The sequence below is a fragment of the Saccostrea echinata genome, unplaced genomic scaffold (genome assembly GCF_033153115.1).
Source record: "Saccostrea echinata isolate AGI-Se365-2 ecotype Australia unplaced genomic scaffold, CSIRO_AGI_Sech_v1 ptg000009l, whole genome shotgun sequence".
Taxonomy (NCBI): Eukaryota; Metazoa; Mollusca; class Bivalvia; order Ostreida; family Ostreidae; genus Saccostrea; species Saccostrea echinata.
The window spans coordinates 26,306,063-26,450,241 of NW_026889758.1; the positions used below are offsets into that span (position 1 = coordinate 26,306,063).

Genomic DNA, 144,179 nt, shown 5'->3' on the forward strand with positions numbered 1-144,179 from the left:
TTTCCTTGGCCAGCTAAAAGATATCTTCAGCCTCTCCTTGAGTGATTCCAGTGAAAGGGAGCTCTTCTTTTCAAGAATTCATGAATTGAGACTGTCTTCCTGTGTGCAAAGTGATTGTGTTAAACTATTCATGGAAAAGGGATGTGACGAAAAGAGAGAAGACATTATAAACTTCCTCCAGGACTATATTCTCGAGATACCGAGTGAAATTCTTGGAAATCTGCTGAAAGAAAACAAGAAATTATCAGATGAACTATCGTATCAGATATCCACCAATGACCAGACAATTCTGTTCTATATATCGGGAGAGACTGGACCTACTTAACAAGCTGACCAGCAAGACCAGCAGTACAAACTTTGTTTCCAAGTACGATCAGTGGCTTACAAAGAACAGTCGTGGAGGCCTAGTGAGACCAGCAGATAACTTCTTTCTTCTGGTACGTGAACTTGAAATCTCCATCAGAAAGATTGTCGATTTCAATGACATTCAGTCCGAGACGTTAAACAGCTGCAAGATGAAGGAGCACATGATGGATTCATTCATGGTGAATCATTATCTTAAGGAACTTTTCCAAGATTGTGTAAACAATGACCTCTCAGCACTTTTGGAGGATATTGTGAGTGTATTTTTGACTGTTCGGGGGTTTGCAGTGGCACGTGTGCTCCGAAACAAACTAAGTGTTAAACAAGCCAAACAGCCAGCCAAACAGAGTGACAGTCTGCGTCAGGTGCTGAAGCAGAGCAGTACAAACTTTTCGTAAAAACTGATTACCTGTGTTAAGACATTATTTCTGATGGAATTATTTTCTAGTGCTTGAGTAATTAGCTATATTTCAGATGCATTATGTTTTAGTGCCAAAGACTGTGTCTGTGAATTTTTTTTAAAATATACAGTATGTTGTGCTGTTAATCTTAATAAGTAATTAATATATGTTTTACTCTTTCATCTTTACTCTTTCATCTTCTGGATATATTGATCAATGCCAAAGAGTTGTGTATGTGAATATTTATTATGCTGTATTGTTTAACTTATGCTTCACCTGTTCACTTTTAGTTATGCTGATTATTGCCAAAGACTTTATTTGTTGTTTTGTTCAACTATGACATCTTCCTTAATTCTAAAATGCATTAAGTGCACTTGCACTGAAGGAGGCTCTAAGCAATGTAACATTTTTTACCTCTGTAAGAAAACCATGTCAAAACTCTTTAGTTTGCATTTTTGTCAATGACTCATGTTTGTGAATATTTATTTTGTTGTGTTGTTCATCTTATGAAATTGACCAAGTCTGCATCTGTTCACTTTCTTGATATGTTGATTAATAAAAAGAATAAACTATTATAGAATATTCAGTCTTATAGTAATGGAGTATTACCAACTCAGCTAGGAGAAAATGAAGGCTGCTGTGTTGACTTCCCCACAGAAAAAAATTATTTTAAACATGACAAATAAATTGACTTTGTCAATATTATACAACATAGAGGACTTGAAATAAATATACGGTAACACAGCAATGCTTTCATTGTTACAAGAATAGTAGCCCTTTCCTGTTTTTGATTATGTCAGTGGAATGTACAACCATTTCTCAAATCGCACATTGCACTTAAAGATGCTCTTAATTTTTTAGACCTTGAGAAAACCATCACTAATGACCAAAAACTGAGAACAGACTTAAGTCAACATTTCAAGCCATTGTAACTTTTGAAATAGTTTTTAAAATAAAACTTAATTTTCATCATATGTCTGATTTTAAGTGATAATGAAAATACACACATTTTTAATTGATTAAAACTCAAGATATTAAAAATTCAATTTTTAACCAAAGTCTGTTCTCAGTTTATGGTCTTGGGGCCACGTCAAAACTCTTTAGTTTGCAATTTATAGAGCTCCCTAGAAGTAGCAGTCTCAACACTGAAAGTGAACATCAACCTGTACAATGTCTTGTATTCAGTACCTAAATTTCCATCCTTGCAGTTCATTTCTTCAAGTAAAAAGACCATTGTTCATGTCATACATTTATTGTCATATTTTCAAGAAACAAGTTAACTGGTACAAACAAGTAATTATTTAAAGGTATAAATTTAAATTATCCAAAAAAAAAAAAAAACAGTTTCATAAAAAAGAATGACCCTCACACTTTCAATACATGTTGAATCATAAAGTCCATATTGTCATGTTTTACATCTATAGTATAAACTGCTTATCCAATATTATTCTTACTGTTCATGTTGATTCAAATAACAATATTGGTCACTGACAGTTAATTTTTGCACATCTAAAATGCTCAACGTCTCTTTGGTTTTCGCCTAGGAATGTCGGAATTGTCTATTACTTGTGGGGGCCTGTTTTCATCTCTGCCACAGTTTCCTCGTGTTGATGGAAGGGCTTGTGCCCCCACAGTACGAATCTGAGTCAATATATTTCTTACTTCGTACACTGTCGGATTGTTGTTGTTGCCCACTTTGTGCCTATAATGGCCGAAATGTTGTTCCAAGGGATCCTGGTTGAAAAAACTGGTCAAAATATACTCTGATCCTTTCTCTAGCATGTATTTGACACAGGCAGTGATAGAGTGTGCCGAAATTCTCAGACCAAGGAGAGTCTGGTGACTTAGCTGCATGCTGGCTTTTTGAGCATCAGTAAATTCTCCCCTTTCCTCAATAGCCTGTTTCCAATCCTCAAAGTACTGTAGGAAATCAATGGTCAACCAGTGCAGTCTGTTGTCATCAGACCTTGTGTAAGCCTCCAGGTTTGGATTTCGTTTGTTTCTTCCTTCATAGGGACTGCGTACATTCAGGCAATCGAAAAATTTATTCATTGTACGAATAAAGGTGACTGTCTCGCTTACAGAGTCATCAAAAAACATCTCTAGAGAATTGGCCACCGTTTCGCTTAAAACTTGAGCAGCCAGTCTGACCTTCATTCTGCTAAAAGCATTCAAGTCAATGTGTCCACGGGTTAGCTTTGGACAGGGTGTGTACAGTTTTTGGTCACAATGTTCTTCGTAAAGTCTCACAATGTGCATCAAAGATATATCTTTTCCACCATTCCAAAGGGTCCTAGACTTGGTGTGTGAGTAGGAATTGCAGAAGCAGTTCCGAACAGTTTTGATTAGATGCGGAACATCAGAAATAAAGAATATCTCTCTTGTAGTGTCATGTGGATTGACTGTTTTGTGGGTGAAGTTTTCTCCATCTCTGGCATGCAGTTTAAAAAAACGTCTGTTTGCTGAAGCACCATCACATGTACAAAAGAGTACCTTTAATTTCACGATGACTTCCAGAATGGAAATAGCCTTCCAAATGATAGGATACAAAAAGTCTGCTGTTATTCCCATTGTTGAAAAGGCAGCTAATGGGAATTTCAAATCACTTGTAACCCCTCTGACCATGAGGACAAGGACAAATTTTGCTACACCATCCGAGCTGCATCTGGTTTTCTTCTTCAGGGCTCGTTCTAATTCACACAGTTGGTTTCCAACATTTCCCAAATCTACGTAGCCAACCAGTTCCCCGGAATGTTTGTCGTACACAAGGTCTTCTTTTATTTTCACTTCATCAAACAACAAGCCCACAAAACTTCTATGCTCAGCAGCAAACATGTCTTTTTTGCTACACTCTTCTTTTAACATCCGAACCACATCTGGCTGGAATCCTAAGTGGCTTTCAATGTAGTGGGAATAATCGTATAATGTGCGCATACTTGGCAGCTGCACAAATCCAGTCTCGAAGTGCCTCATATGCTTTGGAGGATTTGTGCCTAAGGTATAGGCATAACTTTATAATCATCGGATGCCATCGCATACCATGTTTCCCATGTGTCTCGTATTTCTTCTGCTGTTCCCAGAAGAGTCTTTGGTAGCACCCTTGATCCGGAAATTCTTCTTCCAGTTCATTCTGGCAGCTTCCCATCAAATCTTTCATTTCCCGATTTTGAATGTCGTTCAGTTTCACACCTTTCTCAATGGAAGAGTTCATTTCCCTCTTAAGGCGATCAACTTCTGTTTGTAATGATTTCATGTGGGATTTCTGGAGCGATAGTTTCTTGTAGAGCATATCACGTGTCATGTCAGAATGTTTGTATGTGCTTCCAATGGAGACATCTCTCTTCTTTTGTTCTTCTTTCCGATACTTTCTTTCTCTGAGAAGCCGCCTGTACCCAGAACAATTCACACACCTTGCTCCTTCAACAAGAAAATCACATTTGGACGATCGTATCGTTGAACTGTAGGTCAGATTTCCCTGGATGGCACCAAAATCCCCTTCTCTGAATGCCGAAATCTCTTCAGTTGTTGCATGTGATAATCCGCATCCTGTTGGTGTCAGATCCTGGAACTCAACATCAGGATTTCCCACACATATGCCATAACTTTTAAGTTTTTCCAGTACTCTGCAAACATCCGCTGCTGTGGAGGTTTGTCTTGGAAGTCCAATCCAGAATTCATGAGAATATGGAATTAAAGTTCTGTGCACATAAATGTTCACTTGAAAGTCTCTCCCAATCATAACACTCAGCTTTACCGAGGAGCTTTGTTCTTGATGTTTGTTGAATTCAATAATTTCTATGGCATGCTGATGAAGATGGTACGTCACGGTATATGGTGAACAAACCAGGGGAATTAGTTCATCCTTATGTAGTACCAGTGGGTCTTCATTTTCTTTACTTTCGTCAGGAGATTCTGGCAAGTTCTGTGAAACAGGGAAAGCAACTGGCATGTTCTCACCAACCAATGTTTCTTGTTCTTGATCATTAATACCAGAGGTGACCTGACCGGACCAATAGATGTGATCTGAAGGTATTTGAACTTGTTGATCATTGGCCTCAGAGATGACTGGACTGGAGCAATAGCTGAGATCTGGAGAATGCTGACTTGGAGGTGAAGAACTGTCAACAATATTGTAGTTTTGATCACTGCGTTCAACCGATACATCTGACACACTGTGACTCCGTTGTCTTTTTGAATGGTATTTCTTTCTTTGGCCGATGGATCCACTTCTCCTTTTCAAGACAGGCATTGCTCTGAAATATATATATATATATATATATATATATATATATATATATATATATATATATATATATATATATATATATATATATATATATATATATATATGTAGAAATATTTATAAGGGTTTTTACAAATGTACACAAGGAGAGGGTGTGCTTAGGCTTTGCTTGCTGCCCAATCCTTATTAAATTACTCAATAAAATATGTTTAAAATACAAATGTATACATATAGAGCATCTTATTAAGAATGACAAGGTTTTTTATGTCCTCTGCATATGGCTTTAATTTCTTCATCAATGTCGCCTCTCTCTCTCCTTCCTTGTTCAGTTTACTAATGTCAAGTTCAAGCTCTTTATTTATTTGTTTCATATATAACACATCAGAGTACATAGTAATAACTAAATTTTAAGATATTAACAAACCATGAGTAAGCAAAAAATTAATAATAAATAGCAAATATATAGGAATGCCTAACCATGTTAACAGGTAATTGTAACTATGAAACACTTCACAATTTCAAATGATTCATTCTTCTAATGGGAGCTTGATATAAATATTTCCAAGATTACAAGGTTCCTTTATATTTTGTACACTATCTCCATTTGCAAAGTTACATTTTAATTGTCCATACCATCAGAAGGTCCCAGCAATTAGTGCTGTACAGTGTCTTTTTATCATACCCCATTAATGAGAAACTTGAGAGACTGGAAATGAGCAGTAAGGAGATATATGACTGATCATGTGCCTGATATGGTATCTATATTTAAATGCTATATTAAAAACTTGAGAAAAGTGTTACAATAATGGTAGGTATATAGTCAATTTGCCATAATCTAGTGAATCTGTAGGTGTGTTTATCTAATCAAAAGATCAAGTATAGCAACCATCAACATCAGACTTTTTACATTTTTGTTAGTAATATAGCTTCTTGTTTCTGAAAAGGTCACAGAAAAATATAAGAAATGTCTTTCAAAACTAAGGCATGTAACACAGCATGATGAAAATATTAGTGTGTCCAGCGGTTGACCTTCATGACCTACCTAATCACAAGTTGTTATGATAATTTCTGACATGAATTTTAACAAACATGATCAATGGAAGAAAATACATGATCCATATTCAGATCTACAATTCTACACAAACGGACCTGGGGATCTGATTTTAATCAGAATGTACACCCTTTGTCAATTTGCTGATGTAAAAGGTGGTTTGAAATACTTCAAGGGGTCCTATGTCTTTCATATTTCTGTTTAACTTCATGTAATAATACATAATAATAACAGAGAATAGATCAATTATTAAAACAAGCTGTAAGAATTTGTATACATCCATGTATTATGCTATTTTCAGGCTTTCTTATATAGCATAGGCTTCTCTTGGCCAGTAGTACACACATTTGAGGTGAACTTCTGTAACAAAACAATGAATTATCTTTGTTAAATTTCTTTAATTTCCATTTTTTATATATCTTTAGAGGTTTCTTATCCCCTCTTTCCTTTATTTTTTCATATGACCATGCTTTTTTTAAACCTTCTTGAATGAATATTTAACTTAGGTCACGTATCGTCAAGTTAGCTATCAAAAACTACATTTTTTAATAAATTTTCCAAAAATGAACTATTCTTCCCATTTTTAAGACTTTTATTGTTAACATTTCGAAAGTATTACCTCCTTTTCCCCTCATGTTACGATTAATTTGAAAAACAAAATGGGCTAGGTCTCCTACTTTGTGTAAAAATGCTTCGTAAATACAACACACAAATAATAAAAGATTCTTCATTTTTCGATATCAAAAAATTGAATAGTTCTGATTCTTATAAGTTAGAAGTGCTTTCCGCTTGATAATATGGAGAAATAAAACCCGCAAGGCACCTCAATCACCAGCTGTGCTGTGTAATCATACCCACGCGATCCCACGCTTGGGTAGTCATTCGTATCTGATCTTTAATTACTATGAAAACACCACCTGATTGGCTAAAACAGAGATCGTAATCACAAAGATAACACTACTTACCATGTCGTAAATATCTTTTCGATCGCAGATAAGACCAATTAAGGCAGTTAAAACAGTTAAAGTTATCAATCTGGGAGTCTTCTCGCTTTGAATTCAAAATGGCGCCACTGAAAATAAGCCGATCTCGCAAGATCTCGTGACGTTCGAGAGTTCAGCAGTTTTTCACAGTTTAGTGAAAGAGTTGCCAATCCCGTTAGTATATAGGTCCCTGGTAAGGTCGAGCACTGACAAATTCCACTATCTGGAGATTAAATGACTTTTTTTTTAATTTTTGGCTTGTCAGATAATTTTGGGAAGTGCCCCCCCCCCAACTTTTCATCAGTTTAGATTTTTTTTTTGGCTTGTCAGATTTTTCTGGGAAGCTGCCCGCCCCACTTCTGAACCCGTTGCTACGCTACGGGTCTGAAAACTAATTATTTTGAGCCCGATAGACAACTGACATGAATCCCTAAATTATTGATAACCATTTTTAGGTCACCTGAGTCACTCAGGTGACCTTTTGCCATCCGTTTTCGTCCGTCGTCGTGCGTTGTGCGTCGTCCGTTAACATTTGAACATTTTCAGCTACATGTACTTCTTTGGAACCGCTGAACCAATTCCAACCCATTTTGGCATACAGCATATATGAATGAAGGGGAACAAAATTGTCAATTTCATCGTCCCTTCCCCCTGGGCCTGTGGCATGGGGCTACAACCTTTAAAATTAGTGCTATCTTTAAAATTCTTCTTTACTCCAGGACATCAAGCAGTTGAACTATTGTCATGATTGTAATAAGCATTGAGTCCTCTACCAAAATTGCGAGATTCATGGCCTCAGGGTCAGGGGTTCTACAGCAGGCCTCTGATGAATATAATATTATCATGAAAATGCATTATTTCTTTAAAATCTTCTCTGCTCCTGAGTATTAAGCAAACAAATTAAATGCATAGTTATGATGAGGAAGGGTGCCTCTTTCAAAATTGTGAATTTCATGGCCCCTGGGTCAGGGATACTTATGTCTGGTCGGGGCTCTAATGATTATATAGTGAAATGCCTAAATACTTTGAAATTAGTACACTGTATATGGTTATATGAAGAAGGTTGCCTCTTGCAAAATTGTGAATTTTCATGGCCCCTTGGTGAGGGGTTCTAGTGTTAGGGTAGAGCTGAGATATGTATGTAGTAAAATGCATCAATTCTTTGATAATCTTCTTCTACAGTCAGGGATCTTTATCGAGCAAATACAACGGTATTCAAGGTCTCATTCGAAAGACCCACAACTTTCACTTCAAAGGGCCGAGTGCTTGGTAAAGGAACAGTTGCTACCTATTTTTTATCGACTTAGGTCAGTCGCGGCGGGGGTTCAAACCCACGACCTTCCGATCACGAAGCGAGAGCTCTACAGAGTTACCGTGACCATAGTTCATGAAGAATCTATGAGCATTCAGAATATCTAGAAATTGATCAAGTTCATTATTTTCTCTGATTATTTTGCATGTGCTGTTGCATAGCAGTGTTTTGATTGTTAATACACGTCTATCACGGGTAAAGAAGCAGCTATAACCTGCCTTGTTTCCCGGAAAAGGTTGTTCTAGTTTACAGGTATGCTGTAAGATATACTGAAATAACCTGCACATATACATTCATCATTGAAAATTTCTCTACAGTAGGCGCTTAGTAACGCGTGACGGAGAGAGGTCTGCCTCCCAACTAAAAATGTTTTAGAATTAATTTAGAAAGAAATGTTTACTGAAAGGTCGGTTGGTCCCCTACTTTTTCTTGCAGTATGGTCAAATCCGCCAATGTAAATTTCTTGTTTAAAATTTTGAAGTAAACAATAATATTACTTCCCCCTATTTGAAAAAAAAAGATTTTCGAGGTTTTACAATTTTACTTTACTTTTTTTGGTCAAAGATTTTTAATATAAGTTGTTAATTATTTTTCTGTCTTCCCCCTCCCTTTTTTAAAAAAAAAACATACAAAGTTCCTGTTTTTGACTCTTCGACATTTCATAGAAATAAATCAAAATCGCATTTTCTTACACTATTTGTGGACTTGCTTCCTGTTGTATCTTTCTACAAACACATACACGATAATAATAATCAACGAGATGGAAATAAGGAAGAAAAACAAGGAAGTTTGCATTTGTTCTTACATTTGTAAATACATGTACCGACAAATACATATACGGTATCTCGTTTTGAGAAGAACAAATTTTTTTCTCTCTATTTGTGTACACCAATACAAATATGAATAAAAACCAGAAAGTATTGGAGAAATCATAATCAAAACTTTCCCTATCATCATCAGTCATTGAATATTCTCTTGTACTCATTTTTTCCCTTCAAATATTAATGAATATGAAACGGGGGGGGGGGGGGGGGGCAAGGTTACAATTTCCATTTGCTCACTTTCCACCAACTACAGCTTCTGGACATGATTTTAACTTATTGCTATGGATATTTGACAATATTTGTAAAATTTTGAATTCAAAATAAAGTATGTATGTTCTGATGGGGCCAAGTCCAACAGAGACTTATTTAAGCTTTTTCCGATAGACTTTAGTACAATAAACCCAATAATATGTTTTTATACCCCCGCAAACGAAGTTTAGGGGGGGATATTGGAGTCAGCTTGTCCGTCTGTCTGTCTGTCCGTCTGTCTGTAGACAAGATTTTGTCCGGACCATTTCTTGGAAACTGTTGCAAGGATTCGTCTGAAAATTTGTACACTTATTCTTTGCCATATGAAGGTATGCACCTGGTATTTTCATCATGATTGAATAATTTTTTGTTGTTGCATTTTACAGGTGTTTTTTTCATTTTTATTATGTGGTTTTGCCCGGATCTGTTCCCAGAGACTATTGCATAGATTTGTTTGAGAATTTGTACACTTATTATTTACCATATGAAGATATGCACCTGGTATTTTCAACATTATTTGATAATTTTTCTACAGGTGTTTTTTTTTTCATTTTTATTGACTTAGTCATTTCGGGTTCATGTCTAAAGTTTGAGACATAGAATCTAGAACATCTGTACAAAAATGTGAACTACAGCTTAAAACTACTCATTAGAATTAAAAAAAAAATCACAAAGTATTAAAAACAGTTTTTACATCACACAGCAGATAGTGTAAATCCATTTGTTCCTTGGGAGTAATGAGTGGACATGCATCCAGTTAAAGATTAATTAATGAGTTCAGTTTGGGAAGCTGTTAGGGCATCTCTGATCAAGCAGGTCTTATCTATATCTCCTGGGAATTGGGCAGAAAGAAATAAATATCTCAGTTGTCTAAGTCTCTTGATTGTAATTTATGTCTGTCAAAATACATAGTTACTGGAACCAGCCTTTTATTTTTAAAATGAGTTTGATATAAAGGTATTAAGATCAATTTGATTTTGTATGATTAATTATGATATTTTTTTTTTCAACAATCAATTTGCAGAGTGTCATGTCTCACAAAGATGACATATAGTTGCAACTATTTTTTCAGTGTAATAAAAAACACTGTAATTACTAGCATGTGACTAGTATTGATGTTTTATTAGGCTGCACCTTAGTTTCAATCATTAAAAAAAATATAATGAGTAATTAAATTTTCACTCTAAATGTTTAAGCAAATTGTGAACACCTCTCACATCTAGAAAACATTAGTGATTTGGTACCTTCTCTGAAAAACCCAGCGGGGGTATTTGTCCCTTTTGGACAGTTCTAGTTTTTTTCAAAATTAAATTGTCATGATAGTCCGAATATATATTTTGTTCATTATGGATTTCTTTCATGTGTAACATAATTATTGAAAAACACTGAAACTAAATGATGGAGAAACTTTATTATTAGTGATAATAATTTTGAATGGATATTTGAAGAAGGCTTATTTATGGGACATTCCATCTCGAGCATTTCCTTTAAGCCTGACATAAAAAATCGATATATATTTAGGCAACGAATACATAAAAAAATTCGAGCGATCGCCCCTTCGCTCCATGTAGATATGAAAAAGTATGACATTGAATGTACGAGAAAGATCTATTCTAGGGTTGTAGGCCCGATATTTTTTTCTCTTGTTTGAGACTTTTTTATTCTGAGACATGATTTCCTTTGATCTGAGAATCTAAAAAAATTAAAGAATCTTCAAAATAGCATACAAATACAAATGAGCACGGGCACTCATATGTCGATGATATCGATATTGTAGTGCATAAATGGAAAAGTGCTTATATAGATTTTTCAAAATATAGTGTAGATAAAAATTTTTAATGAAATAAGTTATATCAAGGATTTATTTAGAAGTATTTAGATAAGTACTCGTATAGCATGACTCAAAATCGCAAAGAAAATTGGGGGTCTGTGTGCATTTTACTAAGCAATCATTATGGTACAATTAACTTGGCCTTTTTTGCACTTAAATTGTAACTCTTAGGTTAATCACTTTAATCTTTACCATATTTTATCAGACGTTATCATGGTTATAAATACATGTAATCTGATTTTACGTAAAATAGTTTGAATAATATTTATCATTGAACAAATCATGCTAATTAATGCGCATAAATTATTGTGTGATCATTTTTGCACTTAAAAAAAAATATCATATTTGGGGTATTACAAATCTAAATAGGCAAAGAAATATTTCCTTGTATCAAACTTTTTACGACTTTAGTTCTGATCGGTTGGGCGTATCGTGTGGTTTAAAATAATGAAAGAAAAAGTTGGGTCAGTGATGTACATGTAAAGAGGGTGTTGCAGTTCTTTTGTTATTTTCCCTAAAGTTGTAGCAGTTTAAAAGAAAAATTTAAAGTAACAGAAAACGGTCTTAATTTTTTTCAGAAACAACGATATATACAGCACAATGTAGAAAAATATTTAGAAACTGCATATCGACTTCCAATTTGCTATTAAATGAAATGTAAATTAGTCACATAGCAAAATAAGTCAAGTTTTCTGTTTTTCACATAGGGAATCCCCATTGTTCTGAAAAACTGCCTCCTTGAAACAGAATGAATTTGATATACGCATAAAGAGACAGGATTTTTCTTCAAAACTGCCATTTCCGATTTTTGTTTCAAAGAGGCATATTTTTGAAAATCTCAAAAATCGAATAAAATTTTTATCCATCCGAAATGCAAAATGTGCACATAAAATAGCATATGATACTTCACTGTCGGAGCTGGTCTAGTGGTAAAGCGTGTGGACTCTAAGCAATGTTTCTTTTACCTGAGAATGGGTTCTAAACCTGGAATGGTTGGTATATATATATATACATTTTTTTCCTATAAAATGGAAATGAAATACAATGTAACATCTCTCTTGAGAGAGAAAGAAGGAGGGAGAGAATGTCAGAAAGTTAATGGGTATTATTTCAAATGCATGCAGAATTAAATTGTTTTCCTTGATATTGTGATCTAAAACTAATAAGACATATATTTAATGTTATCATTTAGTGGCGATGTCTTAAAAAATAAAGTACTATTTTAAATAATTTAATTTTTTCATACGCATTTCGTTTCATTATTGTTCTGTTAAGGTCAAGATCTAGTAAATGAAAGGTGCCTACAGATTTCTTAATTTTGAGAAATAAATTCCTTTAATGATGCTTTATAACTTTAGCTTGGTCAAAAAAGATGTTTCGGGGCATAATTTGTAGATGAACAAGACGAAAAATCATATTTTGAACTGTCATTTTCAATGAAAAATTGAGAAAACCAGACATGAATACGGGAGTTCTTTCCATATCAGACAAAGGAAATGTATCCACATTGCTCACAGTCTCTTAGAAAACGATAATTTGTATGTTCTTGGCCTCTTCTTTAAAATAATATTAAATTGAACATAGGTATCAGGGTTTCTTTTCACATGATTTCAAAATGAATTCCATGAAAATACTTTATTTTCTACATAATTCTATTAGAGCTGTAAAGTACGGGAAAAAGAAAGTTAAAATTGATTATGACGTCATAATGGATCTAGCACCAAAAAGTTAGTCTAAAGTCACTTACTAGATCTTGACCTTAATTAGTGGCTCAGATTTGACTTGAAACAACAAAATTGAGATGACTCAACAGCTCAATGGAATTTCTTGGATATTGCATCAACAGCGTGATTATTGGACACATTTTTATATATTGAAAAATATTAACGCACGCTTTCTATAGTACATCTTTCAAAATGATCAGCGAGGTGCACTTGCCATTAAATGGCATTAATTGTGCTATTTATCTTTTTTAACTTTTCTCGTGCAATATGGCGACAGTGACCATGGATGTGAAAAAAGTTTATTTAGAGGTCGCCAGTCTATGCTAGGGAAAAAACTATGCATGTAATAAACGTAAAATGTAAAATTTTTTGTTATAACAAGCTGGACTTACCCGTTGTATAAATAAAGTCATCTACGTAGCATTATCTATATTTAGAGATGATATAATTTAACTCTTCATGCGTCGTGGGTATTTAAATGTCCTTCTCGATTTAGGGAATAACCACGAGTTTCTGCAACACCCTCTTTTGAGCATTTGGTCAAAATATGCGATTTTCAGGAAAAAAACAGTGTAAATCATTTTTTGACAAATTCTGTTGAGTGAATGTGTAAAATTAGTTCTTAAAATATATAATTGAAACCTATTTTAAATATACCTAGCATATAATAAGTGAAAATACTCTCTGAGTAAAAATATGTTGGGTTAAAGTTCTAAGATATTGAATTTAACAAATGTGTAGATTTTATTCTTCTAAATATCCTTCAACCACATGAAATAGTCCTTCATAGATCTTGTTTCTTTATGACTTTGTGAGCAGTATTTAAATTGAATGTTGTATAATTTGCGTTGACTAATAATTCAAATGTGTTTAACTTATAAAAAAATAGTTTTAATAAATAAAGTTGAAGTTAGGGGTTCTGACTGAACTTTTCTTTAAAGCTAACGAGAGACAATTTTACGATTGCGATTATGACGTCATTTATGCATCCTGAAAATGGAGGCGTCATACCAGTCAAATTCAAGAATTGTAAAATACAGATTTCAAATCTGCAGCCCTCAACCGGCGTCTCAACTCTCTGCTCTCGGTTTGTATTGCTTCAATGGACTTTTGAGCTTGATTATTGTTCTTTATCTCTATATTTCATGGTAAATGTGTCTTCTTTGATGGATTCAAATTCTAATGATGTGCAAATTATGGATTCAATTTTGAAGTAGTAATAGTATTGTTATAATATTAATAATAATAATAATCAGAATGGTAATAATATTATTAACCAAACTCCGGCCTGTTGATTGAATGATCTTTTTTCTCGATTTGACTTTTATCGGGGATCTATATAAACAAGAATAGATATGGGTTACCCCATATCCAAGATATTCGACTTTTAATTTATTCGAATTTTCATTGTGTTCAGATGATTTCTAATAAAAAAAAAAACAAGTATTTACTGACAAAACGTCAGAGATACTCGAGCTGTAGAAAGTCAACTATAAAAGTGCCATATACATAAATATCCTAAAATGACATAATATTTAGGCTACTGAGTTTCAACATCTTTTGTTGAATAAAATATGCATATAGTAGGAAACAAACTGCGTGTACATATATAACGTTACATGCATGTAGTGACTTTATCACAAAGTTGCACATGCATAAAAATAGTTTTAATTTCACATAGAACATAAACTAAATATAATTAATCGTATAATTTTAAAAGTGTATTTAACGCCTCACTCATTTTCAGGAATATTTAATCCAAATAGCATGTTACAGGCCTATAGCAACGTTTTCAAAGTGAAGGGGGGGGGGACTCCCAAAAAAATCCCGCGTAGGGGGAGGGGGACTCCCAAAAAATCCCGCGTACTATGGGCCTGTGCTACATGTGTACCATCTAACTTTCCAATGATAGAATCTTCTGTAAAAAAAAATTCAAAACAAGTCCAAGCCGTTATGGATTATCAAAGATAGCCCATTTTTATAAATAGCAAAACTACAGATCTATCAAGGATAGATTTTAATTTATTTTTTGATTTTGTGCTATTAAAAAGTACTATCACTCAAAGTATAGGCAGTTGTTAAAGATGGTCCAACCTGTCACCTTTTAGAGTAATCAATGAACTCTCCAGTGATGCATTGACGGCCGTTGTTAAACGCAAAGGAAAGCGCAAGATCGGTTGCGGCTATGGAGCATCACTGAATATTCCTCCACCATATACTGATTTTGAATATACAGACGTTTGAAGTTAACTTCACTTTTGTTTCTAGAAATGTTTTTATTTACAAAAATAGTTCATTTTCGTGTTAGATCGATGACCATAACTCAGCCCCTCTAGCCCAGTCTAGGGCTTCACCTTGAGTAAAAAACCTGCACTTGTTATGAAACTGGTGTATAGTTCTAAACTTCTTTATGTCCGTAGCAAGTACTGATACCCAGTCTACTGATCTAAGCGTCACTAGGGAACGGTGCACACACCTGTTCTTGCAAGACCAAATAGCCTAGGTCTACACACGTGCGAAGATCTTTCCGAGCTCGGAAAATCACGTTGCTTTGCAGAGAAGTGTTTAACCATAATAACCATTCCGTTATTTAAAAAAAGAGAGAAAAAACACACACGCAGTTAATGATTAACATTCTAACTCAAAAGAAAATATACGGCAATTAACGAACAATAATCATGACAGTAATATAATTGGTGAAAAGATTTATCATTATCAATCGAAGTGTGACCTACATGTATATATTTTCGTGAAAAAGACTGAGGAGGCAGCGAGCGTAGGAATATGAAAACTTTTTATTTGCTTTTCTGGGGAAAAAGTGATTTTCTTGAAATCTTTTAACGTTAATTTTGTTTTCTTTAACGTATTAAATATACATGATTATTCTTAATATTTGTTGTAATGTTTTATCTACTGATCATGAATGGAACTATTTTCTTCGGAGCAATTGTGTGAAGAGTACCTGACTTTAGTAATATAACTTGAATAGATAATATGCACTGATCGAATATATTAAAAAAGCTATTGGTATAGATATTGAAATCGTATTGACGTTACACGCATGATTGACGTACAATTGTTTGGGCGAGCGCAGTTGTGTATTAATTACATGATATCATAAATCTGAAACCTTTACATAACTTGCAGTTTTAACTTAGATTCTCATCTTCAAACCGGCTTGACTGTGATGTCTCTGAGGGGCCTTTTTGGTATTTACTGCCTTTAAGGGAAAGCTATTCCTATTCAAAAAGCTTATATCACATATTCAGTTGGTGAAATCACCTTTTCGTATTGGTGATATCACTAGTTAGCCTATGATTTAGTGATATCGTCTACTCAAACAGGTGATATCACCTACTTGATTTGAATTGGCGATATTACTTTTTGTACAGTTATAAGTGATATAACTTTTTCGAATATGTGATATCACCTAATGAAATGCGTGATATCACCTATTTGAATTGAAATGGTAATATAATCTATTCCAACAAGTGATATCACCTAATCAAATCAAATAGGTGAAGACACATCTTTCTAATAGGTGATATTACCTATTCATTTTGAATAGATAATATTACTCATTCGAATAAGTGACATCACCTATTCAAACTATGTATGAAATAACAACTGCTCCCAAGACCTTACATACTGACAGATACATGTATACATTTACTTTTTACACATGATACATGAAGTAGACAATTTTCAGTCTCTTTGCACCTAAATATGAATAACAAAAAATATCAATGAATATTGCAAAACTGACTTCGAGTAAAACATGTATAACTTTACACGCCAGGGACCGATTGTTCACGGACTATAACACAGGGAAAAGGACAGCCCAAATTTTCTTAGGGTCAATCTAAATCTCTTCTAGATGTAAAACTGGGTTCAATGGATCCTTTTTTGGTACATATAACATACAAACAGTATCCCACCTCTCTTCATGCCAAAAAGGATATCTTAAAGCGAAACTATGGTTTATTTGATCAATCAATGCCTAAACAGTAGAGAACGTGGCTCAAATAAAGTTAAACAAATACGCGAGAATCTTTTTCATTAAGTTTGTTCAAGAGTAACAAAATCAATATCATCATATTTGAATCAATGTTTAGAAAATTCAATTGTTCTTCGAAAGCTTTTAAAATGTCATTCTTTACATTGCTTTGACGCTAGATTGTGTAGAAAAAGGATGGAGATAACGAAAAGTAGTTGGTCTCAAAAGAAAAAAAAATAAAACAGTACAAATCTATAAACAGGGCATAAAATACAGAAATTCTGAAGGTGAGATCTGTTGCCTAGGATTAAGCATCCCCTGTCAACCGGTCACACCTGCAGTGAGCCCTATGCATTTATCATGTGGACAGAATATTCCGTAGTCAAATAAAGTATAAAGACAGGCTACTGACAGATAAGTTGATGCTACTGGAATTTCAACAACCTCGTTTAGAGTCACAATTTTGTATATTTTATGGTCGTTATAAGGACCTTGTTAGCAATTTTTATCTATTATTAGGTCTTAATTTGGCTGACGCATTTGTTTTATATCCACATTCCGAAGTAGAGGGGAATTCGCTGTTTTACCCTTGTGTGTTTGTCTGTCTGTCTGTGTATGTGCCTGTCTGTCCGAAACAAATTTTCGTTGCAGATTTCTCAGCAACTACTCTTCACAGATGCTTGCAATTTTAGCATACTTTGTTTTAGCAAGCCATATGTTGGAATTAATTTTTGTACGAATCCGATATCAACTTCATATTCATCCCTGCGTCTGTTCGTACCGAAGTTCCGTCGCAATTTTCCCAACAAGTACTCAAGGATGATGCTTGAAATTATAGGACACTCATTGTTTTGGCATGCCATATGGTGGGATTCACTTTTGTACGAATCCGATGCCAACTTATGTTTATCCCTGCGTCTGTCCGTACCAAATTTCCATCGCAGTTTTCACAGGAACTACCCAAGGCAGATGCTTGAAATGTTAGCACAGTCTTGGTTTAGCACACTATGGTTGGATTCATTTTTAAGGAATCCGATACCAACTCCCAGTTTATATATTGCGTCTAACCGTACCAAATTTCCGTCGCAACTGAACTTGTGTATATTCAAATGAGAGCGTACAGTGTATATTCACATCAGACTGGGGGTATTACAGTGTACTAGTTAGCATATTCTCACGGATTTATTGTTATACTTAACTATTTGACTATGGGATGTTCCGTCTACCTGACCAATACAGAGGGCTCATGGCGGGTGTTTTCGGTCAACAGGGAATGCTCACTCCTCCTAGAAACCTGATCCCACCTTTGGAATTTCCGGAGATCCCTGTTTTACATGTATGCCCTGTTCACTGATTTGTATTGTTTGTAGATTTTTTTTGAGATCGATAATGATTATCTGCACCTTTTTCATCATAGCATTCTCTCGAGTATCAAAAAATTTGAGAGACATAAACATCATATGCAGGTGTAAGTGGAATATTACTACAACAAACATTCTGAGAGTATTGAATTAGCAATACTAGTCCCCTACCGGCAAGTATAATCTGGTTCCCGTTAAAAATTGAAAATGCCATAATTCCGTCAAAAATTAATGAAGCGGAATATAATGCGAACTTGATCTATAACTCATCAAGGTAAAGTCACATGCCAAAAATCAGCTCAATATCTGCCAGTGTTTAGAAAAAAAATTGCGGAAAACCCTTTAAAATTGAAAAGGTCGTAATTCCGTCAAAAATCATTGAAGTGGAATGAAATGCAAACTTGATCTGTAACTCATCAAGATCCCCTCACAAACCAAAAATCAGCTCAATATAAAAAAAAAAGGCGGAAAACCAAGTGGGACAGACGGATGAACAGACTCAGTGGAAACCTATAGTCCCCTCCGGATTCACGGGTAGGGAACTAAAATTAAGGAAAACTGATGATAGAAAAGCTGAAGTCGTCTGTGGTAACAACATTGAATGAACGCACAGCAGCTCTCGAATGGAACGTACACAACTTTGATTCAATGGCTAACACAGATTTTTAAATGATGAAAGTACATCTTTTATCTTTTATTCATTCTTTATTCAATTATTAATGAATGTATTATTCTAATTTTGGATTTCAACAAATCAACCATTCAGGTTTGAACTCGTTGGCTCCTGACAACGAAGCTTAAGTTTGAATTTCCTCTGACAAGGGTATGTGTGGCAAATAATCAATAATGTAAGTCAAAGCTGGACTATTTCGGAACAAAATTCATTCTGAAAATGCTACCACGTAACTATATACATCGTGCTATTATACCTAGTCTGGTTTCTTTTGTCTTGGAAAAATACCCCTAATTTTGATTTGTCTGATCGACCCTCTTGGTGCTACAAACCGAAAGTAGATTTGGAAAGGGAAGCACGCGCCACATAAAAAAGAAATAAGACGGGATTCGGAAATTATACACTACAAGTAATCTAATGCAGCTTGAAGAAGATTTAAACGCAGATCTTTTAGCGATAATTTTCAGAATTTTAGCGGTAACTTTAAATTATTTTAAATCTAAAAACACACCGTCGATTAAATATAATTGTTCACAAGGCCTACAAAATTTGCCACTAGTAGGGGGTGAGAAATCGCCGGCTGCCGGCTCTTATGTAGAACCCTGAATTATAAGAGTTTAATTTATCATGAGGAATGGTTGGATAAAGTATAGAAAGGCATGCGCATAACGCTTAAATGCTTACTGACTTTTGGAAAAATTTTGAGATTATAATCTCTAAATGTTCTATGAAGTTTTTGAGAATCCACATTTTGATTTACACCACTTCTAGTCTAGAATAATTATTGTGCAGAACAGTACGTCTGGAGTTTCTCTTTAACAGCAGTTAATATTTTTTTGAGGAGTGAATTAAAGATAGGGGTTTGACTGAGCATTTGCTGGATCCGACAAAGTATCTTTGTGAGGGTTTTTTTTTAAGTTTATAGGAATCCAGTACAGGAAGATTAGATCGAAGTCACCTCTGTTAACTGGAATGCTAAAAGTATTAAAGACACTGAAATGTGATTTTGATGAATTTTATCCGTATAAAGTGAACTGTAAGTACACTGTATTAGTTGGATATCCAGATGTAGAATTAAAACCAAATTCTAAAATACAGTTATAATAATTAGCCTTACAAACAAAGACGATATTGTTACAAGCTTTGTCTGTTGGAAGCATACTATACATGTACAGTATATACCATAAGTAATGACTAGCCAGATAGCTTGTTCAACTACTCAAACCTGATATTTTTGAATTGAGTCTCTCTCTCTCTCTCTCTCTTTCCTTGTAAAAATTTACAAGGGCATCAAATTTATTTTAAAGGTGGTTTTGTAGAAAAATTTAACTTTACAATGGTTGATTAAAGGATAAATTTTGTGAGGATTTGATTTCTTTTCTTATCTTACATTAATTCTAAAATTATTGTACGGTATAATTAAGACGCCTCCTTTGATACAGTGCAATAACTTGCAGTTTCTAAAGTTATTGTATGATGCTAGGCCACGCTTACCTGAGGATTGAACAAGTATTGGAAATTACAGTACACTAATAATCAAAGAAAATACGCCGCAGAATTGCCACAATTTGTATATTCTGCAGCTGAAGATTCCAAGTATATGGGCTTGCTTTATGTAAACTTCTCAAATAGTCTATTCAAAAAATTCAACGGAACTGAGTAAAGTAAGTGTGAATCTGATGAAGATCTAATTGCTTATTAACGTAATAAAGGTGAAAGTGATTCGGTTTTCTTCTCGCTACCTACGGAATGTAGCACTTAATGTGGGGCTGTTAGTTGGATGATATATATATATATCTATATATATATATATATATATATATATATATATATATATATATATATTTCAAAATTCTTAACTTCATTTGAATGGATTGAGTGGTCTGGCGAATTGAAATTTATATAAAGATGGCCCCATTTTTATTTCAAAGCTATGTAGCGGTCACGTTAGCCTAGTGTTAGGGCGTTATGTTTTTTAGACGGTGGCTATTTATAGCCAAAGGCTATTGCTGCTGCTTTTGGGCTATAAATAACAAGTGTAAAATCACGGGGAACCTAGCGGCAATTTTTGCAGAGTCAAAATAATGAAAATAGGGTTGATTCAATGAAATGCACATAGTTAACAAATACTCTCAAGTTATTTCAAAGACATTTTGTTGATGGGCACAAAGCTTAATTCCTGATATTACACAATTATGGACTCTTTAGGTGGTGAATATGGTTTGTTATTCACCAGAAAAAATATCAATATTGACCGAGGCGAAGCCTTCCATAATTGTTTTATTATATAGTCCGGATATTAAGAAATAAGACATAAGGCTGCATAACGATACCTTTTTTCATTAACGAACCTCTGTCGTAGAAAAATTTAAAGAAAAAAACGTACAGATTACAACTTATAACTTCCGTGATTTCATTTCGCTGTGTGTAAGACATCGAAATGTTTGGAAAATAATCCTGCGATACACTTGCCTAACATTTTTTCCTGCTCAGATACACAACTTGCTCCGGCCGTTGTAACCATATTGTTTTCAACGTTGGGGGTATTGATAGTGACGTCACAATGCCGCTGCACGCGCACTGAACCTCCGGTGAATACGGCTTCAAATCCAGTGAATCTGTAGTGTTATGAACCGTTTGTGTTTGTATAGATTATGTAGGGGCTATTTATAGACTATATAATAATTGCCGTCATCGATATTTCTCGCTTCATAAATATTCATTAAATTACGCCGACCTACAACTAATTCGTACACAGACTGACTCGTATATCCGTATGCAAACTACAGAAGTCACACGGCTTTTTTTAACGTTGTGTTAATGTAAAATTTAAATAATATCTATTAGTAGTCAGAATATTTAGGGAAAAATATTTGAGAATAATGGTTTCACATTTTAACTTTGAAATCAAATAATTATAATTCCTAAACAAACGCACGGTGGTTTCTTAGTTACATGTATTCGACAAACGGTAATTACGGGACGTTCCCAATTTGATACTCCGTAATTATGAGATACTCCATGCTAGGAAAGCGTCGATCTCCGAATTTCTCCAATTCCAAAAGTACAATATGATTCGAGGACAGCACATTCCTTGTTCCGGATTACGTGTTTTATAAATGTTTTATTTGAGACGTTTTGTTTATTTTTTTATACAATAAAACTTTTAAAGTTAACTGTAATTTAACGATGTCTTTTGATTGTTTGAATTTCTAATATCTGTTGACGATAATATATTAGAAATATATATATATTTTCGGAAAGAAAAAAAAGATCAAGACATCTTATCGATGATCGGTTAATAAAAGAGTTGTTGGAGGCAGATACGATGCCATAAAATTTTGCAAAGTTTTTACGATTCTATCTAAAAAAAAAAAATAATAAGCCATTGCCTAATTATCTCGGACCAAAAACTACTGAACGAATGCTAATTTATCAAGATTATAATTAAAAATACTGACGGACAAAAGTTAACAATATATTTCATTCGTATTTGAAAATTCTGTCTTGCCTCGAATAAAATTTACCCTTTAAAAAGTGTAAGAAAAAAGGTACTAAAATACACATGCATGAAATATTAGGATTTTCTTGTGAATTCAGTGGGCTTAATTTAGGTCAGTCTTCTCCTGCGTGTGTTCACAAATTAAATTTCGTATTGCGCAATGACTAGCAGCAATAATCAGGGTCAGTGCATATTAAGATAGCGTATGAGAAATATCATCGTCACAAACCACGGCCAAAATATACGATCTTCTCCCATTCTGAAGAGAGCTATATGCGGACTCCGAACCGTGGCTTGAGACGATGGAGAAATAGAGGCTGACAAATATTTTGTTTTTCTGTTCTTTTTTTTTCTTTTCGAACAGTATATATCAAACAATGAAGTAAGACTTCTGTACAATTCCTGAAGTCTTTCAAGCTTTTAGAAATAAGTTAATTACAGCCAGGGAATTTGGCAAAGATGGAAATCCAAGGATAAAGTCTATTTCATTATCTTTCAGCATATGATTTATGTCCCGCAATCTACAGTACATGGCCAAAAGTGATTCATCATATTCCTTTTTACCATATACTTTATGAAAAGTAAGTTTTTGTTAAAAAATATTGTGGGTTCAATTCTACTTAAAATTTCAAAAACTTTTCCATTAAGTTAGGAAAAATTGTTCATATTTCCTTTTTTCTTGGGGGGAGGGGATGCAAAATTTGATTATTGATCACTGAGTAAAGATTAGAAATCATAAAGTCAAAATTTCTAACTTCAAAACACCACGATTTCATTACCCATTTTTGTAAAACATGCATCTTAGAATAAAAATGTTCGGTCACTACGTGAGTAAATTAGGAACCTTGATTCCCTTATGATTTAACATTTAGGGTAAACTGGTTTTGACACCTTTCAAGCATTAATTTGTGGGGACAAATACTAAAACATCCCAAAATCCATTATTTGAATAAATAATTTCAATCTGTCCATCATCCTTAAATATGTTTTCATTTTTAAATTTGCAGTTATGACTGTACACCACAATAGTACATATAGGAAAAAAAACCGAAATGATCGAAATTTCGTTTCTGGCATTTCAGGATAGTTTTTTTTTTTTATTCAATCCTTATTTTATAATAAACCTAATGTAGAAATTTCATGCAATACATTAACAACGTTAATTTTTCGCGTTAATACATTAACAACTCTAATTGATACATGTCCTCATTATACTACGGAAATATAAATTTACTTATTAAAAAACATGTATCGTGAAAAATTGCAATAAACTTTCATAATTTCCATCATATCATTTTACATATTCTAATAATATTTTATCTCATTCAATGCCAGTCGCATTGGTAAGCGTTTGCTCTAGAGTCACGAACATGAAGGAGTCGATCCTTACGTGGCGGGTTCGAATCCCACTGCCGGACGCGGAGACAGTTAAACCGAGGTCCCGTGTCGCAGTAAGTGCTAGATCTAAATTTGCTGCCCACCAACGGCAAAAGTGATGTTTCAATATGAGTGAAAAATTCTCGAGAGGGACGTTAAACAAACAAAATCATTCATGCCACCGTCTATCAGTACTAACAGTACTTTGATTATATTTATTTTACGGTATATTTGCTCGTTTATAAAAGACAAGCGTGAGCTTTCTGTGATACGCACTTCGAGGTTAACGACGAGGAGACATGGTTTGCAGAGAAATGTTAGAAAACGGTTGAAATTCTCGCTGTTAGTGAGAAAGTGCCCTTGAGCGGAAAACATAAAGACGAGTTTCATGCCTTGTTAAATTTATATGGTAGTATTTAAAAAAAAAACCAATTTAGCTGGGGGTGCTTCTGGTCGACATGTTCAAGTTAATAAGCACTTTTAAATTTCAAGTAGTGTAAGGTCAGGTCACCTTGTCAAGGTTATATAGCGATAGTGAAAGCATTAATTTTCATTCTTTCCAAATGAGCAAACCACTGTGAACTCAAGTTTCTAACAAAAAGTAGGTTTTTAATATTTTTAAAGATTTACACAAGCATACTGGTGAACGAAGATTTCTCGAACATTTGTTATCGAAAGACTCCAATAACTTGCACTTGGCATCGAATCGACTATGGAGTGACTTAAACTTGTCAAACACAATTTGTGTCCTTGTGAAACCTGAAATTTATTTATACCTTAAAGAATATTTCTTTTACTTGTGTAGTCCTCATGCTCATGTATTCCTTGCTCATTTCTTAATTTACGTGAGGCTATGAGGTCCTTTATGCATTTATTTAACTAAATTTCCTTTTTTTTCTTATGAGATGACCGGTCATGGTAGCCTAGTGGTAGGGCGTTCGCCTCGTAATCGGGAAGCCGGGGTACGATTCTCGTGCGCCGCGTCAAACCTAAGACGTAAACATAGGTATTGACTGTTTTCCTTCGCCAAGCGCCCGGCACTAGAAGGTTTTTCGGATAAGACCTTTAAAACCGAGGTCCCGTGTCAAGGTAGGCGTTGGCACGATAAAGAACCCTCACTGCTCAATGACTCTGAGTGCCGAGTATAGGTCTAAATTTTAAGCCCTTCACCGGTATATAGTGACGTCTCTGTAAGAGTGAAAAATTCTCGGAATGGGACGTTAAACAACATCAATCAATCTTACGAGATGATATGTTATAATTTTGCCATTTTTCAGATTAACCATAAATTTGGTTAAGAGGGAATAACACACTAGTATTTCTCTCTATTTAAATATACAGTGTAACGAATCAAATAAATCTTGAGAAAGGTATCAAGATAAATATTGAGTAAAGTATGGCAGCCTTTTGTTAAAACTTCTATAATTGTTATCATTGTTTGGTTCAACTCCTTGAGCACTTCGAGTACTTTGACAATGATAAACAATATAACACAACTACCCTCCAAATACCAGTAACTTAATACTATGCATATATTTTGATAGCAAAACACTCGTGTACTTTTTTATAGCAAAACTTACGGTTAACCTGAGTATAAAAAATTTACAAATATAACAGATCACAAAACCGATAGCTATTTTAATAACGGATCACAAAACCGATAGTAATTAAAATAAAGTTTGCGACCTCAACAGTTCTACCATAACAAAAATTTATTATGAGTAATAGTGTGTATAGTCTAACATAGTTTCATAAAATTCAATTGATATTTCTCAAAGTAAATCAAAATGTCGAAGCTTTTGCCAAATGTGATATTTATCGATGTTTTTAAAGAAACAACACTTTTACATTCACACATTTTTGCAAATTTATTATTGGAAATTAGAAGATATTCTTGATCTTAAATCCCTCAACATTCCATAAAAGTATTATATATACAATTGCCAGAGCAAACTACCAAATCTTTATAGTACATCAAAGTATTTGAAGTACATGTATTATAGTAATCTATATATATATATATATATATATATATATATATATATATATATATATATATATATATATATATATATATATATATATATATATATAATTTAATAATATAATATAAAATTTACTTTAGAAAATGGGTTGCCTACGTCACAATGACTTGCGTCAAAAAACGTATCGATCCGCCTGACGTTACATTCAAATTTTGTACAAATTGAAGTCATTTTTTAAGGACAATTATCTTTTTTTCTTACACCAAATGAATGAAAATTAAAGAGGATGTTGCAGTTCTATTGTTATTTTCCCTAAATGTGTAGCAGATTAAAAGAAGAATTTTAAGTTACTGAAAACTATGTTATTTTTTTTTCAGATACAACGGTATATACAGCACAATGTAGAACAATATTTGGAAGCTGCATATTGACTTCCAATTTGCCATTAAATGAAGTGTAAATTAGTCACACAGCAAAATATATCAGATTTTCTGTTTTTTAAATAGGGAATCCCCGTTGTTCTGAAAAATTGCCTCCTTGAAACAGAATGAATTTGATATATGCACAAAGAGACAGGAATTTTCTTCAAAACTGCCATTTCCGATTTTTGTTTCAAAGAGGCATATTTTTGAAAAAAACACAAAAATTGAATAAAAATTATTATCCATACGAAATGTAAAATGTGTACATAAAATAACGTATAGATAAATAGTGTCTGAAATGGTCTAGTGGTTATGCTGGTGGACTCCTAACGAATTATTTTACCTGAGAATGGGTTCGAATACTGGAATGGGTCTTTTTGCATTTTTTTTCCTTCACTTTTTTCATGTATGGAGGTGCAATAAAATATCTATTTTAAGAGAGCGAGGGAAAGAGAGAGAGAGTGAGAGAGAATGTCAAGAAGTTAATGAGTACTAATAATATTTTAAACGCATGCAGATTTAAATTGTTTTCCTTGATACTGTGACCTAAAACTAATGACAGAATGCTATTATTTAGTTGAAAGGCGATGTCTTGAAAAATAAATTATTGTTTTAAATAATTTATTTTTTACATAGTTTACTGATTTTGATTCATTTTTGGTATATTATTTAGTGGCCAAGATTTGATTTGAAACAAATGGAATGTCTTGGATGTAGCATAAACAGTGTGATTGTGGGACACAGTTTTATTTATTTAAAAAATATTCAAGGACGTTGTGTACCGTTTATCTTTCAAAATGCTGTGCAAGGTGCACTGGCCATTGCATGTTTTTTATTGTTCAAACCTTTCTCGTATAAAACAGCAATAGTGACACATGCATGTAAAAATAAATATAATAAAAAATAAAAAGGTTAACGTTCACTAAAAGGTCGCCAATCGGTTCCTACGTTAGGAAAAACTACGCATGAAATAAACGTAAAATGTGAGGTGTTTTGCTATATCAAGCTGGAAATACCCCAGTACTCGCCGTAAACACAAAGTCATCTATGTAGCTTTTTCTATATTTAGACATAACTCTTCAGGCGACGTGGGTATTTAAATATCCTTCTCGATATAGGGAATAATCGCGAGTTTCTGCAACACCCTCTTATAAGGAATGAATTCAATAGCTACCCAATTTATACGGTATAAACTGGGTTGGAACAGTTTACACTTTTTTTATAAACCGCTTCGCATAAACTGCCCCAACCCAGTTTATACCGTATAAAATGGGTAGCTATTAAATTCATTCCTTATATATATATATATATATATATATATATATATATATATATATATATATATATATATATATATATATATATATATATATATATATAGCGAGGATATCTTGTATTGCATGTATTATTAGAACATGTTTTGAAACGAGTTACAGTATTGTATCAATTTTATGCAACACAAAAGCATAGCTTAGAAATTTTCTCTTATTAATCGGGATGATGTCACAGGTACAGTGCAGGGAACTAATAAACCAGCATAAGCATTAGTAGCATCAGGATCGAGCAAGCATCAGCATCAGCATTTAAAAAACAGCATTACCAGGATCAGCATCAGCAAGCAAAGGATGAAACCAGCATTGACCTACATAAAATCAGCATTATCCTACTAGCATCAGAAAATCAATGAGTTTTAATTCAGTAAAAAATTAAAAAAGAAAGAAAGAATATTGCATAAAGTATTCACATTATTGATACATAGCAAGATATTATGATCAAATAATTGTAAAAGGCACTTTTATTGCCTTAAACGGCAATGCTGAATTTCATTATCTACTTCCGGTAGCATGATGCTACTTCCGGTAGCATTGACCTAATTATAAAACAGCATCAGGATAAGGATTACTAGCATTAAATCAGCAAGCAAAGGAAGCATTCAAATCAGCAAGCAAAGGAAGCATTCAAATCAGCATCGATGCTGTAACAAAATTAGTTTCCTGCACTGTAGGCATTCAAGTTTTTTCGATTTGATGTTCATAAAATTTCTAACTGGCATGCTGGTAAATGAATAATATCTCGATTTATTACATTTTCAACAGTGAAATACTGTAATTTATATACTGAATAAAAGTGATATTCTGACACAATGTGAAAGGGTATCAAAATGGTATTCTCACAGTGTGAGAACATCAGAAGTGCGGCAAAACTTACAATTTTCCTTCCCTTCACGAAGAGTGTTTTTTCTTCCAAAAAAAATTACTGGCCTGTTATAAGATAAAGTAATGAGTTAAAAATCCATGTTTACAACGTTTTTCAATCTCGCAATCGCTTATAGCAATGACGTATCAACCGCTTAACTATGATGTCAGAGCCTATGACACTGTGTTACGAAAAGACAGAGGCAAAGGAAAAATCTAAGAAAATGTAAAAAACAGAAAATTCAATGTTTTGTAGATGAATATGGAATTTATTTCACTCGTGAGACAGGATTTTTTTTTAAAATTTTCACTCGTGCTTTGCACCCGTGAAAATATATATAAAAAAAAAATCCTGTCCCACTCGTGAAATAAATGTCATATTCATCTACAAAACATTGAATATCCTCTATATACATGTTAAAAGTGAATTTTTCCGGAAAGAAAATTTTCACATTCATCAATCAGTATCATTTTTACTAGTAACAACATAAAAAATACTAGGCAAAATGGCATTATTTATATAGAGGGAAATAATTATAATACAAATAATACAAACATGATTTTAAACACGTTTATAATTATAATGGCGATTGTTGGTCTTGGCATTTTTAAAAGCAGCAAGGGGTCGCCAAGGGTAAAGGGCGACCCCAAATTACAAGAAGCAGCACCAAACATCATGAAAGCATTATACATATACTATTAATAAGCATAAATATGGCCGTTCCGGGTATACCGCGAACGGTTATTAACCTTACAGTTATAATTTATGTATTTTACATAAATTTTACATGTATGTAGAGTAATCGTCCCAGGTAAACCGCGAACGTTACTCAACATATTTTAGCGAGCAAAGCAATGACATTATTTTAAATGTAAATGAGCAATGTTAATCAAGCAATCAATATCCATTTTCAACCTAAATCGATGAATGAACATGTCCAAAAATCAAATATATTGACACCAAGATATACATTGTCATGCATATTTGTGATAAGGAAAAAATTCTGCTGTTTATTATGTGCCTTAATTAAAGAAATATTTTAAATTGAATAATTCCTATGGCAATAAACAAAGATCGACCTATATTAAGGAGGTTGAATCCCGCGTTTTTTGAGAAGAACGTCTTTCTAAAATTTTGCATCTTAGTTTAGTTTTTAAAATAAATTTAGATTCTGTCAAGTTAAGAGTATTCAATTAAAAACCTACGATTAAATTTCATAGAAAAAGCATTGTGAGGAATTATATTTTTTTGCGAAAAGATAAGAAGAAAATGATCATTTTTTTAAAATTTCAAAGTATTTACAGTACTGTTAAGTTTGGATTCCTATTTTTCTATGCAGGCCTCACACCTCAGTATGTTTGTGCAATGAGGTATTTTTTTGCTGGTCCCGAATTATATAATTATCAAATTAAATAATATGAATTCTGTCATCATGTGTGACCAATCTATCAAATATATTTTGAAAGTCTAGGGAAATCAGGTGCCACGGAAGAGTAAGCCTCCCCTTTCGACCGGTCACATTCTCCGTTTGCTCCTTGTCATGATCAGGCAAACGGAAAAAATTGTAGACAAATCAATGTGTAAATAATGGCCTATCAACTAGTATGAAAAACAAGAGGCCCACGGGCCTTATAGGTCACATGAGTATCATGAAACAACTTCGCCACAATTAAATTGGATTCATGTTTTAAACCAGAGGCCATGAAATTCACAATTTCGAAAGAGGCACACTTGCTCATCATAATTTTACATTTAGTCAGCTTACTTAATACCCAAAAAGAGAGCAGAGGATTCTCAAAGAATTAATGTATTTTCACTATGAAATCATTAGAGCCCTGCCCTAACACCAGAACCAGGACCCAGGGGCCATAAAATTCACAATTTTGGAAGAGGCATCCTTACATATCATAACTATACTGTTAGTTCATCAGCTTAATACCGAGGAGAAAAGAAGATTTTCAAAGAATTATTGCATTTTTACTATGTAATCATTAAAGCCCCACACTAACACCAGAACCCCTGACCCAGTGGCCATGAAATTCATTCATAATTTTGGAAGAGGCACTCATCATAACTATGCATCAGTTTGTTTGCTAAATACCCAGGATCAAGTAAAAAGATTTTTAAAGAAAAAATGCATTTTCACCATATATTCAACAGAGCCCCGCCCTTACACTAGAACCCCTGACCCAGGGACCATGAATTTCACAATTTTGGAACAGGCACCCTTACATATCATAACTATACTCTTAGTTCATCGGCTCCTAGTTCAGGAGAAAAGGAGAAGATTGTCAAAGAATTATTGCATTTTTACTATGTAATCATTAGAGCCCCGCCCTAAAACCAGAACCCCTGACCAGGGGCCTTGAAATTCACAATATAGGAATAGGCACCCTTATTCATCATAACTATGCATTCAGTTTGTTTGCCCTGGATCAGAGAAGATTTTTAGAAGAAATAATGCATTTTCACTATATATTCAACAGAACCCTGCCCTAACACCGGAACCCCTGACCCTGGGGCCATGAAATTCAAAATTTTGGAAGAGGCACCTTTCATCATCATAACTATGTATTTATTTTGTTTTCATAATATCCAAGAACACAGAAGAAGCTTTTTAAAGAAATAATGCATTATCACTATATATTCAACAGAGCCCCATCCTAACACCAGAATCCCTGACCCTTCGGCCATGAAATTCACAATTTTGGAAGAGGTACTCTTTCTCATCGTAACTATGTACTTAGTTCATCGGCTTAATACCCAGGAGCAGAGGAGAAGATTTTTGAATAATTAATACATTTTCACTATATAATCATTAGATCCCCGCCCTAACACCAGAACCCCTGACCCAGGGGCCATGAAATTCACAATTTTAGAAGAGACACCTTTCCTCATCATAACTATGCATATTGTTTGTTTCCTTAATACCCAAGTGCAGAGGAGAAGATTTTTAAGAATAATGCATTTTCACTACATATTCAACAGATCCCCACCCTAGCACCAGAAACCCTGACCCTGGGGCCACAAATTTCACAATTTAGGTAGAGGGCTCAATGCTTATTACATTCATGCCAACAGTTTGCCTACTTGATGTCCAGGAGTAAAGAAGAAGATTGTTAATGATTGCATTAATTTTGATGGTTTTAGCTCCACCCCTCAGGCCCCAGGGGGGAAGGGGTCATGAATTTCACAATTTTTACTCCCCTTCACATACAGATGCTATATGCCAAATTTAGTTGAAATTGGTTCAGTGGTTCCAGAAAAGAAGCTGAAAATGTTTAAATGTTAACGCACGACGGACGAAAACAGATAGCAATAGGTCACCTGAGTAAACTCAGGTGACCTAAAAACCTCAGTCATCATTCGACTATATTATAATTTTAAATAATTTTATTGCTTGTTAAATTTTGAATGACATTAGGGTGCAGAAAGGTCAAATAAATGATTATGCGAAGTAATTTGATTTCTTTTTTTTTTGTAATCAATTTTTAATGTGTCTATGCAAGATAGAAGAATATTGTATTTGGTCCCATAAATTATTCAGATACACTGAGGAAAACCTTCGAAAACGTTAATTATATTTAAGACGCAATTACTGTCAAAATGGTCATATTAAATGCCCCGTATATAGCGCCAAAAGTGCGAATTTATAAAAATATACTTTAACAAAACATCCTTTATAATTTTGATAGCAGGATCCAACCTCCTTAATTCTATTAACACATATTAATAAACGATGTGTTCTTTTATCTGATATAGCTGTATCTCAACAATATTTCACAGAATTTCATTTTTAAGATTCAAATGATTAATCAGATATACTGATATTTTTACACAACTTAAGTATTTAATTGTAAACATCCGCACATATACAATTTTATGTTAAAATTTCTGAAAGAGGAAACTCATTCATGTGCATTCTTTATTTTTCAGAGTAATAGTAACATTCATCTGATGGTGCGGATCCAAATGTTTGCCCTATGTCTCCCATAATTTCTTTGAATGTTGGTCTCTGTTTAGGTTTGGCTTGCCAGCATCGTATCATTAGTTTGCAGTAGCTGAAAGTTATGTATTTTTATACAATCAGAATACATTTCATCAAAAAATCAAGCAATTTCAATTACGTCAAATATGCTGATAATTATAGACAGCTCTGATAGAAAATATAGCTTTTTATACGAACAAGTCATTGGCAAATTCGGGTTTTTTCATTCTATGACCATTTTTTACTTCCTCTTGAATCTGTCGACTTCGCATTCCTGGATATGGACTATCCCCTACAAATATATTTTAAATTTCTGAACTAAATAAAAAAGAAATAAATAATATTATCTAATACAAGTTTTCGATTATCATTGATATTCTACTAAAAAAAATTAGACGCTTTCATACCAAGGCTGAATATCTCCCAAACCACAATACCAAAGGACCATACATCACTTTTAGTTGTCGAGTTTTTCATTGAAGTCAGACATTCTGGTGCTGTCCACTTTATTGGAATGCGTTCCTTTAGCAGCAGGTAAATATATACAAGTAAATAGCTAGAAAACATACATTTTGAAGAACGGTTTCAAATTATAAGAGTGCGTAATAACTTTGCAAAGATAGTGTTTCATTCACATTCTCATTAAAAAGGGCATCAAATTAAGAATTGATAGGTGTACAAATTCTAGTAGACCATATTTAGATTTTTTTCTATATTTGTTTTTTCATCAGCATTTTTTTTTTAGTAAACTCGATCTTTATGGAAACAAACACATTCTGTACAACATATTAATATTATGGAACTTTTTAAACTTGTATTTTTGATGCCTTGTAGTTTTTGAACTCACTTCATTACTGTCGCGTCGATTTGTAGCTTTTACGTATCTTAATGTGGAAGACAATTTAATCGTAGATTAATGTAAATTGCTTATCAAACTCTAAACTTCCCTTCTCAAGTGCTCTAAGTATTCTGCGAGAGTATTTTAGTCCATTTTGAAATGACGAAATACAATGTAAATACGATGCGATGTACTTCTGAAATTTCAGTACAATATCTTGATCCTTGTTTGTTGTTATCCAGTTTATTGACAAACTTGCGTTGCATTTCTCAGTAACGTCACAATCCAAACCTAATCAAAGCAAAATATAAGGAAAGCAGTAAAGTACCTTTTCATCAGATTTTATGTCCCCATCTGCATCATTGTCCTCTTTCTGCAGGGGTTCTGGACCAAAGCCATAAATCTTGGGCTCTAGTTCATCGGTGAGCAATACGTTTCTTGCTGCGAGTTTCTTATGTACAATCTAGAAATCAAACTTTAGATATGATATACATAACATTGAGCCATTAATAATTATATTCCTAAATGAAAGCCAAATATTAATGTAATATCAACCTGTTTTGTTTCAAGGTAACACATTCCTTTGGATATACCATATGTAATACGGTACAATTGTTCAACCGTATCCTCAGTTGTAGCATTCTTTTGCTGCAATAACCAATCTCTAAGTTGTCCTTTTTCACAGAATTCAAGTATCATGTATGGTCCAACTATTCAAAAAAGACGATGGAAGCACAATTATTATTTTTGTTTGTTTGTATATTGTTTAACGTCCCTCTCTAGAATTTCTCATTCATATGGAGACGCGACCACTTGCCGGTGGAGAGCTAAAAATTTTGTCCTATACTCGGCACTTACGGCCATTGAGCAGTGAGGGATCTTTTTCGTGCCAGCACCTACTGCGACACGGGACCTCGGTTTATACGGTCTCATCCGAAGGACCGGTCTCCACGTCCCACAATGGGATTCGAACCCGCGACGTAAGGATCAACTCCTTGCGCCGCGACTCTAGAGCAGACGCTCTAACCATTGTGCCACGCGGGCGACCACAATTATCATTGTACTTCAACATATTCACCTGTCTCTTCATGAATATCAAATTTAATTTTGTTTCTTACTTGCTCTATTGTCCACCACGGCCCCAATGAAAAGGAGGATATTTTGATGTTCTCCAACTTCTTTCCCAAAGAAATTTATTTTTGCCCTCATCATTAGAGCGTTTTCTTCCGAGTAACCACCTTTAAGAAAAAAAAATATTTACAAATCTTTTCTAACTTTCGTACGCGCATCTCTAGTTAACGTTCAAATCTTGTGAAGAAAATATGGTTTTGATGATATTCTCAAAGTGAATATAATTTCCGTGATATAATAATCAATTCAGGCATCAGAATCACATTATAAAAGAAATATCATATCGATCACTTTTTAACGTTTTCGCCACGACAATTCCTCTTTCCTCTCGATTTCCTTTGGGCCTGTACATAGCTCTGTATATATCAGCAAATCGACCTGTTGTTATTAGAGATTCAAAAACAATTGACGAAGCTGGTAAAATCCAACTATCCGACTCATTGAATTCCATATGACCATAAATGTAAATGTCATCATCGTATGTTGGATTCTAAAATCAATAGAAAATACAGTTCCATCATCAGTTAGTGTTCATTTCTTTACAAGTGATGTAAAACATAGACATAAATATTTTCTTTACACTCTACATGCTTTTAATTTAAAACTGTAAAATTGATCTCTATCAAATACTAAGATAAATGACTTACTTCATGTGCATTGGAAAAACGATTGTTAATTCTTGTTCGAACAACTGTTACCCGGCGTTGTATTTCATTTCTAACTAAAGATAATCGCCCCATGCGCCATAGAACCACCATAAAGATTACCCCGCCGATCAAAAGGAGAAAGACTAGAGATGCAAAATGCATAGCCAGTAAAATAAAGTATCAGTTAACGAGAATATATCATCCAACAATTAAAAGAAATATTACAGTCTCCAGTAATCAATATGAAAATAAATAACAAGGCAACAAAGTTAGTAAAACGCAAGCGCTTTCATTACTTCTTCTGACGTTTTACATTCCAAAACAATTCATTGTTTTGAATTACTAACATTGTTGGCGCTTGTTTCTCTCTCTCTCTCTATATATATATATATGAGAGCAAATGTCTTGCAAGTGAACGAAAATGTATATTTAGTGTACATTTAATGGATGTCAATTGAAATACAAGACGAAATTAATATCAGCTTGTCTCAATTTGTAAATTTTAGTTGCGCTGAGAAAAAAAATGTTAAAAAATATTTTTTATGCAAGATCTAGTATGAAAAAACTAATTGAACTGCTAAATTCCGACTCGTATATTATCTTAAAAACTCGTAAAATTTGTGTTTGAATATTTTAGAAAGAGGAAAAATTCTACTCTCAAGCAAAATTAAATATAACTCCTGTACGGTCATCATTTTTTCCCAATTTTGTTGTAAAGCACCTGTCTAGCACCTGTTTATCAATGTTTATAAATCACTGTTATATCTCTGTGGCAAAATATGTAAGTAATATTATATATATATATATATATATATATATATATATATATATATATATATATATATATATATATATATATATATATATATATATATATATATATAATTTACCGATAGATATTCCAGCAACTGCCCCTCCAGTAAGAGCAGTGGGCGATTCTTTTGTTTTAAAAGATAAAAATATTGGATCGCTTGTTTCATCTCCATATTCCGTGACAAATGAGAGGTTGTAGCTGGTCTCTGAATTCAAACCAGTAAGATCGAACCAATCCGCTTTTGTGTTAATATATTTAGTAAACGTTCGACCATCGGATGAACGGTATTTTACAACAATATTGGTTTTGCTGTAGCAACTTGGTGCAACGGTCCATTTTAAGCGCACTCCATTGTCATAAGTTGCTGCTACATGTAAATTCATGGGACCTGAATCTTTTAAATAAGAAAGAATGCAATTTTAAAGTCATTTACAATGTGCATTTTAAATGTATGACTCAGGTAAGGCCAATATGTATATAAGCATAAGCGTATGAATTTGTCTAATACTTACATTGATCCATTCCATTCAGTGAAGGCAAGTCAGAAATCTAAATTTATAAATGTTTTGATTATTAACGTAAAGTTAGAGGTGCCTTTTTAAAATTGAAAGTTTTCTGATACAAATACTTACAGTATGGTTGTACACAGTGGATTTCATTGCCATATTGTACACAGTCAATTCAAGCATCACATATTCTGTTATATAGTTTTCTTTCGCTACTACCATCCAACAGTTATCTATATCTAGGAAATGACTGTAGTAATAGATGTCTCCCTTGGGAATTCTGTATCCTTCCCTGATTCCAGGATCAAACTTGAAAAGATATGATAATTGTTTATTAATTATGCATCAGGTAAGTCAATTCGAGAAAAAGAAATATGCAAGTAGAATATTTGTAGTATTTAACTTTTTTGTATTTCAAAGAACTTGCATATGCAATATATATAATGTTGAGGCAATATTCAAAATAGAAAAGATATAACATAAAATTTTATTGTTGAATGGTGCCATGAAGAACTAATGCAAAAAAAATTGTTTTATTATATGATTGGGTGATTCCTAATTCGCTGCCAGGCTTAGTTCGAACATTGTAGAAACATACTAAGTTTTGTTCACTTGTTCACAGTTTAACATACCATCATTTTTTCTGCATTTGGAAAAAAAATCGAAAAATGCCAGATTGATACAATCGGTTATGAAAAGTTATGACCCCCTGCATTCGACCTTCCAGGTGAACATATCATTCTTTTAAAAAAAAAAAATTGAACAGAACTTCGCAGGTATGTAAAGGCAGTACCCAGATAATATTTCGGCGAATTTAGACTGTTTTGGTAAAATGTAACATTGATAAATCGGAAAAGCCATAGATAAAATATTTACTATAATTATCTATTGTATAGACGTCATTGAGTTTTAGGCTGAAAGAAGCACTCCACTACGACGTCATCACGTGACGTCTATAAATAGAAAAATTGCCTTAATGAAAAAGTAAAAAGTTCAACACTGCCCCGGGGATGATTCAATTCTTTTTATATATTTGATCAATAGTTATGACGTCATGGGTTTGGTATTTAACCCCCGTGATAAATACTTAGCTGTTTATACCACCCAAAAACGACATGATTTTGTTTATATTATGTTTTTGAGTGATTCCATTCGTTTCTTAGACCTGAAATTAAACTTTAAATATAGATATTAAGAAATCATTATTTCTAAACTTCACGTCATACAGCTTACTATGACGTCATATTGTAGAGGCAAGTAGTATATCTCTGGGTGTAGCCTTAACATACCCGCGTTCCAAATTGATACAATTATGAACAGGGGATGCTTATTCCTCCTAGGCACCTGATCTCACCTCTGGAATTTCCTGGGGTCCGTGTTTTCTGTCCTCTTCACTTATTTGTATCCTTTATGGATTTTTTTGAGATCGATCATTGTTCGTTATCTTTACTTTTTACATAAGAAATGTTATTTCACATGCACCCGACTTTAAGGTGAATATAACATTTTCTTTTTCTATATTATTTTGATTGCTGTTTTTAAAGATCAGTACGATTTTGCAATCTTAAAAGTATGGTATTCGCCTCGCCCTTCGGGCTTGGCAAATATTGTTCTCCTCGGGCACCTAAATCATCGCTACGATCATAATTACAGCATTAGTCGTATATTTTCATGATCAATTTTTATTTCTTTGTTAAAACTTCTGATATAAAAATAGCCCTTCGTGATAAAAAACACGTAATTAGTAGTACCCCAGCAGGGGTTTGTTATTCTATTTGGGATATATTCCTAACCTGTTAAGGGGTTGATAAAACGCCTTTTCCTTTTTTGATCTATCTAGTTGTTTGCTGTTAAACAATTGTATATATACTCGAGTTACTCGACTTAAGGCCTACATGTGTACATCTGATAAGTGACTTAAATGCAATGATCATCATTTCAGAGCAAAAGCATAAAACTAGTACAGGTATAATTTAAAAAAAAGGACCACTATTATGAATCACATTATCGTGTTGTTATAGCTAAGATGAAGAGTTGATTCTGAAGTCCAAAAAAAAAAAAAAATAAATAAAAGTTGTATAGATTTTTTGTGATGCTTTATTTTCGTAAATTTTCTCCTATATACAAACACAGGTCATATACCCACCCCACTGACACTCACTGTGCACAAGTTGTTTAGACTTTTAAAAAAACATGTTGAATATGGCTTTTTCAAGTACAGTTTACACACAGTTATAGTTTCAGCATATTTCCAATTTATGAAAAAAAAAAAAAAAAATAAAATAAAATTATAAAAACATACCTTTGTTTGATTTCCTTCTATATATCCTGACTTAAAAACTATTCCACTGTTGTTTGAAATTAGTTTCCAGTTTATTCTATAGATTCCACTGTCTTCGTCACTAGTTATGACATGCAAGCTTTAAGATATAAAAGTGCCAATTTTAAGTATACGAAAAAAGAAGAGATTCAATCTTTTAGAAGTATCATTATTAAGTTCCGTATTTTAAGCTTCTCTAAAAAAATGTTTAATTTTCAAACATATTCTTATAACCACAATATGGATGACGTACCGACTTGAAAAGTGATAAGTAGTTACGTTGGTATTTGGCATAAACAAAACACTAGCTTCAGTCAGTTCCCTTGGTGGAGTGGAATCAAAATAAATTTGAGTCATGTCACTTTTAGTGTTTCCCAATGCATCAGTTGCTTTAACCCAGAAATATATTCCGTCACCATCTCTTCTGCTGAAGTTTACGGTCTGAGTCTCGGAGAACATGTTGTCGACGATATTCCAGTGAGTGGGATTACTGTTGCCTTGATCGGCATTTCTAAACGCATAATCGAATCTTACGATGCCATGCACATTTTGTATTCCTTTTAATGTTCTGTTTCCATCATAGTCATCTAGTTTATTTAAGACAAGTTTACTTTTCTGAGTATAAAAATCATAATTTTTATATGGGCTCACTGGAAGTAAAAGTTTATTGTCTTCGAGAAAGCTGTTTCTGAAATGATTCTTCCATGTCACTTCCACATTTTTTATTAGATTGTCTTGCCAAGTGAAGTTAGTCTCTGTTACTCCACTCGTGACTTTAAAGTTCGATATGTTGTTAATGGTAGACAAAGTCACTTCTGACAATGGGTCATACAAAACAAGGCTTCTCGCAAATTCGGTGTTATTGGCGGAGTCCATGACATTCAAAATATAGGAATACATGCCTGGCTCAGATGGAGTACGTGTAAAAGATCGTGTGTTCTTATCCAGTTTAAATATATTTCTGGCTTTCCAAGGGTCTGGTTCTGTTAAATTTGGCTGTAATCTCTGATCAGGTTTTAACAGATATTCCTGAATGGAAAAGCCGTGAATTCCTGACATCTCATCAGTCCATCCATCCCATGTGAAATATAAAGGATTCTAGGTAAAAACAAGAGGCCCAAGGGCCTTAACGGTCACCTGAGTACAACAATTTAGAGGATCCATAAACTGATAAATGAAGCTTTGTTGCAAAAAAGCAAGAAAAATGGTACGATTAAGATCAACAAAAGAATTGTTCTAGTATCTAAGACTAAGAAAGTACTTTTTGTATTATACAATAAATGTTCTTGCATAATTCTCTTATTCTATTAACATTTCAAATACATTATCTACAGTGATTAATTATCAAAGGTGAATGGCAAAGGGAAATAACTTCACTCAGTAGAATACAAATTAATAGAGCCCTGGCCAGGACCAGAACACTTGACTAAATGGTCCAGATGTTCAAAATTCTGGTAAAAATACCCTTGCTTATTATTAACTTTTTACTCTGTTTGCCTCCAATATACACAGGAGCAGAGAAGATCTTCAAAGAAACAATGCATTTTTACTATTTAACACAGCCCTACCCTAACACCAGAACCCATGACCCAGGGTCATGAAATTTACAAATTTGGAAGAGGTACCCTCATCATCATAACTATGCAATTACATGTAGTTGAAGATTTTCAAAGAATTTACCCATTTTCACTATATTATCAATAGAACCCCCCCCCTCCCAGACAGAACCCCTGGGACCAATAGTTTTAAAAAATTTGTAAAAAGCATCCTTACTCAACATAACTTTAAAATTGTTTCTATGCTTTATAACCAGGAGTAAAAAAAATATTTTGAAAGAATTTATGAATTTTCACTATATGATCAATAGACTCCCCCCTTTTCACCAGAACTCCTGACCCAGGGGACATGAATTTCATAATTTTCGAAGAGGTATTCTTGCTTATCATAACCATGCACTTCCTTTGTTTAAATAATACCCAAGAGCAGAGAAGAAGATTTTCAAAGAATTGATACATTTTTCATTATATAATCAATAGAGCCCCGCCCTAACACCAGAACCCCTGAACCAGGGGCCATGAAATTCACAATTTCTGAAGAGGAACTCTTGCTCATCATAACTATGTACTTAGTTTATTTAATACCCATGAGCAGAGAAGAAGATCTTCAAAGATTTAATGCATTTTCACTGTATAATCAATGGAGCCCAGCCTTAACACCAGAATCCCTGACCCAGGGGCCATGAAATTCACAATTTTGGAAAAGGCAGACATGCTCATCATAACTATGTACTTAGTGAGTTTATTTTATACCCAGGAGTAGAGAAGAAGATTTTCAAAGATTTAATGCATTTTCACAATATAATCAATAGAGCCCTGCCCTAACAACAGAACCCCTGACCCTGGGTCCATGAAATTCACAATTTTGAAAAAGGCAGTCTTGCTCATCATAACTATGTACTTGGTTAGTTTATTTAATACCCAGGAGTAGAGCAGAAGATTTTCAAAGAATTAATGCATTTTCACTATATAATCAATAGTGCCCCGCCCTAACACCAGAACCCCTGACCCAGGGGCCATGAAATTCACAATTTTGGAAGAGGCAGTCCTGCTCAACATAACTATGTACTTAGTTAGTTAGTTTGTCTAATACCCAGGAGCAGAGAAGAGGATTTTCAAAGAAATAATGCACTTTCACTATATGATCTATATAGCCCCATCCTAGCACCAGAACCCCTGACCCTGGGGCTATGAGTTTCACAATTTTGGTAGAGGGCTCAATACTTATTACAATCATGCCAACAGTTTGACTGCTTGATATCCAGGAGTAAAGTAGAAGATTTTTAAAGATTGTATTAATTTTGGTGGTTTTAGCCCCACCCCTCAGGCCCCAGGGGGGCAGGGACCATGAAATTCACAATTTTTGTCCCCCTTCACCCATAGATGCTATATGTTAAAATTGGTTGAAATTGGTTAAGCGGTTTCAGAGAAGAAGCTGAAAATGTTTAAATGTTAATGCACGACGCCGGACAAAACGGATAGCAATAGGTCACCTGAGTGACTCAGGTGACCTAAAAATTAATAATATTACTTTAACTTGGTTTTAATTGTTACTTACAATCATTTATTTTTCTTTAAATCACCCTATTAATAAGTAAATTACTCCTTTCATGCTATTTGATAGTTTGGGTACGAAACTAATATTAATATCTTTAAATATTAAAAGACGAAACATTTATTACATGTAAAAATGATTCAGTATTATGATTTTATGACTTTATGGACTACCTTCGTAATGTCTTCTGAAACACTGAATGGTCTTGACGAGCAATTGTTATTAATAGCACAATGACGAGGGCTGACAAAGTCAAATCTGAATCTTGTTGCCTTTGTTGACTTTTGTCCAATGAACGTATCCGTATATGTAGTCGACTGTCTCTTTAGCTTTCTGTATCCTCCATTTGTAACAATTACAGAGATCGTTAAACTGTAAACAATGTATTCTTTATTAGTTTTTATCATTTCAAAAGACTGTCCGCATTGGTGACCAAATCATGAAATCTTCATCTTTTCCAACTTGTTTGCAGAACAATTTAAAAGAAAACTGAAGTATTACATAAGATGGCTTAACACAAGATTTATTTGAAAGAAGAGGCCCAAGGGCCTGAACGGTCACCTAAGTATAATACAACAATTTACAGGATCCATAGAGAATAAAATAAACTGATAGATGAAGCTTTGTTGCCAAAAAATAAGAGAAATAGGTGATCAAGATTAACGAAATAATTAGGCTAGTATTCAGTAACAACTCACAAAGTAAGTTCTAATCTGTCCCCCATTTATCATTATTACCATGCAGACTATTTACAAAATATTAGTGCTTCAGTACTTTTTTTAACCCCATATTTTTAACTCTCTTCGTCTTTGAAGACCGTCACGGTAGCTCAGTCGGTAGAGCACTCGCTGTTCAAATTACGACCGCTACTGACCTAAGTAGATGAAAAATTGATAGCAACTGTTCCTTCGCCAAACGCTCGGCTCTTTAAACTGAAAGTTGCGGGGTCCTTCGGATGAGACCTTAAAAACCGAGGTCCCGTATCACGGTAGGCGTTGGCACGATAAAGAACCCTCACTGCTCAATGGCCCTGAGTGCCGAGTATAGGTCTAAATTTGAAGCCCTATGGTGATGTCTCTATATGAGTGAAAAATTCTCGAACGGGACGTTAAACAATATACATGTACAATCAATCGTCTTTGAGGAACATTCGATAAGTTATTTTTGTCTCATTTTTATTTATCTATTATTTAGTCTAAACGATCATTAAAACAAGAGGCTCATGGGTCACAACTCTCACATGCGTAACTTTGGCCCACTGTTCTTCACCAGATTTTCCCCCTTGTAATACGTATTGTGGCCCCACCCTACCCCTGGTGGTCACGATTTGAACAATTTAGAAACTACACTACCTCAGAATGCTTTCATATCAGTTTCAGCTTTTCTGGCCCAGTGGTTCTTCAGAAGATTTTAAAAAATTTTCCTATATATTTTAAATGTAAAAAATTGATTCCCCATTGTGGCCTCATCCCCCCCCCGGGGGGGGGGGGACATGATTTGAACAATTTAGAATCTACACTACCCAAGGATGCTTCCATATAAGTTTCAGTTTTTCTGGCTCAGTAGTTCCTGAGAAGATTTTTAAAAATTTTCCTATATATTTCAATGTAAAATTTTGATTCCTCATTGTGGCCCCACCTTATCCCCAGGGGTCATGATTTGAACAATTTAGAATTTACACTACACCAGAATGCTTCTTTATAAGCTTTTCTGGTCCAGTGAGAAGATTGTATAATGACCCCACCCTAATTTTTATTATTATCTCCCATTTTAAGGGCGCTTGGCCCTTCATTTTAACTTCCCTTCACCCACGAATGCTTTGCGGCAAGTTTGGTTAAAATTGGCCCAGTTGTTCTTATAAGAAGTTGAAAATGTGAAATGTTTTCAGACGGACGACGGATAACAGGTGATCAGAAAAGCTCACTTGAGCTTTCAGCTCGGGCCGGTGAGCTACCTATGAAAGTACTTTTTGTATTATACATTAAAAATTCTTTCTTGCATACTTCTCTTATTCTATTGACCTTTCAAATACATTATTTACAGTGATTAATTTTCAAAGGTGAATAGCAAAGGGAATCACTTCTCTCTGAGTCAGTAGAATACAAATTAATAGAGCCCAGACCGGAACCAGAACACTTGACCAAATAGTCCAGATGTTCAAAAATCTGGTAAAAATTCCCTTGCTTCTTAAAACTTTTTACTCTGTTTGCCTCCGATATGCCCATGAGCCAAGAATTTTTCAAAGAAAAAATACATTTTCACTACAGATTCAATACAGTCCAATCCTAACAGCAGAATTTATAACCCAGGGTCATGAATTTCACAAATTTGAATGAGACACCCTCATCATCATAACTATGCACTTAGTTGAAGATTTTCAAAGAATTGACACATTTTCATCATATTATCAATAGAGCCCCCCCCCCCCCCCAAAAAAAAAAGAAACACACACCAGAACCTCTGATCCTTGGACCACAAAAATTTTTAAAAAATTTTGTGAGAAGTACCCTTGCTTATTTGATGCATTTTTACTGAATTATGAATAGAGCCCATCGGTCTCGGTAGCCTAGTGGTAGGGCGCTCGCTTCGTGATTGGGAGGCCGCGTCAAACCTAAGACGTAAACAGAGGTAGTAACTGTTCCTTCGCCAAGCGCCCGGCACTAGAAGTGAAAGTCACAGGTCTTTCGAATGTGACCTTAAAAACCGAGGTCCCGTGTCACGGTAGGCGTTGGCACGATAAAGAACACTCACTGCTCAATGGCCCTGAGTGCCGAGTATAGGTCTAAATTTAAAGCCCTTCACCGGCATACGGTAACGTCTCTATATGAGTGAAATACTCTCAAATGGGACATTAAACAACATTCAATCAATCAATAAGTAGAGCCCCACCCTTACATCAGAACATCCTACCCAGGGGCCATGAACCTCACAATTCTGGAATAGGCACCCTTGCTCATTATAACTATTACACTTAATTTCTTTCATTTATAACCTGGAGCAGAGCAGAAAATATTGTTTTCAAAGAAATTATGCTAATTCACTATATAATCAATGGAGCCCCCCCCCCCCCCCCCACTTTCACCAGAACCCTCGACCCTGGGGCCATGAATTTCACAACTGTGGAAGAGGCATCCTTATCATAACAATGCACTTGGATTGTTTTAATAATACCCAGGAGCAGAGAAGATTTTTAAACAATTAATGCATTGACACTATAAAATCAATAAGCCCCGCCCTAACGTCAGTGGCCATGAAATTCAGAATTTTGGAAGAGGCACACTTTCTCATCATAACTATGTACATAGTTAGTTTGTTTAATACCTGGAGCAGAGAAGAGGATTTTCAAAGAATTAATGCTTTCACTGTATGATCCATTTACATGTAGCTCCGACCTAGCACCAGAACCCCTGACCCTGGGGCCATGGATTTCATGATTTTGATAGAGAACTCAATGCTTATTACAATAATGACAACAGTTTGACTGCTTGATGTCCAGGAGTAAAGAAGAAGACTTTTAAAGATTGTATTTATTTTGGTTTTTTAACCTCAACCCTCAGGCACCGGGGGGGGGGGGGGAGCAGGGACCATGAAATTCATAATTTTTGTTCCCCTTCACCCATAGATGCTATATGCCAAAATTGGGGAAGCCGTTTCAGAGAAGAAGCTGATAATGCTTAAATGTTAACGCACGACGAACGACGACAGACAAAAACGGATACATGTAGCAATAGCTAGGTCACCTGAGTGACTCCAGTGACCTAAAAATGATTGTGGATCCGGACATACTTATCTCCATGTTCTAGGATTCGGTCAAAGTTTTCGTTGGTGAAGTTGCACCAGTACACTCCACCATTTGGATTAAGCGACCCAGGGTTGTACGGACAATTCAGCGTTGTCTTATTTATGCTTGTAAAATGTTTTGTTGCATCTGCGAATGAAAACAAAGTGCAAGAAGTGAAAAAATTTCATTTCCCTTTTACCGCATCGCAAGATAAATGTAAGTATTAATATTCTCAACTGTACTTGAAATTAGAAATGACATTTTTCAATAAAATATTTACTTAGTTTTATTTTTTCATTAAATACACACCGTTCCTATCAACTTTCGCTAAATTCAGCTGTATTTGTCCAGATACAATACCAAACTTGAATTCCTGGACATAATCAGGAACCATGATATTTTCTGGTGGAGTAAAAATAGCCGAAAAGCGTACATTAATGTAGTTATAGCGATTTTGGTTTATCCACATGGTGTCAATTTTTGTTGAATTTGGTTCGGACGAGTCTGTCATAAACCTATACATTTCTCTTTTCCTTCCTGTTCTTTCTATGAACGCTAAGAATGATGTGCATTGTGTTATTGAAGGTTGCACAGCAGATGTCACTGAAATGAAAAAGAAAGAGATTACAGAGAAAAGGACGATAAAGAAATAAAGATATCTGGTCAATAGATAAAAGAAAAGATTGTGTAATATGAACATCTCTGTAACATATAAGCTTGTACAAACTTTTTTTGCAGCGATCAAGTCCATTCAATCCAGAAAATCCTGAGCTACACTGACAATGAATGGAATCAGAGCAACGTCCCGGAAAGCATGGGGAATGATGGGAACACAATGCTAATAGTAAATGAAACATTAGATAGATTACCAAAATAGCTTTTCTTTATTACGGGAAAAAATGAATACAATTTACATGTATTCCCATGGTAAAGTGACCGATCCATGTGATCACTGATTTAGTTTATTATATACAGTATCAAGAATAAACTTCTTATCATTTACAACAGTTTAACTGTTAGTTAGATTTAATACGAAAGTGAAACACGTGTTTTAAACCATTCTTTATGTCAATAGGCTGGCTGAAATTAATTTTACGTTTGAACGTCACTTATAAACTTAACATCTTCAAAACCAACGGGGGAGAAAAAAAATTAAACAAAAATTTCAAACAAATGAGTATTAACTCATTTACATGAATTAATAAACTGTCAATATTTGTGTATCATGTAGGCTTATTGTTTAATGATCATTGTCAGTAAATCTATCAGTTTAAATGATAGGATCAGCTCAGATAAACCTCACAGAGGGCCCTCATGTTGTCTATCCCTATATATGAAATGCAGTTTTCATTGCTAAAAGTAAAAGCAAACCGGAAAAGAAATGATAAAAATGCCGATTGGTTTGTTCTTTAAAATGCCAATTTCTCCGAAACCTACGCGTGTGGGTGACGTTAAATATAAAATTAACTTTGGACAGCATTAATGTCTTTCAATTAGAGTATTTTATAACGTTACGTACGTGTGGCACATGTTGGACCAGTGTAAGTTTTGTCACATGCACAATAATTTGGTGCTATGCATGTTCCTCCATTCCGACAAATTGGTTGACATACCGCTACAAAAAAGTGTCATAATAATTCGTGACGTCAATATATATATTTTTTCCAATTTTCTTTCATACCGATTTTGTTAAAAAACAATTTAAACGTTTAATTGGGAACATTTGGAATCTTCTTAAAACAAGTTTATAACCAAATCCTATAGGAAAGTCAAATGTTTCAGTAAAAAAATATAACAACATTGCTTGTAAATTTTGAATTTACCCGGTGGCAGTATAAATACATAATTAAGAACATTATAAAATTTGGAATTATACTGACACGGTAAATTCAAAATTTACAACTTTACAATACTTAATAAACATACTGTTTTTATTTAGTCTGTCCCAAGTGGGGGCTTCCAGCTCAATTTTGGGGCTAAATATATATATATATATATATATATATATATATATATATATATATATATATATATATATATATATATATATATATATATATATATAAATATAATTATATGCATTTAAGTTTCATTATTTTCAAACCGTTTAAAGTTAAACTGGTACATGCAACTTGGAACAAACCAATATGAAACGATTTTCCGTGCAAATTTACAATGTTAAAGTTACATAATGAGGCATATCATGTTTTTTTAAGGTATTCGTATCGTTATTTGAAAGATTTATAAAACTTATGAGTATAGCAAAGTTTTGGCAAATTAAACTGCCCTGTCAAGCAAGAAAGACTGCAAAATGTAAGTGCAAGAAGAACTGGGTCGTATCTACCGAATCGTTTTTATTGTCCATGTCAAGGTCACGCGACTTTTTATTTTTAATGTAAAACTTGTAAACAATATCAAATTGGAGCATGCAAATGTGAGGAATATGTTCTGATAATCTTTTTTTGAAGTCTGTATAAAAATTCGCGGTCTACCGACATTCATTTTTTGGGACGTGGGACCATGGTAGGAGAAAGAAGTGAAGCCATCTTTTTCATTTATGGTAGACAAAATCTTTTTTTCTTCATAAATGTAGATTTTTTTTAGGTTCTGAAATCTATAATTTTCTATAATCTAATCTTTCAAGAATTGAAAAAAAAATTCATGTGTCATCAAAAATGCTATTTTTGTCAATGTTCCCCTTTATGCCTCACACTGTCGCTTTTATTTCGAACATTGCTGTCAAGAGCGCGAGGGAGTTGCATTATTTCCATTGATTATCCGAATGTGAACTTTTATTAGCGTGCGATAAATATCCGCGATTTTCACAACCTACTTTTGCTCGCGAATATTAATCGCCACCATTTTGCTTTGCTTTGAGAGAATGTCTCCTCAGTCGCGAAAATTAATGGTCGCGGATTGATTTCAAACTGACTAATCGCAAATAAAAGATGACGCGAATAATAGTTGGTGTACAGTAACGGAAAATCGTGATAATGATAGATCCCTTCTGAAGAAGTAGCCAATTTGTAATGTTAAAACTCCTAGAATTTGAATTTGCTGCCATGTCAATATACTCGTTAACTCAATGGTTCCTTACAAAGAAGAAACCGGGGAGGGGGGGGGGGGTTAAGGTTGGCCTGGGCATTTCCATTTGGGAAAAACAGTTACATTTGGTTGAAATTGGGAAAAATATCATATTTAACATTTATCTAAATAAAATTAAATAAGAGTGGGGTTTTTTTTTCATTTGCAAGGTATTTATTGACTTATTTTACATTCAGTCAATTAGTTTTTGGAGCATGCATTTTAGATTTTTTTAACAACATTCCTGACTTGTACGTACGTATAGTGCATGTCGATCCGGTGTATTGAGGCGTACACCGACATATACGGTTTCCATCACAAGTACCTCCATTTCTACAGACTGGACGGCAAATTGCTAAATAAAATACATGTATATATTTCATTTAAGTTTCTACCAATATTGAAAAATTGTCTAAATTTCGTAAATTTAAAACGAGGCGAGTTAAAAAAAAAACAGTGTCATTTCTTAAACAGACTTGTGACTGGGCGAATTTAAAACGGGGCAAAGTTTGCAAGTGTGAAAGGGCGAAAATAACACAGGGCGAAAATAACCCTATATACAGTATATATTTTAAAAGTTGATAGCAAATTATGAACACATGGTATTTTATTCGCTACTCACAAAAAGGTATAAACACCAGAAAAAAAGAGGACATTTTGAAAATGTATTATTTGTTTAAAGCTTCATAAGTTGAGCTATTAGTTTATAACCAAAAATACATAATTTAGCACAAAAAAGTATAACTACCAAAGGTAATTTTATAACTAACTGCAGCTCATGACGCCTATTTCATCGCTTTCAGAGACTGAAAATGTCTGTACCATGTACTTCTTTACCCCCTAACATCTTGCTGGCAGTTGTGTACATGTACATAACCAGTAAGGTTATACTGGGTATTACCCTTTGTCCTAGCCATAGGATGAAGCGAAATTCAAATCTTTATAGTGATTATTTTTATCTGTCTTTACACTTTTTCTGTGTGCCACGTTCAGACAGTGTTTTTATAATAAGTTGTGTATCCCTACCAAAATCATGAAGTAGAAGTTCCATCATTCATTTCGAATAAAAAAATAACACCAGAAAAACTGATTGTTGAAAACGGAAAAATCATTGAAAATATCATTTACAAATAATTGTTGCAGAAAACCTTAAAAGTAAAAAAAAAAAAAAAACATACGAATGTTGCAGTTGTGTCCTGAGTAACCATTAAGACAAGAACAGGTGTTTGGGCTCACACAAGATCCTCCGTGTTGACATTTTGGACTGCATATTGCTGTTATAAAATACAACACTTGCTGAAATTTTCATTCAGAAACATATTGCTTCCAAAACTGTTACAACATTAACATACCCTCAAGAGTTTATAACCAAACTTAAATCGACACATTAAGACCCCCCCCCCCCCCACAAAAAAATAAATGCTAAAACATTGAAAAAACTTTCTATTTTTCTATTAAAAATATACGATTTAGTCTGCCCTCCATGATTTTATCCTCATTTATAGCATTATTATATGTAATTTATTTTTTTTTCTTTTTTGTCCTCCACTTTTATTTTTGAATAAGTACGTGTATATCATATCTATGTATACCTCTAACCTGAATTTATATACTGTAAATATTTTACATTGTCCTTTTATACCATATAATTAGATGGTTTTGAGAGAATAAATTAACTTAAACTTGAGACGCTTCAGTAATCAGTTTGATTAACATGGCTCAGCTGTTCCCCCTAAATAAAATTTTTTTAAGCTGTATTTTCCACTGTAAACATGCATTTTAAAAAATCTGACAAATTTTATCCCTATCAAAATCCGGGGCCCATTATTTAACCAGACGTCTCTGGTGAGACTGTAGCTCTACTGGTGTGTATGTATACCAAAGGAAAAGTAGCACTTGGATTTGAAACTTTGCAATATACAGCAATTAATAGAATTATGTATCTTATCGTAGTCTACTTTTGTGCCAAGTTATATTGAAATCAAATGAAAACTGTAGGAGAAGCGTTTTGAAAGTACATGTATTTCACAGAAATTTCTATTTTAGAAATACAGTTCACGGTAGCTCAGTCTGTAGAGCACTCGCTCCGTGTTGTGGAGCTCCGGGAGGTCGTGAGTTCGAATCTCGGCCGCGACTGACTTAAGTCGATAAAAAATGGGTAGCAACGGTTTCCTTCGCCATGCGCTCGGCACTTTGAAGTGAAAGTTGCGGGTCCTTCGGACGAGACCTTAAAAACCGAGGCCCCGTGTCACGGCAGGCGTTGGCACGATAAAGATCGTTCACTGCTCAATGGCCCTGATTACCGAGTAAAGGTCAAAATTTGAAGCCCTTCACCGGTTTATATTGACGTCTCTATATGAGTGAAATATTCTCGAATGAAATCATCTTAATTTGACTTTAATCAGTGCAGATCATGCAAAATTTTCACAGTAGTTACCTACTTCTGTTGAAAATATTTCTAATAAAACATCCCAATTCGTATTGTAAGTCTGTATAACGCGTAAACTAAGTGCAAAATTGCCTGTCGCCATCTTGAATTAGGGTAACGCACTTTACCCTTGCCTGTTTCTACGCAGTGAATTTGCTGTCATGGGTAATGTACATGTAAAATATGAAAGCCCTATCTTTTCTCATTCAGAAGTTATCACCAATTTTCGTTGAAATCCCGCGAAAGCGCGTTGAATTGAATTTTTACTGACGGAACAATTACAATATATATTATTAGTTTTTACTGACAGTTTATTACAGGCTTATAGCTGGAAGAGATATTTTGTTTAAAAAAAAAACGGCATATACTTTCGGAGCAGAAGTAGATACATGTATACACCCACCCCTACCCTCTTTCGTAAAAACTTGAAAAATAAGAATTTCATCAATTGACGTTTATTTTGATACATGTATCTGTTAAATTTGTTATAGATATTGTACTTCGGGCGCTCTTATTATTCAATTTCCATCAATTTTACTGATAAATTTGTCAGCACATTTTTTGTAAAAATAAGCTTTTAACTCCCTATGTATAGGCCTAGTATTTGATACAAAAGACTGTATTCAGAAAAAAAGAAGAAAAAAACCCCTCTGAAATGTAACAATTTAAGCACAAATTTTTAACAGTTTTAGTTATATGTGAAAAGTGCCATCGTCATTAATTGACGTCTTCTTTTTACATGTAAGCAAGTTTATTACGAAATACAAACTGTACTTCGGGTTCGTTGCCATGATGCTCACAGTGGCGAATATGCACATTTTACTGATTTATTAGCACAACCTACTAAAAGATATTTTCACAACTTATAGCGTTATCAATTGCTTTATCATTATTTCCCATTCACACTAAAGCTTTTTTTATATTCATGTAGTAATAATGGCCTTCTTTTTCTTTTCAACATCGGGTTCGATACCATTTGATGTTCTAGAAATTTCCGTCAAGGTTAAGGTCGGCGAACTACGAAAACGATTTGAACATTTTGCTTTTTAATTAGTTATCACAACTTATTTTTTTAATATCATTTAAATCTAGTTTTGATTGAATAACTCAGTGATGACGTTTTATGAAATAAATAAACGATTGCTTGTTGTCAGCTTCATTTAAAATTGCCAGTAACTTAAACCCGCGAACCGTAACCACCAACGTACTCTATTGCTATTTCAGGACTGTTTATCGAAAATGAAAGTAGACAGTTGATTCGAACACACGACCTTCCGATTACGGAGCGAGCGCCCTACCTACTGAGCCACCGTCACAGTTTATCGAAAATGAAAGTAGACTTTTAATTAAATTTACGATAATTACTATGCGAGTGAAATCTAAATATAGTTTACGATCATCACCTCATACTTGGCGTATTCTTAGAGAAGTAAGTATGAACTCTTGTGCAGGCGTTTCGGAGTTTATTTGCAAAATTTATTAATTTATAAGTATAGATTGTAATAAAACAAGATGTGTTTGTAAAACACTGATGCCCCCGTATGACAACTTATAGCGAATGTTGAATTTTCTCAAATGCAAATCAAATATGTTGGTGTCCAAAGTAACTTAAAGGTCTTGTACCGAGGAATATACCTGCGAAATTTGAAAGCCCTAGCAGCAACCATAGAAAAGATATGGAAAAGTCTAAAGTTTTTCAAAATAAATCAAACATCAAGGTCAAAATAAAACGGTGTCCAGGGAAAGGCCTTCTCACAAGAAATACACATGTGAAATATGAAAGCCCTAGCACCAATAGTTCAAAAGATATGGCCAAGGATTTTTTCTTCAAAAGTAGGTCAAACTCCAAAGTCACGGTCAAAGTTGTTGGTATCCCAAGTAAGGTCTTGTCACAAGGATTGCATATGTGAAGTATGAAAATCCTAGAACCATCTGTTCAAAAGAAATGGCCACGATAAAAGTTTTCCAAAAGTAAGTCAAACTCAAAGGTCAAGGTCAATTGTTGGTATCTAAAGGAAGGGCTTGTCATAAGGATTACACATCTGAAGAATGAAAGCCCTAGCATTAACTCTTCAAACGTTATGGCCAAGGTTAAAGTTTTCCAAAAGTAGGTCGAACTCCAAGGTCAAAGGGTCAAAGGGTCAAAGTTTACATATCTGAAGAATGAGCCCTCGCACCAACCGTTCAAAAGATATGGCCAATGTAAACGTTTTTCAAAAGTAGGTCAAACTCGTAGGTCAAGGTCAAAGTTGTTGGTATCCGAAGGAAGGTCTTGTCACAAGAATTACACATGTGAAGTATGAAAGCCCTAGCATCACCCGTTCAAAAGTTATAGCCAATGTTAAAGTTTTTCAAAAATAGGTCAAACTCCAAGGTCAAAGTTGTTGGTATCAAACGGAAGGTCTTGTCACAAGGACTGCACATGTGAAGTATGAAAGCTCTAGCATCAACCGTTCAAAAGTCACTGCCAATGTTAAAGTTGGAAAAAAATTTGTAAAACTGGGTCAAACTCCAAAGTCAAGGTCAAAAGGTCAAATATGATGGTACACCAAAAGCCAAAGACAAAGCTCCAACCAATCAAAAGTTATGAGCAATGTTAAAGTTTTTGCGGACAAACAGACAGACGGACAGGGCAAATACATATGTACTATATACCCACGAATCATCGATACGGGGGCATAAAAAGGAAAAAAGACTATAGGTTAAACTTTAAGATCAAGGTCACGTGGTCAAAAACCAGAGTTCATTTGGAAAGGTCTTGCATGTCAAATATAAAAGATAATCTCTCTTTCAAAAATTATCAACAATGATATTTTTTTTTTTTGTTTGTTGTTTAACGTCCCTCACGAGAATTTTTCACTACCACTTGCAAATTTAGAACTATATTCGGCACTCAGGGCCATTGAGGGATCTTTTTCATGCCAGCACCGACACGGGACCTCGGTTTATACGGTCTCATCCGAAGGACCGGTATCCACGTCCTACAGTGGGATTCTAACCCAGGACGTAAGGATCAACTCCTTACTCCACGACTCTAAAGCAGACGCTCTGACCACTGCGCCACGCGGCCGACCCCGAAAAAATATAACAAAATTGTTATTGAAGTAAATTTACAATGTTATCCTCGTAATATTTATTTATCCTTCTCATTCCATTCTCAATTTTTTATATACTTAGCAATGTCTACAACAAAAAGAAAAAATTTGAACCAGCCGAGTAACTAAGTCTTGTATTCATATACACAATATTTAGCGTTTATGTAATACTTCGGTTGGCATATCGTCAATACCAGTATTGAAAAAAAAAATATTGATTTGATATTGCAAAAAACAGATAAATCGGTAATATCGCACACCCCTAATTAAAGCTGATCACTACACTTCAGATATTCAGCAATAGAATCATGGTTCACACAATACAATGCTCCAGCTTCTTCGAGAAGTTCGTTAAACCATTTACGGCAATATACTGTGAAATAATTGCATGTAAAATAACTACAGATGAGGTGGCAAGTGGCAACAGATAGCTTATCTATTCAAAATAAGATGGAATCTTGATGGTGTTCTTGGTGCTTTGGATAGGAAGCATAATTAACCCATTCTCAAGAAGAACCCAGTCAGTCAAAAGCATATATTCAGTTAAAGACTAATGTCCTGTTCACTCAGAGAGTTTAATTCAAATTACAATGTAAATGGGAGACCGGTCCTTCGGACCGGATAAATGAAATATGTGGAGATAACGAACAGTATTCGAGTTCAAAAGTCCATTTAACATTACAAAATAAGAGTAGACCAAACACGGACCTCTATACATCAGAGGTGGGATCAGGTGCCATGAAGGAGTGAGCATCCCCTGCCGACCGGTCAAACCCGCTGTGTGCTCCTTGTCATGATCGGGAAAAATCCGTCGACAATTCAGTTTGTAAATAATGGCCTAACAATTAGTATGAAAAGAGTCAGTCAGCATTTAAGTACAGTTCTGTGTAAAATTCATGCAAAGGGTGATATATGATGGTTCTCAGAATTTGATGATTTTCCACACATAGTTTTCATTTGCCCTATGAACCATGTATGCAAAAGGAAAAATGTTTTGATTCACGGTTACCATGGAAACATGGGTAAAGAAATTTCCCTAGCAACCAGCCAATTTTCAGCTTCGATGGACTAAAAAATCTCTTATCTTTCAAGCTCAAATTAAAAGTAAATACTAAAAGAATTTCTTTTTCATTTCTGTTATTCTAAAGATAATAATTGTAACAGTTTTCACTATCAAAAATATAGAAATAAGATTTAAAGATATATCTGTGATAGATGTGGGAATATATGCGTGTTTTTCCTTTTTTTGCTGACTCAGCATTTTCCTTGATTTTGGAATTATTCAATGTCTAATTTCCAGTGATGGACCTCATACAGACATCCTGTGTATATAACTTAAAAGCAGAGGATTTTGTCTTTTAGAATTTGAATTCAGAAGCGTATAATTTTTAAACATTCCTATCCGTTGCCTAGCAACAAAAACGGATGTTTTGATGAATAAAAAGAGAAAAAATGTAAAATGCTTAAGTCATAAATCACATAACTTGTTATCTTTGAATACTCAAAACAAATTTTACAATAAATTGAAATTTTTGAGACCTCTCTGCAAACTATGGAATTTGTAATCTCCATGGTAACAGCAATTTCCCCTTAGCAACACACCATAGAATAATAATTTTAGCATGTTCACATACCTGTTGTTAAGGATTCTTCAAAGCATGCTGTAAAATTGTGATTAGGCAAACTTTATAATGCAATTAGTATCTTATAAAATTCTATTTTTCACTTGATTTACCCATGGCAACGATTCTGAGCACATGGCAACCAATGTAACCTATTTAGAGTTAAGAGTCATTATCTGTAGGAATTTCAACTGTTTTGATATTCAGAATCAAGATTACAGGATACTGTTATGTAAAATCATTGCTGGTACAAAATATGCATAAATATATACATTTGCAATCAAGATTTAAAAATTCAAACTAAGAATGCTACCATGGTAACGGGTATAAACATTTTTGTTTCTATCATTTCAGCTTTTTTCTTCATTTTCATTCAGAGCTTTCTAAATTTAAAACAAAAACGAAATATACAAGCACGGGTTTTCATGTTTTGATTATTATTTCATGAATGAAATAAATTCATTTTTGTGTATGAAAGTATTTTACAAAATGGACGTTCGCATTTTGGCATAGTTAATTTTCCGTACATTTTTGCTATACCAGAAAATTGATGTAGGATTTCTGTGGGGCAAAATCCTACTCTAGAGTCATTTTTCCGGGGGGAAATCCTACTCTAGAGCCAGTTCTCTGGGGGGAAAGATTTTATTAAGGATTCTTCAAAGCATGCTGTAAAATTGCGATTAGGCAAATTTTACAATGCAATTAGCATCTTATTAAGTCTTTTTTTTTTTACTTAATTAACCCATGACAACGATTCTGTGAACATAACAACCAATGTAATCTATGAAGAGTTGAGAGTCATACTCTTAAGCACTTCAACAATTTTGTTACACAGAATCAAGATTACGGAGCATTGACAATTAAAATCATGATTAATGGTAGAAAATATATATAACTTTTATACATTCTGGAATCAAGTCTTAAAACCAAAACTAAGAAGGAAACTGGTATTGATATTTTGATATTGATATTTAAAAATTGTACATTTTAACCTTAATTGTGATGATGGGGAATCATTTTCGATTTTAATTCTCCTCTGTCTTAGAAATATATGTTTTGTTAGAATACACTAGTTCGCAACAGTTTGGTTGAATTTGACCAACGGGTTTTGTAGAAAAAAGTTGAAGAAATAAGAAATGAACAACGGGCAGACGGACAGATAAACAGAAGACAGGTGATCAGGAAAGGTCACTTCGTCACCTTTCCTTATTTTTGTAGTAATGTTCCAGTATCACTTGCTTATGGTGTTTATTCGGTACTCAAGAGCTTGCTCTGAGTAAAATCAATTTTTAAAGCATGGCATGCTACTCACTGATAAGTTGATGTTACAGGATTTCAACAACATCGTTTTAAGTTGGTATTTCTTAAATTTTATGGTCGTTATAATGACCTAGTTAGCAAATACATGTATAACATATCATTGGGTCGTATTTGGATGATTTGTTACATACCAATTGTTAGGCCTTTGTTTTTATACTGAATTGACTACGGAAAGTTCCGTCATCCTGATAAATACACAGCGGGTGTAACCGATCAACAGGGGATGTTTACTCCTCCTAGGCACCTGGTCCAATCTCTGGAATTTCCAGGAGTCCGTGTTTCATGCCCTCTTCACATATTTTTAATGTTTATGGATTTTATGAGATCGATCACTGTTCGTTATCTTCACATTGAAACTTCTGTACAGGTGAACTTATTGAAATGGTTCAATCAATGCGAAACTAGAAAATAGAATATGAAGAGACAAACAAAAGACCATCTGTGAATTTCTAAAGTCTGAGGGCTATACATTCCTATCTTTATCATGATTGTCAAACCTAATCTTGGTCATTGATATAAAGAAACATAATAAACTTCAGCTAATTATCTGCAGGCATAGCAGAAAAAAAAAATTTGAAATTTTTATTATTGAACTGAGCAGTGAATAAAAAGATTTTTTTACATTCAAGATACTAATACAAGTACTTTCATAAAAGTGTGTCAGTCAGCAATAAACTTGAATTGATTTGTCAGTCATCAATATTATAAGACAAACTAAAAATCAGCTCTACAGCCAAACATTTAAAAAAATGTAAATTATTAGAAGTTTTTCATTTGAGCATATTTTAATATGATCTACATAAATATATTAAGCAGCAGGCATTGCCTATAATTATAGCCTTCTCTATGACAATTAGAAACTAAGTCTAATGGCAATAACTTTTGTATGAAGAGGCCCATTGGCTACACTACTCACCTTAGCACTTGGCTTACAAAAAATTTTCAGCATTCCAACGTTAACAGTGCGGCGTCATCAATTTTCGCGTTGTCGATTTGGATAGAAATCAATTAACGTCATTTTAAAGGGATTATCTTAATTTTTTGTCAAAAAAGAAAATCTTATGAGATAACTAAAATATCTATAATTGTGCGTTTAATAAAAATCTATAATTGTGTGAGGTGGTATATGCTTTATCCACGTCGATTAAATTGTGTATATCCGCTCGGAAAGCATCGGGAATATAACCATTTCAACTCACTTGATAAAGTACAGTACCAAATATTTTCTTAACCCACAGATCACTTAGCTATAAGCGTCATTTCATATATAAGCTCCTTATCTATAAGCATGTTTTTTTAATATTCCTTTGTATTACTTTGATCATTGTTGTGGTTCCACACTACCCCTAAGTGTTATGATTTGAACGAATTTGAATCTGCAGCTTCTGTATTATTATGAATAATTAATGGATTTTTTTGTCCTTGAGAAGAAGATTTTTAAAGATATTTCCCATGTACTTAAGTATTCCTATGTAAGAAAATTCATTGCCTAATGTGCCCCCCAACCCCCTCCCTCCATCCGGTCATGATTTGAACAAACTTGAATCTACACTACCTGAGAATGCTTCCAAATAAATGACTAATCATAACTTTACTGTTCTTGAAAAGAAGATTAAAAGAAAATCCTGTGTATTTATATGTTATACCTTGATCGTCTATTGTAGCCCCACTCTTCCCTTGAGGGTTATGATTCGAACAAACTTTAATCTCCCCTACCCTCACAAGTCATTTTTTAACAAACTTGAATCTACACTATTTGTGAATGTTTCCATATATGATTAATATTTTCTGACCCATTGGCTCTTCGGAAGAAGATTTTTAAAAGATGTCAATAATTTTTCATTAAATTCATAATTATCTCCCATTGGAAGAAAACTTGGCCCTTCATTTGGACAAACTTGAATTCCCTTAACTAAAGAACACTTTGTTGCTATTTGGTTGATATTTGCCCAGTAGTTCTTGAGAAGATGTCGAAAAAGTTTACAGACGGACAGACAGACAGACGGCAATCTGACAGATGAACAGACCGATGGACACCGGACAAAATATGATCAGAACCTTGAGCAATTTACTCTGATGAGCATCAAATGGACCAAAGAAACTCGAAACCTGATTTGTAAGTCAACAATATCAAGAGACATACCAAAAATTAGCTCATTATCTACCGGTCTTGTAGAGTAGGAATTCCTCTCTAACCCCCCCCCCCCGGAAAAATGGCTCAAGAGTAGGATCCCCCCCCCCGGAAAATAGACTCTAGAGTAGAATTTCCACCACGGAAAAATGACTCTAGAGTAGGATATCCCCCACGGAAATCCCACATCAGATTCAATTTCCGGTACAAGCAAAGGAAAAAGTACAGAAAATTTACAATGCCAAAGTGTGGACATTCATTTTATAAAATACTTAAATTAAAAAACAAATGAATTTATCTTTCAAGAAAAAATAATTAACGGAGTGCATTAACATTTTTTTTTCAAAACTTGAAAACCCGTGCTTGTATATATATTTTTTTTTAATTAAGAAAGATGAATGAGCTCTGAATGAAAATGAAGAAATAAAACTGAAATGAAACGATAAAAAAACAAGAGGCCCATGGGCCACATCGCTCTCCTGAACACTGTGGCTAGAAAAAAAGCAAATATCAGTTCAGTATTGAAAAGCTTTAATGCATAAGTGGTCCCAACCTACCCCTAAAAAGGTCGGGGGAGGGGCGGGGGGGGGGGGGAGTTATGATGTGAACAAAATTGAATCTACACTAACTAAAGATGCTTTTATATTTCTTTGACTAATTGTGACTTTTTTCACTACAAGTTTGAACTTTCATTATGGTCTCACCCTACCCCCGGGGATCATAATTTGAACAAATCTGAATCTACACTATCTGAGGATGCTTCCATATAAATATGTCTAATCATAGCTTTGCTCTTCTTCAGAACAAGATTTAAAGAAAAAATGTCCTATGTATTCCTATGCATAACTTTAATCATCAACTATGACCCCTACATATCACCAGAGAGGTCATGATTCAAATAAAAATCTACACTACCTTAGGAGACTTCCTAGTAGTTAATAACCAATCATGGCTTTGCTGTTCTTGAGAAGATTTTTTAATATATATTTCTATGTAAAACTTTGATCGTCCATTGTGGCCCCATCCTACTCCTGGGGGTCAGGATTTTTACAAAATTGAATTTAATCTACCTGGGGATGAGTCCAAATGAGTTTCATCTTTCCTGGCCCAGTGGTTTTTGAGAAGATGATTTTTAAAGATTTTTCCTATATATTGCTATGTAAAAATTTGATCATCCATTGTGGCCCCACCCTTCCCCCTGGGATCATGATTTTAACAAAATTGAATCTACACTACATGAGGATGATTCCACATGAGTTTCCTCTTTCCTGGCTCAGTGGTTCGTGAGAAAAAGATTTCTAAAAAGATGCCATTAATTTTTCACTAATTTGTAATTATCTCCCCTTGGAAGAGAGTGTGGCCCTTCATTTGAAGCAACTTGAATCCCCTTTACCCAAGAATGCTCTGTGCCAATTTTGGTTGAAATTGGTCCAGCAGTTCTTGAGAAGAAGATGGGAATTGTGAAAAGTTTACAAGGACAACGACGACAGACAACGAACAAATTTCGATCAGAAAAGCTCACTTGAGCCTTCGGCTTAGGTGAGCTAATATGTTTATACCCGGTACCATGCTAACATTCTTAGTTTGAATTTTTAAATCTTGATTGCAAATTTTAATATTTATGCATATTTTGTACCAGCAATGATTTTACATAACAGTATCCTGTAATCTTGATTCTGAATATCAAAACAGTTGAAATTCCTATAGATAATGACTCTTAACTCTAAATAGGTTACATTGGTTGCTATGTGTTCAGAATCGTTGCCATGTGAAAATCAAGTGAAAAATAGAATTTTATAAGATGCTAATTGCATTGTAAAATTTGCCTAATCACAGTTTTACAACATGCTTTGAAGAATCCTTAACAACAGGTATGTGAACATGCTAAAATTATTATTCTATGGTATGTTGCTAAGGGGAAATTGCTGTTACCATGGAGATTACAAATTGTAAAACATTCCATAGTTTGCAGAGAGGTCTCAAAAATTTCAATTTATTGTAAAATTTGTTTTGAGTATTCCAAGATAACAAGTTATGTGATTTATGACTTAAGCATTTTACATTTTTTCTCTTTTTATTCATCAAAACATCCGTTTTTGTTGCTAGGCAACGGATAGGAATGTTTAAAAATTATACGCTTCTGAATTCAAATTCTAAAAGACAAAATCCTCTGCTTTTAAGTTATATACACAGGATGTCTGTATGAGGTCCATCACTGGAGAAATTAGACATTGAATAATTCCAAAATCAAGGAAAATGCTGAGTCAGCAAAAAAGGAAAAACATGCATATATTCCCACATCTATCACAGATATATCTTTAAATCTTATTTCTATATTTTTGATTGTGAAAACTGTTACAATTATTATCTTTAGAATAACAGAAATGAAAAAGAAATTCTTTTAGTATTTACATTTAATTTGAGCTTGAAAGATAAGAGATTTTTTAGTCCATCGAAGCTGAAAATTGGCTGGTTGCTAGGGAAATTTCTTTACCGATGTTTCCATGGTAGCCGTGAATCAAAACATTTTTCCTTTTGCATACATGATTCATAGGGCAAAAGAAAATTCTGGGTGGAAAATCATCAAATTCCGAGAACCCTCATATATCACCTACTTGCCTATTTTGCATGATTTTTACAAAGAACTGTACTTAACTTAAAGATTGTATTTGCTGACAAGGTCATTGGATCGAACCGAGGTCCCGTGTCGCAGTAGGCATTTGCACGAAAAAGATCCCTCACTGCTCAAAGGCCCTAAGTGCCGAGTATAGTTCTAAATTTGCAAGTGGTAGTGAAAAATTCTCTTTTGGATTGTGATGCTTTAATTCTGAGTCCTTTGTCGGAGTATACATATGTAAAAATTAAAAGAAAAGTTGAGATATCAAGTGAAATAATCTGGTGGTATCTCAATTTTTTACGCAGATATTATAAAGATTTCAAGTAAGAATCTGTCGACTGTCTTTGCAAAAATTACAGGAAAACACGTCGATCTCCGACGCAAATAACTATGGGTACTAATACAGCAGGAAACTATGTAACCAGTGGACAGCAAACATCCTCTAACGTTAATTGATCAGAACCAAGATAGGGTATTTTTGTTTAATTGGAATGAATAAAATATATGTCTATCCAGATTACTTTAAATTTTAAAGAAATGGACAGCAATGCAATATACTGAATTATTATATAGTCTATAAATAGTCCCTATATAATCTATACAAACGCAAACAGTTCATAATACTACATATTCACTGGATTTGAGGCCGTATTCACCGGAGGGTGAGTGCGCGTGCAGTGGCATTGTGACGTCACAATCAATACCTCAAACAACGTTGAAAACAATGGTTTCAAATGCCAGAGCCAGCTCTGTATCAGAGCAGGAAAAAAGTTGGGCAAGTCTATCGCAAGATTATTTTCCAAACATTTCGATGACTTACACACAGCAAAAGGGAAAAAACGGAAGTGTTCAGCTGTTATCTGGACATTTTTTTTTTATTTTTCGACGACAAAGGTTCGTTATTGAAAATTATATCGCAATGCAGACTTCGATGTCTTATTTTTTCAAAGCCTGACTATATAATAAAACAATTATGGACTCTTTTTGTGGTTAATATGGTTTGTTATTCACCAGAAAAAATATCAATATTGACCTCGGCTTCGCCTCGGTCAATATTGATATTTTTGTGGTGAATAACAAACCATATTCGCCTCGGTCAATATTGATATTTTTCTTGTGAATAACAAACCATATTCACCACTGAAAGAGTCCATAATTGTATAGTATGCCATCAAATATTGCTATATCGCATTATAATTTTTCTGGCGATACCCACCCCTAGCTTTAATCCAAGTTCATTCCAAAGTTTCTCTAAATCATTTGTATCATTTTTGCACTATGACATTCAGTCCTCCTAAAAGCTCTTCAAACGTACTTGTCCCCACTCTGAGAAAGATAATTCGTCCTCAGTTTCAAGTTCTCTCATAACCCGGCATTGCGATCCGTGGCCTTATCCGATGCCTTCTATTTTATTGTCCCTGTGGATGCTCGTTGTGTGAAAATTTGGAATTCGCATTGTCATTTTCAGCGATTCCTCCAAATAATGCAGCAATAGAAGCCTCCGCACGGTAGCTATTATCTTAATCACCCAGTTATATTTAGGTATTTAAACAACCCTCTCTGTATACTGTAAGTACTCAAAAAATGTATAGTCATATGAACTCATCATATGTGGTAGAAATATCGTGAACCTGCATAATCATAGAAAGGTCGTAACGCGAACATTGCATAGTGGTGTCAAATTTTACATAAATCTCCACAATTCGTCCGAGTACCGTACATACCTAGTATATTGTTGAACGGACTTCGAAGTCGTACTGTACAAGACTCGAAAATAACTCTCTCCGTAAAAAGAATGCAATATGTCCTTAAATATACATTATATCAGAAAGCTTTCAAATAAGTGTATTTTTTTTTTTTGCCTAGTGGTTCAAGATTTTTAAAGACGCTCACCCTATACTGCTTTTCTTGATTATCTCCCCTTTCAAAGACGATGTGGGCCAATTTACCTTCAAATGCTTTATGGCAGGTTTAGTTGAAAAATTATCCACTGGTTCTTGAGAAGTGATCGAAAATGTAAAAAGTAGAAGAGGGACGGTCAGACAGATGGCAGACAAAGGGTTGTCAGAAAAAAAAGCTGAATTGAACCTTTGGTTCTTTTAGCTATATAAAAATGAAATCAAACATGGTCCTGTTTGATTTAGTATGACATACATTTAAATGAAAGATAATGAATTCCACAATTAAATTTTGGAATGGTTGTATCTCCCATTAGTCAAAACAATGTTCTGAGACTTTTAAATAGTTTTTTGTCAATTTATAAAGTTCCCCTAGCTACTCACGTATTTGACATCGATTTCCCGAGTATCCAGGATAACAAGAGCACTGCTGAGGTCGGTAGCATCTTCCATGTTGACATGGTGGAAAACATATCGCTAAATAAAATTTCATTTTTGAGAAATAATATTTCTCCAAAATGTTACATTACAAGAGACAAAAGAATGATTTTAAAGGTAGAAATACGTACTTATTAATCAAAGATTTTAATATTTTTATATAGCAGTTAATTATGTGACTCACGCCTTTCACAATTGTTTCCCGAATAACCAGTCGGACATCGACACACACCAGGTGCTACACAAGTACCGCCGTGTTGACAATGACAAATCGCTGAAAATTTTATTTGTTCTACTTTTAATATCTAGGAAATATGCAGTATCAATATTACTGAGGACAATTATAAATTGCAGACATAATTAGTCTTCTTACGTGTGGTACAATCGGACTGATACCCAGGACAACACCGTCTCGCTCTGTAATAGCTACTTCTTGTACATGATCTCCACATTGTACTAAACAAATTTTAAATAAAGCTTTACATGTGGTGTACCCAGATCAGATAGGACAGCAGTAATCAGGTTAATATATATATATATATATATATATATATATATATATATATATATATATATATATATATATATATAAAGCAAATATCAAATCAAACAATTATAGATGTTCTATTTATCTCATATCTCATACATAAATCATATGTTCGTTTTTAACAGACTTTGAGATAATGCCTGTGAAACTATGAATGATTTCAACCCAAATCGATGACGCGTAAATTGATGACGTCGCACTGTTGACGTTGGCATGTCCAAAGAAAGTTATTTGTAGATCATGAGTGTACAGAATATGAAATCTTGTAATCCTTTAAAGACGTATGTGACAATCTGTTCGAGATTTATCTCATACACACTTTTGACTGAAAGTTCTACAGTGTTGTACCTATAAGGAGCAAGGAATCATGATTCGTCCTCTGGGGTCATTCTGTGCACGACAGTGCCTAGGCTACTTGTACATGTAGATCCATTGTAAATTATATAGTTAGTATAATGTAAGAAAGCATTGCTGAAAGTAGCTAGACTTTCCTGCATGGTAAAAGGAATATTCCAACAAAAACTTAACTGCTAGGTCTAACGTTTCCTATGAGAGCGATTGTGTGTGTGTGTGTGGGGGGGGGGGGGATCCTTCATCGCAGTATCCAGTACATTGATAAATTTTGACTTTTCACTTATGTGACAGTGTAATGAGTTTTTTCCTTATTTTTAACGAATATTTTTGCTCATCAGCATTCATTTGACAGCACAAAACTTTCACATTTAGAAGTTTCGATAAATTTACATCCCGAAAATGCTGAAATGAGGCCGAGAAATTGTCGAAACCGGAAGTGTTATTGATAAAGCACATACCCGTGGATAAAGCATAGGTTTATCTTATGGGTAGTATCTAGTATCCACCACACGTATGAGATGAATATATATATATATATATATATATATATATATATATATATATATATATATATATATATATATATAATTTTATATATAAAATGCTTGGAAAAAACAAAAATTATCAACATAGTTACACACTTTGTGATTAATACTAATCAAATGCTTGAAAAAACGAAAATTATCAACATAGTTACACTCTTTAATTTGTGATTAATACTAATTAAATGCAATTTTAACTTGGACTTCGTGATCGGGAGGCTCGAGTACGTTCGCCGCGCCATTCTCGTTCGCCGCACCGCGTCAGACCTAAGACGTAAACGTAGGTAGTGACTCTTCCTTCGCCAAGCGCCCGGCACTAGAAGTGAAAGTCACGGGTCTTCCGGATGATACCTTAATTATAAAAACCGAGGTCACGTGTCACGGTAGGCGTTGGCACGATAAAGAACCCTCACTGTTCAATGGCCCTAAGTGCCGAGTATAGGTGTAAATTTAAAGCCCTTCACCGGCATACGGTGGCGTCTCTATATGAGTGAAAAATTCTCGAATGAGACGTTGAACAACATACAATCAATCAATAAACTTGGAAATTTAAGTTTCTTACCATCCCCACCAACCATGACAGATACACTCGTTCACTTGATAATATGAGACCTGAGTTACCAGTGTGTAGCAAGGAGAACCACTGAAATAAAAACAAGTATTTCTTTCTTTGCCAAACCATTCTCGATAGTAAATTATTTACACATGTATCCTCTATTTAACAACTAACTGGGATTTTAACGAGGCCCAATCTAGATGGAAATTATGAAATCGGACTTAATGTGAATTTTTAATATAATTATATTTATATGTACCATGCTAAAAAAATTGCAATGAAAGTTTGTTACCTTGCCTTGATTGTAGTGGAATGGGGGGCAACTTCAAAATATCGACAATTTTTTGTGGTTTAACACACAATTATATGCTAAAATTACATACAAACAATGGAATTGATGAATAAAAAAAAAAAAATAAATAAATGGTGAAATGTTTTGCTTTTCACATATATTATGCAATATCCATTCTTCATTTAAAAAAATGAAAAGAAATGTGGAGGTAGCCTTTATTGTAGTGAAAAAGGGACATATCAAAACACAAAAATAGGACTTTAAATTATATCTAAGTCGCGGTAGGTTTACTTGATATCAAGAAATGATTGTTGTATTATGTATGCTTCTCAAAATTAAATGCTCCTTACATTATGAAAGAATTCTCTTTCTTAATATCTTTATTTTTTCTAACATAAAACAACGTTTTACGTGGTATAAGAAGAAGGGGGGGGGGGGTATAAAGGCAATAAAATTAAAGTTTGTTAATATGAAAAAAAAAAAAAAAAAAAAAAACTAAATTATTTCTCCTTGCTTGAATTTAAATGTTTCGTAGAATTTTTTTTAAAATCAATCTACTGCATGCGTGTTTAGGTTATCAACAAAATTGGTAAATAAACATTCTCAAGGAGAAAAACTACATGTGTTTACTTTAGGTAGCATTTTCAACTCAAAAATTCAAATAAGATGAAACTTATAAATTTTACTTAGAAACTCACAATATCTCAAAATAAATTATGTTACAAAGTTGCTTAATTATAAAAACATTTAATTATTTAAACACAAGAATTGATAGAAAAAGTTAGCTTTCAATACGCACAGTTAAGACCTACCAGGAATGCAAGAATAGCGAAATATTTTAGCGTAATTTAATGTCGTTTTAATTGTGATTTTATTGTATTCAATTGCAATCAAGGGTACTGTGACGCGTCTGAAACAACGCTGCGTGAAAACGTATGCGTAGACCAAGTAGATTGGGCCTCGTTAAGAATCTAAAAACATTTTTTTACATGTAGTTTTACGTTTCAGAAACAAAGCAATATTTTGGCGACAAATCTTTTGTTTTCATTTTCTATTAAATTCCTACGAAAATGCTGAAAAAGTACCCCTTCTATGTATCACACACGTACAAGACCAAAAAAAAATCGAAACCCCAACAAATCACTTACCATATAGCTTTCAGCAATGAAGCAAAACTTAGTCCCGTAAAAAAAATATTGAAATTAGATAATGATATCATTCTTAAATTTCTTAAGAATTTGGAAGGAGTTTGCATTGTTACTGAATTGGTATCTATCTTTATAGTAAATAAATGGTTGCAAGGAGGAAGTTAAAAAAAATTATCCAATCATTTTGTCGAAAAGGAAAACTGTTTTCTGTCTTATCAGTACATGATAATATGGAACTTAAATGTTCAAATTTGTTTAAATTAGAATATATGCTGGGTGATTTCAAATAGTCTAAATTAATGTTTTCATAGGCGTGTAAACTCACAAGGTCCTCTATTATTGAAATGTTTATGCAATACCAATAAATGTATATACATATACATGTTTTGCCTGGGCAATCCCATTTCAATAAAATCCGTTTAAAACATTTAAAACCTTGCAGAGCAACTGACAAAAAAGAATGAAACATTTTGATGAATAATCAGGATTTTAGCAAAAAAATATCCTATCTTAGCCCCAGTGGGTGAGGCCTTAACCTAATTCATGAACACAATAGACACAACCTTTTTAAGTATAGAAGGTATTGCGGCATCCAATTGGTTGTTGCATGAAAAAAAGTTGTCGATAAGGAACAGTGATCGATCTAAAAAAAATCAACAAACAATACAAATCTGTTAACATGACATAAAGCAGGTTTCCCTAGAAATTCCATAGGTGGGATCAGGTGCCTAAGAGGAGTAAGCCCCCCTCCCCCTGTCTTCATTGTTGTTAATTTGAGTTGGGAAAATACAGTGATACAAATGAAGTCTTCAATAGATTTATCTTGGCCTTTCAAAATGCTAAGAATGCTTGACTTGATTACAAACTGAGCAATTCACTGTAGATTTCAAATAATTTTCTATTTTAGATCAAAGGGCACATTACTCTAATTCCATAAAAATACCTCAAAATCAGAACTCTTTAGTGTGCAGTGTATAGATGGTTCTTAAGGACATTCATACATTAAATATTTAATCCTCATCAAGTGATTTGAGAGGTTAAGCAATAGGATTTATTGTATAAAACAGGTATATCTCTCCAATGAAGATTTTCTTAATTTACTAAAAGATTATGTAAAACCATTTGTTCAAATTGTCATAATTCACTTAAAAACAAAATACCTGCACCGCGCCTTGAATGCCAAAAAAAAAAATTATTAAACATTATTCCTTTTTCGTGTAAGCTTTTCAGAACAGTCGGGAAAGCTTGACGAAAGAGTAAACGGGCAGGTAGGGGAAATACCCGATGATCTAAACAAATAGATTTATCATCATATTATCATAATTCGTGACTGAAGGTTTTCGAAATATTACTTAAATCGATTAAATGTTTATGTCAAGCTGAAGAAATGATCAATGTTAATATTTACATTTTATCATCAATCGCTTAAGATTATCTTCCGAGACGGTTCTTTTTATTTTCGTCACGTGGTAAGAAAAGATAAATGAAGTGTCTTAAGGAGATGGAGAAACCGTGAAAAAAAGAATGCAAATTTCACGTTCATTTTTTTTTCTTTATCCGCACAACCTACAGTAGAAATTTCCAGAAATAAAATCAATTTTGCTCAGCCAGTCAGAAATCAAAGACATTATTAGACAAAAACAAAAGCTTTGCTGTCTGCATAGTCGATACTGATAACAGACTGATCAGATTAAAATTAAACTTTTAGCATGTTTATTTAAAAGAAGATTTTGCTCGAGTTGATCTCATTTATATGAACAATAACAGTGATTAGGTTGAATACACTCGAACATGTTTCAGATTCTGTCCCTTAAAAAAATTATAATAGTTCACTATTATAATAGATAACTATAGTTTACTATAGTTAACTATAGTAAAAACTTTCAAACTTTGATTAACTAAGAAAGAAGATGGGCGTGTTTGGCGTGTGATCTGCAGAAATAAGGCGTACGAAACATTTATAGTTTAAATATCAACGGTTTGGTCGCTGACCACAGCTGGACATACATTACGAAGTTAGGCACATGGGAAAATATTACATTTAGTTTGAAATACTTTGTCAAATTTAATATATCAGTCCACTCATCCTAATAATAACTACGTGAAAAACTTGGTAACACTTCACATAAATAATAAACACCTATAGGATATAGTTTAATGACATTACATGTATATATTAAAGTATCAGTAGGTTGGAAGAATTGCTTTCGCTTTTGGTGCAACAGAACCAGAATTTATCTATTTGAAAATAAATCAGTACATAAAGTTAAACTGACAAAGAAAAAAGATCTATTGTTTATACTAAAAAAAATATTAACACTCACAACTCTAGAACCTTTTTTGAGATTTCAAAGCTTTAAATCTCTCAATTTCGATAACAGTAATGTAAAATTTGGAAGTAATAAGTGAGTATACAAGTAATAGTTCCATTTAATATATAAAAAAATGTGCATTTATGAACTTGAGAACATAAAATATAACATTCTGAAATCCATAGTAAAAACACTTTGATTAACTATAGTAGTACAACTTTGATTTAGTATAGTAAGGCGACCATAATTTGATTTTTAGTTTTAGGGACCCACCTAAAAATTTGCATTTTGAAAAAAATACCCGGAATTTTTCAAGCCGCTCGTGTCAAACCCGTGTTTTATAAAAATTATAGCAAATCATTCAGATACATAAAAACACGTGGTGGGCATCGTTGGATTGGTTTCATTGTTTTCAAAAGCCAAAATGCACTTTCAAACAGTTCAGGGATTTATCAGTACCTTTTTAGGGGCCGAAATTCGTCCCCATTCCCAATTGAAAATGAGTTCAGTTTTTCCCACTATTTGGCAGTGTTTTTCCCAATAGATGAACAATGCTTTTAAAATTAATTATCTTGGAAAAACACAAAGTAAAATTGTCAGATTGTCTGTAATTTTCATCTATTTAACTCATTCAGCAAAGCTACAGTCATAACACGTGTTTAAAAACACTATAAAAACATCGCCAACTTTTAATCCGAATTTCCTCTGTTTTTCTAAAAATGGTGATATTGTGTAATTATATAGAGTTATTAAGTTATTTCTATCTATTCAATTGATCTACGAATGAATCGTAAGGACTGTAGGCATTATTTCAGATAGAAAAATATATTTTTAATGCATTAATTCATACATGTATTAGGCCTAAAAGAGGACTTTTAGAAAATGTGTACTTAGTATATTTTTTGCAGCTCCAGAAACAGATTCTATAATGACCTAAATTGGAATCTCATACACACATGTACTACCCTAAGTTATATAAATACTTTATACTCAGTCATTGAAGTGGATTTTACTTTTATTAGTCTATTATTCATAATTGATCTTGTATGATGAAGTTGGATCATATTTAATTGTCTGTCTGGTTGCCCAAATTAGAGTTCATGCTGAAATGTTAAATGAAATACACCTGAGTAAATGATTTAAGCAACATTTTAATTATTTCCATATTCCCCAAAAATGGCGTTTCCAAAAATAGGCTGATAAATCCCTGATTAACAAATTCATCAAATGCAAAACAACAGACTGTGTTGGAAAATAGTGTCACAAACAAAAGTCGCTTGACAGTTATAGAAAATTCCGTGTATCTTCACAAAATTATGTATCAATACATAATAAACTGTGAATTTTGTCTTTTTTTCCGTCCTCCGACTTGACCTTGATTGAAAAAAATCTAAAACCAAAAATCAAATTATGGTCGCCTAAAAACTTTGATACTGTAGTTAAGTAAAGTAAACTTAGTAAATTCTAATATTTTCTTGCTAGGGAAATCTTGCAAATATACTGCAGCGAAGCAGGCAGGCATGCTGTCATGATTGAAGGCATGATCGAAAAACACTTTAAAGACAGGTTATAAAGATGGTTATTTTGCTTCGAATGCTGCAGTAACAGGAATATTTGAATTAATCCCACACTTACCAAACTTGCATTGGCATAACAGGAGATTTATATCAGTAAGAATGTTTCAAATGTTATGACATTTGATTTTCGAATGAGCGAGTTAAAATAGGCAAATGTTGAAAATGACTGCTGTATGGTAATATTTATTGCGTTTGTCATTTTGTTGCTTATACCTTGGGAAATGGGTACATTTAAGCAGACATCAAAAAAAAAAAAAACCCATAAAGCTGTACATTAAAATCTAAACTTGGATTCTAACCTCATATATATACTAGCTTTGTTTAGTTTTAGGCATTAAGATGTTCATTTCCACAAGATTTTCAGAATTTCATGTCATGCCCGTTGTAATTTTGAAGTATAATCTATTGGGGAAAAAAAGCAAACAAACTAAAACAAACAAACCAAAAAAAAAACTAATTTAAAAATAGTATGTTTTCAAAATACATTTTTTGATAATTTTCAGTTCTGGCAAATTACTAGCTCATATTTCATTCTTATCACCTACGTATCGAGTTTATGACTCCCATTTTACTAGATACGCAAGAATATATATGTGCAGTTTCTAAATTGAGACAAACTATTGACAAATAAGGTGATGATACAAGGATTCTAAAAGTCAACTAAATATTCTTTGGTCGATACAATCACCTCGGTATAAAATACAATCTGTCGTTAAGTCGAATATTGACTGACATTTTTCATTCAAATTGTGTTAAATTATTATTTTCACACTAAATTGTCGAAGGAATTTTCCGTTTTCCCGGTTATGACAAGGAGCATACAGGGGGTGTGACCAGTCGACTTATGTCCCGCTAACATTTTATTTTGTTTCAACGGACATTTGAGTTTGATTATACTGTTCGTTATCTTCATTCCTTCTATTTACTCAACCGATTGTAATTTTTTTTTTATATCTTTACATCCTTTTGAGTATTAAACTAAATGCCACAAATTTTATTGTTTCTTCATGATAATTAAATAACACTATTAGATTTTATATATTAAGTAATTATTTTGATTTATCTGTACTAAATACGAAGTCAACTCACTTTGTTGCGTAAAACAGTGTCGTCATATTACTTACATGAAATGTTTTGCTTCCGTTTATTTAGCTAGCTGTGGATTTATTATTGTTTTTACTTGAATTCATTTAACAGTTTAGTTTACCTTTTTCCCATGAGATTTAAAATTTTGCAACCTTCTGAACTAAGTTTAAAGTGAAACTTCACATGTATACGAAGCATTACCTCTGCTCTGTTAAAATATAGATTATGCAGATGAACTGAATAAAATACTTTGTTTGAAGATTTAAATATCAGTTTTTAATCCATGTGAAATTTTAACGACATAGAACACTAAATTTTATTCCTAATCAATTTTGTGTTCTTCATTTATTTAATTTGTTAAATAAAATATTTGGAATTTTTGGCAAAAATGATATTCAACTTTTGTTTCATCAATAGAAATGGGAAAAGGCAATTCAAGGGGTTTTTTGTTTTTGTTTTGTTTTTTGTTTTGTTTTGTTTTGTTTTGTTTTGTTTTTTTAATAGAACATGCCGTATGCTAGTGCACTTTTACAAGATCGATGATTTGCCCTGGGCGATTTATTGAAAGAATAAAAACGAATCTGATATTCACGTGTCAAACACATATTAAGCTTTTGCTAGAACAAGACTGATATTTATTAAAGCTTTTTATCAAGATCAAAGATAAAATGTTTCGTTAGACAAGGAAGTTTATCTAAGCATATTGAAAAATCGTGACCAAGGTGTCCAAAAATGTCTTAACAAAGATAAACTTAATAATATTTTAACAAAGCTCGATTTTATTTGATATGTATAGAAGCCAAATGTAAGTCTTTTAAGCTGTTTATCGGTTTTGACACAATGACCTAGATATATTTATTTTATACGTCTCATACTCATTGTTTGAAATGTCATGGATAATCTTACTAAAAAAATAATTGTAGGAAGTTAATGTGAATTACAACTTTTTTTTTTTTTTTTTTTTTTTTTTTTTTTTTTTTTTTTTTTTTAATACATTTTCTTGAGTGCCAGAAAAGGAAAAGCCAAAACATAGCTAGTTTGTCTATATGTATATGGTCTTTTGTATTTATATAAAATCAAATAACATATCTTACAATCTTTCCATTATTTAGCAGTGCACATTGCAGGTACAGATTATAAAAAGTTTCCCTTTTGATACAAGTTTATCATACAATAAAACCTTGATTTTTTTTAATTTACTACGCTATAAATGTCTCAGACTAATGTTTTCTTATTCAAAACAAAACCCAAAGGTCAATAATTGTATTAAAATTTGTAATAATTGTGAACAGTCTTCCAATTCCTGATTATCAACCTGAACAGATACCCGTAACATAACCATGCTCAATCGTACCGTTTCATTAACCCACGCAAAATAGTTGCACATATACATGACAGTTAAGATCTACATTTTTGTTGAGGGTGGCCGATCAGTATAAAATTGAAAGGGACTTCAAACTACTAGGCATGAAACCCCTCCTGTAAGATAAATCACTTTTGCCTTGATGGAGACAGATACGATTTATAAATGATGGATTTCAACTTGCCGAATTATTTTGATAATGCCCAGTCGTTTCGATATAGATCGACCTCAAATTATAGTAAATATAAGGTCAAAAGACACAAAACGTTTATAACGTCACATGACTTGCAGAGTTGAACACATGCACATGTATTTAAAGCTGAACACGATTCGTAAAAGGCAGAGATCCATGTCTGTCTGTCATTATATTACTCTGCAATTTTCGTAACCTGAGCCGTTCACTTGGACACGGCTCATGAGTGTAATCAGTTTTCGACGGTGTTGACAGGCGTACTCTAAATAGCTATTGTAAAACTCGCGCTATATCGACAAAAAAAGTTACTGTGTGCTTCTTCCACTGCAGAAGAGAAAGTTACCAAAGAAACTTACATCAGTTGCACAGGTCAGTGCAGTACAAACAAACACAAATACACGTAAACTGCAGTAAAATTTAACAAAGATAATGAAAGATAACGAACACGCGTCGTCCATTCCACACAGGTTCTCGTAACAAATAAGCAATCTCGGGCCCGTTTCATCAAAAGTGGTAAAATAAAGACTTAGGTGTACTTTTGGGGCTGACGCCAAAATTTTGTCGGGCGAATTGCGTTTCACGAAGTGGCGTAAGTCTAGTCGTAAAACGATACGCTTAGTCTTTGACAACGCTGCTTTGCACATGCGCAAAAAACATAAACATACGTACTGTGTACAATGTATGTAGAACAATACCCATATAGATTAATTAACTTAAATGAAAATTACATGAATTTTAGGGACCTTGTAGAAAACATGCATTTTAAATCTAATATTATAAATTATAAAATATTAACTACTTACAAAAAACTATCTGATTAAACTCCAAAATTAAAGGTCTGAGAAAAGAAATAAATGTTCTTGTAAATCTATTTATTTTGGACACAGGCACTTGACGTTTTAAACCTTTCTCTTTATTGATAAAAATATCCTCATACTACAATAATAACAAGGTACGTCACGGTCGCCATCTTGAATTTTTTAGGTCAATTACATGTACATCGCCTCGATCTTTTTTCTACAACATGTTTAAAATCAGTGCTTCCAATTTAGTTCTGACAATCCAAGATGCAAAGTATGCAAGATAGAAGGGCATTTAAGCCAGACAACCCTGAATGCGAGCACTTTAAAGAGCCAAATGCCGATGTTGTTCCATTCTCGGGAGAGGCAAACTGCTTTTTTAATTTCTACCCTTGCAATATAACATCTTCGGTTTGACCACAATATCAGCTGAACATGCATATCAGTATGTAAAAGCAATGAGAAACGGCGACGTTCCACAAGCATCGACTAACAATCGGCAAAATCGGCTCTGAAAGCAAAGAAAATCGGCAATATGGTCACTCCATCCCTTAGCTTTGTTTCCAATCAAGTACGTGTCCTTGATGACTGAGATAACTGAAGCCAAAGCTGCTTAGGTTCCTACCTTCGCCAACACGGTTAAAAAATTCAACTGTGTTCGTAGAAACGAGTTTAAAACAAAGTTTAAAATATTTCAATAAGAAAGATTCCAGGAACACATAGCAATGGAATGAGAATGTCTGATCACAGAATGTTGAAATTTGAATATAAAATGACTGAAAATGGAACGGGATATTGGAAAATGAATACCTCTATTTTAAGCGAAGATGATTATAAGAAAAGTATTATTTAGATAATATAAAATACTGAAAAGCTAGATAAACAATGTGAAAAAAGGGAAATCTTGAAACAAGATGTTCAAAATCTTTCAAGTAATTTCTCTATTAAACGCCAAACGACAATAAAACAAAACATAATGAATATAGAAAGAAAAATTTCTCAAAATTTACCACATTATTTAAGTGCGTGTCTACGAGAAAACCATGCAAAATCCAAATTTTATTATGAAAGGCATTGTGATCATTTTGACTGATTTTATAGTTTCTGATTAGCATCATGTGTCCTCTAATAAATTTCAGTATCAAAACTGTCAGGTACCTGTGGGGACCTTTATTATAGACCTATATTCTATTTTTAGCACAGTCTTATAAAAATGTTTAGAAAAACACCCATAGATTAAGAGAAAAAAAATTGCAGGAAAACATGCATTTTAATTCAAATGGTAAATATTAAATAAATTTAAAGGAAGTGCTTTGACTAGAATTTTTTTTTTTTTTTCATTTATCAACACTGATTCTGTAAAAGTGGAGTCTAAATATAGATTAAATCAATGTGTTTTAAAATACCACTATATTTACAGTGCTGTAAAAACCCAAGAAACGCCTAAGATATTATAAATATCAGTTTAATTGCAAAAATCCTTCAAAATCAATTGATAGTTAAAAGGAATTTGGTTGCAAATGGCATTAGGCTAATTTAATAATAGAATGAAGTTGGCTGAAATTATTAGAAAAATTATCCCCCTTAGTGTAACTCTCGTTATTTAGAGGAATTAAAAGTATGGTGTCTTAATGGCAGACGAAAAGATGAAGTGTTGATTTGAGGACATATTGTGATAAAAAATCTCTAGTTTTGTTGAAAGATTGTAAAATAGATACAGCTGCACATACAAGGTATTTTAAATGCAGCACAGAAGACATTTCTTCCCTGAAACGCTTCTTATCTTGAACCATCTGAACCGTGCCGGCGTTATGGGACTTGGACCATCTAATTTTTCTGTAGACATACCTACATGTATGTGTCAAACATCTGTCAAACACAGAAATACACATGGTCTAGTCTGGAAAAGGAAAAAAAAAACATGTTGTCACCCATATCTGATAGGGGAGACGCTATTATGCGAACCGAGAGGGTAAGCTGAACGAGGTTTTGCCTGTTGGAACTGGTAAGAACATTATGCCGTTTTTGTACATCCTCCAAAAAATTAAAGACTAAAGAAATTTTGCTGAACCATTTAATTATTAATAACTTAATTTCTGACCTTAAAGTTTTCAGAGAGACACTGTACATGATATCTGGGTTGTCCATAAGGAATAAAAGAGATTTAAAAAAAAAAAAAAGAAGCATGTTAGCCCCCCCCCCCCCCCGTGAGGGTTGAGAGAGCAATGCCAGAGTAATCAGGGAATTATGTCATTATAGGTGAAGAAATTCCCAGCCTCCAGGTCTTAGACCTAAAAAAAAAATTATGTTTGTTTCCTGTAACCCGACCGACCCATTCCAAATTACCCCCGGCTGGATTTTTTTCCCCTGCCAAATCTGCGTTTGCTCTAGCTGTGTTTGATCATTCAGCTGATTCCATTTATTCAAGAAATATTTATTGTATCTTTATTTGAGATATAAAATATGTCAACTTAGTCAACATTTACCTTAAATATAAAGAGTAATCATTATTGTAACAACAATTTCCCTCACAACTTTTTCAAGTTCGTTTTCTGCCGCAAGGCAGCCATGTTGGGTGTTCACTGTAAATATAACACCTGGATAATTCAGTCCGGGGATGTTTGACTCCATTATTTATAAGCAAAAAAAAAAAAAAAAAAAAAAAAAAAATCCAGACTACCGATCCTTGATTTTTTGGGAATGTTACAGGAAACAAACATAATTTTTTTTTAGGCCTTATGGACAACCCTATATTAGAATATAATATCACAAAGTGATATCATAATTGGAAATATACTCCAGCGTATTTACTGACTTTGTCTATATAGTATGTGAAAACATATTGATATGAAGTTTATACATCTTACATGTCCAATCTATAATGATTTATATTTATCAACCTATTTGATACCTAATTGGTTACAAGTATGTGCAAAAGATGTATGGAAACACACACTAAAAAATCAGTGTGGAAGTAGAGCTGGAGGAAGAGCTTAAAGGTACATATACCATGTACTGTGTGTACTGTGTATATATATATATATGTACAAGTTTTATCAAATTATTTCTATAATTCACTCAGTAGTTCATACATCAAGCTTCACTTATAAAACAAAATTACTTGCTTTTATTATTTTATAGCTGAAATACATGTAAAAAGTGAAAACTCTTGAGCAGCAGTCCACTTGTTAATTCTTGTTCTCATTGTTATTTGATTATATTTAGTACTCACATAAATTAAGAATTCTACAGTAAATGTTGATGAATGGCTTTTACACTCAATAGTTTCATAACATTGATAGATTTCACATGTAAATGATCCAGTCCTGTTTGGAAATAAAATTTCAATTGCATATTATTGTGATTTAGTTCTAAAAATAAAATCTCTAGTGTAATTTTTGCTTCATTTCATGTGCATGTAATAAATTATTTGTAATCATTTAACTATGAGGATTATTAAGTATTGTATAGTTAATATAAAAATTAATGTTTATTCTTTAGCAGAAATGTGTTCCTATTGACAAGGCAGCAAATGAATCAAACCAAACAGGTGATCACTTATTGTAATATAATATAAACATTTTTGAAGGTACTGCATAATAATAAAGATAATGTCGATGTTTAATATCTCAAAAAGTAAAATTAACAAAATTAAGACGTTTCATTTCCACACTGAAAAAATAAATTTAAGTGGGCATTGTTATCATGCAGTTCAATGATGTGAACCAGAGTTTGTGCATGTGGTTAACATTTCATAAAGTATATATACAAGTTACTATAATAATGATAATGTACATGTAACTGCTCATTCATATTATTGATAAACAAAATCACAAAGTTTAAGAAGTTAGGTCAAAATGGTGAAGATGCCTGAATATGTGACTGATAAACTGAAAAGTTCGGTCCATATACCGGTAGTTCAAATTTTGAGCTTTATTTAATTATGATTCATTCAAAATGTTTCAGCATGAGCATTTTTAAGCATTAATTGTAATGTATAAGGGTATATAAACTTCATGGCTTTTTCAATTATTTTACAGAGAAAAGAGTGGAGGAAAATGGAAGAAGTCATGGACATAACAGAAAACATATGACCTAATGCCAGTAGGTAACCCCCCCCCCCCCCCCCACACACACACACAAAATGGAAGAAGTCATGGACATAACAGAAAACATATGACTTAATACCAGTAGGTAACAACCACCCCTCCCCCCCCCCCCCCCCAAAAAAAAAAAAAAAATTTATCAATCATTTTATAAATAACTTGTACAGGCAAGTATGTGTGTTTATATGTATACAGTTTATTTTGTTGTCCCTGATTGTACTGTATGTGGGGATATTAATTTTGGTCTGTCCGTTTGTCATTCTGTCTGTACATGTATGTATTATAACACTTTCATTTCGGGACAATATCTCAAAAGTCAAAAAGCCTTTGAGCTTTTGCAATATGATTCATTTCATATCCCAATTCACATAGCCTAGAGAAGATCCCTATTGATTTCAGGTCAAAAGGTCAAGGTTGGAAATTCCTACAATACAAAAAAATTCAAATAATATCTTTAGTTTCCCTTGAGCTTTTTCTATTAAATTTTACATCATAATTCCCAATGACTTAAAGAAACCCCCTTTGATTTCTAAGTTAAAAGGTCAAGTTGAAAAATTCATATCTTGCAATAAATTATGTTCTGGTGATAACTCTGGTTCTCTTTGAGGTCTTGATTTTATTTCTTTAATAAAAAAAAAAAGACACCAATTGACTTTAAGGCCAAAAGCTGAAAGGTCAAGGATGACCTTTTTTTCTTTTTCCATCTGCATGTTTTGTCCAGTTCTTCCACCCTCATCTTTTTCCATAAGTGCAGCCACAACTCTCTGAATTAGCTTGTTTTATATTTGGATCATTTGCAGGTTTACATTAAGCTCATGTAGCCATTAAGGCATTTAAGTCTCTTACAAAATAAGAAATAAAGGTGATTCAGGCAAGCATTGCCAAGGTCTCTTTGTTATAAAATTGAAATCATTCCCAAATTTCCAATATCATTTAGAACATCAAAATATATGCTCTTTTTTGCTTTTGGGTATAAATGAAAATTAACTGTACTAAAATGTCTTCTTTGATTATTGCAATATAAATTATAAACTTTAATTCAAACACCAATTTGTCGTTGTTTTTACAGATTTTGAATTCGCATCATCCCAGTCAATAAGTGCATCTAAATTGGTCAAAAGATGAGAGGTCTAAGCATAAATTGTTCAACCATGCAATGGATATCCTGTAAAATGGAGATTACCCTTCTTTAAAGTGTCAAGTATCTCAGAAATTGGACTATTTGCAATACCGTACAAGAATATTTTACATATTTAGCAATAGGGCCTGTTGCACCATGCCAAGGTACAGAGTTGATGCTTCAAGTTGTCGACAGCATTCCTAAGGAAAAGGATCAAGCGTTTTTTAAGTTCACCTGAGCTGAAAGCTCAAGTAAGCTTTTCTGATCACATTTTGTCCATCTTTTGTCTGTCTGACTGTCTGTCCATCTGTAAAGTTTTAGCATTTTCGACTTCTTCTCAAGAACCAGGGGGCCAATTTCAACCAAACTTGCCACAAAGTATCCTTGGGTAAAGGGGATTCAAATTTGTTCACATGAAGGGCCACGCCTTCTTCCAAGGGGAAATAATTAAAAATTATTGAAAAATTAATGACATTATTTAAAATCTTCTACTCAAGAACCACTAGGCCAAGAAAAATGAAACTTATATGGAAACATCGTCAGGTTGTGTAGATGCAAGTTTGTTTAAATCATGACCCCCCGGGTTAGGGCAGGATGACAATGGGTGATCAAAATTTTACATAGTAATACATAGGAAAAACCTTTTTCTCCAGAACCACTGGAATAGGAAAGATGAAACTTATGTTGAAACATCCTCAGCTTGTGTAAATTCAAATTTGTTCAAATCATGACCATAGGGGGTAGGTTGGGGCCACAATGAACCATCAAAGTTTTCCATAGGAATACTACGAAAAATCTTTAAAAATCTTCTTTTCAGGAACAGCAAAGCCATGATTGGTTATATTTATATGGAAGCATCCTCAGGTAGTGTAAATTCAAGTTTATTTAAATTATGGCCCCTGGGGGTAGGATGGGGCCACAATAGAAGAAAAAACCAATCGGAAAAAAATCTTTTTAAAATCTTGTAAAGCCATGATTTGTCAAAGAAATATTGTAGCATCCCCAGTTAGTGTAGATTCAAGTTTTTCAAATCATGCCCCCCCCCCCCTCTCCTTAGGGATAGGTTGATACCACTCGTAAAATACTGAACTCCTAGCCAAAGTGCTCAGGTGAGCGATGTGGCCCATGGGCCTCTTGGTTGTTTTTTTTCATAACAGTTTGGGACTTCTTGATTTTCCTAGACACCAATTAATGTTTCATATAATTTGCTTTCTTTCAGTGTACTAGCTTCAAATGTGTGGGGTTTTTTTTTGGACAATTTAAAATTAGAGATCTTATAAATAAATATTTGTATAATGTTACTGTACATGATACATTTGGTAGTTTTTAAATGCATTTGAAGGAACTTAATTGAGTATTGTCAAATACATGTACTTCATTGAAATACTGCTTGTGTTTTTATGACTGTATGGTATTAAAAAAAGACATAAACTTTATTCTGTTCGTTCATTTGTATAATTTTAGGTTCAAACAAAATCAGCATTTGTATAAAATATGTTGCATGTTTAAAAACAACTTTTGGAGTGAAGAATTGTATGGAATTTGGGCAACACTGTGAAAAAGTGGTTTTACTCACTGAAGTGTTCACAATTTTTGATTTTATATATTTAGTTATTTACAATTTTTGCAATGTGTATTTTTATGCTGAGGGATCCCGTAAAATGAGCCCCATAGCTATAGCCAGTTCATTGCTATAATACATTGTGCCGTGTTAAAAACTCATGAATTTTAGCTCTACTGGTTAGAAACCCGAAGAGCTTATGCGATGGTAAGGTGTCCATCGTTCGTCTGAAAACAATTTTTCAAAAGCTACTCATCCTACAGTTTTGTTCTGATTTCAATACATCTGTACTACTTGGCACACAAGTAGACTACACTGAGATACATAATTCTTTTTATCGGCTTTTGATTTCAATGAACGGTGTTGCCATGGTTACTAAAATAGAAATTTCTGTAAAATTCTTTTAAAAGTCTACTCCTCTCCTCCTTTAGTTATAGTCAGATTTCCACGAAAAGAGACCAAATCAAGGATCATTATTCTACTTCCTGCTGTTGCAAAGTTTCAAGTCCAACTGCTACTTATCTCTTCCATTATTAGAAGTACAAACCAGTAGAGTTACAGTCTCGAAAAAGACTTCTGGTTAAACAAATAATTAAATCATGCATCTTTGTGACATTCTGGATAAATATAAACTAAATTCAGTCATAGAGATTGAAGGTCATGTGCCTGAATTGATGTTAAATTCAAAATGTAATCACTCCGGTAGTCCAGTATGCCTTTCTACCCAGAAATAGGTAATTTGGCAAGGGTGAAAAAAATCAACTAATTCAAATGTGCCACCAAATTGCCTGTTATTTTTACTAAAATATCTTAAATACTTCTTGATGAAAATATAATCACTGAAGTGTTTCTTGAAATTCTGTACCCGTTTTTCAACAGAATATCCCTTAGAATTATTGTGACCTTTTTGCACTCGCAGTTCTGCACTTACATGGGTGAAAACTCCATTAATTTTAATTTGCAACAAAAATCTCATTAATACTAAATAAAATATCTAAAAACAATCACTTCTTAAACAAATTAAAAAAATTAAATCAATGGAAGCGTTTCTTGGAATTTTATAGCTGTTTTTTCTGCAGACTATTCAAATATCTTTATTCCTTACAATTATCGTGACCTTTTTGCACTCGTAGCTCTTCACATTCAAAAAGGTATGTGGAATAAATGCAGTAAATATTTTTTTCAAAGGTTTTAATTTCTTAAATCCATTAATTTTGAAGATGTTTTGGAGATTTTTTATACACAAACAGAATATGCACAAAAGGTGTTATTTTTCCATAGTGGGTATAGAAATAGGCCGACGATAAACTAATTCTCCCTGTATCCATGGTAACAAATCGAATGACGTCACCAAACTAACGCAGTAAGTAAGTGACCTTGATCTCACTTCGTATGTAAAGTTTCAAGAAATTTTGAAAAACTTGCTTTCATAACATTCTGCATGGTTTTCTCGTAGACACGCACTTAATATATAAGAATAGGAAACGAGAATTAGAAACTCAATTTAGTAACCCTTACTTTAAAGGGAAAAGAGGAGCATAGATTCGATCACGTGCCAAATAAGTTCAAGAGGTTGAAAAGAATACAAAATTTTTTCTAGGTCTTGACCAAAAACACCAGATTCATAACGTTATCAATGAAATTGAATTGACGAAAAGAACTACTTACTACAAACTATGATATTTTAGGGAAAATGTGTAACTTTTACGAAAAACTAAACGGCTCAAAATTGATACCAGATAGCAATATAAATTAATATCTAAGCGATTCTAATGAAAAACTGAAAATGAATGTGATATGTTTCCTACTCTTGAAGAATGAAATATGGAAAAAAGGCTTTTGTGTGAATGGTCAATGAAATAATGGTAAATCATTGATAACATAATAAGTTGTGAATATATTTATATATCGAAAGACAATTACATATATGAATAGGTTTTCTAATAAATTTAAATTTAAATACAACACCTTATTCATTAATTTTCTCTTTTCATGTAAGCAAATTTATTACGAAGTACAAATTGCACTTCGGGTTCGTTGCCACGATGCTTTCAATGAGGAATATATACAAATACGTTTAGCTGTAAAATTTTGTTTTCAATACATTTCAGTTATTTTTTTCTGAATAGTCTTTTGTATCAAATACTCGGCCTATTCATTATAGAATGAAACGTTCTTTTTGAAGCACTTTTATGATAAGTTTGTGAGTAAAATGTCAAGAGTTTACACATCGATAAAATTTTCAAAAAGAACGTTTAATTCTTATAATTCCAATAAACGAAGTTTTAAAATTATTTCTCTTTGAAGCCTCCATACAATCCGGAATTTCTGTATACAGCGTAGGAATACTTTATGTCGCGATGTGGAAATGAAACGTAATCGAGACGAACATCGATAAAGTTTAACCTAAATTGTCAAAACATTCAATAAAATAAACTTATAAAAACTCTTCGAATATTGTTTAAGTCAACGAGTATCGTAAATACAAGTAGGCTTCAGAAGAATTCGTCCTTGACCATGTTCACATTAACGACAAACGCTCTAAAATGAAAGTAGCATACCGATGACACCTTTGATTTGCTCTGGTTTGTTTAAAGACGGGACAGAATATAGGATGTAGAAATATGAATTTGATGCTGATAAGGCAAGAGTCTGAGGTACGATTTTCTTTCCCATCAGCTACCGAGAACTGAGCTGATTTGTTAGCATTAGGAACGATGATAATATCCTGAGAGAGTTCACACTCTTGATCTGACAGTGACATAAACATTGTTCATTCCCGTCAGTCAGTCCTGTATGTCGTCAGTATATGTGTCCCCCGCTTTCGCTGGGTCTGTCTGTCCGTCCGTCCGTCCGTCTGTATTTCTGTCTGTCTGTAACACTTTCGTTTCCGCGCGATATCTCGAGAACCCTTTGAGCTTTCGCAATGAAATTTTGCATAGCAACTCCCTATGGCTTAAAGAAGAACCCTATTGATTTTGAGGTCAAAAGGTCAAAGGTCAAGGTAATAAATAATTTATGTCCGTTTTAACACTTTCGTTTCCGCGCAATATCTCGAGAATCCTTTGAGCTTTTGCAATGAAATTTTACATAACAACTTCTTGTGGCCTAAAGAAGACCCCTATTGATTTTGAGGTCAAAGGGTCAAAGTTCAAGGTCATAATTCATACACCTGTACATTCCGTCTGTGTAACACTTTCGTTTCCGGGCGATATCTCAAGAAGCTTTTGAGCTTTTGCAATGACATTTTATACCATAACACCCTTTGGCCTCTCTCATCCCTCTCAAAGTGTCCCGCCCCGTTTTTTTACCGTCTTCCTTGGAAGACGGTATACAGAGTTGAAGTATTTTACAGTCTTCGGACTATGCACTTCCTCTCTTTTGTGATTGGTAGAAATTGCATGATGAGAAAATTTTCAATTATTTCATTGGCTGAAATGCTGTTCAAGGCAAGGTAGATAATTTTCTGATGATCTAATTTTCGTACGACTTAACAATTTTTCAAGATTTTCAATCGTAAAAAAATATGACAAAACGAACAGTGGAAATTGGAACTAATTAATTCGATTTAACATGATAGTTTTTTTATAGCAATTACCAAAAAACGTTTCTATATTTTCATTGTTAACAGAATTGATCTTTATTGCATGCAAGCTTTACAATTTGTATGTATTCTTTTTCCCTTTCTTCCGCACTGTCTTCCTAATCTCGGCAGCACTCGCCAACACCTCGGCCGATTCGTACCTCATCTACATATCACAAATGTGACGGAATCAGCCGAGGTTTGCCGAATGATCTCAGCAGCAGAGTCGAAGTTTACGGAGACAGCCGAGCATCTGTTAACGTTTCACTTGGTAGAGCGTATGTCAGAAAAAACTAATGAAGAAATACAGAGCCAAGAAATTTTCAAGAATTATACGGCCTGATAGGTTTAGGTCAGTTTACTGTTTAAGGTTGTTGCTAAAGACGGTAAGCTTTTTGAAAAAGCTTTACTTGTTTAATTTATAGTATTAAAGTCGCTTGGCACTATTTTTAGCACAGGGGCATCTGGAGAGTTATTACGTATAATACAGATTGTCGGCGGACTTCATATTCTAATTACATTTACTAGAACTGTTTAGTAAAGGCTTAATTGGACACCATGTATTGTGTAAAATTTTGACAATATCGAACGTGAATATAAACATTATATGTGACCTAATGTTTGCATTTTACTTTGCTGTATAATCAAGTGCCTCCTTGGTCTAGTGGTATGACTCTCGCTTAGCATATGCATGTGAGAGGCCCGGGGTTCAAATACCGGTCGATCCTTTTTTTTGGAATTTTTTTTTTTGGATTTACTATATAATGATAGTGTTGAGCATGTGAAATGAAAAAGTTATGACGTCTGGCTTGTACAAACTCATAAAATCATTATTACAGTGTGATAAATATTCTATACAAAAAGAATCTTCTATACACATATTGAATAATAAGAAATCAAATCTTTATATCCATATTGGCATTTTTATTTGCTGGAATATTTAAAGTACAACCTTTTTCTCGCAGTAAATCTGTCATTGTAAAACCTTTATCGGCCATTACATTATCACCTGGTTCTAATAAATCCAAAAACCCACTATCAATAACCATCTGTCTGTCTGAAGTTTTCCCACCCCATGCATTTGACACAAAAGAAATAACTCCAGCAGGTGAAATTCCTATCAAAAACTTCATTGTTGTATGATGTTTATAATTTGAAAAAGTTAAATTCTGGTTAACTAAACTTGATGATTTCTGAATATATATTTCAGTACAGTCAAGAATTACTCTTAAATTTGGAAACTTTTTCATGCATTCAGGCAAACAAGATGCAATTTTTTCTCTTGAGGGAAACTTATTCAGAGCACTGAGCTCTGCATGAAGAAGACAAATCCATGTCGTGAAAATAGAAGAAAATCTTGATGTTGAGATTCCAAACCGTTCAGCAATATCAGTTACTAAGAGCCCAACCTTCAGACGCATAAGAACGGCCAGCAACTGATCAATGAGAGGAAGAGTACTTTTATTTGGCCTCCGCCTTCCTGTCTCAGACGTACCTTCACCAATCCAATAGGTCATAGATCTTGCCTTTGGAAGTAGGAAACTGCAAAAGAAAATTGAATGTCCATTCATTATGGAATATATCCAGGAATTTCTCCTTTGTGCACATGCATTTTTCTGTTCTAATCTTAACATGATACCTTCAACCTTGCACAAAAGTTTTTTCTTCTTTTTCTATATTATTTGATATTACATGTCTTTGTATCAAATGTAGAATGCTCATTTAATACATATAAAAACAAGAGGCCCATGGGGCACAACACTCACCTGATTAACTTTGACCTTGCTGTTCTTCACCAGATTTTCCCCCTTGTAATACCTATTTATGCCCCGCCCTACCCCCGGGGTCATAATTTGAACAATTTAGAATCTACACTACCCCAGTATGCTTCCATATCTGGCCCAGCTATTCTTGCGAAGAAGATTTTTAACGACCCCATCCTATTTTTGACTTTTCTTGATTATCTCCCTTGTAAGGGGGCTTGGCCCTTTATTTTAACAATTTAAACTCCCCTTTACCCAAGGATGCCTTGTACCAACTTTGGGTAAAATTGACCCAGCATTTTTGAGAAGTTGGAAATATGAAAAGTTTACAGACGGATGGACGACGGACAATGGGTGATCAGAATAGCTCACTTGAGCTTTCAGCTCAGGTGACTTAAAAATACTGTACTTGTACAGCCAGAGGAAAACAGGGAAGCTGGGCAACCCGGTGTAGAATCTTGTTGCAACATCATCATCTTTAATTTTGTTTACACCCCATTGCAGTTTATGCAGCTTTTCATTCAGAAGCATGTTTTCCTCCTTTAACAAGACATTCTCTTGGAGAAGAGGATCAGGGTCACACTGTGAACCTATTAATGACTATAGTACAGTGAATTGGTCTCCATCACATTAAAACATAAGAATCTTTTGTGTGTGTAAGGAGGAGTATGTTGATTTTATTAACTGCAGCTACCTGCAACTAAAGCATCATAATAAAAAGTCAATACCAATTTTAGAATTTAAAATGTAATACAGTCAAACCTCATTATCTCGAACTCAAAGGAACCGAGAAAAAACTTTGAGATATCTGAGGATTGAGATATCCAGGGTAAAATACTTAAAAGAATAAGGGGTTGGGACTTCCAAATCACTTCGACATATCCATGGTATTTGAGATATCTGTGTTCGAGATACCGAAGTTCATCTGTATTTACTTTCCACATGCTGTTTGCTTATAAAGTGTGTGCAAAACTGTGACATTCAAAATACCATAACCCGGACAGGGGGTCAAAAGGTTAAAGTATGCATTTTATTTTAACGTTAAAAATGTTGAACGCCATGCAAGTGCAATGTCTTAAGCGAAAATTAGAAAATCAAACTTAGATTGAAAAGATTGCATTGCCCTAAGTTTTACATTAATTGTAACTTAGCCAAAGGATAATACAGGAATTTTGAAGTAAATATCATGTTTGCACACAAGACAAGGAGTTACAAATGTAAATATAAACATTGAATCATTATTTTTTTAAGGACATAGTCTCATAACAGCAACAGTGTGTGCAAACAAATTTTCATAACACACTAATGCACGTTAATCAACTTGTTGCAGTTATGGGACTATATCTCTTAAAAAATAATTCAATGCTTAGAAATGTGTTAACTTCAAAGCAAACACTTCTGGGAAAATAAACAATCCAAACCTTCATCAGCTGTAAGGACTACACCTATGTCAATGTCATCATCTTCATGAAATACATTTACATTGTACAATTTCCCTGGGGATGTCTGCTGCTCTTCAGGGACACTGTAGCTATGCATTCTTATGGATGCCTTTAGTCTGGCTCTCTCTAAATGTTCTTGGTTTGCAGCTGCTTCCTCAAAAGTCTAGGGAAAAAAATCAATTACATCTAACAACAATATTACAAATAAAATTAACTCGAAGCTTCAAAAACAAAAGATAAACGTCTTGTTAATTGTTTATGCTTTATTCCTTAAATTTAAATATTTTATCATTAAACACAGATATACAAAGTAAAAGCACATTTTGACGAACAAAATATGCACTACACTAAATGTATAATGCAGCTGTGCAGTTATATAAATATGATAAGTGCTTCTTTCCATCAAATTTAACCAGCAAATTTAACATATATGGATAGATCTTACTTTATGGCACTAGTAGAATCCAGGTTCCCCATATAAATGACCAGCATACTTTGACCAGCAATGATGGGGTTGCTTGTGAAACTTTTCAAAACAAATAGCAACTCCACAGAAAAATTAAAACATTAATGAATATCAAATATTAAATGACTTGTACGTATTTGAAATTGGATGACTTCAATAAATAAATTAATTTGGTACAATAAGACGTATTTAGCCTGGAATTGCGACCAGCTCAAATCAGGCTAAATGTCACGTCAAATCAGGGACCTATATACTAGTATATAGGTCCCTGGTCAAAATAATGGGTGTAAAGTAGACGACAGAGGAATCTCGGGTTGACATGTTTGTAATGCATCTAACAACCAATTTTGAAATAAGACATGCGTATTATATAATACAAATTATCATACCTTTGTCAGATTTCTCCTGAATGCTCTTGTAAATCTTTCACTGTTTTGTTCCTTTGTACACTTGTAAGAAAATAACGTAGGCCTGTAGTTACGATCTTCACGGTCATCCGAGTGCCAACCCGTCTCGAAATGTTCACTGCATATCCTGCTGCTGCTGTAAGGCAACCAGTCTTTCCTGTTAACAGCATTAACCCATGCTCGCCTTTTCGTTTTATTTACATGAAACTTACAAAACGACACCTTACAGTCCTTTGTGGCTCGGTTGGTACACCCAACAACACAACAACTTTTCACCATAATGATGATGATTCTTTTTGCCACCCCAGGGTACTTCAGCGCACGCGCGATATTCAATCCCGCAGTTAAACAAAAAGGGCTTATTCTTTTTTCTCAAGAACTGCAAATCCATGATTGGTCATATTTATGTGAAAGCATCTGCAGGAGGTGTAGATTCAAGTTTGTTCAAATCATGACCCCTGGGGGTAGGGTGGGGTCACAATTGATGATCAAAGTCTTACATAGGAGTATGTAGGAAAAATCTTAAAAATTCTTCTCAAGAACAGCAAAGCCATAATTGGTCATATTTATGTGAAAGCGTCCTCAGGTGGTGTAGATTCAAGTTTGTTCAAATCATGATCCCCAGGGGTAGGGTGGGGCCACAATGGATGATCAAAGTTTTACATAGGAATACAAAGGAAAAAGCCTTTCAGTACTAAACTTCTGCTTTTTTCCTAGCCACAGTGCTCAGGTGAGCGATGTGGCCCCTGGGCCTCTTGTTTGCAAATGTGCTGTTATAAATGCTTTAGCTATTCCTAAGTTGATTTATAAGGCCTCAATACTAGAATTACTAGAGATAGACCATGTCAAAAAGTTAAATAAATTAATTGTCAATTGTATTTGGAATAAAATGAACGAATAAAAAGAAATGCTGTGATAGGGGAAAAACTGAGGGTGGTAAAGGTTTGACAAATATAGAATCAAAACTAAAGGCGTTAAAAGCAGCCTTGGTTCCTAGACTGCTGTTAACCAGGCATGTGATAAAGGATTTTTTAAACAGCTTTTGTAAAGCTCTAGGTATTGATTTGCAGTATATTTTAATTACAACAGAAACACTTATAAAAAGATTTGATGTTGTTCAACAAATGCCAATTTTTTATGAAGAAGTTTTTTCATGCTTTAACTTTTGCAAAGAAACCACAAAATAAGATACAACACACACATTTTTGACAAAACCTATTTGGTCCAATAAGATTTTTACCTACAAGGGAAAAAACTGGGTGAAAAGTGGAATCTTATATACAAAGCACTTATTTAAGGAAAATGGAAAATTAAAATCTCTAGACGATCTTTCGCGTGTTATTCAGAACAAAAGTAACTGGCTTTGTGAATACATGATAATTAAAACATTATTTATAAAATACGAACAAATTATTGATTATTCGAAGATAAACTTCATCAAAATAGATAATCCTATCTTAACCCTTCAAACACAAAACACCAATTTTTTCCACTTTAAAATAAAAAATTACATTATATATAAATGTTTTTCAATAGAATCAAGAATTTTCACAGAAAGTTCCACACTTGGAATGGTAAAATGTTTTTGTAAAGTTATGATCACCAACTTCAAATCAAGCAGTAAATGGACATCAAGAATCTGAAGGAATGTCTGTGGTCTTTATTTGTTTCAGACATTGAAGAGGGTGTTCGTTATAGGACTCAAAACGGTAACACTTACCTTGGCCACCTTGGATACCATATGCATAACCTCAGATACTTTGAATGGAGTGATGTCATTGAAGAAATGTAAACAAATCAACCAAGGCTTTTGGAAGTTTTCCTTGCAGTTGCTACAGGAAAGAAGAAATGTGATAATGATCAACACTATAGAGAAACTGCAAAAGATTTAGAACAGTTAAAAAGATATTGTCTCCTACTGGTGAAGGATTTGACATTCCAAGCATTTTGATGATAACAGACACTGTTGCAGACAAAGCTAAAATTGTTGCATAGGAAGTACGACACGTAATTGCTTTATGTCTCGAAACATCGTGCGAAAGTCTCGCCCCAAATTTAAAACACATTGGGCTTCGTCTATGTACAATATACATTTGCTTGTTATCAGATAGTTCTGCATAAACTTATAATCCTGTATATAAATCTATCAGTATCAACAGATTTGAAACAATAAGAGGTGGTTGAATGTGTTTTTTAAGAAAGAAGGACGCAGCTTTATGTTTATGTATTTGCTGTTCCATACTCACATTCAATGATTCAAGTATGAGGACAGCTGAGACCTTTTTATTCTGTTCTTAATGATTCAATGATAAAAGCTCATAAATAAGACTTTTTCCATATCCTGTAGGTAGGATTGACAGTGTATCACAGTGCTTGCTGTATCTACCTTTTTCGTATTTGATTTTCCTATTTCTCAGGCTAATGTACGGCGCCACTGGAGAGCCAGATAAAAAAAATATTTATTTGTTCAAAATTAGATATTTATTCGGACGAATTAGAAATTCGTTCGGACAAACTAGTTATTTGTTCGGACGAATTAGATATTCGTTCAGACAAATTGGGTATTTGTTTGAACGAATAAGAAATTCGTTCGGACGAATTAGAAATTCTTTCAGATAAAAAAAATTATTTGTTCGGACAAATTAGTTACTTGTTCGGACAAATTAGATGTCCGTTCGGACGGATAAGGAATTCTTTCGGATAAATAAGATATCTGTTCGGACAAATTAGAAATTCGTTCGGACAAATTAGTTATTTGTTCGGGCAAATTAGATATTTGTTCTGACAAATTATATATTCGTCCGGATAAAATAGATATTTGTTCTGACAAATTAGAAATTCGTTCGGACGAATTAGATGTTTGTTCGGACGAATTTAGATATTTGTTCGGACGAATTAGATATTCGTTCGGACAAATTCGATATTTCTCCGGACAAATTAGAAAATTCGTTCGGACGAATTAAGATATTCGTTTGGACGAATTAGATATTTGTTCCAACAAATTACAGATTTATACCCCCGCTCCGAAGGAGAGGGGGGTATACTGTTTTACCCTTGTGTGTCTGTCTGTCTGTCTGTGTGTCTGTCCGTAACAAATTTTGGTCACAGTTTTCTCAGCAACTACTCATCGCAGATGCTTGAAATTTTAGCACACTCTTTGTTTAGGCATGCCATATGTTGGGTTTCATTTTTGTACGAATCCGATGTCAACTTCCTGTTCATCCGTGCGTCTGTTCGTACCATACATAACAAATTTTGGTCGCAGTTTTCTCAGCAACTACTCATGGCAGATGCTTGAAATTTTAGCACACTCTTTGTTTAGGCATGCCATATGGTGGGATTCATTTTTTGTACGAATCCGATGTCAACTTCCTGTTTATCCGTGCGTCTGTCTGTACCATACATAACAAATTTTGGTCGCAGTTTTCTCAGCAAATACTCATTGCAGATTCTTGAAATTTTAGCACACTCTTTGTTTAGGCATGCCATATGTTGGGATTCATTTCTGTACGAATCCGATGTCAACTTTCTGTTCATCTGTGTGTCTGTCCATACCATACATAACAAATTTTGGTCGCAGTTTTCTCGGCAACTACTCATCACAGATGCTTGAAATTTTAGCACACCCTTTGTTTAAGGATGCCATATGTTGGGATTCATTTTTGCAAAGATCCAATGTCCACTTCCTGATTATCACTGTGTCTGTCCATAACTGAACTTGTATATTCACATCAGAGCGGGGGTATTATTAGTTAGCACTGGCTCACAGTCTTCTTGTTGCTCGGACAAATTAGATGTATGTCACTGGGATCACAGGTGCGTGACAATCAGTAGCTCAGTGGTTAGAGCGCTGGCACGGTACGCCAGAGGCCCTGGGTTCGAGTCCCGGTTGAGACTTGATTTTTCACCGCCTGTGACATTTGGCGCCCAACGTACAAAAATATCCACTATTCCCTTGGAACATGCCTTACAGCATTTCCTTAACCCCTAGAATTCGAAGACGAATTTCTACAAAGAGGGGGAATATGTCACCGGGTTCACAGGTGCGTGAAAGTCAGTCAATATATCGGGTCTCAGTAGCTCAGAGGTTAGAGCGGTGGCACGGTACGCCAGAGGTCCTGGGTTCGAGTCCCGGTTGATACTTGATTTTCCACCACCTGTGACATGTATGTCTTTGTTCAAACGGAATAAAATTAATGTTAAAACCATTGTCTGCAAAATGGGCAGTTCTTAAATTGTAAGGAATGCAGTAGTAGGTTCGAATATATCCGATCAGTTTAATATGTTTGTTTGTTTGTATGTTGTTTAACGTCCCTCTCGAGAATTTTTCACTCATATGGAGACGCCACCACTTGTCGGTGGAGAGCTGCAAATTTTGTCCTATACTCGGCACTTACGGCCATTGAGCAGTGAGGGATCTTTTTCGTGCCAGCACCTACTGCGACACCGGACCTTGGTTTTGTACGGTCTCATCCGAAGGACCGTTCTCCACGTCCCACAGTGGGATTCGAATCCGCGGCGTAATGATCAACTCCTTACTTCGCGACTCTAGCAGACGCTCTAACCACTTCGCCACGCGGGCGAGCAGTTTAATATGTATTTATTCCATTTCCATGCATGTATGGATTTACAACTATATTTATTTTAATAACTTGCAGATTTATTTCAAAATTATCTGCATCTTATTCTACCTCTTCTTTCTACTAGAAAGTTACCATACTAGGGGAGAGTTTTAAATACTGGGTGAAACGTGACAGAAAGACATAAACATACATCAATCCTTCCGGTATACTAATGTGTAAATTATAGCTTCTGAAGACCTTGATAAAGGTTATACTTCCAGAAAATCTGGCTGATTCAGCAAAATTGCAAATTGTGAGGTGGGGGAGGACCAACATATACTACACACAAAAAAGATAACGATACACAGCATTTGTTTTTTTTAAAAAAAGATACAAACACTTTCAGACCTTGGTACAGGGCTCGACATAAACTTTTTTTCCTACTTGTCCATTCGGACAAGTGACCAAGACATTTACTTTTCCGAACTTCAAGATCACTTGTCCGAAAAATTTTCAATAAAGATCTAATACTGTCAACTTGAAAACTAAAATGAATTCCATTACATGTGCTTGATTGATTCATGATGTTATTGATAAATACAACAAACACATAACACACAATTTTAGCTAGACTTTCTGTCCTAACAACAACATAAATGGACTGTGAACATCAAACAGAATCAGAACTTCGTAAATTCCATGTCTTTACAGTAGTATGCAATTAGTGAACTCGATCCCGATCGAGTGTGAACTCAACTACATAGCGATCCATATTGGGATAGAAGTTCCGTATTAGGTACATACTGCTTCCGTCTTTGAACTAGGCCTACAGTACCCGTAAACGTTCGACAGTCGTTCTTCTTTTTTTAATTTGAGACTTCTTTACTTTAAACTTTGCACTTGTTTAATCGGACAAGCGGCCAGCAATATTCACTTGTCCGTAATTTTTTTTTTCACTGGTACCGGACAAGCGTTAATGTCGAGCCCTGTGGTATTACCATTTCTGATAAAAATTCGAATGAAAACTACTTCAGAAAATGTTAAATCGTTTTTTTAATACACTCCATATGCATATATTCGGATACGTAAATTCATTTAGTTCTATAGAAAAGTTGAGAAAGAGTGGTGAGCACCACAGATTCAATCAGAATGATGCAAACAATTCAAGCTTATATTCATTTTTTATGCAAAAAATGTGTCCCCCTTCTTTCTTCAACACAGACACACAAATTTTAACCAAAAAAGTCGAATCCTTGACAATTTCTTACAAAACACACTTTTGATCCCTTCCTTTATTAAAAATCAATTAAGGACTTTAAATGAGGTTTTTTGCTGAGAGAGTAAATTGATTAAAACATACACGTAGAATTAAATTTACCAGTACACGCGCAGTGGTTAGAGTGTCTGCTCTAGAGTGTTGATCCTTACGTCGCAGGTTCAAATCCCACTACGGGACGTGAAGACCGGTCCTTTGGATGAGACCGTATAAAACGAGGCACCGTGTCGCAGTAGGTGCTGGCACGAAAAAGATCCCTCACTGCTCAATGGCCCTAAGTGTCGAGTAAAGGTCAAAATTTGTAGCCCTCCACCGGCAAGTGGTGGCGTCTCCATATGACACGGCCACCAATCGCTCTAACTCATATCCGAATGATATGAAAAGGTTTTCGTTAGCGGGACTTCCGGATATGCGTTGGTGGGATTTTTTAGGTCACCTGAGTCACTCAGGTGACCTATTGCTATCCGTTTTCGTCCGTCGTCGTGCGACGTGCGTTAACATTTGAACATTTTTAGCTTCTTCTCTGAAACCGCTTAACCAATTTCAACCAAATTTGGCAAAAAGCAGCTATGGGTGAAGGGGAACAAAAATTGTGAATTTCATGGTCCCTGCCTCCGGGGCCTAAGGGGTGGGGCTAAAACCACCAAAATTAATGTAATCTTTAAAAATCTTCTTCTTTACTCCTGGACATCAAGCAGTCAACCTGTTGGCATGATTGTGATAAGCATTAAGCCATGTACCAAAATTGTGAAATTCATGGCCCCAGGGTCAGGGGTTCTGGTGCTAGGGCGGGGCTATATAGATCATATAGTGAAAGTGCAGTATTAATTTGAAAATCTTCTTCTCTGCTCCTGGGTATCAAATAAACTAACTAAGTACATAGTTATGATGAGCAAGAGTGCCTCTTCCAAAATTGTGAATTTCATGGCCCCAGGGTCAGGGGTTCTGGTGTTAGGGCGGGGCTCTATTGATTATATAGTGAAAATGCATTAATTCTTTGAAAATCTTCTCCTCTGCTACTGGGTATTAAATAAAGTAACTAAGTACATAGTTACATGTATGATGAGCACGAATGCCTCTTCCAAAATTGTGAATTTCATGGCCCCAGGGTCAGGGGTTCTGGTGAAAAGGGGGGGGGGTTCTATTAATTATATAGTGAAAATGCATTAATTCTTTGAAAATCTTCTCTTTTCCTGGGTATTAAATAAACTAACCAAGTATATAGTTATGATGAGCAAGAGTGCCTCTTTCAAAATTGTGAATTTCATGGCCCCAGGGTCAGGGGTTCTGGTGTTAGGGCGGAGCTCTATTGATTATATAGTGAAAATGCATTAATTCTGTTAAATAATCCTGTCTGCTCCTTAGTGTTAATCAAATAAAGAAAGTGATTACTTACATGTATGATGAGCAAACTTCTGGCCCCAGGGTGAGAGGCTCTGGTGTTTCTCAGGGGAGGGGGGGGGCTCTATTGATAATATAGTGAATCTGTAGTTTAAAAAAATGCATAATTTCTTTGAAAATCTTCTCTGCACCTGGGCATATCAGAGGCAAAAAGAGTAAAAGTTTTGATAAAGATTTTTGAACATCTGGACCATTTTGTCAAGTGTTCTGGTCCTGGCCAGGGCTCTATTAATTTGTATGCTACTGAGAGGAGTTATTCCTTTTTGCCATTTGCTTTTGATAATTAGTCACTGTAAATAATGTACTTGAAAGGTTAATAGAATAAGAGAATTATGCAAGATTTTTTATTTTATAATACAAAAAGTACTTTCATAGTTTTTATGATCAGGTAGACTTGTAAGTAATAGATAAATAAAAATGAGACAAAAATAACTTTTGTTATTCAATGCTCATCAAAGACCAAGAGAGTCCAATGTAAGGGATTTCAACAAGGAATTAATATAGTACAGAAGCACTGATAAAACGTTTGTTAATATACTGTATGCTGTTAGTGATAAATGGGGAACAGATCAGAACCTAATTTATGAACTGATAATGAACACTAGACTAATTATTTTGTTGATCCTGATCACCCTATTTTTCTTGCTTTTGGGCAAAAAGCTTCACTTTTCAGTTCATTTTATACTCTATGGATCCTCTAAATTGTTAAGGCCCTCGGGCCTCTTGTTTTATCTTCGCCTCGGCGGTTAGTTGAGCTCTTTTTCGTGTATTTTAACCCTTTTTCACTAAACAAAGAATGTGATTCGACCCATTTTATTGAGTTGTTACTCCACTATGAACTGTTTGGGCTCAATTCTGTGTTGTAATGACGCTAGAAAGTTTATTCTGCAAGTTTCGTCAAACAAGTGTAACCCCCCCGGGGGGGGGGGTACACGTCGTGTCTGCAATCAACAAAAACAAAGCTAATAAGCGATTGTGTTGCATTTTATTTATGTCAATTGGACCTTTAAGGATCGTAAAACACTTTCACATAACATAGGTTGTCCTTTATTCATTTAAGCGGTAGCTATGAATGAAAAGAAAAACATGAATTAGCGGAACCAGATACGAGTAAGCGGTACATGAGTTAGAAAGGTCCATTTTTAACAAAAATCAAGGTGCATATCATCGAGGTTGGGGGATAGCATGCATACGTGATTGGGCAGTTTCCCTTATTCTTAGCAGAAACGAATCACGCATGCTCTAAATTTCAGTAATTTACCCAACCTGAGTATATCTTACACTTGCATGTAATATGCATCAAATCTGTGAATACTCACGGAAGTCGCTGCAAAACTGTAGCGTTATGGTTTTATAATTTGGTCTTTGACCATAACATGACCAAAGACCAACATATAAAACCATAACGCTACAGTTCTGCAGCTAACACGAAAGCAATATTTTTTGTAATGAAAAATGACAAGTTACCGGTGTTGAGAGGTCGATGAAACTTGTGAAATGTGTTTATAGCTTTCACGAATTACGTGCGCCTAAAGAAAAAAATTCCATATTGTAAACAGACACGTGTGGTAATTTGGTAATGAAACCACGATTTTCATCAAATTATTTCAATTACTCAGTGTCAGAGATGATACGCACAATAATATGACAAGTTAAATTGATGCAAAGCATGAAATCGGCCGCAAAATATATGAAGAATATTGAAGTATTTCCACAAGAATGAGCCCAAAGAAAAGAGACCAAGTATTAGTAGAAAAGTATATGATATATTTTTCACTTGCTTTACTTTTCTGTGAATTTCTTATACTTTAATTTTCAGGATCAATTGTTAAATATAAATCAAAATGAATAATCGGACTGATATAAAGGATAGGAATGTAGTATCAAATTATTTGATTCAAAGACAATTGCAACAAGTATCTGAATGCTGACAAAAAGGATAGGCTTATAAAATTTCAAGTGCTATTACCAGGGACCATGAAACATCATAAGCTCAAGTTCAAAATCTTTATGTTGTACTAAAATGTTGTAGAAATCAAGCAGGCAAAAATCACTCTTTTACAGTATTGCTTTACAAAATGTCGTTATCTGCAAAATTAGAGATTAGGCCATTCCAAGTTTTTTTTATGTTTAGCGTCCGCGGGTGCCGTGGTTTTATACATCCCATATCAGAAAAAACAAACAAAATCAGGAGTCCTGAAATTGATTATTTTGAATTCTGACATTTCTCTAAATATTTGTGTATAATATGTCATATTAAGTGTATTTTAAGCATTTAATACCTTAAGTTTGCTTAATAATAGATCTTTCTTCTAGAAAAATAGATTTATGAATTTGTTTAAATGACACCATTTTTATCACTTTTAAGTCTGTGTTTTATTTTTGGGCTTGTGTGTGTTTTTTTTTTTTTTGCGAATAGGTACATGTAGGTAGGTTTTTGAACGATGGTTGGACGCTAAACAGAGAAAAAACTTGGAATGGCCTTATTAATTCAATAAATAATAAACATTTAACAGACAATTAAAAATTTGACTTAAGTCCTAGTCTGTTTCATGATCCTGGGGCCGGATCGGTGTCACGTGCATTATAAAGCCGATCAGTATTGTGATAGATTATGTATCACAATAAACGTAAAAGGCAGAAAAAAAATCATTGTTATTGGTAATTGTAGTGCATTCTAAACAAATTCAGTTCTTCTTAACTTTTACAATTTATTACAAATTATTTTAGACACTATAATTCATATCCGGAAATTGAATATGTTTTGTTTTTACATCTTACGCACGCCCATTTGGGGAGCAGTTCATACACATTTTTTTTTTTTTTTAACAAAATCATAAATTAATACATATCTGATGAGAAATAAAAAAAAAACCGAAACGTTATAACTATCATTTACACTTAGAATTAACAAATTTTTATACTTTTATTTATATCTTTGATGTATGTTTTCAGCAAGGGATTATTCTATCGCAGCAATGAAAAAATAACGTCTCATTTCCCCATGTGCACATTCTAACACAACGGCTGCTGCTGCGGCCGATAACAATACGCAGATACAAAGTTAATACACCAACTTATCGAAGCGACTCTATCGAAGCGATCCGAATTTACCCGATCAACAGGGTACCAGTTTAATTAGTCGGAAGTGAAATTTGTCAACTCTTACATAAAATTTCATGGTTTGAAGGTAGTCAAAACGTGATATTTTAAGAAATATTTCACCGATTAACTTGAAAATGAATAGGGTTCGTCCTTTTATAATGCCTCATAAGTATGTGGAGGCTTAGAATTGATAGTGCAAAGGTTCTTTTAAATCTTGACCACAAGCTGTAACGAACACACTAACACACATATACGCACAGTAGCGATGCTACATGTATATCCCCTCCGCAACTAGTTGCACGAGGGGATAATAATGTTTAAGCCAAGTTTCTTTAAAATTTTGTTCATTTCATTCAGATTTCCCAACCTGACCATGTTTTTAACCAGAACTTTGATCAAGTTAACTTTGTGGGTTCGTTTTTTGAGGGGAAAAAGGGAGGGATTTTGCAAATGGGAAAGGGGTCTATATTTGGCCCTACACGGGGCAGTGGAAAATCGCTGTGATCTGCTGTGGTTGTCTTGGCCATGACCAAATGTCATTCCAGCAAGTTTAAGGTCACTGGCAGAAAAAAAGCATAAAATTCTTATTTATAAAGGCTAAAACTTTGTTATGGAGAACTATTAGAAGCTCATGTTTAGTACAAAGATTGATTATGACCTGAGGATGTGTCCTGACATTGCTCAAAATGTCATTTTGAAAGTTTAAGGTAACTGGCAGAAAAAGCATAAAATTATTGTTAAGGCTATAATTTTGTAATTGATGAGAATCAATGAAAGCGCATACTTGGTACAAAGATTGTTTACGACCTGAGTGTTGACTTAACCTTGACCATTATGATTAAGATTTTCTAAGCTCATTGTGGCAAATTCGAGGTTACTGATATTAAAAGTGTAAGACAGGTCTCTTATTTTCTAATGGAGAAACATTGGATTCCATATTTTACTAAAAGATTACTTATGAGGATATCCTTAAGAGGAAGTCTTTTTTAACCAAAATCTTTTTGACAAGTCCAAAGTCACATTTACAAAATTTGAATGTGTGCTTAAAAATATTGCAGCAGCAAGGCTTATTTTGTGAGCAGTACTTCCAGTTTTATACTTCTATGGATCATTTACGATGTTGTATTATACTCAAATATCCATTAAAGCCCTAGGGTCTCTTGTTTAAAGAAAATATTTATCCTACCTTTTTTTCAAAATCTAGATTGATGCTTCTGCTGTGAAAAGTATGGATGACCAAGATTTAAGTCGATATGTCCAGGCTTTTGGAGACAGAATGAACTTGAGAAGTCTCTGCAAGCCTGACAATGATGGAAAAAGTCAGCCTTATTTGACAAACTCCGGAAGAAAATGAAACTCCATGAATAATGTGGTGATTTTGAGAAGAGACCTTCAAGAAGTTTAAACTTATAAGGAAAAAACGCACATAAAATGAAGAGAAAAATTGAGCTTGGATGGATCCATAATGGTAAACACATAAGAAGGTCAAATGGAGGGGGAAGTCGCAAAATCGAATTACTTTGAGATGCCAAGAAAGCTGACATTCTAGAAGAGGCAAAAACAATTATTTCCCTGAAGGTATATCAAAGAAAGGTGCCCTTTTATTATCAGTCTCCTGTAAAATGTTGGATTTTGCTCAAACTTAATTTTCAGACAAGATAGCAATTTCAGAAATGTATGACACCATGAAAATGGGGATCCTGCGCTTCCATTAATGCACAAAAATAGAGGAAAACATTCCCGGACATTGTTTTTGACATCAGAAAAACTCGTATAAGTTGCCAGATCTACCAGAAGATCCTGAATTTGTTGAAAACAGTGCCCTAGATATATTTTTCAATGCTAATGCACCATGACTAATTCGTCATTAATGGTTGGTTAAAAAATATATGGGGTCCATGGAAAAACCATCGTTTTCAGTTAGAATTTATCTTGCGCAATATAATTTTAATTAACAAATAATAATTCAGTATCCCCTATAATTTACCTTTTTATGATAAAAAGGGGGGGGGGGGTTGCTTCGATTATCGAACAGGAAATGTACTATGTCAAAAAAAAAAAAATCTGTATAGGTACTGCAAATCAACATCAAAGTGTGCTAAAACAGAAAAGTCAAACATACTATGTTAATATTGCTTTATTTGCCAACTTTACCCGAAAGCTTTATTGTAACATAATGAGGTTTCCGTGATGTGGTAGACGGTCTTTTTGTTGTTGTTGTTGATTTCATCGTTGTTGTTGGTTTTGCTGTTGTAGGATTTGTCATTATTACTGGTTTTGTTCTTGTTGGATTTGCTGTTGAAGGGCTTATTGTTGTTGAATGTGTTGTCGAAGGGTTTGCTGTTGAAGAAGGATTTGTGTTTTAGTTAGGCAGGGTTTCAGATTAAAAAAAAATAAGTAACTATAGGACACCTGGCATATCTACCAGAAAAGTTATAGGCCATTCTGTCCTAAACCTCCTAACATTGAAGGCCAATTAAGTACAGGTCTCTGTAACAAGAGGCCCAAGGGCCTTAACGGCCACCTGAGTATAATACAACAATTTAGAAGTTAAATACACTGATAGATGAAGCTTTGTTGCCCTAAAACAAGAGAAGTAGGAAGATCAGGATCAACAAAATAATTAGTCTAGTATTCAGTATCAACTCATAAATTAAGTTCTAATCTCTCCCCCACTTAACACTATCACCATGCAGACTATTAACAAACTATTAGTGCTTCTGTACTATTTTTAAACCCATATTAAGACCTCTAGCATTGACCTCTCTTATGGTCTTTGAAGAACTTATAAGATAAGTTATTTTTGTCTCATTTTTATTTATCTATTACTTACAGGTCTACCTGATTATTAAAACTAAGAAAGTACTTTTTGAATTATATGATAAACATTCTTGCATAATTATCTTATTCTATTAACCTTTCAAATACATTATTAACACTGATTTTCACTCAATCAACAACCAAAGAAAAAAAATAAAAATACTTGACCTTAAGAGGGCTGGGTGGTTGTGGTCATTTTCAGACTATATTGATCTCCTTTAGAAGAAGAGCTCCATATAAAGATATACAAAAATGATCAAATTTTAAAACTAAAATGTATGAAATTTTTGTTTGCCAAATGATAGTTGACAGCTTAAGATATCATATCTAAAAAATTAAGTTATATCTGATGGTTAATTTGTTGACCCCCAGCCTCCTTAAGTAATAAGGTATTGGCAATATTATTCTAAAAGTAACTTTCATGGTTGCCATGGTAACACATTGTAACCATGCAAAATCTGTTGCTAAGATTGAGTAAATGCTACTATATTGAGGAAAAACAATAAAATTCATGACTGGCACATATACATCCTTAGGACCTTGCAACACCGACAACATAAGAAAAATTGGGATTAATTGTTACTTTGCAGTGTAACCATGGAAACAACGTACATTTTGTTTAAAGTGATATTTCTTTGCTGCTTTAGGAAATTACTTATCTTTTAATCAAGAAACATATTATTTGACTCACCTTGAATAGTATTTATCTGGTAGAAGTAAAGTTGAATAACATATATTGATAAAGTTTGTTGAAAAATACAACACTGCTGCTATGGTTACCAAGAAGGGAAAATGTTTGATTTTGTTAATTTTATATCAATATTAAATCCTATGTGCCAGCTTTTTGCATCCAGTTAGAGATTGGGTGGTAGTCAAAATTGAAAGTCAGGTCAGTTGTTCATATATATCAATCATAAAAGTTTTGGGAATCTCCATCAAGGGTACGTATCCAAGGAAACAGAATATTTTTCAGATTTTTATGCATATTTTTTCGGCAAATTTCCATAGCAACGCTCTCTTTAAAGAATTGAATTTGAATTTTTTGAAATGTGAAAATTAGGGTCACACCAACGCCTTTAAAAACTGATCATCAGTTATGTAGAAATAGGCTTTTTAAAAAAAGATAGGATAAGATTAAAACACTAAGAGAGTAAATTTAAAACCCCGTTGTGGTATTAAAACCATGGCAATCATTGCCAACCTATAAGAAATATCATATTTCGTCCTTGGTATCTTTTACAAGGATCTCTTGTCTATTATTTGCTTGCATTTCAACTTATAATTGTTATTATTCTTAAGTGTATGACTTTATAAAATTAAAGGAAAAAAGGTTTTACTTTTGATTACTTGGTTTCCACAGTAACATATGTAATAGTTGATTTACCAAACATGTTTATCATGCATTTAAGACATCAGGCCTTCAACTTTCAGAAATAGTCATTGTCACTTGTTTGCTTTGCTGCAAACATTAACTGTGAGACTCTGAACATGTTGAAAAATGTCATTTTTCAAACTTTAGGACATATTGCTATGGTAACCATGACACATAGCAACCAATTTTTGCCTGATTTGAGTTTACAGTATCAAAGACTTTTATCATAGAGAGTTTGGAGAAATTCTGAAACTATGCGTGCCACAGCTCCTATATAAAACTTTAAGTCATTACAGAGAATGGCTCTTAATTATCAAAGGTGAATGGAAAAGGGGAATAACTTCTCTCAGTAGAATACAAATTAATAGAGCCCTGCCCAGGACCAGAATGCTTAGACAAATGGTCCAGATGTTCAAAAATCTGGTAGAAATACGCTTACTTATATCATTTAAACTTTTACTCAGTTTGCTTCCGATATGCTCAGAAGCAGAGAAGAATTTCACAGGTACAATGCATTTTCACTACAGATTCAACAAAGCCTTACCCTAACACCAGAACCCAAGACCAAGGGTCAAGAAATTTACAAATTTGGAAGAGTTACCCTCATCATCATAACTATGGACTTCAAAGAATTAACACTTTTCCACTATATTATCACCCCCCCCCCCCCGTTATGCCAGAACCCCTGACCCTAGGACCACAAGATTTAAAAATTCTGTTCGAAGCTCCAATTTTCATTATAGCTACATGTAAGCAATTTATTTATCAGCTCAACATTTAGGAACAGACATTATTAATTAATGATTAATTAATAGAATTGATGCTTTTTCACTATATAATCAATAGAGACCCCCCCTCCTCAAGAACCCCCAAAACTGAAACCATATTTTTAAAAATTTTGGAAGAAGCATCCATGCCTATCATAATCATGCACTAAGTTTGTTTAAATAATCTCCAGTAGCAGAGAAAAAGAGTTTCAAAGAATCAATGCATTTTCACTATATAATCAAGAGCCCCGCCATAAAAACAGAACCCCTGACCCTGGGGCCATGAATTTCACAATTTTGGAAGAGGCACTCTTGCTCATCATAACTATGTACTTAGTTACTTTATTTAATACCCAGGAGCAGAGAAGGAGATTTTCAAAGAATCAAAGCATTTTCACTATGTAATCAATAGAGCCCCGCCCTTACACCAGAACCCATCACCCTGGGGCCATGAATTTCATAATTTTGGAAGAGGCACTCTTGCTCATCATAACTATGTACTTAGTTACTTTATTTAATACCCAGGAGCAGAGAAGAAGATTTTCAAAGAATCAAAACATTTTCACTATGTAATCAATAGAGCCCCGCCCTTACACCAGAACCCCTGACCCTGGGGCCATGAATTTCATAATTTTGGAAGAGGCACTCTTGCTCTTCATAACTATATACTTAGTTACGTTATTAAATACCCAGGAGCAGAGAATAAGATTTTCAAAGAAATGATGCACTTTCCCTATATGATCTATATAGCCCCACCCTGGGGCCAGAACCCCTGACCCTGGGGCCACGAATTTCACAATTTTGGTAGAGGGCTCAATGCTTATTACAATGATGCTAACAGTTTGACTGCTTGATGTCCAGGAGTAAAGAAGAAGATTGCATTATTTTTGGTGGTTTTAGCCCATCCTCAGGCCCCAGGGGGACAGGGACCATGAAATTCACAATTTTTGTTCCCCTTCACCCATAGATGCTATATGCCAGATTTGGTTGAAATTGGTTAAGCGGTTTCAGAGAAGCTAAAAATGTTCAAATATTAACACACGACGCACGCCGACGGACGAGAACGGATAGCAATAGGTCACCTGAGTGACTCAGGTGACCTAAAAATCAGGCAAAATGGGTATAAAAGTGAATCATGAGTGTTCTCAGAATTGGATGATTTTCCATGTATAGATTTATTTTGCACTTTGAACCATGAATGTAAAATGAAAAACAAATTGGGTTATGGTTACTATGGAAACCCGGCTAAAGAAATTTCCCTAGCAACCAGCCAATTTTCCATGTGGATGGACAAAAAAATCACTTATATTTAAGGCTTGAAATTGAACGTGAATATTACAAGAATTCTTTTTAATGAATGCTATCGTAAAAATAAACATTTAAAGTGTTTTAACAATGCAAAACATAGAAATTAGATTTTAAGATATCTCCCGCATAGGCAGTGTAAGATATGCATGTTTTGCATTTTTTGCTGATTCAGCATTTTTGTAAATTTCAGCACTAATCAAGCCCACATTTTTCAAACTTCTGACACAATACATAAGTTTCGTATATTTCACATAAAGGCAGAGGAACGTCACTTTTGGCATTTAAATTCAAAAAGGTGTGTTTTTTGATATATCCAATCCTAGCCTATGCAATCTTCAACAGAGATATCTTCCCTTTCAAAGGGAATAACACTTCTTAAAACTGGGCAATATTTCAAAATGTGAGTTCGAGCAAAACCCTTCACATGTGGGGCGAGCAAAACCGTTCACACTTGGCCTGGATATAACTGTGATAAATGGATGACCCCATTTAAGGCGTAGGCTATACATAAAAAAGCAATAGATGCCTTGATCAAGTATTGTATATTCCCCAAATTCTTGCATAAGTGGTATATCTTATTTAACATACAACAAAAATGAGATGGTTTATGCTTTTTTTGTAAAAAAAATGAACTTTTCATGAGATTTTGTTGGAAGGGTTTTATTTAATTTTTAATTGTTCATAATGTGCACTTTCTAACATATATAATCAGAATTTCTGAACTTGTGGGATTTTTTTTTATAATATTCTGTTAAAATGTGCAAGATTTTTAGAAAAAATGTAAAAGGCGAATTTCATGAAACACAGCAAAATGAACTAAAATTAAACACTTTTTAGAAATGATGAACAATTTTATCAGTAAGGTAATAATTGAATATTTTTTATTTTACTTTCTGGGGAAAAGATTCACTTGTGTTATTTTCATCGAAGAAGCACAGTTCCTTCATTAAATTATAGCTAAATTGACAAGTTTTGCTATTTGTTGCTTGCAAGCCTTTTACTATAACATGGCGTCTGGTTTCCATGGCAACAAAGGTTGGCCAATAAAATCATAGCATCCAATGATGTTCCCTTGGTCCATAAAGCAACATATCAAAATTTCAAACAAAAAGTCCGAGATGGTCATGAATCACTTTATTCCAGAATTTATTTTTAGTGCAGTCCAAAATACATGTAAATTGAAATATCAACTCCAAAAACGAGAATTAATTGCAGATGTTTGTAAAAGTTTAAAGTTAGGCCCTTGGTGGTTTGTCGATATGTTTGGGCATCTACTGTGTAAGTTGTTTTTTTTTTTAAATTTATATAGATAATTTGATATACATACGATTTCTCATTTTACATGAAGCTTTTATTATTCTATAATTGTGAAATTTGAACTTTTAGTGCATTTGCACTCAAGATTGTTTACATGAAGTGAAAGCCTTAATAATGTATATATTAATTAAGCATAATAACTTAATTGCATTTATTTATACTTTATTTATGCCCATCGAATAATATAGAATTTAATTCCAATAAAACAAGTACATGTACATGTAAATCTTATACGGTACCAATTTTGGTGCACCAGATGGGCAAACCGATAAATTATGTCTCTCCAGTGATTCTCATGTCATTTGAGTTTTTATATGTATATGAAAGTAGGTTGCTTTGTTTTTAATTGGCTGTGTTGTTTGTTGCAGCCTTTTGGGATGTAATTCTCCCAGAACATGCAGAATAAACTGTTAAATATACCATGTCTTCGACGACCACTTTCTTCGGAGGCAGAAAATTAAGTTCACAAATACATATCAGTTGACTAGGATTGGGTGGAACACAGAGTGTATCAAGGCTAGTTGGAATTTCATTTTTTTTTGGGGGGGGGGCTGCATTTTCTTTACAAGGAAAAAAAGTCATCTGACTTTCTTGAGGGGAGTAAGACCGTAAATTAGCTTAGATTTCTAATGTATAGTTTATACCGTCAAAAATATATATTGAGGGGGCACACCTGTAAATTACTCTAATTTTCTATAGTAAAGTACATGTATATACTGGCAAAGTTATTGGGAATGTGTCCCCTCCCTGGCAGGCTTGGCATCATATGTAAGGATCCCCTCCCTGGCAGGCTTGGCATCATATGTAAGGATAATGGACTTTTGAGCTTGAATACTGTTCGTTATCTCCATTTATTTCATGCAATCTTCAACAGAGATGTCTTTCCTTTCAAAGAGAACAACACTTCCCAAAACTGGACAATATTTCATAATGAGTCGCCTGCGTGGCGCAAGAGCGTCTGTTCAAGAGTCGCGGTGTTCGAATCCACTGCGGGACGTGAAGACCAGTCCTTCGGATGAGACTGTATAAACCGAGGTCCCGTGACGCAGTAGGTGCTGCCACGAAAAAGATCCCTCACTGCTCAATGGCCCTGAGTGCCGAGTATAGGTCAAAATTTGCAGCCCTCCACCTTCAAGTGGCGGCGTCTCCATATGAGTGAAAAACTCTCGAGAAGGATGTTTAAACAACAAACAAACATAATGTGAGCTCGAACAAAACCATTCACATGTGGGGCAAAATCGTTCACGTGGGGCGAGCCAAACTGTTCACATTGAGTCTGGATATAACTGAGATACAATGTAAATGGATGACCCTAATTAAAGGTGTAACCTATATACAATAAACAAAAGATGCCCTGTTCAAGTATTAATATCCAGGTCATGCTTCTGTGATTAATTATTACAGTTCTATTAATAATACTATTAAATTATAATTAAATAGCAAGAGAAATCTTTTTATAATACATGTTTTCATTACAACCCAAAATTTCTTTTAGAATTTCTACTAAAAACACGCACACCTATCAATGTGGTCTACATATTGCAGTCCTTTTTGAAGGACAGCAACTTGTCATTTCTTATTATCATCCTTTCGAAAACAAAATAGAAAAAAAGCATTCTTGCAGAAAATAAATGTTACCTGAACAAGGTTGTGTGTTGCAGGTTTCTGTATGAACCGAAACTCCCTGACACGTGTGTCCTCCGTTAGATGGTTTGGGATTGTTACATGTTCTGGTTCGTATTCTTACACCTCCTCCACAGGAAACAGTACAGTGAGAAGGACTTTGCCAGCTAGACCAAGCACCATTTACTATAATACAGGAACTGATAATAGAATGCATGGCAACACAGATGATTATGAATTCATAAATTTGAACAATTTTGCCAGAAAATGCATGCCCATAATACACTGTTCAATAACAAGTTCCAGATTTTAAAAATGGCGTCAACGACTTATTATAAAAATATATTACATAGTGGTTTCATTATTTCTCAATTCTAGCGATTGTCTAATGTAAAGGTGCAAATAACTGAATCAGATAAATGTACATGATATAACTGCGCTATTTCACTTTATTCCTGAATTAATTTCTGTAAAATCCAAACTACATGTACATTGTTATATCAACTTCCATAGTACGATAATTTACTGCAGAAGTTTTTATAATTTATTACCGATAATTTGATATACATATGATTTCTCAGTTTAGTGAAGCACAACTTTATTCTATAAATGTGAAATTAACTTACTGGGCATATGCACTCGAGGTTGTTTTCATGAAGTGATAGCCTTATAAAATATTCATATTTATGAAGCATAATCACTTAATTGCATATATTTTACTAGTTTGGTCAAGACCGTAACTAGGCTCAAATTTTAATGAGGCGAGGATTCTGGGGGCCACCCGAGTCCCAAGCGGGTCGAGGGTAGTGCCCTGATGTGGGTTCTCGGGGGTGTCTCAAAACCTGAGTTTTAGTACATTAAAGACTTAATCTTTGATATTTTCATGTTTTGAATTATTTAATGAAATTCCAGTAAAACAAGTACATGTTAGGTGCATTTTAGTGTTTAATAGTCGCCCGCGTGGCGCAATGGTTAGAGCGTCTGCTCTAAAGTCGCGAAGTAAGGAGTTGATCCTTAACGTCGCGGGATCGAATCCCAATTTGGGATGTGGAGACCGGTCCTTCGGATGAGATAGGATTGGGTGAAACACAGACGTGTGACCGACGCTAACAGTAAGGTAAGTGATAATATGCAATCCTCCCTGGAGACTTCATTCCAGGAGACTATTGATGATGGAAAGCGAATCAAGACTAACAGAAAGATTGAATATTCACAAGACTGTAGATCGAAGACGTCCATAGTATCAAAATTAAATATTGTGCAACAATACCTAAGATTCAATATTGTGCAACAATACCTAAGGCTGTTTTGAGTTAATTCTACGTTTAACGTCACCTCTAAAATTCAAAACCTACGAGGGAGGGAGGAAAAAAACAAACAAACAAAACAACTGTGAATTTATTCAAATCAACCTATTCAGTACATAAAAACACTACTGGGCAATAAAAGTATTTGATTTGAGATCTAAGTCTAATTTCCCAAACAAAGAGTTTTTCTTTAGTACGTATATTGGTTTGAATCCTTTTGTGAGCAAGCAGTGTAGACTGAATGTGCAGAAGTGTTGCTTGTAACTAGGCCTTGTAGTATGTCCATTTGATTTATATCACCACATACATGGTACCCTTCTTCTCGTGGAAATAGTTGATCAATATCTACATTTTAAATTATGATGACAATATTTAATATATTCTTTATTGAAATATCTTGAAATTGAACTATGATGTATTTTTTTTCTCATAGTGTTAGCATTGATTTTGAAAGTTTAAATACAATTTTTGTTTTATGTACAATTATAGCTGTTAGATTATTTTAACTCGATTTCCACAAACATGACAGGATTCTTCACTTTTTGGAATTCAAGAATTCACTTCCCCTCTTCCACTTGAAAGGTCCCACCTTCTGTAAACTTCTCCCTGCTCAAATGTCAATGACTAGTATTGTTTTTCCTTAAAACTGTAGCTATTCGTACGTACGTTTATGATTAAATCAACTAACTATTCTTTCAACTTTTACAGGAATATTTTAAGATGAAACAATTAATAAATTTAAATGATGCAACACAAAAGCAAAAGCTTTGAAATTCTCTTCAAATATAGCTAGTGAATAGAACAGCCAAAATAATCACGAACTGAGAGTCTGTAATCTGAAGATTGATAAGGCCTAAACAAAATTGTGTGTTTCGGGTAACACCGATGAAAAAATTGGGGTAGGTAGGTAGAGATTTTTTGTTGGAATTTTTTTTTATGTATGACCACTGAAATATAGAGAATCATGAGTAAATTATTCTGTATTTTTTCTGCATATTTTATCTAAAGCTATATATGGCGTATCTGAGCTAAAAAATAAAAATACGGGATTTGAGTGTAGATGAACTTGAAATTTGTTATTTACGTTGAAATTAAGATTTTCACCGATTTTGAACTTGAACAACCCCACGTTTCTATAGTTAAATTGACTTTAAACTGTGTCTGATATTTAAATGCGGAGTCTGTAAATAAATCGGTTGTTTTGAATTTCTAATATCTATGAAAAGTGATTGATTTAAATTGTGTAACTTACAGTAAAGTCATATCTTCATATAAAGTAATAAAACAAATAGAAAGATCTTTTTAATTTTAGTTAGTCTGAATTTATAAAAAAAAAAAAAATACGCCATATATGACTTTAACTCCAACATGTTTGAAAAACATCAGACAACTAAATTTAACAGTTTCATATCATTTTAATTTTTCATTTTCTCTTCATTTCAGCAAATACGAGTGGTTATGTTTCAATTCATGTTTAACCCTTATGGTTACGACCTGAGTGGTTTCGTTCTGAATCAAAAAGATAACAGTTTAATAATGGATAATTTAAAATTCTTTTATTAAATATCTCTTCTGCAAGGGAAAACTCATTTTTACACAGGTCATATATTCTTGATCGTTAACTGATTAGATGGTTTTATTTTAAATTTACATTTCGGATGCAGTTTGAATTCAGAACAATATTATCTTTATTTATACAATTCATTATTGTAATTTTGAAGCAATTATATTTTTACCAGTGAGGAAGGTTTTTGATCTTCAAAGAAGGCTGTAATTATGTGAATGTTAATTATCTAGTTATTGTTTACACTCAGGGTTTGACATTAACTTTCATAAGTACTAGATCTAGACCAATCGGGCTACTTCCGATAACTTTTACTAAGCCTGACCATAAAATCACTAGCCCTGACCAAATTTGTAAATTTAATTCTCATAATCGAGAATTTTAATGAGGTAACTTCTAAAACAATATTTAAGAAAGACATTGTCTTTTGCGTGTGTCAATATTTTTGACAGACTGTTCGATAGTTTCCAGCCAATTGAGTTCATTGGGAAATTTGAATATTATAAGCCTTAAAGAACATTAATTAATTAAATAAATTTATTATCGTAAATAATATATTTAAAACTGTACTATACGTAACTATTTTGACCATATTGATACTGAACGACAGTAGTTTTGACTGTGACTTGCGAATTACAGCCTTGGCTAAAAATAGGGATTGTGTTATGCGATGATTTTTTTCTCCTTCATACAGTGATGACTTTGGAGAAAGAAGAAAATTTCTTTAAATGTTGTTAGATTATTTATTTGAACATTGAAATGTGACTTTAACAGTTATTTTATCAACATGACCAATCGGTCTAGTTCCCGAACATTTTACACGACCGAACCAATCATTTACTAGACTGCGTCGGTCGGACGTGCCTTAGTGTCAAACCCTGACACTGCAGCTTGTCCCTGCGTTTGTGGGTTCTTTCCAAAACATTCAAACAGGCTTTCTTTTATGAAAAAAGCGATCTAAAATATTCTAATAAACACTTATCAAAATCTAAGACTTTAAGAAAAGAAAGATAGAAAATAATTTTTATTATATGTACTTATTCAATATGTCTGCTATTTGTATGACAGAAACAATCTAATAGGCACAAATATCTATTAGGCCTTTGGCTCTCTATTGACAGATACCGTACACCAGTGTGTTTACCAAACACACTTTGGTTCATATTCACCTGTGAGTGTGCTGGTATACACATGTTGGCTTATACATACGGAGTACGAAACCATGCGGGTCGAACACGTAATCGGAACGTAACCACCCAATACAATTTCAGCCATGTCACAAAAATTTTAAATTACAGAAATATCAATGTCAAAATTATAATATCCAAAAGATTTCCCATTCCATGCTGTCGGGCCCGTTATAAAAACGCTTTTATGTTTGATTTAAATATCGTTAATGTTCACTGTAAGCCTAAGCGTTTTAAGACGTTTCTTAGAAATGAGAAAAAAATATTCTGCTAAAAACGGATTTAACATAGAAATAACAGGAATTTTAATCGGATAAATTCGGACATCGGAAAAAAAATAGGATCGGCGCATTTTTATAGGTTAGGTCGGGTTACCCGAAACACACAATTTTTTTTAGGCCTAAAGAACTAAGCAAAAGAGACTGTCATTAACCTCAATCATGAAATCACCTAACTTTTACTTACATTTATGATCCTATACTGTTAAATTCATCAGTTTGCTTCATACAACTACAAGACACCAACTGCGGCAACAAAGTACATTTTCTTTCACTACAGGATAGAGAATTGAGTCGCTAAATGTAGAACCAAACCGGAACGGATATATAAAATTCGGAATTGTGTTTTTTTTTTCAAAGACGGATTTCTCCTAATTATACGCACGCGGGTGACGTTAAACGTAGAATTAACTTTAAACAGCCTAATGAAATTGTAAAAATAAGATTCAAACTTTAATATTACATGAATCTGAGAGATACAATATCAAACACTAAGAAAAAATTATGAGAACCTGAACGTGAACAACCCAATAAGATTCCATGAAATCCAACAAAATGATATAAAGACTGTGTCTATTAGAGAAGAACGCACATTTCAGAAACTGAAAGATATTATTGATCTTGTGACTGAAAAATTTCGTTCATGCTCTTTAAGGTCAGAGTGATCCTAATTATCTTTAATTTATTAAAGGTCACTACAGAGATCTTAGTTAAATTGAAGATGGCGGAACAAGCGGAAGAGTAAAAGCGACAAAAATCAAGACTGGAGTTTGGAGAGGTTGAGGACTGCAGATATAGAGAGACATAAAGCTGACTTATACTATGAGATATAGACCTTATGAAAAGCAAGAGGAACGCTGAACATCAAGTGCTAGTACAAGCTGAAAATGTTAAGGTACTGAGGGAAAATCCAGTTCTGTTCGTACCTTCTACAACTACTGAGGAAAAAAATAAAGATTTTTTTATAACTTGCTAGTGTTCCACACATTTTCAGACTGAATTCATATGCGCAACCTTTCCCTCTTCCTACGGATAACATTCATCATTTCCCTCGAGAAGTGGATCATGCTCAACATGTCCCTCGTCTAGCTGATAACGCCCAAAATTTTCCTCGCCCAGTGGATAATGCTCAACATTTTGTCAAGTATAGATGTAGCTCAACCGCATTTCAAAATAGGTATGAATCCTCCATACTCTAAACCAACCCCCACAGTTACATCATGTTCCTGGAATGATATCTGTACTTGGGCCGTTTTACAATAACTTTGAACCTGGGATGGATGCGTCAAATTTCAGTTCCTTTTTTGATGAGGAAGGATCTTGTACCTCAAAGAATGGCAAAGACTGATTATGACCCTAGAAGCTACATGGTGTGGAAAGGCAATTTTAAAAGTTTGCGGCTGATATGAAAGCTAATGACTTGAAAAACTAGATCTCTGTTCTTCGGTGGTTAGGACCGCAGTCTTCAAAACGGGCCTTGAACATCACGAAGTCAAATCTTTCAGGTCTTAGTGGCGCCTTAAAAAGATATGGTGGCGATTAGATGGAAGATGAGGATCTTCCGGGCTTATTGATGTGGTACTCAAGAAGAAACTTCAGAAAATTCTAACAGTAACAATACCGAGAAATAAACAGAAATTGTAAGAAAAAGTGAGAAATACTTTCAGAGGTAGAGTCTGTTAAAGCAAATCCAAAGTTTTTTTTTCTATTTGCATTTTATGACACTTCATGTGGATTGAATCCTATTATTGTAAAATTACCTGCGAATCTTCAAAACAATGACCAGTGCTGTGAAATATAAACAGTAAAAAATAATGTACGTCCTCCATTTACTTATTTTGCTTCATTCATACATGAAATCAGTTCAGCAGGGAACAGTCCTAGCCAACGCGTAAGGAATGAAACTTCACTCTGTACAGTAATATAGCTCACTTGTTTCGAAGAGAAATGAAGTTCATCCTACAAATGAGAGGTCATCACAGAGTTTTTATCCACTACATCTGTACACTTTATCAGAAATATTGGATGAGTGTGTGTAATTTCTGAAAAAAAGACACTGGGAAAAGAGAATACTTAAAGAATAAGTGTTCGGTGCTGTACATCAAACAATCATATCAAGCGGAAAGTTAAGGTATGCATAAAGTGTAACAAATTTGGAAGTACTTACTATTGCATTGTAATGCTGCATCCCGCTTACCGTAAGAGACAGAGAACTTTGACAGTCGACAAGTATCACCTTTCGAAGGCAAGGATACTTATGTGAAAAACACTCCATATCAAAAACGGCACGCAACCGAGAATAATAATGGCGAAAAGAATCAAACCATGAACTCTAAATGTACATGTATCAGCATATGAGAAAATGAATTTTGTGGTCGTTCCTGTGCCAAGATATTGATGGTTAAGATTTATAACATTGACACAAATGAGCAAACTGTAAAAGTTTATGATATGCTGGGTAAACATTGTAATAAGACAATAGCAAGCATTTTACTTGATACTCTAGGTGAACAAGGACCAAATGTCAACAACAGATTAACCTCATGTTCCGGTAGTTTCCTGGCTTCAAGAAAAAAGATCGAAATTCAGGGATCTACTAAGTACCAGTTACCGACATTGATGGAATGCTCAGAGATTCCTCATGATGTGAAAGAAATTCCAAATCTGAAGCTGCCTATAACTATCCCCACTTGCAACATATTGCTACAGAAATACCGGAGTGTGTCCGTATATTTCAATTTAACTATTAAGTGAAGGAGATCTACTGAAGGTACATTACAATCACATAGAACAGTTAGTTGGCCCTAAATAGACCATTTGCACAGAAAATTGGCTTGGGCTGGGTAATTATTGGGATGTGTGTTTCGACAAACTTCATTCTCCAGATTTAAAGTTAAGGTCATCAGTTTCAAGACCAACATCATACAAGATAACAGGGAAAATGTAAACCTTGTAGCAGCTTTATGAGAACTCTTTGATTAACGCCCCTCTCGAGATTTTTTCCCTCATATGGAGACGCCACCACTTGCCGGTGGAGAGCTGCAAATTTATACCTATACCCGGCACTCAGGGCCATTGATTGATTGAATTATTGTATGATGTTTAACGTCCCTCTCGAGAATTTTTCACTCATATGGTTCAATAGGTAAAATCAAAGTTTATTTTAGGATATTAAACAAAAGTATGAAGCATTTCGCTCCCAAAATGATAAAAATGTTTATACCTTTAAATTCAAAAACTTTCCTGAATTACCGTTACGGAAGTTAAATTTTTAAAAGAGCCAACTGTTTTTGTCTAATTCATTTTGTTATGTCGAAAATGTAATCGTCTAAAATAGCTGACTCGCAACTGGAATCGATAATATAAGGTTCCGTGGTCACTTTCAGATAAGTTTCAGTTTTTTTTTAAATCTGCATTCTATGCATGAAATTTAAAACAAATCGTTGCGGAAGTTAATAGATTTTAAGCTACATGCTTATGAATTCGCATGACAGGAGATCTATGCATTTCTTTGCGAGAAGTGGTTTGATTTCTTTTTATATAGGATAAAAGACATTTTTCAACATTCATTGCAATCTATTCGGAACGATTGTACGGCTGAAAATTTCATCATTAAGATTTGCAATGATATACGTTTTTCAACATAACATTATGTTCATATCAAAACTTTAACTGCATATATATTGGTGAATATTTACAAAACCATGTGTATATGTTAAGTCTTAGAGTTGAAATCTACCTTTAAATTTATAGTTCTGATATTGCAACGGTAAATTTGTAAGCGACATGAAAAATTCTTAATTGGTCATGTTTTTGTGGAATGACTGCTATACACGGCACTTACGGCCATTGAGCAGTGAGGGATCTTTTTCGTGCCAGCACGGTCTCATCCGAAGGACCGGTCTCTACGTCCCGCAGTGGGATTCGAACCTGCGATAGGGCCATTGAGCAATGAGAGATCTTTTTCGTGCTAACACCTACTGCGACCCGGGACCTCGGTTTATTCGGTCTTACCCGTTGGACTGGTTTCCAGTGGATTCGAACCCGCGACGTAAGGATCAGCTCCTTACTTCGGGACTCTAGAGCAGACTAGCCACTGCCCGACGCGGGCGACGAGAATTCTTCGCAAAGCACCAGGATGATGATGAAATTGGTTTGTCGACAGAGGATAGACAATTTATGTCCTTGATGTCTAAGCAAATGGTTGGAAATTGTGAAGGTAATTGGACAGCACCCCTTCCATTCCATCAAAATAGACCAATGTTGCCCCAAAACGTTCCTTCAGCAGAAAAACGAGCCAAATTTTTAGAAAATCTGTACATAAAAATTTTATGCGTACAGTTCATGTCCAAAGCACTGAATAACAAGGCACAGAGGTGGTACCCCCATTTCCTATAAACAAGCTATATTTGGAGTCTAAAATCCAAAAAAGTTGAACCAAATCAGAGTGTTTAATTGGTAAGCTCTACATCAAGGAGTTTTGGTAAATGGAGTCTTACTGATTAACAGTGTGCTGTGTACATACGCGTTTAATCAACAGAAAACGGATACAAATTTGGGACGCTTATAAGTGTCGCATTTCTAAAAATGTTAATTTCATTTGTAGACTGTAGAGTTGAAATATTTCATCATAAATTTTATGCGTTAATGTGGTACAGAACATTTATGTCATTGGCTCATTTTTTCGTTTGAGTTTGTAGTAATACTTTGTTATAAATAGCAGGCGGGGAGCGTACTGTTTCACTTTATTCCGGAATCAATCCGGATTTTATGCCATTTTTAATCTTCTACTTCAACACAAGATTTAACTGCAGATGTTTATAAAAGAAATGTTTTGTTTGTCATAATTTCAAACCTTAATAATACCAAGGATAAGAACTTTAAAAAACTGAATATGACGTTTTCACATTTAAAGTGATAGGCATTTTGCACTCCTTGTTCTGCCATCTGCTTTGACTTTCTTTTTGAAAAATGCAATTTCATTTTATTTCTCTGGTGGCCCCCAGTGAGCCTACTCTTTTTCGAAATCCAAAGAAATGACCGTTTGTGTGCCAAGGGGGTTGTTCAACTTTGAAGGAAAAAAACTGACAAAGGATATTATTATTTGTTTAAATAAAACAGTCTGAGGACAGCAAACGGTCGCCCGCATCGCGCAGTGGTCAGAGCGTTTGCTCTAGAGTCGCAGAGTAAGGAGCTGATCGAATCCCACTGCGGGACGTGGAGACCGGTCCTTCGGATGATTGATTGATTGTACGTTGTTTTACGTCCTATTCGAGAATTTTTCACTCTTATAGAGACGTCACCATATTCCGGTGAAGGGCTTCAAATTTTGACCTTGACTAGGCACTCAGGCCCATTGAGCAGTGAGGGATCTTTAACGTGCCCACGCCTACCGTGACATGGGACCTCGGTTTTTAAGGTCTCATCCGAAGGACGCGCAACTTTCACTTCAAAGTGCCGAGCGCATGGCGAAGGAACAGTTGCTACCCATTTTTTTTATCGACTTCGGGAAGTCGCGCCGAGATTCGAACTCACGACCTCCCGATCACGGAGCGAGCGCTCTACCGACTGAGCTACCGTGAACGGTCTTTCGGATGAGACCACAGACAAATTTAACGTTATATCGATTGCTCAATGCGGAACTGAAATGACATATGGAACCATATAATCAAGTTTAATTTTTGAAAGTAAACAATGTGAAGCAAATTTCCTTAGATTGCAAGAAAGTATTGACATGAGTAATATCAGCATTATTGTTTGTCCTTTGTATTGTGTAGACAATAGCACAAAAGTTATTACTCCAAAGAACATTAAACTTCAAAGTCGGAAGAAATTATTTTTGCAAGAACATTAAATCAAGACAGTTAGCCTCTTGGTCAACATTAACTTTTGTTCTTGTGTATTACCTCCTGATGATTCTTAAAGAAAACGTTCTGTCACTAAGAATTTTTTGATTTTTGAGACCTTTAGAATTTTACACTTCTTAAATCTGTTACATGTACCTTGAATTTGTCTTCATGATCTTTGCTCAGGGTTATGATATATCCCATTGTAAAAATCAACCTTGGGGAAATTAAAATCACAAGAATTTTACTCTTCTCATTTTTGTAAAACATTATTTTGTTCAAATTATTCTGGATTAAGGACAAGACATTTCTTGAGTCCAAAGCATCGTTTGTTTCCAGTTTTATAGCATCAGAGTCTCATACCAGTAGGAAGCAATTTTAGTCTCAGATTTGGAACACAATAGAACAGAAAAGGAATTTATTGCCAAGCACAAAAAAAAAAGAAAAAAAAAATATAAACAAACATTATTAGTTGTAAATTTTAGCAAATTTTCTATTGTAAAATATATTTAAGGGTTCTTCAAGTCTAAATTCAAACTTGATATTGCGCCAAAATGAGGAAGCATCTGAAGTTCATAACGTTCAGAAAATGTATTGCAACAATTTTATTGTCTTGATGGCATTAATAAAGTCTTTCTTCTAGGGATACTTTTCAAAGATTCTAGGAAAGATCCATAATCTTTATAAGAGCAGACAGATCTGTGGATTATACTTTATAAATGAGAAGGTAAATCCATACCTGCACATGAATGAGTGTTGCAGGACACTATTTGCACTGATTTTCCTCTGCATCCTTGTCCTCCAAACAAAGGAATCGGATTGGTACAGGTACGGTATTTTGTAGCCACACCTCCCCCACAAGATTTACTACATGGACTACTACTCCAAGGACTCCAACCACCTAGAAGAGTTAATTAAAGAAAACGTTGTAGACAAAAAATAAGTGAAAAAACAAATTCAGAAACTCCTATGATAAACCATGCAGGAATATACATATACACAAGAGAATAGGAACGAAAGATGTTGCAATCAATGGTCTAAAGTATATTATTTAATATAGTTTTTTCTCGTTTTTGAAACTTCGAATTAAGAATATCTGCATATAATTGAAAATTGTCCTTATAAAGAATTTAAATTTAATCCTGCGTATCTTCATAACACAATTTTAAGGGGACGACCATTTAATTTTGAAAGGGGTAGGGGTGGGGTGGTGGCAGAATTTTGATCGAAAATGTTTAAAAAGAAAATAATCTGTCCTTCACTGACATGAAAATAAATAATATTGCCCCCCCCCCCCCAATCATCAAAAGATCTTCCCCTAATGGGCAAAATGATATAAAAATATAAATGCTACTTCATATGAATGTGGTCCTTTCATAATCATATGTGCAGTTTTATGCTTTATAGCTGCATACATGTAGACTCGATTTTAACTAAATAATGCAGGCAAAATGAAAAAAATCCTGACCTCTACATGGTGTCCAGCATACTTGATATGTAGTTCCTCCCGGAGGACAAGTGTTATGGTGGTGGTGGTGATGATGATGGGTGTGACAGTGTCTTTGTCTGGTTTGGTATCCCACTCCACAGGTAGATGAACACTTACCCCAAGATGACCATCCTCCCCAACCATGAAAAGAACCAAGGATCCCAAATATATTCCCCAATATATTTTGACCTGATTAAAATTCAAACATGGACTCAAATAAAGATGGTTGATAATCTTATGGTAAAGTTCTATAAAATATTGTAAAATTATGTTTAAATAGACATTTAATGTTAATTTCAAATGAATATGTAATTAAGTTTTTTTTTTCCATTTTATATGAGATGAAATGTGAAGAAAACGAACTATAATCATGCTCAATAGTCGAGTATTTAAACAATACAAATTGAGAGCAGAGCTGCAGCAAGCAAACACGAGCCCTTGAAATTATCTGATATGGAATCAGGTTTCATGGAGGAATAAGCATCCATGTAGACTGGTCAACTAGCCGTGCTTGATTTATCTTGATCGGGTTAACGGGGAAAACGATAATTTAGCATTATTGATTGATTGTATATTGTTATACGTCCCATCTGAGAAATTTTCACTCATATAGAGAAGTCACCACATACCGGTGAAAGGCTTCAAATTTAGACCTTTACTCGGCACTCAGGGCCATTGAGCAGTGAGGGTTCTTTATCGTGCCAACGCCTACCGTTACCTCGGTTTTTAAGGTCTCATCTGAAAGACCCGTGACTTTCATTTCTAGTGTCGGGAGCTTGGCGAAGGAACAGTAACTACTAATGTTTACGTCTTAGGTTTGACGCGGCGGGGCGAACGAGAATCGAACCCCGGCATCCCTATCAGGAAGCGAACGCCCTACCACTAGACTATCGTGACCCGTGGTTGGTGCTAGGGCTTTCATATTTCACATGTGTATTTTTTGTGAGAAGGCCTTTCTTTGGGCACCATTAATTTTGACCTTGATGTTTGAACTACGTTTGAAAATCTGTAACCTTTTTCACATCTTTTCAATGCTAAGGTTTTCATAGGGGAAAAGGGAGCAAATTATTGTTTTCCACACCAAAATTATTCTCTCTCTCTCATATTCATCATTGTATCTATTATGAACATATATGAAACAATGGTTGACTCTTTTATTTGATAGTAAGAAAAATAAACCTTAGCCACATTACTCGACTAAAATTTTTACCTCGTTCACTAATAACTTTTTCTTTAGAAAAATCATATAAACAAAAGTTATGCAGTCAGCATATGTCTAAATCTGTAATTTGATATCATAAAAAGGCTAAACATGTCAAATATCATGTTTTAATTACCCAGGCCTGTAAATGCATTTTTTTTTCTCTGAGGAATCATTGTGGAGACTTTTTAATAAAGATTATGCTGCTTGATATGAAATGTGCTTCATTTAATATCATAATTACCATTGTTCTTTTCATTCTTCTCCATTAGCGAGTGTGCTTTGATATGGTTAATGTATTTATTTATAACCACTTCCTTATTATGTTTTTGAAGTTTTAAACTTAAGGGGATGAAGGACACATGGTCACATGACTGTTTAACTACGTCATAGTCCCCGTTTATATAAGTGCAAAACGTGTAAAGCATCAGTTCTTGTATAATTTTTTTTTTTTACATTTTTAAAACTTGAATAATCATCTTAAACTAAAAAAAATGAAAAGTTTTAAAATTCTTGTAAACATTAACAAATTATGAAAAAGATTGATCCACTCCTCTGTTTCCCTAAACTGCGCGTCCAACAAGTCGGTGACGTCATACACGATCTGTTAGTACAGCGAGATCATACTCGGTGAATACAGGGGCGGTATTATTATGTAAAAACAGGTCATAATCAGTATATGATTAAATATTCTGAGAAGCGGGGAATACAAAAATGATTTTTGCATGGCTGATGACGGAAATCTTATGTAGGTATATCTTATTTAGCTTACGTGTGACGTCATAGTTGGTTTTTCCCGTACTCGAGAAATGTAAACATGACACGTTTTTGTCATGCTTATGTCCTCTTTAACGATGTCCTGTGCAATATTGAGGTCAGCTTCACCATTCAAAATTTTTACAGTTAATAAATAATTTGAAGGACTTGCATTTCAACGTAAATTTAAAAATATTGAATGATAGAATTTTTGGTAATTTACGTTTTTTGTTGTTTAAGTTGTCTTAAAAAGTACGTAATTTTCGCTATCCAGATGCAGTGTGATAAAAGAAACTTGCTTTTTCGAATTTTAAACCCTATTCATACTATGAAATATTTTAAAAGATATATGTACACTTACAAATTTTTTATTTTTGCTTAAAAAATCCTATTATGGACAGGGTAACGGGCCCGGAAACATGCAGAACTAAAACTCTACTTAGATCCTGTAGGGCATAGTATTTGTCAAGCAATATCTCGATCTAAAATAAGATAAGAAACCTGATGATATAACTGCTTTAAGATATATGGGACATACTTAATTAGAAATATACAAAATATGAAAAAAAAATTGAATGACAGGTATTTTTTCAGCTCAAGGTCCTTCTTCCCCTTAAAGTGTGCGTAAGAATATAAATTCTTCGGTTAAAAAGCATGGAGCAAAGACTCACTATACACTTCAATGACAAATCTTTATATATCATATATCATGGTCTTTTTATAGTTAAAATTGTTTATTTCCGCACAATATGGTTGACCTTCTTTTTTTTACAGTCATTTGATTATTATTAAGAGATAAGAAATTACTGTATACCAACTATTATTCGCGTCATCTTTTATTCGTCAGTTTAAAATCAATCCGTGACGATTAATTTTCGCGACTGAGGAAACATTCGCTACAAATAAAAAGCAAAATAAATGATTCGCGGGGATTAATATTCGCGAGTAAATTTAAGTCCCGAAAGTCGCGAATATTTCTCTCACGCGAATAAAAGTTTGTTTACAGCATTTATGCACTTTATACAAGGTTTTTTTTAGCTCTACTGGTCAGAGACCAGAAGAGCTTATGCGATAGTAAGGTGTCCGGCGTCCGTCCGTCTGTCTGTCTGTCTGTAAACAATTTTTCAAAATGCTACTCCTCCTACAGTTTTGGTTTGATTTCAATATAACTTGGCACACAAGTAGACTACACTAAGATACATAATTTAGTGCATCGGTTTTTGATTTGGATGAGCGGTGTTGCCATGGTTACTAAAAATAGAAATTTCTGTGAAATTCCTTTAAAACGCTACTCCTCATACAGTTTTGGTCTGATTTCAATATAACGTGGCATACAAGTAGACTACACTAAGATACATAATCTAGTGCATCGGTTTTTGATTTGGATGAGCGGTGTTGCCATGGTTACTAAAAATAGAAATTTCTGTGAAATTCCTTTAAAACGCTACTCCTCATACAGTTTTGGTCTGATTTCAATATAACTTGGCACACAAGTAGACTACTCTAAGATACATAATTTAGTGCATCGGTTTTTGATTTGGATGAGCGGTGTTGCCATGGTTACTAAAAATAGAAATTTCTGTGAAATTCCTTTAAAACGCTACTCCTCATACAGTTTTGGTCTGATTTCAATATAACTTGGCACACAAGTAGACTACACTAAGATACATAACCTAGTGCATCGGTTTTTGATTTGGATGAGCGATGTTGCCATGGTTACTAAAAATAGAAATTTCTGTGAAATTCCTTTAAAATGCTACTCCTCCTACAGTTTTGGTCTGGTTTCAATATACATTGGCACACGAGTAGACTACACTAAGATACATAATTTAGTGCATCGGTTTTTGACTTCTATGAACGATGTTGCCATGGTTACTAAAAATAGAAATTCCTGTGAAATTCCTTCAAAATGAAATTCCTCCTACAGTTTTGGTCTGGTTTCAATATAACAAGTAGACTACACTATGATACATAATTCAGAGCATCAGTTTTTTATTTCGATGAATGATGTTACCATGGTTACTAAAAATAGAAATTTCTGTGAATTTCTTTTAAAACGCTACTCCTCCTTCAGTTTTTATTTGATTTCAATTTAACTTGGCACACAAGTAGACTATATGAAGATATATAATTCTATTTATTGCTGCATGTTGCAAAGTTTTGAATCCAAGTGCTACTTTTTCTTTGTTACATGTATATGTACAGACCAGTAGAGCTACAGTCTCATCAGAGACTTCTGGTTCCGATTTGAATTGTATTTGATTTTGTAAAAGTACTTTGGCAGTATAGTCAGTTGGCTATTGCTTAGATCAGCAATATGACCCCTGAGCCTCTCTAATATAATAGAGTGCTTTACTTTTATTTTCAGGAAAGCTTATCTTAATATTTTTTTATCTGTTTTACGTTAACTCGAATTTATTGAGAGAAGGTAGAACTTTCTCGCTTACTGTAGAAGTGTTTGAATATATTCTGCTTTCCAAAAACAGGCCTGATTATAGGAGGACACTATTTACACCCATTGGAATTCAATTAAACTGTAAGAAAAGCTCTCTAAAGCCTACGTAGGTATTGTCATTGACGAACTCATCATCATTTTAATATCAGCTTCAGAGAACTTGTGTGTTGGATCGGCATTATTTTTAACAAAGTACATATTATTGTAGGTTTGTAGATGACCAATAACAAAATATGAAAATGCCCATCATAATTACAAGTATACTGTTCATATTACAGTGGTATTTTATAATCAATTACCAGACGTGATTGGCGAGTGGGCGCCTGATGTGATTGGTGTTTGAGCATTTGGTATCACTGGCCAGTGGGTACCTGGCGTGAAATGCCAGGGGGCATAACTCATACCATGGCACCGTGTTCTGCCATCATCGTGATTTTTCTGTTTAAGGTGGACTGAAAATAAAATACTGAAGAACAGTTTTAAGGATACAGGTAAACAATTCATTTTGAGCATTTAATTCAGTAGTTTCTTTTATATGTAGGCAAAGCAATAATATGTATACAAAAAAGTAACGTTTAAACAGTGAATTTAATCAAGTATAGAATTACAAGACTAATTTTACACATACGATGTATGTAGTAAATAAATCGGGTCAAATTCATAATGCAAAATGTTTACTCTTGACTGTTAGGACACAACAAAACTGAAAAAAAAAATTACGTAGAAAACTATTAGAATGAATCAATAGTTTCACTGGGCTGGTGTAAAGACGGATAATAGCTTCCGTAGATAAAGCCGATTTTAGAGAGCCAGCAGAGAAAATACTGAGCTGTAAGGGCCGATTAGGCCAAGAACCAATATACTGCTGTATTGTAAATAATTGATCAAAGACATATAGTCTCAACATTTACCAGTTTAAAGTGTTCAATTATATGTTTGTATTGTTTGAACACTGCAGGATTTTCGGAAAGTTAACTGAGGGGATTCAGCCGCCTCTGCTATATTTTGAATTAAGTTAGGTTTCATTCTCGCATATCACTGTGACCAAGGATGATTTGTACATTAGAATCCTCTTGTTACGTCACTCTTTGAGTATTTGCTGTTTTACGGGAATCGAATTCACATGAAAAACAACATCTTTTAGCTCCTTTGTGCCAAAGGCCAAAGTCAGCTTCGTGACCGTTGTTTCCTTGCATATGCGTTTTTTGTAATGCAGTAATTCAAGAACCAATCTCAGGTACAGAGTGTCATTTGATAAAAGGAATTCAAACTTATTTTTCTAATAACGGGCCTCGGAGAGCTAATTAAGGAGAAGTAAAATAGAGTGGGGTTAATTTAAGAATGGACTTTAAAAACATGAAACTTATATAAAAGCTATAGGGCATAGTGTAGATTCAAGTTTGTTCAATTTCGATTTCTGAACCGGGAGATAGGGTGTGAACACAAACTACAAGGGCCGACTTCATTTATTACAGATCGCCGTACGCCGAATTGCGCCGGTCATATGACCCTCGTAAAACGGGTAAGTGGCAAATGAAGTAAACCGGCGAAAACAAAAAATAAATATACTAAATAATAATCAATTAATTATAATCTATCACTTTTTACATTATGTCTTAGCGAAAAAAAAAGGTTGAATAATTCAAAATTCAATCATGGACCGAAAATAACAACATATTTTAGATATATGAATGGAAATTTGTTCAAGAAATGCAAACAATTAAAGAACATGCCGAATTCGTAAAAAGTATCTGCATTTTTCCCGCCATATTTCTAAGACCGGCGAATGCGTCGCCGGTCATTTCAAACCGGCGAGATCGGCGTACGCCGGCGAACCTTCCCCGGTCAAATGATGTAAAGAGCCGGGTTACCAAAGGTCAAGCGGCGCATTCGGCGTACGTCGGTTTGACAAATGAAGTCCGACCCAAAATTTTACATGGGAATAAATGGAATTCATCTTTTTAAAATGTTCCCTTTTAATAAGAGCAAAATAATTCTCCTTCTTATCTTAGCGTAAATGCATTTAAAAAAAATCGTCTCATTTCAAAGTTCACGTGCGGATTTTACTTTTATATTCCGATAGATACTTTAAAGAAAGAAGAATCCTTATAAATGTCATTTTAATCGGCTTTGTGATGATAGATTGTTAGTAACTTTATGGCATTTCAGGTTCTAAAAGATTCCCGTCACTTCATTTTCTCCTGTTGTCATAATCAGCATTAGGCACCCCCTCTTCTTAAATACCCATATCACATGACGATCTTGTTTTGGGAGAAATAAACATGTTTTATGTGCTTGCATGTTAATTTCTTGTATTCATAGATTAAAGTATGCACTGTCATTACATTTGCAACCATTTTACCATAAAATAATTCTGTGAGATTTTAATTCAGACTACTATGTACCAATCTCAAGATTTTTTGAGAATTCTCAGATTTTTTTCTCAGCCAAATCGGAAAAAACCGTTGGTGACACGCATGTTTGAGAAAAATCTCAGATTTAAGAGGCAAGATTGGTGAGAAAAACTCAAATTTTTTAAAGAAATCTCAGATTTGAGAAAATCTCAGCCTTGGTGGCCCCGAAGCCTGATTTCCAACACTCGATGATAAACTTCGGTTCCCGACTGTTTTTCTTGTAAGCGATTTTCCTTAAAAGTCCTCTTATGTTTTCAGCAGTTGGTAATTTTAGACAATCATGTGAACTAAAAATATTATAAGTCGTTGATCCTTACATTGCGGGTTCGAATCCCACTGCGGGACGTGGAGACCGGTCCTTCGGAAGAGACCGTATTAACCGAGGTCCCGTGTTGCGGTAGGTGCTGGCACAAAAATGCTTTCATCAACCTCCCACTGAAAAGAACTACGCACGGTAACTCCCGATTCCTGCCTACATTTTACAACCATTTAATTCAATATTGATGACAATTTGGCCATAAAATCTTTGTTTAATACAAAGAACTGTTCAATGGTAATTGATTAATTATTTTAATTCCAGTGCTAAGTAGTAAAATATCCCTAATTCCAGCTCTTGAAATAAGGGAGGTAGACGATATTTTCCACTGAAATCGGGCTATAAAGCATCACCATATTCTGAAATAGTCTTGGATATGAATAAATGTTTCTTAAATCTTGACTTATGTTTTATGCAAATAAAATTAAGCATATATATTAGTAAAGTATAATGTTTCAGTTGTAAAGCACTTGGAAATTGCTGAAAAAAGAAGCATTTTTGTCGTTTTTTGTATATAAACCTATGTCCCCCCCCCCCCCCCCGTGAAACACAAAAAGCTTTGGTATGAATTTGTGAAATGACAGTCCATATTACCCGTAAAAAAGAATTTTTGTTTCACGGGGGGGGGGGGATTTTTTAAAAATATTTTCCGTTTTCCGTTGATTTCTATAGTGAAAAACACGAGTTTTACCAAAATTTTAGAGTTATCTCTCGTTGTTTTCCCAAAGAAGTAATGTTTTATGAAAATCCATATAAATATCAATATAAATATTTAAAATCATTCGAATATCTTCACTTTTGAAAATTGACTTGGAGGTAGGCGGGAGAACAAAACTATCGTTCGTAGTTCTTTTTGGTTTTGTAAAGCTTAATCAACTCTTGGTATGTGTTTCCATGATGAAATCTTACTTATTGTGCAGCTGGAGCTGATGTGCATGAAAATATATTCTGGTCATCGCCAATATTTTCGGCAGAATAATCCAAAGGTAATGTGACATCTCCCGAACCATATCTGCCGACATAAAACGAAAACGGTTCCAGTAGTTTGCAAACTTTGATCACATTGACAATCTCGTCTATCTGTAAGACGAAAATATACATCTGCACCAACAGGCATGTATGTTGTTTAGGTTGATGGATATCTAGATCAAGAATTATTGATGTGTCGCTAGTCTGTAATTGTTTTTCATCAAATGAATGGGGCTTACGTGCTGGAGTAGTACTAGTATTATTGATAGGTACCCCAAAATCTGGCTAGCTGTACAACTGTCTTTCATCAAATGAATGTTCACTACTTGGTGCTGGTGTGGATTTACCTTTAGATACCATCAAACCTGGCAAGCTATCATCCAAAAGAAACTGTTTATGGCCGTTGAAGCTCTTGAAAATTTCAATTTTGGCAAACAGAGTTCCTCAGAGTCGCAATCTTTATCTGCCTTTTCTTCAATAAATTGTAGTATCGCAGACTTTTTTGGTTAGTTGAGTCACTCAAGTGACTCATGGCTATCTTGTTTCGTCCGTCGTCGTTCGTGAACTTTTGAACATTTTCAGCTTCTTCTCTGGGACCACTTAAAAACTTTCAACCGATTTTGGCATATAGCATCTATGGGTGAATTGGAACAAAGAATTGTGAAATTTATGACCCCCCCCCCCGGGGGGGCCTGAGGGGTGGGACTAAAACCATCAAAATTAAAGCAATCTTTAAAAAAATCTTCTTCTTTACTCCTGAACATCAACAAATCAAACTATTGGCATGATTGTAATAAGCATTGAGCCCTCTACCAAAAATTGTGAATTTCATCGCCCCTGGGTCAAGGGGTCTTGTTCTAGGATGGGGCTCTGTTGATTATATATTGAAAATGCATTAATTCTTTAAAAAGAAATATATGGAGATGAAGAACAGTTTTTAAGCTCAAAAGTCCATTAAACAATACAAAACAGGAGCAGAGCAAACACGGACCTCCAAAACATCAGAGGTGGGATCAGGTGCCATGGAAGAGTGAACATCCCCTGCCGACCGGTCACACCCGCCGTGTGCTCCTTGTCATGATCGGGAAATAACGGAAAAATCCGTCGACAATCCAGTGTGTAAATAATGGTCTAACAATTAGTATGAAAAACGTCAGTCAGCATTTGACTCAATGATAAATTGTATTTGCTGACAAGGTCATTGTATCAACCATAGAACTTACGAAATGATGACTTTAAACGAGACTGCTGATATTCTTGTTTCATCAAATTGTTTGTCAATAATTTACTTCGTTTTAGAAATTGTACATACGAAGAGCATGTTCTTGCGTATCAAATCAACTGAGAGATATATACCCCGTATGCAGGTGATGAAGGTATATTGCTGCATAAGTAAGGGAAGTTGACGATTGAAAAGTTAAAGTCATCACGTTTATCATAAAGCTTGGTTGTTAGATTACCATTAACGTCTTTTTCAAGTAAAATATCCAAATATGAAACAGATGTGTCAGACTCTGTGGTATCTTTTATCTCAAGCTCACCAGGATATATTGTATCGTCATAAAAATGGAAATGGCCATTGTTAATTGACAATTCGTCGTCGATATATCTAAATGTCGAGTTGAAGGCCACAGCAAGTGTTTTTTTTCTTTTCACGTATAAGATTTTGGACAAATACTGCTTTATATGAATACAAAAAAGGTCTGCTAATAACGGGGTGCAATTGGTACCCATGGGAATTCCAATAGATTGTTGGAAGACCTGGTCTCCATAAACCACATAGATATTGTCAATCAGAAACTCAAGCATCTTTTTAATGTCAACTTCAGGTTACTTGTGTGTACAATCAGAATGTTTTTTAACAAAATGATTTTGCAAATGATCAATGACAAGGTAAGTAAATTTACGAGTTCCATTTTTAATGAACAAGAGGCCCAAGGGCCTTAACGGTCACCTGAGTATGATACAACAATTTAAAGGATGCATAGAGTATAAAATGAACTGAAATGTGAAACTTTGTTGCCAAAAAGCAAGAAAAATAGGGTGATCATGATCAACAAAATAATTGGTCTTAATATTCATTAACAGTTTATAAATTATGTTCTATAAATCTGATCCCCATTTATCACTATCACCATACAGTATATTAACAAATTATCAATGCTTCTGTACTATTTTAATCCTTTGTTGAAATTTCTTACATTGGCCTCTCCTGGTCCTTGATGAACATTTAATAAGACAAGTCATTTTTGTCTCATTTTTATTTATCTACTACTTACAAGTCTATCTGATCATTGAAACTATGAAAGTACTTTTTGTATTATACAATAAAAGTTTTTGCATAATTATCTTATTCTATTTACCTTTCAAGTACATTATTTACAGTGATAAATTATCAAAAGTAAATGGCAAAGGGGAATAACTCCTCTCAGTAGAATACAAACTAATAGAGCCCTGTCCAGGACCAGAACACTTGACCAAATGGTCCAGATGTTCAAAAATCTGGTAAAAATAATCTTCCTTATTAAAACTTTTACTCTTTTTACCTCTGATATGCCCAGGTGCGGAGGAGATTTTTAAAGAAATAATGCATTTTTACTACAGATTCACTATATTATCAATAGAGCCCCCCCCCCCCCCCAACACAAGAGCTTCTGACCCTGGGACCATAAGTTTGCTCATCATAACTAATCACTTTGTTTATCTGCTTAACACCAAGGATCAAACAGGATTATTTAATAGAATTAATGCAGTTTTTCTATATTATCAAGAGCCCCACCCTCACACCAGCACATCTGACCCAGGGGTCATGAAATTCACTACTCTTGAAGAAGCACTCTTGCTCATCATAACTATACACTTAGCTTCATTGCTTTTTTAACCAGAAGCAGAAAGGAATATTTTCAAATAAATTTTGCTTTTTCACTTTATAATCAATAGAAGCCCCCCCCCCCCCTCACCAGAACCCTTAAATCTGGGGTCATAAAATTCACAATTTTGGAAGTGGCATCCTTGCCTATCATAACAATGTACTTAGTTTGTTTAAACAATACCCAGGGGCAGAGAAGAAGATTTTCAAAAAAATAATTCACCTTCACTACAGGATCTATATAGACCCGCCCTAGCACCAGAACTCCTGTCCCCGGGGCCATGAATTTCAAAATTTTGGTAGAGGCATCATTGCTTATCATAACAATGTACTTAGTTTGTTTGAATAATACCCAGGAGCAGAGAAAAAGATTTTTAAAGAATTAAAACATTTTCACATTAAATCAATAGAGCCCCGCTCTAACACCAGAACCCCTGATCCAGGAGACAAGAATTTCACAATTTTGGAAGAGGCATCCTTGCTTATCAAAACTATGTATTTAATTTGTTTCAATAATACCCAGGAGCAGAGAAGTAGATTTTCAAAGAATTAAGGCATTTTCACTATATAATCAATAGAGCCCCGCCCTAACACCAGAACCCCTGCCCCTGGGGCCATGAAATTCATAATTTTGAAAGAGGCACTCTTGCTCACCCTAACTATGTACTTAGTTACTTTATTTAATACCCAGGAGCAGAGAAGACTTTCAATGAATTAATGCATTTTCACTATATAATCAATAGAGCCCCTCCCTAACACCAGAACCCCTGACCCTGGGGCCATGAAATTCACAATTTTGGAAGAGGCACTCTTGCTTATCATAACTATGTACTTAGTTACTGTAGTTAATACCCAGGAGTAGAGAAGAAGATTTTCAAAGAAGTAATGCATTTTCACTATATAATCAATAGAGCCCCGCCCTTACACCAGAACCCCTGACCCTGGGGCCATGAAATTCACAATTTTGGAAGAGGCACTCTTACTCATCATAACTATATACTTAGTTAGTTTATTTAATACCCAGGAGCAGAGAAGAAGATTTTCAAAGAAATAATGCACTTTCACTATATAATCTATATAATCCCTCCCTAGCAGCAGAACCCCTGACCCTGGGGCCATGAATTTCACAATTTTGGTAGAGAGTCAATGCTTATTACAATCATGTCAACAGTTTGACTGCTTGATGTCCAGGAGTAAAGAAGAAGATTTTTAAAGATTGCATTAATTTTGGTGGTTTAAGCCCCACCCCTCAGGCCCCAGGGGGGCAGTGATCATGAAATTCACAATTTTTGTTTCCCTTTACCCATAGATGCTATATGCCAAATTTGGTTGAAATTGGTTGAGCGGTTTCAGAGAAGAAGCTAAAAATGTTCAAATGTTAACGCACATCGCACGACGCACGCCGACGACAAAAACGGATAGCAATAGGTCACCTGAGTGACTCAGGTGACCTAAAAAGCAGCTGTCAATGATATCAAAAAGCCTGGACTTTAATTTATCGTGGGGAATGGTTGTGTATAAAGTTGAAAAGTCGTAAATTTTTAAGCTGTTGATTTTGGTAACATCTTGTGATTTCAAATTTTCCAAAAGTTTCTCGGAATTTTTAAGTATCCACATCTGATTTACACCACTTCTTGAATATATTGTTGCACAGTACTCTTGAAGTTTCTCCTTCATTACAGTTAATATCTTAATGAGGAGTAAAGAAAGAGGCTTGGTTGAACATTTACTGGAACCCACTATGTATCTTTGTTTATAAGGATTTTTATGAAGTTTTGATATAGATATGGTAATTCAAATTCATTTTGGTTGTTTGGAATATTAAAAATATTCATAACTGACATATGGTTTTGAAGAATTTTTTCCTTAGAAAGGGAACTATGAGTATAAGTTGGATTACCACCTGTAGAATTAAAAAGTTCCTCTAAACTACATTTAACATAATGAGCCTTACAAACAAAGAAAATGTTGTTACCTGCTTTGTCAGCAGGGACCAGTAGATTCTGAACATGTAATCGATTTTTTTTTCACTTCTGGATTATTGAATACAGAAGGATAGATGGTTCTCATATTGTCCCAAAAAATCTTCTCTGCTCCTGGGTGTGAAGCAAAAAAACTAAATGCATAATTATGATGAGCAAGGGTGCCTTTTCCAAAATTGTGAATTTCATGGCCAAAGGGTCAGGGGTTCTGGTGTTAGGATGGGGCTCTAATGATTATGGTGAAAATGCATTTATTCTTTGAAAATCTTCTCTGCTCCTAGGTATTAAGCCAATCAAAAAATGCATAGTTATGATGAGCAAGGGTGCATCTTTCGAAATTTTGAAAGATGTGGCCCTAGGGTCAGAGGTTCCATGGGGGAGGTGGGGGGCTTATTTAATATATACTGAAATTGAATAAATGTTTTGAAAATCTACTCCTCTGCTCCTTGTTATAAGGAAACAAACTAAATGCATAGTTATGATGAGCAGGGGTACATTTTGAATTGTGAATTTCATGACATTTTCTACTGGTGATCGGGTTTTTCTCCCACATAATCGTCATTATTTTACTGTGGACATGGTACCTCTTTACATCCTGTGATTAAAATCAAATTTTTTCTGTTTATTATTGTGTATATTTATTTATGAGAGTTTTCTGCAGAAAGCATTCCCCCCCCCCCCCAAAAAAAAAAATTGTTCCCAGCCATTATGACATTTAAACTCTTCTTTTTTACATTTTCAAATGTCTTTGTCCGAGATAAAACTACAAATAAGATAATAGCTATATATCCTCATAAAGCGATTTGATCAGCACATGACTGAACTCCATGCTTTCTTGCTATGTGTTGCTTGTAATACACTGGGAGAAACTTGCAGAGATTTCTCACTTTTAAATAAAATATATTTTTATTGAATCAACTTAAGGTTCAGATGAAAATGTAAATATAAGGAAAAACTGTCTTTTTTGGGGGTGGTTTATGATGATGATCGATCAGTTTGCTGGCGTGATTATATTTTTGCATGATCGCTTTCAGCAAACTGATTGATCACATCATACAACTTAAGAAGCTAGACAGTATTTCCTTAATTAATGTTTATGCATGCAATTTACATATCGATCGCAGTGAACTTTTTTTTGTTTTTGTTCGTTTTTTGGTTGTTTTCTTTTTCTTTTGTGTGGTTTATTTGTTTTTTGTGTCGCCTGCAGAGCAAAGCGGTACTAAGGGATCACTTTACCCGGTGTCTGTCTGTCCGTGTGTCACACCCTATATCCCAAGAACTGTAAGAGGTATGGATTTGATATTTTGCACATATATTGCTCGGCACATTGGCTTTTGTTAATTACCATGGTTACCGACCTTTGACCTTGACCTTTGACCTACTTTTTAAAACAGCTCATAGTGCCGATATACAACATATTTTTGACATTTGAGAGGTAAGTCTATGCTATATTTAGCATGTGAACTGTTTGTCATAAAACAATATTAAAAATACCAGCATTACAATCGACTTGACCTTAACTTTTGACCTACTTTGCAGAAAATATTTCGGGCGGTTTCATTAAACTTATGACTTTTGAATTTTGAGAGGAAGGGTTTAGATAATTAGCATTTATACCTGTTTATGAGCTCATGATAGTGTAATTTAAAACCGTATGATATTCAGTTACCAGACAAACATATTTTTAAATAGTATGAAAATATCGGTATTCCACAACGAATCGTGTAGACTGAGAATTTTAGTAACGACAGACTGAAATCTCTTTTGAATGATTATTGGAAATACGTTTAACTCATGAAAATGTACTTTGAAACTGTATGATATTAAGTTACCACACAAACTTATATTTATATACCATAAAAATACATCGGGATCGATATTCAACAATGGATCGTGTAGACTGACAATTGTAGTAAAGAAAGGCTGAAAACTCTTGGAAGATTGTTGGAAACACGTATTAATAAAATGACAAATAGTTATTTCTATTAATTTTAATTTAATTATTCATCTGAGGGTTATGGAACCATATTTTTTTTTTTTTTTTGATCGTAGATTCTATCCATGGATGCCATTTCTTCTTTGCAGGAAAATGCATGAACTGTCAATCTAGATCATGCTTATAGTAAATAATAATCTTACCACCCTTAGATTTAGTTACACCTTTAATGAAGCTAAAAAGCAAGCGTCATATGCGTTCCTTGGAACACTCTAGTTATTTCAAAACATGAGTATTTACACTTGACATTTAAAATAATATTCTTAAGTTTAACACATGGACTTACCCGATATCACTGCACTCACAACAGTCATAAATAAAGCACACTTCCATAATAAATCCATGCCATACGATGTACAAATACACAGTGAAAGCAGATCTACTCAATATCAGGAGACCTTATCTATGACATCAAACAATGCCAATCCAGCCGTACCTCGTTTCCAACCTCTTGAAACATAGTGTTTTGTGGGGGAGGGGGTTGGAGGTAGATGAAGTAGCAGGTTGGCATAATTTTTTTATAAGCTTACGTTCTGATAGCAGATAATTTTAAGAATAATAGTGTTAGCAGAATATAAACTGCTACTGACTTGCAACTTCTTCTCTAAGCATTGAATATATCATTGAATCCAGTGATCTCTGTTTAAAATAAAGTTTTTGTTTTAAAAAAAAGCATTTTTGTTATTTCTTTCGCTTGGCATGGAACTATTTCTCTGATACTTTGTAAAGGTGATTTTTTTATGGCTGGATCAGTGTACGATAGTTTCTCATTTATTTTTTTCTTTATTTGAATGAAAAAGAAAATACTTTAAAAGAGGTTAGAATCTTTTTTGTAACATTTTTAATGTAGAGGAAGCAGTACATGCCATTACTATTTATTATATCATCATTTCACAGAACCTTACAAATGCAATTCAAACAAATCCAGACTTAATATACCAAGAAATCTTTGGAAACCGAGTTTTACACTTGCGGGTGTTCAGCATTTTCTTTCTTTTGGTCTCAAGTTGTAAGTCAAAGGTTGGAGACAAGTTTGCTCAATTGCAAATAGACCTCTATTGATAATCAATTTTTATTTTTACCAAAAAATATTACACATGTACTTCATTCACGATAACTTCTACGATTTTTTATAATATGTCAGATATGACACATTTATAAACATTCTTGGCATAAATGATGAATAATTGTAATTTTGGAGAGATTTTTAATGACATTGTCTTTCTCTGTAAGGTTCATTATTTTCTTTGTATTTTAGAGGAGCTCGGATTTAATTCTGCAAGTTAAAATCTCAAAATTTTACCAAAACATCAATAACAGCAACACGTACCACTTTTCAACACTTTATACAACCATTCCCAATGATAAATTAAAGTCCAGGCTGCTTTTCTCAATAAAAATGGAACTCGTACTTACCTTGTCATTAATCATATGCAGATTTATTTTGTTAAAAAACATTGATTGTACACAAAAGTACTCTGAAGTTGATATTAAAAAGATGCTTGAGTTTCTGATTGACATGCAGTTTTTGGAGACCAGGCCTTCCAACAATCTGTTGGAAATCGTATGGGTACCAATTGCGCCCCTTTACTAGCAGACCTACTTTTGTATTCATATGAAGCAGAATTTATTCAAAAACTTATACATGAGAAGAAAAAAACACTTGCTGTGCCTTCAACTTGACATTCAGATATATCGATGACGTATTATCAATTATGAATAGTTACTTAATATTCAAGTGAACTTGAAATAAAGATACCACAGAATCTGACCCATTTGTTTCATATTTGGACATTTTACTAGAAAAAGACGTTAATGGTAATCTAACAACCAAACATTATGATAAGCTTGATGACTTCAACTTTTATTAGGTCACCTGAGTCACTCAGGTGACATATTGCTATCCGTTTTTGTCCGTCGGCGTGCGTCGTGCGATGTGCGTTAATATTTGAACATTTTTAGCTTCTTCTCTGAAACCGCTCAACCAATTTCAACCAAATTTGGCATATAGCATCTATGGGTGAAGGGGAACACAAATTTTGAATTTCATGGTCCCTGCCCCCCTGGGGCCTGAGGGGTGGGGCTAAAACCAGCAAAATTAATGCAATCTTTAAAAATCTGCTTCTTTACTCCTGGACATCAAGCAGTCAAACTGTTGACATGACTATAATAAGCATTGAGCCCTCTACCAAAAATTGTGAAATTTATGTCCCCAAGGTCAGGAGTTCTGGTGCTAGGGCGGGGCTATAAAGATCATATAGTGGAAGTACATTATTTCTTTGAAAATATTCTTCTCTGCTCCTGGGTATTAAAGACAGTAACTAAGTATATAGTTATGATGAGTTAGAGTGCCTCTTCCAAAATTGTGAAATTCATTGCCCAGAGTCAGGGGTTCTGGTGTTAGGGCGGGGCTCTATTGATTATATAGTGAAAATGCATGAATTCTTTGAAAATCTTCTTCTCTGCCCCTGGGTATTAAATAATCTAGCTAAGTACATAGTTAGGATGAGCAAGAGTGCCTTGTCCAAAATTGTGAATTTCATGGCTCCTGGGTCAGGGGTTCTGGTGTTGGGGCGGGGCTCTATTGATTATATAGTGAAAATGCATTAATTCTTTGAAAATCTTCTTGTCTGCTCCTGGGTATTAAATACAGTAACTAAGTACATAGTTATGATGAGCAAGAGTGCCTCTTTCAAAATTGTGAATTTCATGGCCCCAGGGGCAGGGGTTCTGGTGTAAGGGCGGGGCTCTATTGATTATATAGTGAAAATGCATTAATTCATTGAAAATCTTCTCCTCTTCTCCTGGGTATTAAATAAAGTAATAACTAAGTACATAGTTATGATGAGGAAGAGTGCCTTTTCCAAAATTGTGAATTTCATGGCCCCTGGGTCAGGGGTTCTGGTGTTAGGGTGGGGCTCTATTGATTATATAGTGAAAATGCATGAATTCTTTGAAAATCTTCTTTTCTACTCCTGTGTATTATTGAAACAAATTAAGTACATAGTTATGATAAGCCAGGATGCCTCTTCAAAAATTGTGAAAATTGTGAAGCTCTAGTGTTTCGGGGGGGGGGGGACTCTATTAATAAAATAGTGAATCTGTAGTAAAAATGCATTATTTCTTTAAAAATCTCCTCCGCACCTGGGCATATTTGAGGCAAACAGAGTAAAAGTTTTTATAAAGAAGGGAATTTTTACCAGATTTTTGAACATCTGGACCATTTGGTCAAGTGTTCTGGTCCTGGCCAGGGCTCTATTAGTTTGTATTCTACTGAGAGGAGTTATTCCCCTTTGCCATTTACTTTTGATAAATTATCACTGTAAATAATGTACTTGAAAGGTAAATAGAATAAGAGAATTATGCAAAAACTTTTATTGTATAATACAAAAAGTACTTTCGTAGTTTTAATGATCAGATAGACTTGTAAGTAGTAGATAAATAAAAATGAGACAAAATAACTTGTCTTATTAAATGTTCATCAAAGACCAAGAGAGGCCAATGTAAGCAATTTCAACAAGGGATTAAAATAGTACAGAAGGCTTCATTATTTTCAAAATAAAGAGAATGCCCACTACATTTATCATCCAAGTATTTCCCCCCTTTGCAATTTTGTTCTGTTATTTACCTCATACACAAATAACAATATTAAAGCAAGGAAAAAAAAATTCATACCTCAAACTAAAATAATTCTTGAGCAAGTGATAAAAAGATTCACACCTCTTACTTCTTAAGCATAACCTTGATAACCATACTAATTTCTTGATTTAAAAAAATGAATTTAAATTTTGGCAATAATTGCCCTCTCAGTGCGTATTAAATAAATAAGCTGACAAATTTATAAATTTTTCTTTTAGATACTTGTATAACTAAAGATTTCAGTATTAAATAATAATTTAAGTACATAAACATGATAAAGAAAATATTTATAATTTCATAGACGTTAAAAAAGTGCCCTCATGAAAATTGTTGCGGCGTAAAATGCCGTTTTGATTATTGCATTACCATGCCCTTTTTAGGGTCTGGATTTAACACTAGAAGCATTGATAATTTGTTAATATACTGTATGGTGATAGTGATAAATGGGGAACAGATTAGAACCTAATTTATGAAATGTTAATGAATATTAAGACCAATTATTTTGTTGATCATGATCACCCTATTTTTCTTGCTTTTGGGCAACAAAGCTTCACCTTTCAGTTCATTTTATACTCTATGCATCCTTTAAACCGTTAAGGCCCTTGGGCCTCTTGTATCATCAACTTCCCTTATTTATGTAGCAATATACCCTTATCACCTTCATATGGAGTTTATGCCTAATCAGTTGATTTGTATTGAACTTTTGAACTTGATTACTGTTCGCTACCTCGATATTTCATTGTTGCAGGCAATGAGAGGTCTTTTGTCCGATTCACTGTCCTATATGATATTGTATGCATGTTGAGTTATTTTTAATATTTGTAAAATTATACCACAAGATACATATACTGTATATAAAAACAATATGTAAGGCTTTTTGACATGTCAGATAATGTTTGTTACAAGAACGCTAATAGTTTTAGCGTGTACAATACAAAGCAATGATCAGTGGAGAAAAAAAACGAATCCAGAACAAGATATATATTGTAAACACTCCAAACATGGAAGACAATTTAAAAGAAATGAGAGAAGTCTCTTATGAACGCTGTTGAACAGAAAAAGTTTTGATGTGTAAGGATACTATTAGTTTATACAAATATTAAGTAAAAAAGAAAAGAATCACAAGGGGAGACCTTAATTCATGCTATGAATCGAATAATGCAAAGAATGACTTAAAATGAATATTGACTATCTGTCTGAGTTTATATCTTCATTTGTATATTTATTTTTACAACTGTTGAAAGTCGTGATTAATTATAATCGTTAATTAATACAACGTAGTAAAGCAATGAAGGTGAATGATCCGTCTCCTAAAATGCAGGAAAAGGAGTTCTACATTTCGCCCTGTTTTGATAAACACGTATCTTTATTTCTAAAAGTATACAGCAAGGTCACAGGATCACGAATAGATAGGAAAATTAAGATTCAAGATAACTCTGTCAAAGATAATGCCAGACAATGGGTCAATTACAAAGAAAGACCTTCACATTTTTGTCAGAATGGATAAAAAGTATACGGTTGATATTGAAATCTCGTATTAAACGGTTGAGAGGCCAATGCGTACCATTTTTCCTTCTGTCTTCAGTAGCCCAACGTGAAAAAACTGGATAGATCAGGATTTTAATTATAACACTCTCCGTCCTATTAAAAAAAAATGTATAATGTGGAAGTAGGTTGTACTTTATTTTAAAGAATTTTTTATAAAATTATTATCATCATCATTTTGTTTAATGTATATATTTCTTAAGCTTCGAAATATGTTAGATCTATTACAGATTTCAGAAAAATATTCAGCAAAAACCAATGCTAAATTAATTACATGTATCATTCTGTATTAAATATTTACTACTTTTTGTTAAAGGTAATGTAAGTCACTTTAATTGAACCCTGAATCATGGAATAATTAAAATATTGCCGACCAACATTATTTTAGACGTAAATATAAATCCATAATTTTAATATTTTTTTCCACATTGATCGGTTCATTTTCTCTTTCATTTGCGGCATTTTTATCGTTGTTTCCGGGGTCAAACATTGTTCGACTTGCAATCATTTTAGATATTCAACTCCATATAATTTTTCGAAATTTATTCAATGATTTTGAATCAGTGATTTTTATGCGAATGATGCATCCCAAACTATATTAAAACAACTTTGAAAAGTATCGATTGATATATTTTCTTCTTATAAAGTATTGATTAGACTGTTAGGTACAATTTTGAAACATCATTGATAATCCACTTACGACAAAATATATAGAGAAAACACCATCAAATTTCCCAGCACCTAAAACTATGGAACAGATGAGTTAGACTTAGAACAGGTAACTCTAATTATAAAGCCGAGTAAAACCAAGATTTGCCTACCATTAGTAAGTTATAGTTATAACTATAGCAAATTTTTGTTAGGGTTAAGTGGAAGAGAAAGAGCAAGTTAGCAAGTTTTCATTTCCAATTTGTCCGTCCGACTGTTTATTACAGTGGCATTTAAAGGAAACTGATTTAATTTATATGTGGTAATCTGTCTTGTACACATAGTTCCCATTCAAAGGAAGGGGATAACCAACAATCGAATTGAATTTGAATTTTCATACGTATACACGACTCCAAAGCTTTATAAAAATCCTTACAAATAAAGATGAATAGAATGATTTAGTATGAAAGTGCATCTAGCCTCTTTCCTTACTCCTTAGGCAAATATTTACAGCAGTAAAGGGGAAAGTTCAGCAGTGCTGTGCAGCAATTACTCAAGATGGGGCACATATTAAATTATGATACTATAAAACTCTGAAGAACTTTTGGAAATTTGAAATAACATTTTTACCCCAAATCAATTGCATCTAAATGCATAACTTTCCAACACCTTATACAACTGTTAATTAATGTAGATTAAAGACTGTACTTTTTGACGTATAGACAATATGGCTTTTTAAATTAAAATGGATCTAGAAAATTTTCCCATGTTTTGATTGCTCATATCTAGAATCAATTTGTTAAAACCCATTCTGAATCTACAGAAAAGTAACCTTAGTTTAATAAGATTCTGGAGTTTCTCATCGATAATATATTTTTAGTCTTTGGATACCAGGTCTATATATGGGCAAAGGAAAACAATAATTTCGAATTTAATGGTCTCGCCCCCCACCTCCGGGCGGGGTCGGGTGGGGGGTGGGGGCTAGTCGTGTGGGGTAACCCATAAAAAAGTAATGCAATATTCGAAAATCTTCCTCTTTACTCCTGGACACCAAACAGTCAAACAATTTATCCCTCTACCAAAATTGTTAAATTCATGATTATATATACAGTGAAAAATTGAAAATGCAAAAATTCTTTAAAGGACATTCTTCTATCCCCCTGTATATCTAGCAGTCAACCTTAGTGCATAATCATGATGAGCAAAGGTGCCTCTTCCAAAACTGTAATGCATGGTTATGATCAGCATGGTTATTCCGATCGAGACAAAGGGCCAACGGTAGGTGTGACAGGTCGAAAGGAGATTTTTACACCTTCGTGCACCTGATCTCACCTCTGATTTTTTTTTCAGGGCTCTTTGATTATATTGCTCAATAATAGAAGGACTTGTCTTAGCCCTGTTGTTTCAGAGAAAAAAAATTCAAAGATTTTTTTCCTATAAATTACCATGTAACACTTTGATCCGATGTAAATTAAAACTGAGAACCCTTATAACGGCATGATTAACAAAACTTGAATCTGTACTATTTTAGAATGATTGCTTAACTTGGTCTTGGTGTCCATGAGAAGATTTATAAAAGATTTATCCTACATATTCACATTAAAAACTTGGATCTGCTATTTTAATCTCATCCTGGGGGTCACAACTTGAACAAATTTGAATCTGCACCACCTATACTTCTACAAATACTACAAGGATACTTGGATATCCATGCTGTTTTTTTAGAAGACTTTCCATTCTTATGCAAAAAATTATATCCTCTTGTGGCCCTACTCATCCGGGAGTAGAGGGGGGGGGGGCATATGGGTTGAATGAACACTTAAATCATTAAAGCTGAACACGATTCGTAAAAGAGACAATCTTTTTCCGCCATATTTGTCTTCCCTAGTCTTCTCCAGCGCCTATATAAACCTTAGCTTTGTTCACTGTTCAATGTATTTCGCTTCACATATTTCATCTGAGCGGAGGTCTTTTTGTCATTATGATATACTCGGACACGACGAAAATGACTTCTGTATGCCTCTGCCATGTCAGGAAAAAAGTTACGTTACCAAAATTATCGATATAAATTGCACAGGTCAATGCATGATATAGTAAAGTAAAAACAAATGCACGTTCAATTAAATAAAACGTAAACAAAAAAGACAATGTAAGATATCCATGTACTACACACCGCAGAAACCAACAAAATACAGTCTAGTGTATCGAATACGAAGGGTTTATTTACCCCAGTGCTGATGAGAGATAGGAAAACTAATGCCTATTTACGAGTCGTGTTCAGCTCTAAAGAATGTTTAATTTAAGTTTTGTATTTTCTGACCCAGTGATTCTTGAAAATATGTATAATTAACCCCATCTTATTTTTGCCTTTTCCTGACGATCCCCTATTGGAAATGGACTTGGCCCTTTATTTACCATATTTGCAAGCCAAGGTATTTCGGCTAGCTTTAACAAGGGTTTTTCGGGAACAAAGCGGACCAAAAACCCTGGACTTGAGACGTTCATTTACGCAAACTTTAATCTTCTGTACTAATCTGAAATTCGGAGATGTCCAAAATATAAAATGACAGATAGACAATAGACGAGGGACAAACTTTGATCAGAAATACGAGAAGGAGAGGTAAAATATATCTTTTAGTTTAAGTGGGTAAGAATTATAATAATCATAAATAAAGTGTGAAATATG

At 34.1% G+C, this 144,179-nt stretch overlaps 3 protein-coding genes, 1 long non-coding RNA gene and 2 pseudogenes across 4 annotated transcripts; 2 read left to right on the forward strand and 4 right to left on the reverse strand.

Moving 5' to 3' along the window:
- LOC133182113 (uncharacterized) overlaps nucleotides 1-942 on the forward strand; it is a 1,571-nt pseudogene extending 629 nt beyond the window's left edge.
- Nucleotides 943-2,282: 1,340 nt separating this feature from the next.
- On the reverse strand, nucleotides 2,283-5,013 carry LOC133182594 (uncharacterized). Its single transcript, XM_061317442.1, has 2 exons — nucleotides 3,804-5,013; nucleotides 2,283-3,757 (listed from the first exon to the last, which is right to left on the reverse strand). The coding sequence occupies exons 1-2, from the start codon at nucleotides 5,011-5,013 to the stop codon at nucleotides 2,283-2,285; spliced, it is 2,685 nt and encodes an 894-aa protein (XP_061173426.1).
- A 27,406-nt stretch (nucleotides 5,014-32,419) lies between these two features.
- LOC133182595 (uncharacterized) lies at nucleotides 32,420-77,603 on the reverse strand. The gene is made up of 25 exons (XM_061317443.1): nucleotides 77,566-77,603; nucleotides 66,269-66,349; nucleotides 64,637-64,719; nucleotides 64,448-64,537; nucleotides 64,210-64,302; nucleotides 49,893-49,988; nucleotides 48,974-49,069; nucleotides 47,150-47,245; nucleotides 46,358-46,468; nucleotides 45,940-46,233; nucleotides 45,636-45,777; nucleotides 42,023-42,221; nucleotides 38,992-39,836; nucleotides 38,721-38,838; nucleotides 36,545-36,727; nucleotides 36,425-36,461; nucleotides 35,989-36,306; nucleotides 35,099-35,241; nucleotides 34,743-34,941; nucleotides 34,439-34,558; nucleotides 33,876-34,030; nucleotides 33,649-33,783; nucleotides 32,890-33,004; nucleotides 32,681-32,774; nucleotides 32,420-32,555 (listed from the first exon to the last, which is right to left on the reverse strand). Exons 1-25 carry the CDS (start codon nucleotides 77,601-77,603, stop codon nucleotides 32,420-32,422), a joined length of 4,017 nt encoding a protein of 1,338 aa, XP_061173427.1.
- A 6,508-nt stretch (nucleotides 77,604-84,111) lies between these two features.
- LOC133182596 (uncharacterized) lies at nucleotides 84,112-89,134 on the reverse strand. Its single transcript, XM_061317444.1, has 6 exons — nucleotides 89,054-89,134; nucleotides 88,588-88,771; nucleotides 87,576-87,756; nucleotides 86,324-86,945; nucleotides 84,382-84,548; nucleotides 84,112-84,226 (listed from the first exon to the last, which is right to left on the reverse strand). The coding sequence occupies exons 2-6, from the start codon at nucleotides 88,703-88,705 to the stop codon at nucleotides 84,112-84,114; spliced, it is 1,203 nt and encodes a 400-aa protein (XP_061173428.1). The 5' UTR covers nucleotides 88,706-88,771; nucleotides 89,054-89,134.
- A 4,309-nt stretch (nucleotides 89,135-93,443) lies between these two features.
- LOC133182597 (uncharacterized) lies at nucleotides 93,444-101,582 on the forward strand (annotated as a pseudogene).
- A 7,529-nt stretch (nucleotides 101,583-109,111) lies between these two features.
- LOC133183521 (uncharacterized) lies at nucleotides 109,112-120,885 on the reverse strand. Its single transcript, XR_009720660.1, has 3 exons — nucleotides 120,683-120,885; nucleotides 119,954-120,115; nucleotides 109,112-109,218 (listed from the first exon to the last, which is right to left on the reverse strand). It is a non-coding gene; the product is annotated as an uncharacterized LOC133183521 (long non-coding RNA).
- Nucleotides 120,886-144,179: the final 23,294 nt, after the last annotated feature.

Bases quoted from the DNA above. Each gene is read 5' to 3' on its own strand.
- LOC133182594 (XM_061317442.1), bottom strand. From the start codon at position 5,013: ATGCCTGTCTTGAAAAGGAGAAGTGGATCCATCGGCCAAAGAAAGAAA. The intron at 3,758-3,803 runs GTATGCGATGGC...CCTATACCTTAG, and splicing joins CGAGACACATGGGAAACATG to GCACAAATCCTCCAAAGCAT.
- LOC133182595 (XM_061317443.1), bottom strand. From the start codon at position 77,603: ATGGCTGCCTTGCGGCAGAAAACGAACTTGAAAAAGTT. The intron at 64,720-66,268 runs GTAAGAAACTTA...AAATTTGTTTAG, and splicing joins TGTCATGGTTGGTGGGGATG to TACAATGTGGAGATCATGTA. The intron at 35,242-35,988 runs GTAAATTATATA...TTGCATCTCTAG, and splicing joins AGTTGCTGGAATATCTATCG to TCTTTCTCCTTTTGATCGGC.
- LOC133182596 (XM_061317444.1), bottom strand. From the start codon at position 88,705: ATGCATAGCTACAGTGTCCCTGAAGAGCAGCAGACATCCCCAGGGAAA. The intron at 87,757-88,587 runs GTTTGGATTGTT...AGTCATTAATAG, and splicing joins AGTCCTTACAGCTGATGAAG to GTTCACAGTGTGACCCTGAT. The intron at 84,549-86,323 runs GCCAATATGGAT...GAACTCTCTCAG, and splicing joins ATATTCCAGCAAATAAAAAT to GATATTATCATCGTTCCTAA.